The 144179-nt window shown below is 44.3% G+C and overlaps 1 protein-coding gene across 13 annotated transcripts; it reads right to left on the reverse strand.

Moving 5' to 3' along the window:
- Nucleotides 1-294: 294 nt before the first annotated feature.
- On the reverse strand, nt 295-63798 carry EZH2 (enhancer of zeste 2 polycomb repressive complex 2 subunit). 13 transcript variants are annotated; one of them, XM_047695259.1, is made up of 20 exons: nt 63634-63758; nt 38556-38679; nt 37832-37960; nt 25583-25699; nt 22404-22524; nt 21467-21607; nt 20405-20507; nt 19737-19900; nt 11434-11525; nt 9830-10067; nt 8733-8902; nt 8212-8306; nt 7175-7215; nt 6692-6817; nt 5924-6102; nt 4537-4632; nt 3807-3888; nt 2963-3043; nt 2722-2806; nt 295-623 (listed from the first exon to the last, which is right to left on the reverse strand). In XM_047695259.1, exons 2-20 carry the CDS (start codon nt 38670-38672, stop codon nt 563-565), a joined length of 2238 nt encoding a protein of 745 aa, XP_047551215.1. In that variant the 5' UTR covers nt 38673-38679; nt 63634-63758; the 3' UTR covers nt 295-562. The 13 variants fall into 13 exon arrangements, with proteins under 13 accessions (XP_047551215.1, XP_047551206.1, XP_047551209.1 ...); XM_047695250.1 differs by having other exon boundaries at nt 19722-19900; XM_047695253.1 differs by lacking the exon at nt 63634-63758 and adding an exon at nt 63478-63589 and having other exon boundaries at nt 19722-19900.
- Between the last annotated feature and the right edge of the window lie 80381 nt (nt 63799-144179).

Genomic DNA, 144179 nt, shown 5'->3' on the forward strand with positions numbered 1-144179 from the left:
CCCAGCCTTGTCACTGAGGGTGTCTGCCACTTCTTGACCGAAGGCATCGGTGTTATAATTAGACGTATTATCAACTACACATTTCACACATCTGTGACGTATCCTGCTACATAAACATCCATCCTCCGTTTGCTACCGTGGCCTCGGAATGCCAACGTGCGGACGGTATGGAAGGTTCATGGAACGCGGCGACAGCCCAGGAGCTGAAGGTGAGCGCACCCTCGCGTACCAGTCGTGCCCCTTTTTTCATATCCGTGGACAGATCCGCACCAATCAATGACCCGACAACGGGGGGAAGTTCAAGTATTCTTTATTCAAAGTTGAAAAATGTACCATACTGCATTATTGCAAAAATTCACTGGTACAAAACACTTTGCAGCTGGTGAGAAGGCAATAAAAAGTTGATTTTCAAACTCATTACTATAAATTATTCTTACAGTACTTTGCAAATTCAGAATTTCAAACTGCATTTTATTTTTCTAAATTGCCCACAGTACTCGAGGTTCCTGAAGCTAAGGCAGCTGTTCCAGAAAGGAGGAGGGGGAGGAGGAGGTAGCAGACGTCAAGGGATTTCCATTTCTCTTTCGATGCCCACGTACTTCAGGGCGTCTGCCTGGCTGTATCTGAAACGGCAGGAGAGAGGAATGAGCAAGGCCCGGCCCCAGCGACCGTTCGCCGCGTCCGAGCTAGAATGTCCACACGGCAACCCCGCAGACCCGCCCGCTTCTAGGCAAGGCCTGCGGCTGGGGCCCGGGTTCTAGGCTTGCTGAGAACTGGACAAGTCCGCTCGCTCAGCCCTTCCCCAGCTCTCTCCCCGCCCGCCCCTTGGGCCTGAGACCCACCGCCCGCAGGTGGGCAGCACGGCCCACGGCCCGGCACCCGGGAGGCCAGAGAGTGGCAGGTCTGCTCTGGCCAGAGCTGGGACTTGGGTCCACGGGCAGAACCCGAGGCTGGCAGGAGGGAGGCCCGGGGAGCGGTGACCTCCCCGTAGGAGGGGGCGCTTCCTGGGCTCCTGCTGGGGAGGGGGCCTCAAGCTGGTCTGCAGCACAGTGGCAGGTCACTCTGAGGAGGGGCTACTCATGGCTTTGTTCTCGACCTTCAAAAGTCACACTGCCTAAGGGACAACTATTCAGCCACAGGATGGATGTGGCTACAAAGTCCTCTGCTTGCATTTGAAAATACTCTGTGGTCCGCTCCCACATCAGGGCTTGACTACACTGCCAGCCTGAAGCCCGGGGTAGGCCCATGGTGGGGCATGTGTCCTCGGCCTCCTGACGGCGAGCACGACTTCCCACAGGAAGGACCCCCGATGCCGACCAGGTAGGACGTGAACTGGACCCCTTGCACGAGTGAGCCAACGCGTCAATGCGAAGGAAACGTTCATAGGAGGAAATTTAAGAGGCTGCCTGGCTGGCTCCATTGGAAGAACACATGACCCTCGGTCTTAGGGTCATCGGTTTGAGCCCCACACTGGGTAAAGATGATTATGTACACTTTTTTTTTTTTAAAGTGCTACTTCAGTGAGCACACAAAACGAGAAGGCAAGAGAGCCTTGCTGTTGGCCTGGAGACAGTGGCAGTGGTCTGCACAGGAGACCACACCAGCCACCCATTCCCTTAAGCCAAAGCCTAATCCAGAGCAAGGCCCGGACTCTCCTCCGTGCTGGGACGGCGGGGAGGTGAGGACCTGCAAAAGGAAAGTGTGCGGCCGGCCGGGGCGGGTTCAGGAGGCTCCAGGACGGAAGCCACCCCCGCAACACCCAAGTGCAAGGCGAAGCAGCCAGGTTTGCAGATGATCTAGCGGAGATCACCGATGAGGGGGGCCGCCCTGAACAACAGGCTTCCAGCGCAGCCGGAGCCGCCTTCTCTTGGAAGATGCCAGCTGGGACTCTCAGCCCGAGAGGAGAAGGCAGCGCCCGGCTTCAAAGCTTCACGGCGGGCGACCCTCTCGCGAGGGGCTAACGCGGCAGGTGACCTGGAGCTGAAGCCAGTGCTCCGTGACCGCTCTGAGAGCCCGCGGCGCCTGAGAACCAGGCCACGTCGGCTCTGCCTGGGCTCTGGAAACGCAACGAGGAAGCAGCAAGAGACCAGAAGCAGGAGCGGAGCCCGAGGAGGGGACACAGCTGCTGCAGGCTCAGGCGGGACGGCACGTGGAGGCGCTTCCTCGGGATGAGCAGAGCGAGGGGCGTCCTGAGCCACGACGGAGGGATCAGAACACGACGGAGCCGTGCGGATGAAGCAGCGGCAGGGCTCGAGGGGACGGACTCCAGTTCTGAAGGCGGTTCCGTGGGTTAAACGCCATCGGGCGGCACCGCCCGCCGCCGAGCAACCATTCGGGACAGAAGAGCCATCGGTGCGACAAACCGCAGGGCCGAGCGGGCCTCCAGCGCCAGCACCCCGACGGGTCAGCAGCCGGCAGTGCCATGGAGACCCTCCACCCGCAGAAAGATGACAATTCACTTTACTGCAGTGGTCGGGAACTGAACCCACAACATGTGAGCTAAGCCCGTATGTCATAAATAACCACAACTTGTGCGGTGGGAACTACATTACCAAGAAAGTACGGCCTAACTGCCCACCAATGCCCCTGACACGTGACAACCAGAAATAAATCCCTCTAAGAATGGAAGATCCGACAGAGTGAAAAGACAGCCTCTGTCTGTGAGCTCAGAGTTCAGGAAGATGAAGCCCTCGGATCACACCCGAAATACACGGTACCAACCTGTAATCGAAAAACAGCTCTTCACCAGTCTGGATGGCTCTCTTAGCGAAAATCCCTATCCTGTGATCGCCATTCACCATCATGACTGGAACGAGACACACACCGGGGTCAGGGAGTCGGAAGACTGGCCCTGGGGAGGGCCTGACCCCAGCGCTAGGCAGCATCGCCGCGGGGCCATCCCAGGCCGCCGGCGCGGGTCTCAGAGAGGTTCCCTCGGGCCTGCGGCTCCGTCAGCACCTACCTTTCGCATAGCAGTTTGGATTTACTGAGTGATTTGCGAAACGAATTTTGTTACCCTTGCGGGTTGCATCCACCACAAAATCTAAAAAAAGAGAAAAAACAAGCGTCATCTAGTGAACGGTTTCCGTCCCAGGTCTGCGAACACGAAGTTCTTACAGTTCTGGAGACGCCCCTGGCTCTCGTTCCTCAGGGCTTGCCTTTACAAAACAAGGAATCAAAATTCCTAACTTCAAGAGTAATCGTTTCACATTTAAGATTATTTTTTTCGCTATACTCTCTATGGAACATGTTTGCAGAAAGATCTGCTACGTGTCCCAGGGAAGTTTCTCTGAGGTTGGGGGTCAAGCACCCATACATTTTCCTCGTGCCCCCCACCCGCCCCCAGCAGTACCACCTACTCCGGCCTAATGCCCCACCCAAGAACTCATCTGAAAACCCACTTCCCTCTTCTCACAGACCTTGAGAACACCCAGGGCTGGAAGTCCAGGAGCGGCTGCCCAATCCGGCACTCCAGCCCCTTCCCAGGTCAGTGGGAGCGTGGATGACACGGAGGCCGGGGGCCAAGCGAGGCCCAAGCCCGGGTCGTCCGGAGCAGAGCAGGAGAGCAGCAGCAGCAAACCCGCGGCAAGCTCGCAGCCGTCTGGCGCCGCCCCAGCAAGCAGATGGCTCGGAACCATCTGGTCCGGCCTGGGGGGCTTGCAAACATACAGCCTGTCCCTAAGCCTGTGCCAGGGCGTGAGGGATCCCGGGCACTTGTCAGTCCTGCTCCAGCCCAGGGGCCTCTGCCCTCACATCTCCGCTCAAACCAGGGGAGGGCTCCGGGATGGCCTCCAGGTCAAACGTACCATTGTTCAAGTTGAACAGAAAGCTGCACATGTATTTATCGTACACTTTCCCTCTTCTGTCTGCTTCGTCTTGAGAAATAATCTACAAAGAAAGGCAGAGGAGAAGACTGTTTTGGATTAAGTGATCGAGACTGGCAGGCGCACACACAAGCTCCTCGGGAGAATCTGCGACCTTCGTCCCTGCGGTCAGGTGTCTCTCTCCATCCCTCCCACTCAGGCTACGGGCTGGTGTTTCACAACCAGCACCTTTTTTAAAGACTGCAACTCCGAAAGGAACCATGCTTGCAGAAAGTCATCAACAGTCTTTCCACTGAGAAAAAAATACAAACTGCCTGGGTTAATTCCAGAGTGAAGCAAGCCCGATGGTTTCCCCCTAACTCTACGACTAAAAAGGCGTATGACTGATGACACGGTCATTTCCGGTCCTTAGCAGGCCGGCTGCGGATTCAGTAGGGCAGACTCTACAGCACAAAGCCCCATCCGCCCCCTCCCCCACCCCGACACTAAATGCTAAATGTGACAAGGACTGAGGCAGTCCCTTTACCAAGCAAGCCAAACCCACAAGCAGGAGTAAGTGTGAGCTGAAAAGGCATTTTTTATTAATTCATTTCTAATCAAACCCAACAGACATTGTCCGGTGACCTCAACCCCAAAGTCACATCCGACCCCACACGAACACACGCAACCAGCAGACACTGAACTGCCTGAAACCAGGCTCCTCGCGCCTCACCTCTCCACAGTACTCCGAGATGAATTCGTTCTTCTGTACAGGATCTTTGATGAAAATGCCCCAGCCTGCCACGTCCGACGGGGCCAGCAGCAAATGCTAGAGGGGAAAGCACACGCGATTGCGTCGTCAAAGGACAGCGAGGACGGCGTGCTGACAGAGCGACAGGAGGACCCACTGTCCGTCCCCGGCCCGTTCGAGCAGGCATCCGGCCGGTCGCCGGCGGCCCGAGAGCTCGGAGCACCCTGAACCGGGGCCGGCTTCCCAGGTATCGGAAAGCCACAGTTTCCTTGAATAACTAAAGCAATCTTTGGTGCCACCGTTCAGCAAATGGAACCCAGCTGGTAGAAAAAGTGTGCTATCTTTCATTTCAGGAGTTCTGAAAGAAGTCGACGGCGACGGCGCGTCAGCAGGAACCGTTCCCGAACACCCGGAGAGGAGTTCACGGTGGAACAAGTCTGGGGTGGGGGAGACGGTGAGGACTGAGCAGGGGGCCTGTCCCAGCATCCCTGCTACGTGAGTAAGAAAACCACCTGAGCCTGTCCCGGCCCCCACAGCTGCTGCTGGGACCAGAGATCCGGGTGGAGGCACTGCTGCCCCGCACGCCACCCTGGTTATGTCCTAACGGCTCCGGGACCTAAGATGGGAGTGTCGTCTGTGTCTGTCGTCCCACCCTACACTCGTGGGCAACACGGGCCCGTGGCCTCAGCCGCAGGGGGCTCGGGGCCAGAAGGCCTGGACGTCCCTAACTCCCGGAGTCGGGACTAGTGGGCGGCCACACAGCACTTCAAGAAAGGACTGTGTCGTGCGGCAGGCCCCGTTCTAAGAGCGGACACTCCCGGGAGAAGAAACCCTCAGTCCGCCTCACCTAGGGCCTGAGCTTCCCCCTACGACGCGGGCAGCTTCCTCTGCTCAGCCCTCGCCTTCCCGCGCTGCTGTCACCATCCCGGCGGCACCTCGCGGGAGGCAGCTCCGGGCCCGGCTGTGCGGTCAAGGTCATTAAAGAAACGGAACGAAGTTTGGGAAAACTACCCCGGGAAATCCCCCTCTTCCCTGGGGTCTTGTTTGGTGAGAAAGGGTCTCTCCACTCTGACAGGACCACCAGCTACTCACGCGGGGACCAGAGCGCGGGTTCTAGACAGACAGACAAACGTCCTGAACATGGCGCCGTCCGGGCCTGTCAGAACTCACGGCTTCGTCTCACAGCAGCGCCAGGTGCCCGCGGAGCGCGGCCTCGGGGCCCAAACCGCTTTCCCTCCGGCCGCTGTGGCATTCAGGGCTCCCCTCCCTTTCCCTACTCTGCGGCGACCCGGGCGGGGGGCGGGGGCGGGGGCGGGGCGGGGCGGGGGCGGGGGCGGGGCGGGGGAGGCCGCGGCGGGGGAGGTCGCACCTTCTTGGAGCCGCGCTGGATGCTGCAGTTCTTGCAGGACACGTTCTTGCTGTCCCAGTGGTCGGCGGCGCCGCACGTGAGGCAGAGGTCGGGGTCGCACTCGCGCACGGCCAGGTAGCAGGGACACTGCTTCGTGTTGCACTGCGCCTTGCAGCGGCAGCCGGGGAAGCGGTTCTGACCTGCCGCGAGAGGCCTCGTCACGCGCGCCCCGGCCCTCCCCGCCCGGGCCGGCAGCAACCGCGGTCGCGGCGGAGGACGGCCACCGCCGGGCTCCTGGCTTTCCGTCTGCGCGTGTTGGGCGGCACGCGGACTAAAGAGCCCTGTGATTTTATTCAGTCTAAGCCCTTCCTTCGCAGCCGTCTTGTAAGAGCCGTGGTTCGCGACCCTGCTAAGGGCCCAGAGTTCTAGACACTTCCCGGTGCCCGAGCTGCCTGTGCCGTTTCTTTAACTGCTTCCAGCCCCCCTTACGCTGAATTCCGACCCAGGGCTGCTGACAACTGCTGGTAGCCAGAGGCCCGGGGAGCCATTCCTAGATGCCCTCTACGTTCTGTGCCGACGTTACTATGGTTTAATGTAAACGACCCAATCCTGCCTGGCCGCGCAGAGCCCGACGGCGCCCCGTACAGCCCTGCAGGAGACACGCACTTCCCAGAAAGCTAAAAGGGAAACAGTGAGGCAGGAGCTGCTACGATCCCGTTCTGCCTTGAACTGCTGACCAAAAGCCTCTGAAATTCTCACGCAGTTTATCAAAACAAAACAGATACTTACACTCTGAACTACACTGACAGAACTTTTCACAAAAATTCTGTGCGATCACACACGGGCACGAGCTGTCGCAAGGCTGCCGCGGGTGGTCGCAGGGCTGGTAGTTGTAAACGTGGTTCGAGGAGCCGTCTGCGGGGAGAGCACGGCGGTCAGGCCACCGCCGCGGCGACACTCTCCCGCCGGGCGCGCAGCCCGTCTTCCGGCCCGGACTTGTCTACGGGGTGACGGCAGACGCTGCCTCCCCTCCCCCACGTGCTCGGCCAGTCCAGAGCACTGTCCCCCGACCCCAGAGGACGTCCTTCTCTGACTCACTCCCTCCCGCTGCACCGGAGGACCGACTGGGAGCGAGGCCGCAGCCGTCCTCCGTCGCAGGGGGTTCCGTGGACGCGGTCAGCCGCGTCGGGACTCCCGAACACAAATCGGCTCCCGTCTTAACTGAGCAGACGGTTTTCGGTTAGTTACGAAGTTGAGCAGAAGGACGCTGACCCTTTTTCAGCTGGATCTTCCTGCAGTGCGCGGCCCACAACCTGCAAAACACAAACCGTGAGTCGCCTCTGCGAAGCTGGGGGCAGCGACCCAGCGCCGGTGCCACGGACGCACGACGTGCCAGCGCGTGCCCTGAACGTAAGAGCGCTTTGAACCCAGGTCCAGAGGACGGCTTCCCCCGGACCAATGCGGGGTCTGGGGTACAAACGTCCCACACCATCCAAACCTGCGTGGAAGCTCTGACTCCCCACAAACCCAGCCTGTGGGCCAAAAGCCTTACTGGTGACGGATTCGCAACGGACTCGGTCCTGCACGTGCCGCGCCGCGTTCCGACAAAGCAAGCGATGGGGACCGGGAAACTAGTCACGGGACGAGGAGACACACCGGGTGGCCCCGTGTTGTCTGCGGGTCAGCAGGAAGCCCGCGGGAGACGCGCTGTCCGGGGGAGCCTGCCCCACGGCCCGCAGCCCCGACTTCCCCAGCTGGCCGCTCCCCCCGGGCTCCCGTGGCTGCGGGTTGGCCTGAAACAGTGTCGCTCCTCTCATCTCGGGCGTCTGCGGTCCCCCACTGAGCTGCGGGGTCAGACCTCAACCAAGAGACTCCGCTGCGGCCTCACTGCCTGAGCTGCTCCGGCTCTAAAGGAAGGCGACGGTCCTGCCTTCCGTGAAGCGAGGGACGGTGAGCGTGTGCACAGCCGGAGCAGAGCCCTCACCCCCTCATCCCCTCACCCATGCGGCCCGCCCCGCGGACACCCTGCGCTCCTTGCCGCCAGCGCCCGTGAATGGCAAACCCCACCAGGCCGAGAGTGGCCCCGCACGGGGACAGAAGTCCGGCTCCCGGAACAGCCAGCCCGGTGCTCCCGTGAACCATTCACGCCCAGCGACCCTCCAGCGCACAGCTCCTGGCTTGGTTTCCTTGACTAAACCGCAGCGCAGTGACCACACTCCAGGGACCCTGCGCACACCCTGACCCCGAGGGCCGCTGTGCTCTTGGGAGCGGGAGCCGAGTGAGCCCGCCACGGCCGCACACGCGCTCACCGGTGTTTCCTCTTCTTCTTCCTCGGTGGGGTGTCCACGTCCTCGGCCGGCGCCGGAGCGATGATGCTCGACTCTTTGACGCGAAACTCATACACCTGACAGGAGGCAGAGTCACGGGGCCCTGAGCGCCGTGTGCACAGGCGAAGCGGCCTGAGACGCACCCGTTCCAGAAACCTCTCCGGCTTGACCGTGCGCTGCCAGGAGCTGGAGGCCAGCGGCTAGCAGAGCAGATGCTGGCTGACCCTCACGTGGGGACAGCAGCAGCCACCACTCTCTGGGCAAGAGCTGTAAGGCCAGCCTAACGTCCTCCTGGCTTCACAGATCCACTCCCTGAAACACCTCAAGTCGGAAGGATCATTTCCCTCCAGCTCCCACCCCGTGAAAAACCAGATCAATCTACTTCTTTTTCAGAACATGAACAGGAGCTCGAGCATAACCCCAAACAGTCTTCTGTTTGGACAGTGACAACTATTTTCCCTCCGTCTCAAGTTCCTGAACAGTATTTTATCAGCTGTGCTTACCTGTCGACAAGTTTTGGTCCCAATGAGCCTGGCGATGGCACAGAAATTGTCATAATACGTGCCGATGAGGACCCTGAACATTGAGGCCTCCGCACCGCTCCACTCCACGTTCTCGGGAGGCTCAATGTTTGGCTTCATCTTTATGGGTGTTTGACACCGAGAATTCGCTTCTAGAAAACCGAAGTTAAGCACTGGTCAAGAGAAATGACAACTGGAGAACAGTATTAAAAAGTAAAACTACAGGGCCTGGGTGGCTCAGTCAGTTGAACATCTGCCTTCAGCTCAGATCATGATCCCAGGGTCCTGAGATCGAGCCCCATGTCAGACTCCCTGCTCAGTGGGGAGCCTGCCTCTCCCTTTGCCTGTCCTCTCCCCTCCACTTGTGCACACGCTCGCTCGCTCGCTCTAATAAATGAATAAAATCGTTTAAAAAAAAAAAAAAGCAAAACTCAGGTTATGCCTAAGAAAAAGAGCAGGAAGCGAACCATCTTAAGAATAAACAGTCAAGGGGCGCCTGGGTGGCTCAGTGGGTTGGGCCTCTGCCTTCGGCTCAGGTCATGATCTCAGGATCCTGGGATCAAGCCCTGCTTCGGGCTCTCTGCTTGGCAGGGAGCCTGCCTCTCTGCCTACTTGTGATCTCTGTCAAATAAATAAATTAAATAATCTTTAAAAAAAAAAAAAGAATAAACAGTCAAGCCTCCCACAGAACCCAGGGTTGGTTCCCTTGACCACAGCCTCTGAGGCGCAAGCCGAGGGGCGGCGGGCTGGCTCCAAGAAGCACGTGACTCCTAATCTTGGGCACGTGCCCCACGCTGGGTGTAAAGCTTACTTTAAAACAAAATTTTTTAAATAAAATGAAGAAAAAAGAAGGATGGAGAAAGAACAGTGACGCCCAACCTGACAACACAGGGGACCCTCTACCCTCCAGCAAGCGGGCGGGCAGGCTGCCCTCGCAGGCCGGGGTGGGTGCAGGCAGAAGGCAGCAGAAATTCCACTCCACACCCTGAGTTCTCTGCTCTCGTATTTGTCCTCAGCCCGAGAACGAACCCGCTGAGCACAGGGCACGACCCATCCCACTCCCTTCATCCGGGTCTCACCCGAGGAGCTGGAAGTCTCGTCCTTTTTCTCCTCCTCCTCCTTATCGTTGTTCTCCCCGCCCGTCTCCGTCCCTGCTTCCCTGTCACTGTCCGTGTCCTTGGACTCCAGCACGCTGATGGTGGGGGTGCTGGGCCGGCTGCTGTTGGGGAGTCTGCCTCTCCTGCGGCCACCAGGCCGCTTTGGCGGGGTCTTGATCCGCTCCGCGGTGAGGGCGGCAGCAAACTCCTTTGCTCCCTCCTACAAAGGGAAAAGTGTACACATCACGGTCAAGTTCTACAGCTCGTTTTGCTGGATGAGAAAAAAAAGTATTGCATAAAGCAAATTAAGTCAATAAATGTATCACAGTATCCATTTGTACAAATCATCATTTCCCTATCTAGATGCTCTTGGTTTTCTAACTGCTTTTGACAGTTTGAAATATTCAGGAAGGTACATACCTTTGTGCTACAGGGGTGTGAAATCGACAATTCTATGTGAGCTTGGGAACTATATACAGTGATTATAATAAGTTAAAATATAATATAAAAAAAAGTCTCTTTAAGCATGAACTGTTACGAGAAGAATCATACCTAATGGGCATCCAGAGTCAGACTTTCTATTTCAGGCTTTAGGAGACCTCTCTCTGATAGTAATTCAAGTACCCAAGAAGCTTTCACAACGCAGAAGTGCGCCGGGCGTGGCCACTTCCAGCCTTACTATTAAAATCTCCCATTTTTTCCCTGTGAGGGAAGCAGAGCCCCCCAGAGGTCGTGAAAGGAGCCTGAGGAGCGAGGCTGTGAGCGTTACAGTCTACACTGGCAAGTCAATAACCCAGACTTAGGATGAAATAAGAGTAAGATCATGGAGGGGAGAGAGACCACAGACACCACCCAGATGGGCCAAATAAAATTCCGCCTGTAGAGAGTATTATAAAATAATGCTCAAGAATCCCATTTCTAGTGGCAGGAGAAGGGAGAAGTTTGAGGGCAGCCAACAGTTTTACACTTCATTCTACAAAAACCAAATTGCTTAAAAACAGGATACCTTCTGCAGGTGCCATTCAATGAATCTTCTGTCCAAAATCCAACAGGGAATATATACCCATTAGTTCCTAGGTAGGAGTGGCTTGGTTCAAAGGGAAATGGTAAAAATAAGATAGTACCCGTAAAAAGCAACTTTTCTACCTCACATTCTCCTAAACCCTTACCTTTTCTCCATCATTAAAAAACAAAACAAACAAACAAACAAAAAACCACCTGTGGGACCGACTACCATGTAAAACTCAAGAAGGCCTACGCTGAGGAAGGCTCACCAAGCTTCTGGGGCTTAAGGGGCTACCTGTGCTGCTCACACTCATAAGTTTGGTGGCAGGTCTAACAGTCCTTGATCCTAAAGACCTTGGAGGGTTGCTGAAGTGATTACCACAGACAAAGAATAATACAAGATTCAGGAAGGACTAGAATGTGCAGCGCGTAGCAGCGAGGCAGGAACCCACGCGGGTGAGAATGTCCACCACGCGGCCAAGGACGGGGGCCACCATGCCGACACTGCCTTCATAGACCTCGCCACCATCCCCCAGCAAGACTCCTCCAGTGCCCTCCGGCCGGGCGGCTCTCCGGCTTACCAAGTGCTGGTAACACTGCGGTCCACAGGGTTTGTTGTCTAGAGCCGTCTCTGTGTTCTTCCGCTTGTAAGTATTGGGTGTTGCATGAAAAGCTGCAAAATAAACATAGAATATCCAGATATTACTATATTTACTTTTTCATTTCTACTATTCCAGTGGAAAAAATCACTTTTCCACACTACAAACTTGCCAGTGTATCATCTCCATGTCAGAACTTTCCTTCAAGCTCTTACTGAATCATCTCCCTGCGTTCTCCTCAGCTTTCCCCCGGAACACTGCCACTCCTCCCCACCAACCCCTAACCAGGGAGGAGACAGTAAATTCTGGAATAATCAGTGATTCCCTATTTCTCTCCTTAAAACTACAATTGATACACAGACCTCTAAACTCTGATTATGAACATTCACTGAGTCTTTGATATCTCCATAGAAACAACTGATATGTCCTCTCTACAAGGAAATCAGGTTTCCCAATTTCTTGATTTCCAAAGGAAGGTCAACAGTCGGCTTGTCAAAATGGAGAAAAATAGGACAGAACTTGTTAAAAAACTAAAAATACAGAGGACAGGGCGCCTGGGTGGCTCAGTCAGTTAAGCAGCCAACTCTTGGTTTGGGCTCAGGTCATGATCTCAGGGTCCTGGGATCTCACCCCTAGTCGGGCTCTGTGCTCAGTGGGGATTCTGCTTCCCCCTCGCCCTCTACCCCTCTGCTTGTGCACGCACTCTCTCTAAAATAAATAAATCTTTACAAATAAAGAAGATAAGGGCGCCCGGTTGTTCAGTAGGAAGAGCATGAGGCTCTTGAACTCAGGGTCATGAGTTCGAGCCCCATAGTGGGTACAGCGATTAAACAAATAAACTTCTAAATAATTAAAGAGGACAGCCTCAGACTACTGAAATTCAGTTTCTTCAGATCAGACACAATTCAGGAATCTAATGAGAGCCTGTAGTCAGCACCCTTCTACAGGAAACACATGGTCCCATAAAAGAGGTTCTAGAAAGAAGTGTTTGAAACTTAAAATCCCCCAATAATGTGATAACAGATTCTATTACAAGGCCAAACTAAATCAACATGAACACACAGTGGTGAGAACTTGTAAAACCCTCGAGAAAGCCTACTTGCAGCCACCAAGGCAAATGTTAGAAATGCCCTGTTCAGAATTACACAAGATGAAAATTATCTTAATTTGGATACAAATAAGTGACACATTCATGAAACAAACCATTTAAAAAACATCTGTAGGGGTGGCTCAGTCGATTAAGCACAGACTCGTGATTTCAGCTCAGGTCCTGATCTCAGGGGTCACAGGATCCAGCCCCAGGCTGGGCTCCACGCTCAGTGGAGTCTGTTTCAGATTCTCTGCCTCTGCACCTCCCCCAACTCAAGCATATGCTCTCTCTCCCCCAAAATAAATAAATCTTAAAAAAAATAAAAAAACAAAGTCTGTAAAAAGCCATACTCTATCCATAGAATCCATAGAACTTAAATGGGAAAGACAGACTGATGAGGGAAATAAGGGAAAAAAGACAAAGTTATGTTTCTGAAGGAGAAATTCAAGGCTCAAATTCTGTTTTAAGTGTGTGTTAGAGTTCCCTATGAAATGAGAGACTGATACCACAACTAATTTAGCATTGGATTATGTTTTTGAACAGGTGAGGACCCCTACCATACAAAGTCTGAGCCTATAAAAGGTTAAGGTTACATCAGCAGCTAAGAATTAACTTCTATCCAAAAAACAAGATCGTCCTTAGCCAGTTAGCAGCACATACGGAGTGATCTATTTTTGGTAAAATTTGTTTTTAGTGTGGATATCTCCCCTATTCATAAATTGATGTTCTTGATTTCACCTGATCCAGTGAAAAATACAAAGGCACATACGTATCTGTACACATGCGCGCCCAGGAGGAGGGCAGCCCCTGCCAGTCCTGGGCTGGGAGACGCCGTAGGGGCATCAGAGCAAAGTCACAGAACACTCACCAGCCAAGTTCTGGCTATGAAGGAAAAACTAACCTGCTAATAATCAGAGGTACTTTATTATCAAAGGTAAAAAAAAAATTCTTAATTTCACATAGCATTTAGCTCAAGAAAGAGAACTATTCTCCTTACTAGACTTCCCTCAGAATATCAAACTTCAATTGTTTAAGAAAACTAGGTATATTAAGAATTCCCTCTTCTAGAAATGTCTTGACTGCTTGAGATTTTCAGAATACTTAATATTTTCACATAGGCATCTTGAAATACCTGTATTTCAAGTAAGCTATTAAAATATTTTTAAGCTAAATATAATATGGGGGGGTAGAATATGTAAAATTCCCTGATCAAAAAAATTATTAGGAAATCTAAGCAAGGTGCTTTCTTAAAAACTGTACAAAAAGGGGCGCCTGGGTGGCTCAGTGGGTTAGGCCGCTGCCTTCGGCTCAGGTCGTGATCTCAGGGTCCTGGGATCGAGTCCCGGATGGGGTTCTCTGCTTGGCAGAGATCCTGCTTCCCTCTCTCTCTCTCTCTGCCTGCCTCTCCATCTACTTGTGATCTCTCTCTGTCAAATAAATAAATAAAATCTTTAAAAAAAAAAAAAACTACACAAAAAGGAAAAAATATGGGATATTGAGGGTTTTTGGGTTTTTTTGTTTGTTTTAATTTCAAAAGCAACCTATAAAATCTTGGTAAAAAATCTAAAGGTTTTCAAGCAAAGGTAAAAAGACTGTTATGGGTCGCCTGGGTGGCTCAGTGGGTTGAACCTCTGCCTTCCGCTCAGGTCATGATCTCAGGGTCCTGGGATCGAGCCCCGCATCAGGCTCTCTGCTCAGCGGGGAGCCTGCTTCCTCCTCTCTCTCTCTGCCTGCCTCTCCACCTACTTGTGATCTCTGCCAAATAAATAAAAATAAAATCTTTAAAAAAAATAAATTCAAAAAAAGGACAATACACAGTTACTGTTACGATATGCAGTTCCAGCTATTCCCTATCCCTGTGAGTAAACTGGCAATTCTAAAAAAATGGCTTAAAAATACAAAGTAGGGGTGCCTGGCTCAGTCGGTTGAGTATCCAACTCCTGGTTTTAGCTCAGGTCATGAGCTCAGGGTTGTGGGATGGAGCCCCACAGGGGGCTCCCCGCTGAGCAGGAAGTCTGCTTGAAGAGTCTCTTTCCCTGCCCCTTTCCCCTCATGCGTGCTCCCCCACCAAATAAATAACTCTTTAAAATAACTTCTCACTCAGTATACTCATGGTTGGAATCACATAATTCTTATGTATATCGCAGATCTCCGATTTTTAATACTAAGTACCTTACAAAATAACAGCATCCATGTTCAGAGCATAGGTCAGTAGTGAGAGCAGCAGTGACAGCAGCTCATAGTAAAGGCTCCTGTGTTCAAAGCACACGGTAAGAGGTTTTAGGCATTACTTCATTTAATCCCCACAAAATCCTCCAGGTATGTGGATTCCCATCCCCATTTTACAGATGAGAAAAACCAGGATTTAGGGAGGGTAAGTCACTCTAATTTCATGGCAGATATGAACTCTGTAGGTCTGAATTTTAATCATTACTCATCTGAAATAAATTTTTAAAAAGTCAACCATCAACTACAAACTTTGGAATACTGTTTCTGAAAGTCTAACCATTAAAATATTAAAACCTCTACAACAAGCATTAATACACATTCCAAAAAGAACAGACTTTTTACATAATATCAGAAATGGCAAACAGACAGAATTGGATTTTATGCTTAAAATGGATTCCTCTGTAGGCCATACAGATAATAGAAAATGTAGCAAACCATTTATTCCAAGATTCTACTTTTGATCCTATTTAAGCACATAAAACTTCCCAGCCTTAATTTCCCAGCCTGCCTGCCCTCCCTCCCTATCAGAAATGCGTTACATTTCTGTCAATGTGTTACCTTACAGTCAGTTCAGGAGCTGACCCCAGTTCCTCTAACAAGTGTCAAAGACCCACCAGGCAGCCCATTTTAGGCTGAAGCTTTTATAAAGAAATTACATGATTCCAAGTTTGCAGAACAACCCGTTTCCAATTTACAAAATGGATCATGGTCTCAAAGTTATTTGGAATACAAAGTGGGATTTGTTCCCAAACCAAAGCCATTTGTCCTTCAAGGTTCATTAGAACACACAAGTCCCTCTAATAGAAAAGATCCATGGTCAGATACTAAGCTCTGTGTAAGATAACTGCCAAACCCTTACCATCAAAACATCTTCTTTATAGATAAAAACTGTAGTCAACTCTAACATCTAAATAACCTATTATCAGTAAGGCTACCACACAGAAATAATAAAAATATATAAAACATCCCAAAAAAGGCCTTTTCACCCAGAAGTTTAAAAAATTCTCCCTTAAACAAGGAGCTAAAAAAGGAACACAGAATATTCTTTAAAATTCCTTATAAATTATAGTAATGCCAAACATACTAACATAAGAGAGGTTGAAACAGTACTCTGGAGACAATTCAACCCATGCTAACCACATACATCAAAAAAAAAAAAAAAAAAAAGAGGAAAGAATGAAAACAATGCAAAAATCACATTAATAAAGAGAAAAACAGCAAACCTAATATAGTAGCTGATTCTCTGAGGGGGAAATACACAAAACGGATTTTCAAAATAAAGCAAAAGAAGCCACTTCATGAGCTCATCAAGAAAAATGAGAGAATGAAACATTTAAGAACAAAAGAATCATTAGAACACTTAGATCAACTTTATACAAATAAATTTCAAAACCTGGGTGAAGGGGATAATTTTTCAAAAGTAATCCAGAAGAAAAAAAAAAGTATCTACTAGTACCAATGTTACTTAACACTCTACTGAAGATACAAGCCAATGCAATTAGACAAGAAAATAAAGTCAACAAGACTGGAAAGACAGAAAGTATTAGTAACTGCAGATAGTTTACTTACATAGCTAGAAAGCTCAATAAGAATCCACTGCGAAACTCTTATAAACAAGAACAACTGAGTAAAGTATCAAGGTATAAAATATGTAAGACTGAAAGAGAAAAAGCCAGGCAACAAAGCCATTAATACCTAGAAATCATCTTAAGAAAGAACATACAAGAGGGGCGCCTGGGTGGCTCAGTGGGTTAAGGCTCTGCCTTCAGCTCAGGTCATGATCTCAGGGTCCTGGGATCGAGCCCCGCATTGGGCTCTCTGCTCAGCAGGGAGCCTGCTTCCTCCTCTCTCTCTCTCTGCCTGCCTCTCTGCCCACTGTGATCTCTATCAAATAAATAAATAAAATCTTAAAAAAAAAAAAAGAAAGAACATACAAGAGCTACAGGAAGAAAATTTGAGTTTATTAAAGGACACAAGAGGTAACTTGATCATATAGTTATACTTAATCCTCATTTTAAAATATCAGTTTTCACTTAGGTAATTAATAAATTTAAAGGGATTCTAATAAACATACTACTAGACCTTTTTTTTTTTTAATTAGACAACCTTAAGATTATAAAATTTACATTAAAAATAAGCAAGAATAGCCAGGAGATCTCTGAATAAAGCCTCTTGGACAGAATGACTCAAGGAACAAAGGCAAAGAAAAGAGACCCAAGCACACATGGTAATGGGGAACAAAGGCAGTGGGCAGGGCAGCCAACAGGGAACTTTCCAGTAAAAGGTATGGAAACGGCTCAGTAGCCTTGGAGGTGGGGAGGAGGGGTGCATCAAAAATTCTATCAGAATAAATTCCAGCGACCCAATGTTAGATACAAAACAACGAAGCCTACCTAAACACTGGGCATTGGGTTAACTTGCACTTGTGGGAAATGATGTACAGGTACAGCCAAGGTGACTCACTGTAGCACCATTAGCGTGTGACGCACAGAACAATCCAAATGCTGACCCTCAGGAATCAGCTCAGTAAGTTCTCCCCCTCTTACAGCGGAAGACCACGCAGCTCTCCAGACAGGAATAATACTGACCAATATGTACTTAGTCGAAATGGGGAAGAGCCTGAAAAGTATGGCACCTTTTGAATAGGACACTCAGAAAAAGAAGAATATCTGCATTTTGTCAGAAAAAACTGGTGCTGAACGGCATAAGTGAGGTGCAAACTCTATGGGGGAGGGCAGAAGTGGCAGGGAGAATTCACTTGGTACCTTTTACTACATTCTGAAATGCAGCATCACGTGAGTGATAACCTGCTGTAAGCAATGACGACAAAAACAAGCCGGGGACTGTTTTGAGTTATTTGACTCTGCGTAAATTACACTGAGCAATAAACTGAATCCTTACAAGCTTATGAAGTGCTACTATGTTATTCTCCTCTCACACAGACAAAAACAAAATGAAAGCACAAAATGCTATCTTTAATATATGTTTAATGTATTTACTGACTCATCTTACTTAGGAAAAACCTACGGTGTGTGGTTTTTGTCAAAGTTCATGGAAAGCAATGAATCCCTATGGGATCTATCAAGGCTAAATCGTGAAGAGATTGGCTGTAGCGTCCAGAAAAGGAGAAGGGGCCACCGCGGCTGCTGGACCCCTGCTCTCCAAGTGCTGCAGTGAGCCGCCTGCCGTTCCACAGAAGCAGACTTCAGTAAAGGGAATAATTGTCTTCTTCTCCCCAGCTTGAATAAAGAGGTAATTATCAGGTTCAAGGTTCACAGAAATTACTCAAATCTGAAGATCACAATAAAATAATTCATGTTAAAAGTAGTATCTTACTTCCTTTGGTTCATCTGTGTAACAAGACACAAGAGACGCTGCATCTACAAACAAATGAAAGGGGCCGTTTTACAGACTGCCAAGTCGAGAGTCCACCCAATTCCTTTTTTGCTATCGTGTATCTGCAGGCAATTTATAATATTTTTAATAAAAATTGGACATAGTTTCTACAACGACTGTGTGTAAAGGCGAATTAAATGCAATTCAAGGCAACTGTTTCAAGGGCTGTGTGAAGACAACACTGCCAAGCCCAAGAAAGATATTTGATCTTTGTCCGATGGCTGGAAAAACACGTGGCTGGCACCAGAGACTGTTACGGCTACGAAATCACTGAGACTAGGAGGTAAACAATAGCAAGGACACGGGAAGTATAATAATTCTGAAAATCTACTTCAAATTTTTCTAATTAAAGGTAGCTACACCACTAAAGCCACACACACACACACCATTTCCAGGTCAAGATACCTATCACACAACAAATTATGAGATGCAGCACATGAAAGCAGACAGAGCAAAAATTCATAATGAGACAAGATATAACCGCATGTGCGGGCTAATTAACATTAAGAGGTGCTACTGGATAATGAGGGGGAAACTTCTGTAAAAGCCACAGAATGCGAAAGGGTCACTCAGCACAGGGGGGAACAACTTGGCCCAGGTCAGAAGTCCCTGAGAGTGTGGCCTTGCCACAGAGATGGGCGCCCTAAACTGTAACATGGATAAAGCTAACCTTTATTAAGTAAACTCTGCTTAGGAGACCAAGGAGATATCAAATATGTTTTCAAAATAATGAGCCTCAAAAGTAGTTGGTGCTTTTTCAATGGTGCTTAAAAAGTTCCCGTTACCTAGAAAATTTCCTACGAAACCTCACTCCCCAGCAATGTCAGAAAAATAAAGCAGTATTATATGTGACATACTTAAATTTCATTAACAGCATTTTATGCTTTCCTCGTATTCAAATGCAGATTTTTTCTTTTGAGAGAAAGCGAGAGTGAGGGGCACGGAGTTGGGGGGCTGGGACACGGAGGGAAAGAGAGAATCTCCCAACAGACCCCCCCACTGAGTGCAGAGTCAGATGGGGGCCTTGATGCCACGACCCTGAGACCACGACCTGAGCCAAAGTGAAGAGTCGGGACACTTGGCCGACAGCCACCCAGACTGCCCCCCAAATGCAGACTACATTTTTAAAAGTAATTTACTCAGAGGACCCCCCCAAAAAAACCAAACAAACCACTAAATAGACAAAAACATATAAGCATCTTTTCAGCCAATTTCTTACTCAACAAAATCTGTTCATCAATATCACAGTGTTGCTCTCAGCTATCGGTTCACAGAAATAGCTTTATTACAAAACAAGTGCTTGGTTAGCATTTATGGAAAAACCACTGACCTGTAATCCAAATTCGTGGGAGGCACGTGGTCCAAATTAAACACGTGCCAGACTTCACAGCAGCCCTCAAGCAACAAAGTACAAAAGAACGATACTCTGATCCTAACATATTTTTCAATCATCACTGCCAGATTAAATGGTAAATTCTAGTTATAATAAACGACAACACTTTCCAAGTTGCTTTGAGCCGTGATTCCACAACGAAGATAAAGAATGAAGACGTACAGGAATTGCACTTACGATGTAGGAAGCAGTCGTATTTAAAACATCGCCTACAGAAAAGCGTATGGAACGAGTGCAAGCTTTGCTCCCTCTGCACAGACTTAGCGTTTGGTCCGTCTATGTTCGGGGTGCATTCCGGAGGAAGCGCGCCGGGGAGCTGCTGCTCGGTGAGCTCTTTGTACCTAACGTTAACCAAGAAAAACGCCAAGTGAAGGTGGGGCCAAAACCACTCCGAAAAGACAGTTTCCGAATGGGGCCGGGTACTGGCTGTGGTGTTCGTCTTGCCCGAAACACAAAAGGAAAGGTCTAACCGACAATAATCTATTTAGATGAAAAACCAATTAAAAATTATGCATGGTATATCGAGAATCAAGTTCACAGGTAGGAGCCAGATCATGAAAAATGTTACCATGTTAATGAAAATAAACGTCAGTGACACCAACGTCTCTACAAGGGTCCGGAGAAATTCCCCCTCTCCGCGTACGACCGTCAATGATGTCATGTGTTTACTGTGCCTAAGGCGACTGTCGCGAGGAGAGCACCACAGACGCCGGGTTTCGAGAACCCTGCCAGTCAACAGAGGAGGCCCAAGGGCTCACCAGCTACATCAGTTCCGTTTCTGACAAACCAAAATGCTGAGCTTCGTACCATACAAGGCAAGACCGCCTCAAAAGAACAAATCTTACTTTTCCTTTAGTTCTTCTGCTGTGCCCTTATCTGGAAACATTGAGGAAATGGCTTCAAAAATTTTATCAGAAGGAAATTTCCGAGGTGGGCGGATTTCTTTATCTAAATGGGGAAATATGAAAGGGAAAAAAAATCATAGTAAACAAGTTTTCAATCCTTCCTTCTCTCCACACAACTACATCTAACAAAGCGGATTTCCTAAGAAATTATCGACTCTGTGTTTCACTTACTTCTGACACGTGTCATACGTATCCACGGAGCGCTGGTGAGCCAGACAAACAAAAACCTCCAAGTCAAATATGGAAAGTTTAAGGCACACCGGGAGGCCGAAGACACGGGTTCTAATCCCAGCTCTGCTACCCACTGGGTCTGTGACCTCGCCTGGCCACTATCCACTGGGGTCTGTTTCTTCACCGACAAGCCAAGGAGAGGAACCACATGATCACTGCCTGTTACGTAACCATTACGCTTCCTTCAGATTGCGGGTTTTCCCCATTCTTCTACGCTGTTTAATAACGTGCTATGCCGAGTCTCCACCGACTGTGGGCTCGGGTGTGGGGTCCTCTATTTTTCTGATAAGACTTCACTAGTGTAGGGGTTAAAACTCTCAAGCAGTCAGAGGGATTACCATCATAGTGTTCTGGGCTCTGTTTCTCCCCAAGAGCGTGGTCTTAAGTAAGTTCCTTAACTGCACTAAGCCCGTCTCTCCAACTACAAAAGAGATCTGACACTAACAGCCACCTTGCGGAGCACAGAGAGCGACTGGCACACTCACTACTTACACGTAGTCAGTGATCTACAGGTTATATCCTAATGATGATTTCGATGATCACCCAGCAAAATCCCAAAAACCGAGTAAGTTCTTTCGTCAGCCAAAGGAAATAAAGATGCCTAACTACAGGATGAAATGTTACAAATGATATTCTCATTCTGATTCTATTACTATTGATATGCTAGTTCAGAAAAGGAAAAAGAGAAAGGAAGAATTAACATCTGTTTGTACTTTATTGTTTTTGAAAAATGCTGTCAGGGCTACACACAAGCCTAATACACAGACATACCATCTCTGTTCTCCTCTAGATCTTTCTGTTTTTCTTCTCTTTCATCGGGATCATCTCCATCATCATCATCATCATCATCATTGTACTGACCAAGAGCATTCACCAACTCCACAAAAATTTCATCATTTATAAACCCACATTCTGAAATTCATCAAGTCAAATATCAGAAATACAGAGGAAAGTGGTGATGACAACATTTTACATATGCCTTTTCTAACCTGGAAGAAACAGCCAGGCCTATTAATTACCACTAGAACATCATTAAAAGGAGGCAAGAGATCATTTTTAAGACTGGCCTGAGGCAAAGTTAGGAGGAATTTAACTTCAACACCTGGTACCTTCTCTTTCATCACACCCTCCCCAAGTTTCCAGCGCCCGCTACTCCAACCTAATTCTCTAGAAACTAACTGTGGCCTCAGCCTCCTCCTAACAACTCTTCCGGAGAGAAGGGATGGTGATGATGTTACACACGCCGCCCTCCTGCTGGATGCTTCGTTGGGGTCTCCGGGATGGGACAGAAACCCATGGTGGTCGCAGTGGCAGAAGTGTAGGTCCTGTGGCAGCTAAGTGGGGCGTCCTTCTGAGCATAGGGCCTTCTGGAGCCCACGCGTCACGCAAGCAGGGCCCTGACCCTAATTTACCGTGAAGGAATCTTAAAACCTACAAACACCCAAACAAGTCTATTTAATTTACATGTTACTGGCCTCATAATTTATGTTATAACCAACTATGCATCATTTTCAAATAGTAAAAATGATTTTTCAATTTAAAAACAGTTAGGGATAACATCAAAATGTTTAGGCTTGAAAATAGGCCCAGGCCAGTCAAAAAACTTACTTTCGATATTAAAAATCTTTTCCATACCTATACTTAAAAAATTCAAAATATCTCTCAATTCTTTGGCCCCTTTTTCCAAGAGAATAAACACAGGGCTCACCTCTATCCCCATGTACTTTGCCATCATAATTTTTTATTAGTTCTTCAATGAAAGTCCCATCCTGGTCTAAAACTTCATCCCCCATATAAGGAATGTTATGCAAAACAGTTTCATCTTCCACCTAAAAATAAAAAATATATTTTAAAAGCAGGCTTATCCTAAATATCAAGGTATTTTTTAAATCAGTGTAATGTAAACTATGATTTTTTTCCCAAGTAGATGTCTCTACTCAGTTCTCCAGATCTAAACTAATAGACAGCAAATTCTAAAATATAAAATAAAGAGCCCTCCCATCAATAAGGATTATCTCAGAAATCAAACAGTTTATAGGAAAAAAAATTAAGAAAAATATGCTATTCACCTAATCTGACATGTCATCAATCATTAAAACTTACCATTATTTTATGTACCTCAAGAAAGGAAAAAGTATTGCATATTACCACATGACCAATCAATTTGAAGATACACCCAGTGTCTTAGAATAGTTTATCAAAACCACTTAATATAGCCATATAACAGGATAATAACATAAGGATTTCTAAACTTCACTCGATGATCTAGTTATTCAGACCTTCAATATAATAAAAATCTAGGGGATGTAAAATAGAGTTTCATAAAGTTTATGCCAAAAGGATTTGCTCTTATACATAAAATAAGAACATTCTACAATTACATACAATATTTCAATGCTTACAGGAAAAAGATGCCTATCAAAATTGATCATCTGGGGGCACCTGGGTGGCTCAGATGGTTAAGCCTCTGCCTTCAGCTCAGGTCATGATCTCAGGGTCCTGGGATCAAGCCCCGCAAGAGGCTCCTTACTCAGCTGGGAGCCTGCTTCTCCCTCTCCCACTCCCCCTGCTTGTGTTCCCTCTCTCGCTATGTCTCTCTCTGTCAAATAAATAAATATTTTTTTTAAAAACTGATCATGCTAAGCAAGAGGAGAGATGAGCTTATGAAGGTTCTGAAGACAACAGGAGAAAAAGAAGGCACTACCTCAGCCGAGAGAGCCGACCTAAGGAAAAGTTCGGGAGAAGAGAGAACTGAGCACACACGGGGCCGTCCGCAGACGAGCACGGGAGGGAGAGAATCTTCAATGAAGGATAAAAAAGAGAGTAACGATAGATCAAGACTGGAGGGTTCTGAAGTCCATATTTGAAGAGACTTAAGCAAGGACAGATCTGTCTTAAGAAGTCTTAGTTAAAAGGAGAATTTTAGAAGGAAAATTCTGATAAACAGAGTGGACTGGCTAAGAGGAGAGGAGGACGTGGCAGCTGCGGCCAGCGTAGGAGCCTCAGGCAGGGCGCACGATCCACAGCAAAGAATACACGAGGAAAAGGCCACGAGACACACAGGGGACCGTCACATAGCAGCAGGCGGGAAAAACGGAGAGAAGGGGAAAATCTCAACTAATCCCCAGGTAACAAATTTAGGACAATTGCAAAGTTCAGAAAGACAACAGAATCTTAAATGAATAGGGAAAAGGACAATTGGGAGGGAAAGTGCATAAGGGATATAAAATTAAAATTGAGATTTTAATGCCCTGATCTATCCAGAAAGAACCAAACTTACAACTAAAGAGTCCAGTCTGCACATCTCACTTTCACTAATCCCACTTAAACTAGGAATGTTAATTTTTCTGGATAAAAGCAAAAATTAAGTCACAACTGGCTATTTTGTCTTCCTAACTGTATGGTGTAAACTTTACCCCTCAAAACATATCCTAGGGGCGCCTGGGTGGCTCAGTGGGTTGAACCTCTGCCTTTGGCTCAGGTCATGATCTCAGGCTCCTGGGATCGAGCCCCACCTTGGGCTCTCTGCTTGGCAGGGAGCCTGCTTCCTCCTCTCTCTCTGCCTGCCTCTCTGCCAACTTGGGATCTCAGTCTGTCAAATAAATAAATAAATTCTTAAAAAAAAAAAAAAAAAAAAAAAAAAAACATATCCTAATCATAATAAAGATAGTCTGCTTTATTTGCCTTGGTCAGTGACCAGCAAAACTCACAGATAATTCTAAACAGTATTAAACACTATAACCTTTCAGAATTTTACTCTAAGAAAATGTGAAATCTCCCATAAGCTCTTGCAATATAATTCTTAAATTAAATGTTTTTGCAAGAAGCCTTAAACATACGAGGCAATTATAGAAGAACATCTGAAGTTTGTCTTTAATCCCTCGCTATAAAATCTTTTAGTTACTAAAGACATTAGAAACGTCTTTTAGGGCGCCTGGGTGGTTCAGGGGGTTAAAGGCTCCGTCTTCGGCTCAGGTCATGATCCCCAGGGTCCTGGGATCGAGCCCCGCATCAGGCTCTCTGCTCAGCAAGGAGCCTGCTTCCCTTCCTCTCTCTCTGCCTGCCTCTCTGCCTACCTGTGATCTCTGTCAAATAAATAAATAAAATCTTTAAAAAATAATAATAAATAACTTAAAAAAAAAAAGTCTCGATGTGTGCCTGGCAGTTGGTAAAGCACATGTCTCTTGATCTCAGGGTTATGAGTTCATGGAAGATGCTTAAAAAAAAAAAAACAACAACAACAACAGTAAGCAATTCCATCTACCAACACTTCTAGCTTATTTTACATATCAAGTAAGTAATAAAACTACATATTTTTTACTTAACAACACAAGTCAAGAATGAGCACTCAAATTTCTCGTTTCACCTTCCTTCATCCTACTTCTATAAAGAATTAAATACCAGCATTTTGTCACAAAAGCTATTGGGCCAGTTTTATCTGTGGAAATATGCTAAACTTTGTGTTTTAGAAGTCCTGAGAATATTTCATAATGTACATTATCATTTAATAACATGCTGCCTAAAACCGCTTCAACAAAAGTTCTCAATTTATAAAACCTATATATCAGACTGAAATTACAGAATACTGACTGACCTTTTCAAGCATAAGAACTATAAGCTTCATCTTTTAAACATATTTTTAATCCCAGGTAGGATTTCTGCTTAACACTCTTCTTTAGAGAATATTTTTACTAGGAAAGACTAGAAAAAGAGCAACACCATAAAGGTTTATTAAAAAATATATATCGGTTTAAAAAAATCCCTGAGTGTTATCATTTTGATAACTTTTTTTTACTTACATTATTTTTTATTCACCTTGACAAGAAAATTGTATTTTATTTAAAATAAGTTATTATCAAGTAAGCAGATGACGCATGATCTACATACCATAAAATTCTGCTGTAGGGGAGACCAAGAATACATTATGGGTACTGAAGCAACTGCATTCAGAGTCTTTAATGGGATGACTTGTGTTGGAAAATCCAAGTCACTGGTCACTGAACACTAGAACAGAAAAAATAAAATTGACTCATAAGAATTAAAAGACAACCTTAAGCTGTCAACATATTATAAAGGGATGCTGCGTACTTAGGTAATTTTGAAAAGGATATTCCTTTAGCTAAGACAACAAGGTTCCTAACAACCATGAGGGATTCTCTCCTTCTTACTTTCTTTTACTTAAGGTGAAAAAAATGCTTCAGATTTTGCAAATTTTCAAAAGCTTCCAAGAACCCTTCCCATACTTACCAATATCAACCAGAATCAAAAACACTATGTGCTAGCCTCAGGTTAACTCACTATAAATTTCCTAGCTCGATGCTTAATTTCTTTTAGATCTCAACCACGTGGAATAATATTATATATACCAAATATGCCTCTTAAATCTCACTTAATAAGAATATGAAAACTGTTAGGTTCATCTTTCTTATCTTTATCCTCCCTTTTAAAAAGCCCAAGCATCATTTACTGATATTACCAGATGATAAACAAAAATGAAGGGTAGTAACAGATCTGAATTTCAATCACAACAAAAGAAGTTCATATCCATTCTGCAAAAGTATAATCTCTAAATTAATAGTAATAGCTAGCATTATTGAGCACTTTCTATGTGCGAGGCACTATTTTAAACACCTTACATGTCTTATCATATTCTGTCCTCTTGACAACACTGTAAGATGAGGACTAATTCTTAGCCCCCATTTTACAGATGAGAAAACTCAGGTGAAAAAAAGGTAAGTAACTGGCCCAAAGTCGTGCAGTAGATAGGGCTAAAATTTCATCCCAGAAAGAAAGCCTGACTCTGGAGCCTCCGCTCTTACCCACTACACATATTGCCACCAATACCGTATTCTAGAATGTTTAAGTGCATCTACTCTCTTGAAATACCGTATTTCATCCAACCTGTGATGACCTCAATTTCAAGGCATTCCATTACTTTCTGTATCAGTGAGAAAATAATGTTGCCAGTCAAACTGTAACATAATGCTTTCTTATCACAGCAATTCTAAGATGCATTTCAGCTTCAGATGTTAAAATGTTCAAAATTTTGCATCTTTGATTCTATGAAATACGGTAAAAATCTGTACCCGAAGGACCACAGCACTTTCTATACTGTCTAGGAATCCAGCTTTTCTTAAAGAGGACCATTACCCAATCATAAGGCTTCCAAGAACCTGCTCAAAAATACCCTCGGACATATATTCATAAGCTACAATGAGTGAAAATAGAGTAAAAAGAAGAATTGAAGGAGTAAAACGAAACAAAAATCATATATATACACACACGTAATTATTAAATGTTTGATTTTTATTGGAGAGGTCTTAAAAATAGCAGGACTAGATTTGGTGAAATTACAGTGAAAATCTTTGGCTTACAGGCCACACCTGGCCCTCAGCATCTCATCAGGCCAGCGGGACAATCTTGCCATGGTCACAGTCACTGCGGAACAAAACAGTTCCTTCCTGGTGGAAGTGAAGGTTTAAAGATAAGAGTAGAAAGAACTGTGACAGTGATTAATCCATTAATTTGCTTTCCAAAAGGGCCAAGATAAAGATAATAATACTAGAAAGCTCACAGCTCAAGTAAATGAGAAGGTGTGTACGGTCCACTAAAACTCCAGAGCCAGCATCCCTCCCTGTTCCGCGCTCTCATCTCTGATTCGGTTCTTCATCCATCCGTCCAATAACCCAGTAATAGCAGTGAACATTTATTGAGCACGTACTATGTTGCAGGCACTGTGCTAAGTGCTTTGTAGACATCATCTTAACCACTGCTCCTCTCAGCCTCCAGCATCACAACCCCACAAATGAGGAGGAGACTGAGGTTCACAGAAGTTAAATAACTTGCCTAGTCAGAAAGGTAGGAAGTTACCAAGCCAGGATGGAAGCCTAAGTCTGATTTCAACACCCACGCGCCTCATCTCTGGGCTGCGCCCTGCCCTTGAGATGCTCGGAGGGTCAGAGACCACGCACAGCTGCGCCCGGGCTGCTGCCAGCCACACGCCCTCTCTCCCAGGCCCTCCTCTTAGTCCTCTTACTACCAAGTCTCTTACTACCACGTCAACCCCGCTCCTCCCCACCTAACTGCCTAACTGTGGGGTCAGGGCTCTTCATAATTACGGAACCAAGTAGTATACACTGTCCAGGGATTTTAAATACAAAGTAACTAATTTCTTACCAAAAAAATTAGAGTTTGGGGGTTTTCTTTTACACTTGGAGGGGAGTAAATTAATATTGTGGCTTTAATTCTGAAGATTAGCCTCCTTTAGAGGTTGGGGCGGGAAGGAGAGCGTGTTGCCTCTCCAACTCTGACTTACCCACCTGTGAACTTAACATCTGAACCCAAGGTCAGACTTAAGGCTAGACAGCTTACTATTCCTTTCAACTACGAGACAGGAGGGACTCTACTTCATCTGTTTGCTCTAAGGATGTAGAAAATGCTCTGGAGCTACTGAATGAGGTCCAGTGATTTTTGCCCCTGAAGAGAAAGAACTTAGAGAAGCACAAAAATGAGACAGCAAAGGCTGCAGCGCTCAGTACTGTCTCCAACCCCGCACCTGTCAGACCCCAGCCTCTCAACCCTGAGACCCACCAGCGTCACCAAGGGGCCAGAAATCAGCTCTCTGAGGGCAAAAGCAGCTGAGACAGTGTGGTTTTCTCTGTCTCGCAACGATACTCAGCACAGTGTCTCAAAAAAGAGTAGGCACTCAAAAAATGTTTCTGGAATGAACAGACTGCACTTGCTGATTTTGCCTAATGGGAGGTTTCACTCCAATTTCTCTGTAACGCTAAGAGAGCATCTACTTAGAAAACGGAAGGCCTATACCCACCTCATTATCTACATAGTATCTCTAGAAACCTAAGCCATTCCTGAACTATTAACCTTAACTAATAACCATATTCCTTTCATTTATGAAATAATATTCAAATGCAAAAGCATTTGTTGGTAAAACAAGTTTGGGAATTCTTATTTATTGACTTAACAGGAAAATTACTCAAAAAATTCCAGTTACTTACCAGTAACTTTTTTTCTTTGAAAATGTATCATCCTTGACAGTTTATGTAATTAAGTCTCATATCACAATACTGTAAAGGATTTTGACCTCATGGGTCTCCAAAGCATTTTACCTGATCGGGCAAGTGTCCTGGGCTCAGGAACTCACTAGGAGACCTACATCAATGGATAAAATTCTCCAATTCTCATTCCTACTTGAGGATCACACAAGGAAGTCATTACAGGTGATTCATCATCAGTGGTAAAGAAGAGAAAAAAGCCTATTAGTTATCAAGGATGCTACATTTTCAGAGAAACACAGCTTACTGGTAAGTGACCGGGTTCCTCTGAGGATGGATAGACTTACATCAACCAGCTGGTACAATAGGCGACTGTGTGGCTGGACCACTGGGAGCTGGAGAGGGAAGTCAAGCCAAAAATAGAAGTTGTAGGAGGACACAACCAAAGTGAGACTCTTGGCAGAAGGCTGGTTCCAAGTAAAAACTGTGTTATGGAAAATCGTAGAGGGAAGAGCAGGTGAATGGCCTGCAGGGAAGGGAAAGAAATTAACACACCTACTATGTGCCAAGCACTGTGCTAGAGACTTTACCAAAGTTAACTTCTTTAAAATCCACCACTACCCTATGAGGTCGGTATGACTCCCCATTTTACAGTGGGACATCCCAAAGGAAATAGCCATGGACATCTGGTCTCTGAACGATCTTTAACATCAGAAGGGTGAAGTCCAACTTCCATATAGTGGGGGGAAAAAATACAGTCAGTTAGCCAAGTTAAAAATATTCTTGGATACTGGTTGGTCCATTTAATTCATGCCAGAGACACAACGCACTGTTGATATTGTCTAATATCCTTCAGCCTTTCCAAGTAATAACCATCAGGAACCATCTTACAGCTAAGGGGTAAGGAAAGAAGGCACCAACTGCCACCCAAACTCTAAAGAAAAGCAGAGGATGATTTCTGAAACTGCCTCTATTCTTCAAAATCCCAGCAGAGAAAAGATACCACATCCAAATCTTAAGCTAGCCCTTCTGGTGAAAATGACAATGCATATAATTTAATTTCTGACTGCTTCTATGCCGATTGAAGTCCTAAAGAAAAAAACCAGAATGAGTAAATACCAAGTTTGGATGAAAAGAAGCTAGACAGAATCAGTCCCTAACCAGGTCTCGGAGGCTGATTAGGAGAAGGGGAATAGAAGACATGAGAATTAAACAACAGGAAGAAAAATTTCTCATCAGATCACGACACAGACGTATTAATACAAGCAGCTGATCAAGGGCATCAGGGCTAAGGAATCAAAGAGTGGCTCATAACCAGATTCTCAATTATTTCCATTTTTGTTGTTAAGTATGTTATAGAGCCATCCCAGACTGGCAGGAAAACCTCGACCGGCAACATAGGGCTCTTGCTTCTGAGCTCACGTAAGCATCACAGAAAGACAAAAATCCTCTAAGTGCCAGTTCTTACAGTTCTTCCCAGAAAACACACACACACACACACACACAGGCATTTAACATAGAACACAGAATATTTGGAATGCAATTTCAGCAAGTTTAGACCCTTTAAACTCTTCCCTGCCTCCTAATTTCAAAAGCCTAATATCAAATGAAAGCAACCATAAATACATCAGCCTATATAATAAGTGAATCTTATTAAAACCCAATGCACAGAGAAAACCCAATGCAGTCTGGGGTCAGAAGGGGCTGTATTAAATCACTCTCCATAATCATAATCTACAAACGCCAGTTTTGCTAAAACAACTGGAAACCAGAAACTGAACGAGAGCCACGTACATACGTTTTGGTCAAACTACAGAACACCCAAATGGCATAGGACGCAGCTAACCGGAGTCGAGCAAACTCGAATACCTAATTCAAGAGTAGCCCTAGGAGTGGAAAATGAGATCATTTCTGCCCCCTGAAAAAACAAAAACAAAAGAAAGCAAAAACTAACATATGGGAGACGGAATACCGTGAAGCCCCCGCTTCCATAAGCCGCAGCAGCTCGCTCATCCCGAAGCTTCCGTGAGTTGACGGGGCTGAAAGCTACAGGGCAGCAGTGGCGCAATTTCTGGAGAGAGCCGACACCGGCACCAGGCCTCCGAGAAGCACAAAGTCCCGGCTCAGGGGGTAGATCTGCTCAGGGGGTAGATCGGGGACCACCGATCAGGTCAGCCACATCTCCTGACTCTTGCAGAAAATTTTTTTTTTTAAGATTATTTATTTATGGATTTATTTGACAGAGAGCACAAGCAGGGGGAGCAGGAGAGGGAGAAGCAGGCTCCCCGCTAAGCAGGGAGGCCCATGCGGGGCTTGATCCCTGGACCCCAGGACCCCGAGATCATGACCTGAGCCTAAGGCAGACGCTTAACCCACTGACACCCAGGCGCCCCACAGAAAAGATCTGTAACTGCTTCTACTGTTCACTATTTACTAAATAGCCCTGTAACAACTAGAAAGCTAAACAGAAAAATACTAAAAACCATATCCTCACTCATTGTTTATACCAAAGGAAATTCCTGATAAGTGAAAGCAACTAAACAGAAAGATGCAAAGGTAATTTATATAATCTTCACATTCTAAGCCTTTAGAAACACAGAAATCAAAAGAAATTCTAATTTGACTATATAAATATGTAAAACTTCTATAAATCAAAATATACCAGAAATAACATCAAAATGTGGGGAATGGGGGGTAAGAATCTGTAAAACATGATTTAAAAAATGAATATTTAATAATATACAAAGTCCTTAAAAATCCTAAGAAACAGTTCAACTTAATTTTAACAGATCCAACACCCTAACAGTTAATTATGAAATATAAACAACAGAAACTTGGCCTCATTCAATAAGTAATCTAAAGCAAACAAACTGATCACTTTTTACCTATCACACTGACAAAGACCGAAAGACCACTATGATACGTTGGGAACAGAGATAAACAGACACGACCATAAACAGCTGGTGGGGTGTAGATGGAAAATCTTTCAGGAGAAAGCTATGGTGATACCCACAAAAATTTAAATATGCCTATATGCTCTTGACCGAGTAATTTTATTTCTAGGAACTCCTCCTACAAAATCACTCAGGATGCAAAGATGTAGATGAAGGGTATTGACCGAAATACTAATTGCAAAAGTAAAAAAAATTAAAACCTAAATGTTCGTCTATTTAAGAACATAGCAATAAGCGGTGGTATATTCACAGTATCGAACCCTGCGTTCTTAGAGACGGAGGACCTGGACCGAGGCTGCAGAAGTGATGATCCAAAATGCAGGGGGTGGGGAGATGGGCAAAATGGGGGAGGGGAGTGAGACACAGTTTCCAGTAGGGGAATGACTACTTTCCGGGAATAAAAAGCACAGCAGGGGTACCTGGGCGGCTCAGTTGACTGAGCAGCCGACTGTTGGCTTCAGCTCAGGTCACCATCACATGGTCATGGGCTCGCGCCCCTTTGGGCTCTGCACTCAACAGAGTCTCCCTGAGATTCTCTCTCTGCCCCGCCCCACGCACTCTTGCACACGCACTCTCTCAAAAAAATTAATTAATTTTTTAAAAAAGTAAAAGGCAGCCCAGGGAATATCATCAATAGTACTGACACAGGGTGTGGTGACAGACGGTGGCCACACTCATGGTGAGCACAGCATGGGGAGCAGAGAAACTGAACCAGTAAGCCCTACACATGAAACTAATGTAACAGGGTGTGTACATATACTAAAAAAAAAAAAAAAAAAAATTTTTTTTTAAGTGATGGCCCAAATTGGCAGGCACACTTTATCTGGGCGGTAACCTTTTGAAATATGTATTATCATTATCAATATGTTGTATGTAGAAAAAGAGATTAGAAAGATTAAAAATCACAGGGGTTGGACTACAGAACTTCTGCCTTCTGTTTTATGTATTTCAGTGTAATTTGAATTCTCAAGAGTCATTTTGCAATGGCCTTTCAGTTGAAGAGAACAATTAAAGTTTCATTAACCACAGAGATGTTCACATGACCTGGTATAAAACTGCCTCGATCAATACGAGGTATTCATGCAACCAGTCCGACCCTCCCAAAATGGTACTCCAGTAATATTCTTTTATAAAATCTGTTAAGATAAAGCAGAATCCTAAGCAGTAAATTTAAGTCAATCCACGTTATCCCAGAAATTCTAGATCTAATAAAATTTTATTTCTTCAGAGCAATAAACAATTTTTAACAATGCAGGCTAGACAAGCATTTCTTCTGGTTCAATCTGCTCTTAAAGGAGCTGTAAAAATGTGGTTCTGCATTTTGGGAAAAGAACTGATCTTTGTAGATCAGTGATCACTGATCTTGATCAATGAGCTCGATCTTTGTAGTCAGTTAAACAGTTGCTTATCCGTGTATGTAAAACACCAACTATATATGCAATGTTCTAGGAGAAAAACGGCAATTGAAAGCAACTTCTGTTGGTTTATTGGGGGCACAAAATACACATTTGACATTTTTGAAAAATTCACTTTCCAAATGTCAGATACAGAATCTGAAGTCTAAAAAATAAACTCAGACATCAAGTATATGATATATATTTAATATGATAGTGATATACAAATGCAAACATCGTAAGTGACCCTTATTTTTTTCTAAAATGACCTCTTGGAAAAGCATAAAACACTTACAACTAGTTCTTTTCAAAAAAAAAAAAAAAAAAAAAAAGGAAAAGCCTCCTTAGGTCATGTAAGAAACGTTCAGCCTAAAAAAAGCCAAGAGGAAGCTAAGGCTGCAGTGATTTCTTAAAAAGTTATATGGGTGGGAAGGACTGGCAGAGTTAACACAGGACTCAACCCTCCAAATAAATACTAATAAATGATTAAAGAAAGGCAAAGAGCTACAGTAAGCAACTTGGAAACTAGGTTCTTTGAAGCACCAAGAAAGGAAGGCTGTGTTCAGACCAAGAACCATCCATTTATTTCTAAAACATGAGAAAAATGACCTTGCTCCCTGCCATGTTTGCTCAGATGGCTCATGAGCATCTAGACCTACTGGTTCTGCAATCCTGAAATTTACCAAGGAAAGAAAACAGTTGCTATACTAAAAGTTGAGAGTGTAATTAAGAGCACTAAATTATATACAGGTTACACTATTGTATCATTCTTTCTTGGTAAAGAGTAACAAAAATTTCTATTTACAATTAACTAAGGAAAGAGTATTATGAGTCAACAAATAATGCAATCAAGTGTCTACATGCAAACGAGACAACGTTATCCCTCTCCTTCAATAAAAATAGTGAGTCCAAACTGCAAAGGTATAAAAGAACTTACTTTCTACTATTTTGATAGAAGCCTCTCCAACACTCCCACAAAAAATTTGCAAATATCAAATGACAGATGATGAACTCATAGTCATTTCAAATATTACCATGAGGATCAAACCTGTATGTATTAAAATGTTTTAATTCTTCATAAATGCAAGGACTATGATGTCTTTCTAATGATGCCGCTGTGTTAGGCATCCTGAAGAACCCCACATTTCCATATACACTAAAAATGCTATTTTCATTAGTAAACAAGACACAAAATTCCTACAAGAACATTAAATTCTCCTGGGAATCTAGAAATGCATACTGGCAGGATATTTTTAAATTACTAAACCAATCATACCACTTGCCCAGAGGACAGACATCATTGGAGCGAGCCTCTCTTTCAATGATAATACACACAGGGAATAAAAATCTTGATATGAAGAATCAATGAAGGAAAGCATCATTTGGTTTTCAGCAAGAAATGGACAAATGTACAAAAAGAAATGTACTCGTGAGAACTACAAGAGTAATTCCTAAACCAGTTTCTTCATTAAAACTGGAAAAACAGACACACTGAAGAACAGGACCACCAAGGTGAGGAATTAGAGAAGATAGTTTTTTACCGATAAGACAAAGTAACAAAAATCAACTCGAAGCAATGGTTTTTATAAACAGCCACACACTCCGTCAATAAGGTGTTCGTCCCTTGGGCTGTGCTTACCACTTAGTGACATTTTTAAGGTGACTGTTCCTTGAAGAGATTAACTAAAGAGCAAAGGAAATAAATGTAAAACACACCGCCAGGTCTTCAAATATTCAGGAGTATTTTTAAAAAGAAAAATATTGACACAGTCTGTATAAAAATTGTATGGGCCACACTGATTAGGTTCTGTAACCTCGAGACCAAAAAATATGTACCCACAGATATCTTAGAAACACATGTTAAGAAAACACGATACTGAAGACGGGAATCTCTAAGTTCAACTGCAGAGCTCCTTGATCTGAGGTCAGCAGCTACAGGGGCCGCTTCGTTACATCAGGGAGTGTGTGACCTTTGTCAGACGTTCTCCACTACAATAACCTAGATAAAAACCAATCATTTTAAAACTGAGCACATCTACTTTACATGCACAGCAGGAACTAAACTATAAGACTTCAGTGAAAAACTGAAAATTGTCCTTGAAAGGTCCTCATGCCACAAAGGACTTAAACTGAAGACAGCACTTCCAAAGGATCGGTTTATAAAAATAAGCAGTTAATTAAAACAATGTTATAACAGCACTTCCCAACGTTGAAAGCCACAGACTTTAGGTGTTTGGACCAACACTGCAGTCTGAACTCCCGCCAAGCCTACTACTAGGAAAGTCTTTGCACAACACACTTTTATTTATCCTCCTGCTTCTGACCTACTTCGGACTCCAACTTTTAAAGCATATAAAAGAAATTGACGTACAGCTGGGAATGCTCAAACTGAAGAAAAATAAAATGGGATACAGTCTCATCTACAAAATAAGGAGATGAGACAGAGATCATTAAAGTCCTTTCAATCCTAAAATCTTATTATTTTTATTGTGAGAACACCAAAAAGCTTATCACAAACTGCATAAGCGTTCAATTTCCAAAAGTCAGTGAGGATGGCTTTAAAGGGGGTTGGGAGTGGGGGAAGTAAAAGATGAATCATCTGAGGCAGAATCAGCTATCAAGAGTAGCTCAGAAATTGACAGCCTTGACCAGGTCAGAGTTCCAGGAAACAAAAACTTAAGTTCCTAAGGCAGGGGGTGATTTCCCTCCTTTCCCTCCTATTTTGTGAAAATGGTTTTTCTCAACCTGCATGGGGTACTAAGTTTAGAAAGCAATTCTGTTTTATTACAATGCTATTTCTTCTTACAATTTCTTGCATAAATTCACATTAAATAGTACCTTTACATTCAATGATTTATCTCCATTTGACAGAACCAAAAGCAAAATTGAATTAGTAAATATTCACTTGAGTGAACTGTACTTAAAATTATAATATGAACAATTCAAGTTGTAAATAAACAATGAACTTTACTCATTTCCTAATGTGTCTGAGCAAAGTGTGCTCTTCTGGGCCCGCATCAGATCACTGGAGCAAGCGAACTCACTAGCCTTCCAAGGCCCAGCGTCCTCGTCTCGGGGAGAAACAGGCCTAATTCAACTATCGCAAAGATTGAAGGAGGTTCGTGTGTGCAGAGTACCTAGCACATTACCAGAAATCATAACTGCTGTTAACTTTCACTAATAAATAGAAGATGGGCTTTTGGTGGCATTTTGAGTCAAAATGGGTGGCAAAAATAAGTGTTCCGAGTGTGCCTACTTAATTCTCCAAATCTCTAAGAGCTATTCCACTGGGAAGAACAAAGTTTCTTTGTCCTTTATCCTCAAAATTTCCAAAAGGTCACCAGACAAAACTTTCAAAAGAATGACTGATAAGCCCCATCCCTCTCCCTTTTGAGATCATACTGACTAGCAGAGAAACGAACCCCTTTCACCTTTAGTGTATTAAAGTCATTCACCTCTAACATGTAGGCCCTGACCTGTCCCAGATGATGCGGAAGGTGTCAGCAGCGTAGAATATATACTTCCATACCTGCAAGCCCAAGCTGTAAAGAGCTATCACCTGACAAAGTGAATAAAAGACTAAGCGTCATTCCAAGTCATGTGCCACCACAGAGCCCACCAGAGCACGATCACGGTCATCACAAGGACCGCGCTACGGTGACAGTACTGGCGAGTCTCTGAGGCCGGCGCGTCTCACGTGCTAGCCGATTACTGCTTATTAACAATGTTTCGTAAGTATCACATCCTCACCGAAAACGCATTTTAGAATCGATCCCCCTGTCTAGATGCTTTCTGTGTTTAGGCACTCAGAGAAACAACTAGCCACTGCGCATTGTAACGTCAACTCCAAATCACTCTTCCTTCTTGTTTGGGCGCCCGTTCCAATAGCACCAGTAGCACTCCACCTCCCACGCCGTGTTTTCCTGTACAGACAGGTACTTGTACCGCTTTGCTTTACCCAAAACCCTACTGATTGGTTCGATACTGTTTGTCAGCTTCTGCCACTGTCTTTTTTTTTTTAAGTAGGCTCCACACCCAGCATGGATGGAGCCCAATGCAGGGCTTAAACTCACAACCCTGAGATCAAGACCTGAGCTGAGATCAAGAGTCAGACACTTAACCGAATGAGCCATCCAGGTGCCCCAAGCTTCGGCCATTTTTTTTTCATTCTGCTGCCACTATGTTTTATGTGTCTTTTAATTATAAAACCCGCAATACATTTATTGCCTTCTTTTGGAAACAGATTCAAGATCTACTGTCTTCCTTCAGAAAAATTCTATAAAAAAGGATTTCTGATCTCTCAACAGCAAATTTAAAAATTCTTAGAGAGCCTTAGAGTTTGAACAAAATAATTCAAATAATAAATAACTTCCTTAGTCCATGAATATGAATGAAAACATTTCTTATAGCATAGCTAATTCATATTAAGGGGCAGAAAAAAAGACAATTGTGAGTCAGAATGCCTTGCTCTAAACAGTGATCTGATGAGGCCATTAAAGAGTATTTAATTTACGGTTTTTTTAATCAACAATCCGATAAAAATCTACACACCACCTACCTGGTAACTAAAAACATATGCTGAACACTACAGCTCTCTTATAAGGAAAAGCTCCTGGTGTTACCTAAGGCAACCACTAACAGTTACCCATTAAAAAGAAAGAGCAATAAAAAGATGGACATCCTGAGGTGAATGACTTCCTATCAGTAACCAACCAACATTGCAACAGCAAAAACCAGAATGCACCGATAATTACTACAGTGCGTGAGTTAACCAACCTCCCTGGTCCCGCGCAATGAGCTCACAGAAGTCAGGATGTGCACAGGCTGTATCCTTCGCTGTTTCCATTCTTGGTTTAAGATTTCCGTTCTTTCCAAAATTTTCTGACGATTGGAACTAAACATACTCTTTAAAAAAAATGAAGGAGAGGAGAAGAGAAATTGTTCATTGTTAGAAAATTCGTAGTATCTCTAACACAGGTTAAAATCTAGTGACTTCTCAAAAATTTCAGGAGCATTCCTTCAAATACATACGGATTTTACACTAAACTGTAGTTTCCCACATTCAAATAACACAAAAGCACCACACGTATTATTCTATTAAGAATGGGCGGGGAACAGAAAATCATTCCATCCTTTCTTTGTTAACAGCTTATAAAAACAAAATCACAATGACTTTAGAAACATAAAACCCTGAGACACATCCCTTTATATTTGGGTCCCAAATCTGCCCAAGCAACACAAAGGACACACTAAAAAGATAGTGATTTTCGAAGCACAGTGACCGGCCATTAGATCACAGTCTTTCCATTCTCAATCCTGTGCCTGGGACCATCTTCATGTTAATTAAGACAGATCAGGGCCCTGGGCTTCCCAGCCTTCATTTATCTTACTATAAATATGACCTTGGCTGAAAATGGACCCTTGCGAATTGAAACTTATCTTTGGGGGGGGGGGGGCGATCCTTAACCGTGGGTGCGCTTCCCAGAAGAGAGAGCTGTACCTTCACTTCGTCAGCCCGCCTGAACCGCTTGAGCTGCCGCAGCCGCATGTACTCAGATTTTACACGCTTGCGCCAACAAACCGGTCCCTTCTCAGATTTCTTCCCAGTCTGGCCCATGATTACTCTAAAAGCAATGGTTTCATATTAAAATCACTAATCTAACCAGCCTGCATATGATCACTTGTGTTTTCATCCCCAGCAAACTAACAATCAACCAAACAGTACATGACACTGATGACACGTGCGAGAGCGGTGCTCACTCGGGCCACAGGGTTACAGCCTCAGAACAGCTCGCTCGCATGTAAGTTTTGATTGAACACAGCTTTTAAAGGATATTTTTATTGACCAAGGTTCTCCACCCCTAAAAAGCAGCCGTCTTCCAGAAACGGGATCCTGTTACAGAAACAAAGCATCCACGACAAGCTAGTTTTTAGTCTAGGAGATCCACACTGCCAGAGGGAAAAAAATGTAGACACGTTACTCTACATCTTTCATCGTTAAGTCAGCAGGTTGCAGGCATAAATGAATAACATGACTGAAAAAGAGAAATCTGAAAAAGAAAAATTTACATACAGCACTACAACTAAAAAATACACTGTACAATGTACAACAAACATACAAAGGAAAGCCGTCCCCTGCACACACTTTTAGCCGTGCTTCTCTCCGGAAACAGCGAGAAAAGTCTGTACTTCTGCCCCTTGTGCCACCCACACTCACATGAGGGGTTTCTCGGCCAGCAGACCAAAGCCGCGGCAAATGCCAAGTAAGTTCTTCTGTCTTACCTTCAGCGGCAGGCTCTAGGAACCAATTACATTTAAATGTAGGGAAAGCCTATAGTCCCGCACGTGCCTAAGTCGTAACACAGAGTCCCCATTTTAAGTGTAAACAAATGTCCTCTTCTAGAACATCTGCTTCTCAGAGTATTAAAATCGTTACTTGTGCCCTCAAAATATTAGGACATTTCTCTGTCAGACGGTGCAAAGGTGCCACATCAAGGATGTTTAAATTATCTAAGAGCAAAGGATAGTTTTAAATAAAAGGGAAAGGGGAGATGGATGTTCTAGAAAGAGCTGCCGCCAGCACAGGGGGTTAGACGGGGCCGCAGTGCAGTCTCTGCACAAGAGAGGAGGGTAGCTGCTCCCACCACACTGCTGATGAGAGCAAAGTAAAGGAATTCAAGAGTCACTTAACAGAAAACTTGGTGATGACTTAAATATGGGAATGGATGATGTTCCGGCTTGAATGGCCGGTAGCGGAGTAGGGCTTCATTTACCGGACCACATAAAACCCTCGGGCGCAGAGAAATCGCAAGGAGATGAGATTCAGAGAAGACAGCCCTGAGGTCCGTGGGTAATTCTCGGTCAGAAAACCCAGACACCAAGAGCCGCAAGGATTATTCAGGCTGAAAGCGGAGCACGATAAGCACAGGATAACTCACTCCCAGGAACTCGGCCCTGAATATACAAAGATAAATGACACAGAACTTGCCCTTGTGGAGCTCAGGTCCCACCTACCAAGGCTGAAAAGAAGAAAAGACAGTATGAGATCTACAGGAAAAAGTCCGGGGGGAGGGGATGGCAGGAAAGGTGACAACTCAACCCTCAATGTGGAGCTGGACTTCGAAAGGCCAGGAAAGAACAGAAGGGACCCTAAGGTCTGAGCAGGGAACAGCTGGATATGGGGCTCTGCAGGCCAGGAGGTCCAGCCGGCAGACCCCATTAACGAAGATGGCCACGAAACCAGCTGAAGACCCCAAATGACAAGCACTGAGGGAACGAGAAGAATCAAGAGATTTCAGAACTTGGGCTAGTAAGTCTGCTGGATGAGGCCACAGAGATAACCGAAAAGGTTCCAAGTGGGACCTTGCTTTTGGCAGCAAGGGTAATAATCTGGAGACCCGGATTCAGGCAGATGACCCTATCTCTGAAGCAAAGCACAAAGTGAGGAAGACAGAAGATGGTGAGGTAGGCCAAAAAGACACCGACATCAAGGGAAAAAAAGGGCTTTATTTAAGAAGTAACTGTGGTAATCGTTTGCTTTCATATCTGCTAGTTAACAGATGAGCTCAAGTAATTCTATGCAAATTATTTTCAGACATGCAGCACTTCAAAGGCCTAGGAACTAGAAGGGAAAGCCATCAGATACAAAGGGCTTATCTTGCTTCATGAGCTCCCGGGCTAATCACCACTAGTCCATCTGCTGCCTCGACCAATGCCTGGTCCTCAGAGGTAGCACCCCTGCACCTGATGAAACTAGGCACGGGACGCCGGCACTAACCTGCCACCAACGTGGGATGCGGGTGGTACCACAGCCCGTTTCTTCGAGGTGCACGGCTTCTGAGCTGGGGAATAGGCATCGTTCCGTCGCTTAGCATTTCGTGGTTTCATACTAGAACCCTCCTTGTGGAAGAGTCTGGTGTCCCTTCCATGGTGTTCCTGCCACTAGTAACAACGTCTCCAATGAAGTGGGTCACAACGGAACAGTTTCTCTGACCAAAGGTGTGACAATACGAGCTACAGGATCCACAACAGAACATCTAAAATTGATTCCGGAACAAACCGCTGTAAGACCACACATACGGAAAGATTCCCATGTCCAGGAATTCCACACGCTCTCCCACGAAAGGAGTGTGTGAGTGAGGGTGTGAAGATACAGGACGATCTGGTAAACACGCACAACAGAAAGAAAATAAGAGAAATTATGGTAATTCACTCATGGGAAATTATCCAAACACAGGGATCATGACCTCCGAACAACACCTATGAAATCAAGCTAAAAGTGAGCAGACTGTTCTTTGAACACACAGGGATAAAAAGGCTGGTCGACTAAAAAGTAATAAAATTTAAGGCACCACTTAGAAGAATGTTTTATGTTAAATAAGCCCCTCCCACTACCCTAGCATTTACAACATATTAAAATCCTATTTTCATGTTTTTCACCCCAATTCATCCTCACTGTAAGTTCTTCAGCAGCAAGAACCTTCTTACTCATTTGTAAAATCTCCAAGCCTGGCTGTGTGCCTGGCAAATACGTTTTTTTCTTTTTTGAGAGAGAGAGAGAGAATGGTGCCCGTTCGCACGAGGGGGAGGGGAGGGTAGATGGGGACAGAGAAGCAGACTCCCTGCTAGGCAGAGAGCCCAATGCGGGGCTCGATCCCAGGACCCTGAGATCATGATCTGAGCCAAAGGCAGACACTTAACCGACAGAGCCACCCAGGTGCCCGCGGCAAATACATTTTAATACAAACAAAAACAAAACATGTCTACAAAAGTACACCAATGGTGAACTGCTCACAAAGTCTAGATGTGCCACAAGGTATGAAAAGGAAGGGTGGAGCCGCCTCTGCGTGGGCAAGGAAAAGGAGAGAAAAGTACTCCACTACCAAGAAACCTCCAAGGAGAGGAGTCTCAGGGACGATTGAGACCCCACGGCCAGATGCCCTTCCAATCAAGAGATCCTGAACACAAAACCTGGAGCTTCTGGTATTTCTTTTTGCTAAGAAGTACTCCAGGGGTAATATCAGTACCTCCCAGTTGGCTGCAAACACCAAACACACAGACTCACCTAGTTCTGAGCGGGCTGTAGCCTCCAAATGTCAGCCAGCCCCTTCCCCTTCCCAGTGCACGACCACCTCGAATCAGTTCTGACAGCTTTCCACCATACCACAGCCCAGTAAGTATTAAGTTCCAAACATTCATATATTAGCAGAAAGAAACCTGTATTAAAATAATGTGCCAGTAAATGGATGAGGATTGGGCACCTGGGTGTCTTACTCAGTTAAATATTTGACTCTTGGTTTCAGCTCAGGTCATGATCTCACAGTCGTGGGATCGAGCTCCACGTCTAGCTCTGGGCTCAGTGTGGAGCCAGCTTCAGATTCTCTCTCTCCCCCTCTGTCCTACTCACTCTCTCTCGAATATATAAAATACTTAAAAATTAATTAATTAGGGGCATCTGGGTGGCTCAGTGGGTTAGGCCCCTGCCTTCGGCTCAGGTCATGATCTCGGGGTCCTAGGATCAAGCCCCACATCAGGTTCTCTGCTTGGCGGGGAGCCTGCTTCCCCCTTTCGCTCTGCCTGCCTCTCTGCCTACCTGTGATCTGTCTAATAAATAAACAAAATCTTTTTTTAAAAAATTAATTAACTTTAAAAATGGATGAGGATTTGTGAATATCTCCAATTTTTAGATTTCTCATTCAAAAGATTTGTTTAGTTTCATAGGTAAATTGGCACTAGTAGGATTTTTATCCAGGATGTGAAAAGGACTTCTCTTACTCAAAACAGAATACCTCTAGTCGTTAAAATAAGACTCTACCCATATAGAGTAAAACCAAAACAGCAAGTTTTCTTTAATTCAAAAGACAAACCAGATTATGGCAGGAAACCATCAAAACCTTCATACAATGCAGTAAAACCTTACAGAAGAACATATACATATAGGTTAAAAAATTTAAGGAAAATTACATCTACAGTCTATTTTATGAATCAAAACAAACTCCCATAGCCTGAGCAGGAGGCCCTCGTAAGCCAGCTTTGCCCAACGGAGTGGACGTGGTATCATCTGTGTCCCCCTGCATCAGCTCACCTTCTACAGAAAGTTCCCACCGACCTTCCTCTGAGGACAACCAGCTACCTGGCGCCTAAGCCCACCGCTCCCTGCCGACCGCCACCAGTACACACTGGATACGTGACCGGACTGGTCTGGTCACAGGGACAACCTCCTGGCTCCCTGCAGCAGACAGACAAGAATGCTCGTCTTTCTCACTTAGATTCCAAGCTGGATATACATTGCCCGAACCGTTGCCGGAAGCCAACTCGCAAACAAGAGACAAGAGCCTGCAAAAGGAAAAACACCCAAAGCCAAGAAACGGGCTCTAATCACCTCACCGAGCCCTGAACCAGGCGTGTTTGCCAAACCCAACTCTAGAACTTCAGTTACATGAGCCAAGAAAATCCTTTTTTCCTTTTAAACCAGTTTGGATTAGGTTTCCTTGCCACACGAAATACAGAGGGACTGAGATACATTCTGGTACTGGGATTACATGTGCAACAACGTCTGAATTAAGAGATGTGTTCTGGTGACCACTTCCTCACTGTCACATAGAGGGCATCACCAGAGGGACCAGAAACAACAGTGTGGCTCTGCTGCCCACCTGGTAAGGCGCTTCCTCCACGCTCTCAGGCCTAGACAGCGCCAGGGATGTGCCAGGACCCACGTCTCCGCCTCTCGGGGGACCAGGACACAAAGCCCAAAGAACCAGCTTTCTTCTCTCTCAGGTCCAACCTGTGAAGGGCCTTTACCTGAGGGGGCATCCCTGCCCCTCCTTACTCAGGGACCAATGACAAGGAATTTAAAAAGTTCCCTAGGCACTTTAGTCCCTTTGATGCCTTTCTTTAAAGGTTCTTCATTCCCAAATGATTTGCTGAATCAAGGCACTAGCCATCTATTCAGTCTTGCTGAGTTTTGTTACTACTTGTTTTATGGAAACTAAATAATAAACTACATGTACTACTTATCCTCCCTAACTAAATTAACAGCATTGCCTCTGACTCTTTACTACCGGACTCAATAAGGTCAAATCCAAACCTAACAAAATCTGAGTAGTACGACTGCAATATTCTTGATGTCCTTCCCCAACAAAAACGTCTTTCTGCTTCACACTGAGCCTGCCATTAAACCGCCAACTTTGAAAAACTGCCCGTCTTCAGTAGTGTTCATGTTTAAATGCTCTGAGGGCAGCTGTTCGTCTCATTTAACAATTTCGTTTTTTTTTCTTTTTAAGTTGAGCTCTGTGCCCAACGTGGGGCTCGAACTCATGACCCTGAGATCAAATTTCATGTTCTACTGACTGAGCTAGCCAGCCACCCGATTTTTTTTAAAGATTTATTTATTTATTTTAGAGAGGGGAGGGGGAAGAATCCTCAAGCAGTAGCCCCACTAATCACGGAGCACAGAGCCCAAGGAGGGGCTCAATCCCAGGACCTTGAGATCATGACCTGAGCCAAACTCTAAAGCTGGCCCCTTAACCAACTGAGCCACCCAGGCACCCCTCATTTATTTTTCAAGTGAAAATCCATTGCTTTAATAAACTCAAAAATAAATGAACAGTGATTAACATTTGTAAATAAGAATAAAAAATATAAAGAGAATTTAGAGAGGCATATAAATGTTACCCTTGATAAGAGATAAAAATTAATTACCTGAGAAGCAGATCTTATGCCTAAGGGGAAAATAAAGACAATGTGGCCTGTGAAAAGGAAGACGGAGAGTGATGGGTCCGGTGGGCCAGTCCTACTGCACTGGCCCAGGCGATCGCTCGAGTGTTAGGTCTACACGGAATCTGAGGCCAGACTATGTTCTAGCTCAGCCAAAACTGGAACCATCTGAATACCAAGGAAGTCACAATGGTATTGTACTATAACCAGATTAACAAAATAAGTATCCATGAGTCCATGATATAAGTAAGTGAGTAATAAGTAAACGAGGAGAAAAGGGACAAATCTTCCTTACAGGGAACTCCAAATAGTAATAACACGTGTATGCTTCTCTAACCTGAGAGGTCGAGCTCAGGTCGCTTCCCCGTGAGCAGGGGCTGGACTGTCACTCACTTCCACAGCAGAGTCTGGCATGGGAAACAGTAATATCCCAGCAGGGAAGCCTAGAAAGCACCACCCTCACCCCAAATGATTATGGATAAAAGATCAGGGACAAGCCATGTTGCCGTCATGTATCCTGCAACGTGACGTGAAAAGCAGCACATTTCACCTCTGCGGAATTCTTCCCAAAAACCTCCTAACCCCTAACTTCAGTCTTAGTGCACAAACACATTAGATAAACCCGAACTGAAGGACATTTCTACAAAACACCTGACCAATATTCCTCAAAACTACCAAGAGTTCATGAAAACAAGGAGAGCCTGAAGAACCGTCACAGATCTATCTGAAGGCCTAAGGAGACGACTAAATGCTGTGTGGCACCTGGCCTGGATGCCGGGACAGAAAAAGGACATCAGTAGAAAAACTGGTAAAATCTAAATAAAATCTCTAGTTTAATTAACAGTAACATACTGATTGATGTTGGTGTCTACGTTTTAACAAATGTACTAGGGTTACAGAAATCTAAATTTACTCCAAAATAAAGTTTAAAAGAAAAAAGAGAGAGAGAATTAAGTTACACAGCAACCCAATATAAAAACATTCACTTTTTTTTTTTTTTAAGACTTTATTTGTCAGAGAGAGAGAGAGAGAAAGCAAAAGCAGGGGGAGCAGCAGGCAAAGCAAACAGAGGAGAAGCAGGCTCCCCACCAACAAAGAGCCCCATGCAGAACTCGATCCCAGGACTCTGGGATCATGACCTGAGCCGAAGGTAGACGCTTAACTGACTGAGCCGCCCAGGCGTCCCAAAACATTAACTTTTTTTTTTTTAAGATTTTATTTATTTATTTGACAGACAGAGATCACAAGTAGGCAGAGAGGCAGGCAGAGAGAGAGAGAGAGGAGGAAGCAGGCTCCCTGCTGAGCAGAGAACCCGATGCGGGGCCCCAGGATCCTGGGATCATGACCTGAGCCAAAGGCAGAGGCTTTAACCCGCTGAGCCACCCAGGCGCCCCATCCAAAACATTAACTTTTTAAAATGACATCCACTTTGGGGGAGCCTGGCTGGCTCCACTGGTGGAACATACGACTCCCAATCTCAGGGTATGGTTGAGACCCAAGTTGAGTGTAGAGATCAGTTAAGAACAAAATCTTTGGGGTGCCTGAGTGGCACGTAGTCCTGTGGCTACGGCGTTCTGTTACAAGCTCTCCCGCTGGAAACTCAGCTTTAACCAAAGAGCTTCGTTAAATACGTGTTGCTGATAGGACCATTTTTTTAGTTTGTACCTCTGCTCTGGTTTTACCGTAAGAAGACTGTACATTTTCAGGGAACATACAAATAAAATTAAAGTCAAGTCAACCCTCGGATTCTATTCAACACTCAAGTTTGAAAAACATATTAGGAAAAACTGGAGCCCTGAAGTAATTCAGGAACAAAGTGAGAGGGGCTCTGACTGGGTTGACAGCAATGTGAATGAAGAAAAAAGATACCAAGAGACATTCTAAAATTAAAAGCCCAAAATTAAATCCAAAAAAAAATTAAATTAAAAATCCAGATGCACTTATACAGAAAGAAAAAAATAGATCAAAAGAGGAAGAATCTGGAACTTAGGATGCAAACTGAGATGCTAATTCCTCACATGGCCATTCCTAGCACAGACAAGCAGAATGATGGGCAGTTACAGGAAACGCAACATTCTTCTCGAACATCTGGTCTCAGGACCTCTTTAGTTTATCTGGGCTATAACTATGGCTATTTAACACCTCAGAAATTACAACCTGAAAATTTTTTAAAACATAACTCATTTAAAAATAGTAATAGCAAACCTATTACATGTTAATAGAAGTAACACATTTTAATTTAAAACTATTTTCCTTTCAAGAAAAAAAATCAGTGAGTGGTATTGTCTTATATTTTTGCCAACTTTTTAAGTATCTGTCTTAATAGAAGACAGCTGAATCTTATCTGCTTCTGCATTCAATCTGTTCCAATATGTTGTTTTGGTTAAAGAATATGAAGAAAATCCATTTCCAAACAGGCATTTAGCTAGAAAATAGAAGAGTATTTGAACAGCCTTTGAGGTAATTGTGGCTGTCAGGCTTTGGTGTTAGACCAAAACTGTTTTCTGAAAAAAGTGGTCGGATGAGCTTGCAGTTCAACCTCCTAGGTGCTTTTCCTCAAGACGACACTACTCTACAGCAAGCAGCGGTGGTTTCTTAAGATTAATTGCAAGGCGGAATCTGAAATAACATCAGTAAACTTTCCGAACCCTGCCCCGTTAAAATTCACTGGTCTATTCACTCTGAAGGACCCTTAACCTGTGCATAATCATTCCTCATCTGAAAAATACTGGTCCACTGGGTTATACAGATTTTCTAGAAATTGACATTTTCCCAAAAATCATATTTGATAAATCCATTGATCTCATCAGAAAAGTCTTTTAAGTATTTACTGGGAAGCTGTCAAGCTCACGGTGGCAGATAGAGGTTTTCCAAAAATTCTAATTTTGGCTTGAAAGCTCAAGCATTCTCAATGGCAACAAATACTGTTGTTGTTTTCCTTGAAGGACACGTTCCCTTCACGGAAAAACGCTTGCCAAATACCCATCTGAATAATCTTTGTCTGTCAACCCCTCTTTCAAGTAAAAATGTTCTCCCTGGAGAAGGCAGCAAGGGCGGCTTGCAACCCCATCAGCTCGGGCCGCTCCTAGAGGCCCATCCCGCTGGGGCATGCGGGCCCGTCGCGCTGCACAGAACACTTCCTCCGCAGCGTGCACTCAGGATCACAAGGTAATAAAATTAACAATTTTTACTGCTTCATCAAGGACATTCTCTAGAACTGGTTTTTGGTGTTTTGTTTTGTTTTCTGTTTTTTGTTTTACTCCAAGTGCTACAATGTCAACAGCTTTTACCCACCTCTGCTTTTCCGCCATTGGTGCATATGTCGACACAAGGAAGGAGGAAAAGACAGTGCAAACAACATTTTAGTGTTATGACAAAGATAACCTCACAGACCCTCTGAGGTCCTCAGACCAGGCTCTGAGAACAGCCGCTGTAAGTATATCCAGACACCTCATGAATCACGTCATCACAATCCCTGACTTCTCATCTGCTCGCAAAGCATCTAGAATGGACAATATATTCAAATTATATACTTTTAAAGACACATTTATAAGGATGAAGGCCTAGAAATCACCATTCTTGCAACTAAAAAAAAAAAAATCCATGTGAAGAATATTTAATGAGGGATACTTTGCCCTGTCGAACTATAGAATCTGGATGGCAGTATGCCATACATCTGTGCCAAATCAAGAGACTAATGTCTGGGACGCCTGGGTGGCTCAGTTGGTTGAGCGACTGCCTTCGGCTCAGGTCATGATCCCCGACTTCCAGGATCGAGTCCCGCATCGGGCTCCCAGCTCCTTGGGGAGTCTGCTTCTCCCTCTGACCTTCTCCTCTCTCATGCTCTCTCTCACTCATTCTCTCTCAAATAAATAAATAAAATCTTTAAAATAAAAATGAGAGACTAATGTCTAACAAAATGCATTTTCAACGAATTGCTTGCTTCCACCCATCTGTCCTACCCTTCCCCACTGTAAGAAGGTATCCCCAGTGGTCATACTCTTCTGACTGTCCAGGCTACCTAAAACCACCGCATCCTACCAACCAATGCTCATTTACTCAGACTTACCCCTACCCCCATAAAAGAAAGACAAAATAAAAATCTTGTTCCAGGAACCTTTCCATTCCTAGAATGCCTCTATTTGTACTTAAAAAGGAGGGCGCCTGGGTGGTCTTGGGGTCCTGGGATCGAGTCCCGCAGTGGGCTCCCTGCTCAGCAGGGAGCCTGCTTCTCCATCTCTCTCTGCCTGCCTCTCTGCCTACTTGTGATCTCTGTCTGTCAAATAAATAAATAAATAAATAAAATCTTTTTTTAAAAATAAATAAATAAATAAAAAGGAGAAAAATGACAAAAGTAGACAAGTTCACTACTGCTGGACCCAAGCATTCCACCCAAACAACCTGCCAAACGCTGGTAGAAGAAACTTCTGAAATTTTGGTTTGAAGGATCTGGAAAAGCCAGAAATGAGAGGCATTATCAACCAGAATTTATGGAGCACTCTGAAAATGCTAAATCCTGTAATGCAACAGGAGCCTGAACACCAGCAGACCGCTTGTATGCGCAGCTACAGCCCAACAGGTGTCATGAGCGGAGACTGTGCTGAAGAGGCTTCAGGAAACAGACAAGCCGGTGACTGGGGATCAGAAGAAGTAAGGGGCAAAATACGGATCCCATTTGTAGCCCAGGGTTAGGCAGCACTTAAAACGACCAGTACTGTTAAAAGGCGCAGGAATTATAGTGACGGGACAATCTTAGCGGAGCAGAGAACACTGACTTGATTGTCACAGCGAAAGTGAGTAGACTCTGCACTAATGCATCTTCCACAGAAATAAGCTCACAATCCTCCTTCTAGACGAGTAAACAACTCTAGATCCAACGTTGAGTCCACACAGCAGCATTCCTGTGTTCATCTGAGCCACTATCCGTTTACAAAGACATGTCTTAGAAAAGAAATGGCCATCTAAATTTAAACCCACTGGAGGGGGTGCCTGGCCAGCTCCAACCCAGGAGTGCGCAACTCCTGACCTCGGAGTCCTGAGTTCAAGCCCCATGCTGGGCGTAGAGATTACTTTTTAAAGTTTCATAAATTGAAACTAACTGGAGAATTTAACTATCATAAATGTTGTCAAGAATTTGCTTCAACAGGGGTGCTGGGCGGGGCGCGGGCGGTTGAGCCTCTCTGACTCTTGGTTTTGGCTCAGGTGGTGATCTCGGGGTCGTGAGATCCAGCCCCATACGGGGCTCTGCACCAAGCGCTGCGTGAGATTCGCTCTCCCTCTGCCGCTGCCCCTCTTGCTTGTGCTCTCCCTCTCTCTAAAACAAAGGAATCTTTAAAAAAAAAAAATTTATTTATTTATTTATTTATTTATTTATTTGACACAGAGAGAGAGAGAGAGAGAGAGAGAGATCACAAGTAGGCAAAGAGGCAGGCAGAGAGAGGAGGAAGCAGGCTCCCTGCCGAGCAGAGAATCCGATGTGGGGCTCCATCCCAGGACCCCGAGACCATAACCCGAGCTGAAGGCAGAGGCTTAACCCAGGCGCCCCTAAAATAAATGAATCTGTAAAGAAGAAAAAAATAATCTCTTCAATAATTAGACAAAACAGATTAACTGACACTTAGAAATGAAAAGCAAAATTATGGCTCAGGAACTAAAACTATGATACACAACTCATGATTCAGACAACACGAGATTCAGATCATTCACTACTAGTTGATAGAAGCAAAAATGTAGGTAAATCTGATGCCAGATGCTCTTCCCTCTAGGAAGTCAATTTTAAATCTTATACCTCTGATAAGCCAACACAATTTAACAACACGCACTGCACTGTGCAAATTTTTAAGAGAAACTCAGTTGAGGTAAATACAAGGGCTCTTTTTTTTTTTTTAAAGATTTTATTTATTTATTTGACAGAGAGAGATCACAAGTAGACAGAGAGGCAGGCAGAGGGGGGGGGGGGAAGCAGGCTCCCTGCTGAGCAGAGAGCCCGATGCGGGGCTCGATCCCAGAACCCTGAGATCATGACCTGAGCCGAAGGCAGCGGCTTAACCCACTGAGCCACCCAGGCGCCCCAATACAAGGGCTCTTGTATCCCACTGTTCCAGCCAACAAGTGCAGGAGACAGGTGACAGGAATCTGCCGTTCCCACAGCCTGTGCCACGTGCCTCTGATGCCATGTTTGGCCACTCAGTGAGTCTACTGCTCCAGGTAGGTATTTTTCTGATAGCACTGGCCCTAAAGTGCAAACCAACAACTGTGCTCAAAAAACATACTAGAGGAGAGATGGGCTGGTTTGGGGCCTGAAGAGAAGTACTTATGACATGGAATCTTCCTAGAACGTCTCATGGGTAACCCTGTGGACATACTGTTGTTGCCTTGCACACTGTCCTTATGTCCCCCAAATAAGATGCAGTTTCCTCTGTACTCTGAAGACAGAATTAAAAAAAAATAAAAAAGAAATAAGATGCAGCCCCCAATAAGATGTGGTTTCCTCTGTACTCTGAAGACGGAATTAAAAAAAAAAAAAAAAAAGAAAGAAAGAAAGAAAAGAGAAGACAAGATTGGGTAGTTCAAACTACTAAGTGCAAAGCATGTACAGAACGTCTCAGAATTTCCAGGCACCCTATCTATAACCAGCGGCTGCTGTCAGCAAGTCTCAGCATTAGAGTTCACATAACAGGGGAGGGAAAACGTCTGCAAGTGCCATTCCGTTAATGTACGGACACCAAGAGAACTCTTTGTGAGTGAGACCCTTCAGAAATTCCTCTGGCTCGTATCAGCCCTGAAGTTCATTTTCTTGCTAAAAATAGTAATAGTTCAGGGACAAGATGGAAGTAAAGGAGGTAGGGACAGTTATGAGCTATGAAGCATTTTCATGATTTTCCTATCTGTACAGCTTATCAAGAATATAAACACACTGCTGAGGTACTGGAAAACTTTGAACCTTCCAGTATTATTTACAATCAGTGATATTTTTCAGTATTTGTTTTATCAAATATATTGTCTATTGAATTTTTTATTAGTAGAAGATCACTTATCACTAATACTTAAAGCCCTGGGAAAAATCTCTTTTTCAGCCTCTAAATACCTAAGGAAATGTATAAAGAATTCTCCAACCACAAGGAAACCAGGGACAGAATCCCTGTAGTTATCGCTCTGAAATTTCCACACCAGTATGAAGGCTTTTAGGCAGGAAAAAAGCCCTCATCCCAGCACCTCCACGTGGGAAAGAATGAGTAGGCTCCCATGAGAGCCCAGCATGGGGGACTCTAAGACTGGGGCTAGGAAGGAGAGCACTTTTGTCTGGTAGTCCAGCTTTAAACACCGTATTTCCACTAGTACAGAACGTCTCCTGACAGAGGGTAAGAAGAACATCTCACCCTTCATCTGAATAGTCCTAATGGGTGAAGACTGAGGCAACCACTACTCTGAAGACATTTTCCTTTCCAGACAATGTGAATGACAGGTACGGCCGGCTGTCTGGTTGCCTGCTGTTAGCAGGCAACAAGTGACAAATGGTAAAGAACACTATTCTATTTCTTTAAATACAAGACTAAATTCTGTAAGAAAAATCGGAAAATAACTTTGAACTTGCCAAGCAGAGACATGTAGAGAGAACTATTCCCATTGACACCCACACAGTCCTCTCCGAACAGTACTTCTCTCCTGATACTTCTGGGCACCAAGTGCGTGGCACCGTCACCCGCGTGTCCTACAATCGGACTCACCTTTGACACTACCTACCTGGACAGAGCATCAGACTCCACAGGTTAAGGGCTCAGTCCCACAAGACTTGTCTCACCCTACTTCAGATCCCAAAGCAAGCCCAGATAGTCACTTGAGCTCCTCACCAGCCAGGTCCAGACTAGGCGCCCATGATCCCCTTCTTGGGTTCAATTAGTTTGCCAGAACAGCTCACAGAACTCAGGAAAAGTTTCTTTACTAAATTAGCGGTCTGTTACAAAAGGATGCAACTCAGGAGCAGCCAGATGGAAGAGAGGCACGGGGTGAGGTACATGGGAAGGGCGCAGGGATTCCAGGCTCCCCGAGGCAGGACCTCTAACAGCAGCTCCACAGGTCCCCCAACCTGGCTCTCCCAACCCTGTCTTTCTGGGTTTCTAAAGGCTTCATTATGTAAGCACGATTCCTTCAATCCTTGGCTGTTAGTGACTGAACTCAATGTCCAGCCCCACTCCTTCCACAGGGCTGGGAAAAAGGGAGGGTCTGAAAGTTTCAACCCTTCCAAACACATGGTGAGCTCCCCCAGCACCCAGCCCCATCTTTAGGTGCTTTCCACAAGTCATCATCTCCTTTGCACAAACTCAGGTACTATTCAAAGGGGTGTGTTAGGAATATCAAGACACCTTTATGTGTGTCCCTTAGGAAAGTCCAAGGGTTGTAGGGGTTCTGTGCCAGAAACAGGATAAATTTATTATAAATCACAATATCCCAATGTGACTGTTTACAAAGCTAGTCAGATACATAATAGTCCTAAGAAGCTTTTAGGTGCTATTACACCTATAATGCAGAGACAAAAAAGGAAAAAAAAATGGGCTTTTAATCAGCATTAGAGGTTTTATGGATTAATTGATAAAAAGAATTTCAGAGAAATGCATATAACAATTCAATTAAATGCCAGCTAGAGGAGATCTCAATTACCTGTGGTGGTGATGTGAACTCCAGTCCAACATTTCTCAGTCTCTCCAGAGGAATAGCTCTAAGTGGGTAACAGAAACCAAGACTTGAATCCCAGTATTTGAGCCAAGAAGGACCCTACAGGCAGCGAAAACCTGTAAGGGACTTGGGTCCTACTGGCTGTGTGAACCCAGGCAAATTACTTACCTTCAACAAGTTTCTATTTCTTTATCTTCAAAACAGAGCTCTCCTCTTTGAAGGCAGATGGTAAACCCTCAAAATCACAAGGTGTTCACGTGTTCAAATCCTTCATTTTGCAATGAAGATGAAATCTACAAAAGCCACTTGCTATGGAAATAAAACTAGTTTAGTGGCAACGTCTAGCCTAGAGCCTGGGCTCTCTGCAGGATACCAGCTGCCAGTGGAAGGTGCCCTTTAACAACAGCTTCTTTACAGACTAACTTGAGCTCTGTGTTTCAGACAAATATCCTCCACAGGCAAAATTACTTAGAGGCCAAAGTGGGACAGCAACTCATCATTTCCTTCCTAGCCTGTTGAAGCAACATTTCTATCATTTAAAAGTCCCTCTTGATTACTCTAGAAGGGCATTTCCCAACCTCTTCTGACCCATAAACACTGTATGATAACATATCTCATAGTACAAATTAGGGATTTTTTTTTAAACAATTTTGCAAATTTTGTTTATACTATTAAGTAATTTGTATATGGAAACATTTTAGATCAAGATTTTATAAATAAGAATACATTGCAGCTTTTTCCCTCTAATAATGATAAATCAGTATAATGGTAAAAAATTAAAGTTTATCTCAACAGAATCTTTCAAATACTCAGATTTTTTTCCCACTTAGCAAATAATATATGGTGCTTATTTTTAAATAATTAATATGCATGATTTTCAACAAGTTTCAAAAATAAAATGTTTGGTTTAGAGACTCCATGTTTATTAAGCACAGGGCAGGTTCCTCAATAAACAGTTGTCAGTTCTATTATTTGTAGACACGGGGCAGGCACTCCTGCATCTACAAATAAACTACTGTGACATTTCACTATCAGGCTCTGGCACTGAAAACATATAAAGCTCCTTTAATGATTGAAAATTTCAACTGTTTAAAGAAAAATCATCTAATTTTCTTAAATTGGGGGGATTTGTTTACAAAGCACTTCTCAGTATCAAAAACCAAGGCACTGGGGCACCTGGGTGGCTCAGTGGATTAAAGCCTCTGCCTTTGGCTCGGGTCATGATCCCAGGGTCCCGGGATCAAGCCCCACATCTGGCTCTCTGCTCAGCAGGGAGGCTGCTTCCCCCTCTCTCTCTGCCTGCCTCTCTGCCTACTTGTGATCGATCTCTCTCTCTGTCAAATAAATAAATAGATAAAATCTTTAAAAAAAAAAAACAAAAAAACAAAAAAACCAACGGACTAAAAAAACAGACAAAATAGACATGATGTTTTATCCTTCTGACACATCTGTAACTAGATGTTGTGATCTATGAATTCCACTCACGTGAATGCAAGTGAGGGACAAGGAGCACGGAGATACAGCTGCAGAATTACTATCTTATACTCCTCCCTTTTTCCCAGTTTCTCAGCCTTCTTGACCTTAACCAACAGTATATGAAGGGTATAAATGAAAATTTTACAACAGTACCTGACAACAGGTAGCAAAGTTCACTGGGTGATACACAGTATAGCCACACAAAACTCACCGGGATAGAACTTCCAAGGCTCTGCTGTCGGGGCAGGGCTGCTCTTTAAATAAGTATGTACCGAGTTCTCCTAAAGAAGCAATCTCCCAAGTTTTCATGGCTGTGGTCCTAAATCCACCTCACAAAAATTTTATTTCTATCCACTGTGTACAAAACCCTGTCCTACTTCACCATACAGATAAGTAAAATAAAGCTTAAAATGAAGGGGAGAGGAAAACACAAGAGATGCGTTGAGGTATCTCTGTGCAGGAGATAAGCTGGCTAGTTGGGTTGGGAGAGAGCAAGGGTGTTTGGAACCAAACAAGCTAAATAGTATCTTGAGATGCTGAAATGGTAGGGAAGACATTCTGGAAAGAGGACCGAGCACAGACTTTCCATGAGAAACTTCCTAAAGATTAGTAAAAAGACCAAGTTCAGTAGGGGAAAGGTATAAGAAAACTATCAGATCAGACTAATGAGGAGAGTTAAGACTGTTCTGTTGACTGCCTGGCTTCACGAATTTCTCACCTGAACTGACAGCCAGGAAAGACGGAGCTGGGCGATGGCACGATCGCAGGCACTGGTGTCTGACACCCAAGGGAAGCCCAGAGGCTTGCTCTCCCTACCCCCTTTATTAAAGGAGGAGGAGGAGTCATGTGTTACTTGTATAATGAAGAAAAACCAGAACTTTTTGTGAGGGTAAATTGGGTGGTGAGCAAAACAAAGAACTGAAACTTTGCAGAAATAATAGGATGAAGAAATCAAGAATCTAACCTCTTAAAAACCATCTGTTTGTATAACAAAAAATTTACTTAACTATCAAAACAGGTAGCTCAAGCTTGCAATCTCACCACTTTTTACATACCAGATTCTAAGATCAAGGCTACTTTTGATTTACTTTAAAACTGTCACTTGTCCTTTAATTCTAATAAATGAAAAGGTCTGAATTACCCAAAACCGAAAATATGAAGAATTACTAATTATTATTACCATGAAAACAGCATAATTTAAAAATTTCCCAAAAACAGGGGCACCCACGTGGCTCAGTTAAGCATCTGCCTTTGGCTTAGGTCAGGATCACACGGTCCTGGGATTACGCCCCTGGGGTCGGGGTACGGGGGGCCTGCTCAGGGGGAAGTCTACTTACCCCTCTACCCCTGCCCCTCCACCCCACTCATGCTCTCTCCCTCTCTCCAACAAATAAATAAAATCTTAAAACATAAAAATAAAAATTTCCAAAATACCTAACAAAAACTTGAAAAAATAAAAATTCCAGACCAAACACACACACACACACACACACACACACAAAAATAATACTATTTGTATGAATAGTATCTTTTTCACTTTGCAGAAGCAAACACATGACATTTTGTTATACTAAGAATTAAATGGCTTGTGGATTAAGAATAAATTCATTTTCACAGAATTTAACTAAATTTAAACAACTGTACCTCCTACATTAACATGACTTAACTAGACCTATACACTGTCAATAATACGCAAAATCACAGCAGAAAATAAAGGAAAAAACATTTGCAATACATATGACAGAGAATGTGTACCAAATACATACACAGACCTCTTACAACTCATTTAGACCAAAAAACCCAATTTTTTTAAATGGGTAAAAAGCCTCATCAAAAAGATGGCCAATGAAGCACGTGGATAGATATTCAACATCACTGATCCCCTGGGAAAAATGAATTTAAACCACAACAAGATACTGAACACTCACTAGCCGGCCCAAGCTTAAAAGACTGGCAACACCAAGTGTGAGAGGAGACCTGGAGAAACCCCCCGCAGAGCCGCAACGGCCACTATAACGCTCCACCAAAAGCCACAAGGACATGGGAAAACAGTTTGGCAGTTCCTTATAAAGTTCAATCATTATTTACCCTATGACCCAGCAATCCACCTATAAGGGATTTACCCACCCAAGAGAAATTTAAAGATATGTCCACAAAAGACTTAAATGCTCATCACAGCTTTACTGAGAGCCAAAACTCTAAACAGCCCATGTGTCCAACAGGTAAAGGAATTAAAAAACAGTATATCCATACAACGGAGTACTACTCAGAAATAAGAAGAAACTACTGGAACAAGCAACACAGATAAATTCCCAAAAACACACTGGGTTAAAGAAGCCAGTCACAGAAGAGTATACACCGCGTAACTGCCTTCACAGGACGTTCTCGAGTAACAACAGTCCGATCAGCGGTAGAGAGGGAATGACTGTAAACTCTGCAGACGTCAATGTCACATACAGACGGAGGTGGCCATGACACCGATGGACGCTGATGGACGCGTTCTCAAAGCCCTGCAGACCATACTCTTCAAATGTGTGCATCTCACTGTATAGAAGCTACATTTCAATAAAGTTGATTTTTAAACTGAAGAATTAGTACATTTCTAGAAAGCCATTTGACGATGTCTACTAAAACTTGAAACATGCATAATCTTCAAACAGCCACGTCTCCTTACGGAAAGTTGGCCCACAAACGTTTGAAGATATATAAGGATGTTCTATTCTTTCGACAACACAGTGTCCATCACAGGGTTGGTTTACCGTGTGAGGACACATCCATAAACGGAGTAACAATTATTCCACTTAACTAAACAGCCTAATAGCTCAGAGCTGGGAGCAGCAAATTTTTTCTATAAAGGGCCACATCGTAAGTATGTTAGGCTTGGAAGGCTACATCCAGTCTCCTCGTGTATTCTTTTTTGGGAGTTTTGTTGTTGTTTCACAACTCTAAGCAGTTCGCGGGCCCTACCAAAACAAACAAAACAAAACCCAGGCGGAGAGTGAGAGACGTGAGACACCACAGCCTTGAAGACAAAGTGTGCCAATCCAAACCCTTGCTCTACCACTACCTGGCTTTTGGCCACTCTATCTCTCGTTATTGCAGTAGCTATAGAAAATAAATGAGACCAATGAGCACAGTGCCAAGGACGGAGCAAGCACTTAAAAAAAAGCACCTATTTTTTAATACAAAGATGTCTCTGTATTGCCCTAAAAAAATGTTCTAGAACAAAATAACTTGATCCCATTTTTGTAAAATACATGTATAAATGCATATTCGTATAAATACATTAAAAGCTTTGAGAAAAATATACACCAAACTATTAAGGGTAGGGCATGGGATTACAGGGATCAAGAAAGCTTTCACTTTGCAAGTCTGAATTGTTTCCAGAATTTTAAACTGAATACCAATTGCTTGTATTTAATCAATGGACTTTTTTTTTTTTTTAAAGATTTTATTTATTTGACAGAGAGAGGGAACACAAGCAGAGGGACTGAGAGAAGGCAAAGCAGGCAATGCAGGGCTCAATCCCAGGACCCTGGGGTGAGGACCTGAGCGGAAGGCAGATGCTTAAGGACTGAACCACCCAGGCGCCCCTTGATAGACATTTCTAACATAAAGCATATGTAGCACCATTTTCTTTATTTACAGGTCCTAAGCACATACTTAAACTTGAAAAATGTTTAGTTCCATTCATGAGAATGTATATTAATTCTGAAAAACAATACTGGCACGATAACTAAAAATCTTTCATTAAACAAACTGTGCTGGATATAGTTCTAAGGGTTTCACGTGTATTCATTCATTCAATCCTCAAGAACCTTATGGAACAAATACTGTCATTATGATCACCAAGTTACAAGTAGAGGATGCAGGCATGAAGGACAATTTGCCCAGGGCACAACCTGGCAGCTCAGAACTGGAACCCAAGCAAAGGGACCCCGAAGACCACACACTTAAAACTCAAATGATTCCTCCTTAGAGCACACACCATTACAGCTCTGAGAAAGAAATCTGCAGAGACATCTTTTAGTTTGTCTAGGGCATCAGACCATCCCCTCCCATAAAACTACAAATCACCTACTTTTAAATATAACTTTTTGATTGAGTCAAATAAACTCTTCCTGGGACCAACATGTCATTAATCAACCACACCAGCAGAGAACACGGAGCAGATAATATGGAGTCAAGCAATTTAAATTTGGATCCTGAATACAAATTCCTAGCTGGACAATCTTAGACAAATTCTTAAGGCCTTTAGACCAATGGTTCCTTAATCTGCAAAGGTTTGCAGAGTGTGACCTTACTGTTTAAAGTTTAATTGTAAAATATATATAAAATGTAACATTGTAACAATTTTAAGAGTATAATTCAGTAACACTAAGCACATTCAAAATGTTGCTCAGCCATCACTAACACCCATGACCAGAATTTTTTCATCATCCCAAACAGAAACTCTGTGTACTGTACCATTAAATACTAATTTCCCGCTCCTCTCAACCCCTAGAAACAGACATTCTACTCTCTGTCTTTGTGAGTTTGCCTATTCTCAGTATCTCCTATAAACAGAATCATACAGTTTTTCTGCTTTTGTGTCTGGCTTATTTCACTTAGCATAACGTTTTCAAGGTTCATCCATATTGTAGCACATACCAGAATTTCATTCTTTTAATGGCTGAATAATACTCCATTGTACGTGTACACCGTTCTTTGTTTGTCCATTCATCTGCTGATGGATGGATGCAGGGTGGTTTTAACAATAATTAGCAATAAAGCATCTGGGGCGCCTGGGTGGCTCAGTCGGTTGAACGGCTGCCTCAGCTCAGGTCATGATCTCAGGATCCTGGCAAGGGGCCCCAAGCATCAGGCTCCCTCCTCGGTGGGGAGTTTGCCCCTCCCTCTGCTCATGGGCGCTCTCTCTCAAACAAATAAATATTAAAAAATAAATAAATAAAACATCTGATGTAAATACTACCACAAGAAGAAACAAACCAAACAAATGAATAAAGCATCTGATAAATACGGGCTTTACTGTCTCTTTTTTTCTTTGTTTTCATCATATTTTTGCACCACGTAGCAGTACAGTGGCAAGATACGGAACCATCTTAGACATTTATAAGCTATGCCTTTTGCAATGTTATTGGACTTGCTAATCTACACTCACCGTATTTTAAAAGAATGAAGAGCATCCCAATAAAGGACCTGGAATTACGCTGGCACTACTTCCTGCAGTTTTAGCTTCAAGATCTACCTTAAATTATTCCAAGAAAGAACTCATCAATTTTAACCAAACACCTTTCAATTAAAAGATTTACTACTGTCTCCAATACTTTCCCCTCCTTTTATTTTTGGACAAGGACCATCAATACTGACATCAAATCAAATCAAGCAGATGCTATATGTAAGGTATCCAGATGATTCATCAAGTTTCTCTCTAGCTGCCTGAAATGCCAAATATGAGTACCAATAGACTACCTCAAGGATACATGATTTTTCCTATCAGAGTATTATGACTAAGAGAAACCTTGGAACTTAACCACCTTAATGATTATTTTTCTTTATGATCACTGCCTCTCAAAGGAGAAACACACCTTCCAAAATTCCTCACAACAGAAATAAATATACGTCCTGTATGCCTTGAAAAGTTCATCAAATTATTTCGCTATATTTTTTGTTATTTCCTTCATTCAACTGTTAAACCCTCTGTTCTCTAGCAACTACTACGTATTCAAAGAAAAAACAAGACAGAGCCTCTGCCTCAAAGCACTTAAGAGTGTAGTGAAGGAGCCAGATTCATGAACAAGTGATTACAATACAATCTGATACATGCGGTAATAAAAGTATGAACAAAGCCCTGTGGAACACAAGGGTGCCTGGGAACTCAGGGAAGGCCTCTAGAAGGTAAAGGTATCATCTGATTTTGAACCTTTCTCTGATTTTAATGAGTTGTTCATCTCCACTCAGGTTCTCCTCCAAACTAAAAATTTTACATGCATACAGAACCCTTCATAATGCACAGAAAATGTTTTCCTCCTTTGTACTGACATAAAGACTTCAAGACAAATCCATAAATCATTTCTAACTGACCCCAGAATACATCAGACCCGCTGGGGGAACTTCCCTTGTTGTCAGTTTTTAAAACGCAGATCAACTTTCTTAATCACTACTTAGGCCAAAACAGAAATTAATTCACACTCCTTGAGCACGCCAGCTCAAGGGATGGAAGATACTCTAGAAAAACCTCACTGTGACCTGGAGAAATCCGCTTAAAATTTTTAAATGGCCAATACAATTACTAATATATGGGTATGCAAGGCAAAGGTGGTATAAAAGTATTAGAATTGGTTTTTTGTTTTGTTTTTTTTTTTTGCCCAAATCAACAAGTGTTTTTTTAATCACTGGTACTTAAAACTATCTTGTATATACTTACAATTCAACCAGAAAAAAAATTAAAACAAAAATTTTAAGCCAACTCCCCAAAAAGGCTTCTTAAAAAATCTGGTGGCAAAATTAAGGACAGTAATTATCAATTACAGAATACACAAGGGAAAAACTAATATCTTTTATTCTAAAAGATCCAAATTTCTACCAAAATTTACATAACTCATCTCCTCACAGTGGGCAAGAACTATCAGGTCCTTTTAATATGTAACTATCAGTAACTAAATGTAAATGTTATTTAACAATCCAAACGCTTAGGGCAGCAACTGGGATGTCTGTTCAACGGTGTCTAACACTCTGCAAAATACCCATAATAAAGACTTTTACATTGCATTTCTTTGTCTCCATTTTTATGAAACCATAAGACAGTAGATGCACATTAGCTCTTTATCTGATAGGACGCAAATGAGAAGAGTGCCTATGTGTTTCTCAATTCCTTTTCTTTGAATATATTCACTTTCCACAAAAATTAGAATTGAAGACGCAATCTTCCTACGTGTTTCCTGGAGTTTAAACACTGCATACCCTAATCCACCTCCAGAAAGACAGACAGGAATCTTTATATCAGGACTAGAATCCCACCAATCCCCAAGTTAGAGACTATGAAAAGAAAATTAAAATATATCTTAAGCATTTTCATGTTCTTGCAAATAAAATTATCAATAAACTGGTCAGGTTTTGAACAACATTAACAGTTGTTAATGCTCATGAACAAAGAGTAATGGAAAATAAACTCTAAAACCCATAAAACTATAGATTATATTCAACTGTACCAGCATTCGAGTCTTTTAAAGGTTTTTTCAAATGTTGTTTTATGTAATTTTAAAACGCCATAAAATTAAACTGATGAGCTTCAAAACCAAGAAAGTAAACCTTGTAATGAAATATTTTTTAATTCCAGATTTTTATTTCCAAATGAATTTTAAGTTTTACAGATCCTGAATGATAAAGGAAGTTTAGCTTAACTGTGGACAGCACCCATTCAATTTCTTAAGCAATAAACATTTCTGCATCCAATCTTTTCTGACTCCTCAAAACTATTGTTCACGGAAAATTAAGACCAATCAGTAAGAAATAGCCAACCATATAAATGTAAATACACATTTGTCATAAGTATTTTATTTGGTCAACTATTTCTACCATCTCATCCTCATTCAACCCCTAGGGATTTGGGGAGTAATCGCTTACTAAATGACAGTTGATTTCGTTAGCACCTGTCGCCACTCTCAGACGCATCATACAAGTTGGCCAAAACAGCTTGAATTTTTTTTTTAAAGGTTTTGATTCTTTAGAAAGTGGGAACTCGCTAGGCGCGAGTTCACCAAGTTTTCCAGAATACCGTGGTCCTCAATTCCTCCCATTTTCCAAAAGCGACCCTGTGGCACAGACTTTTTGGTGGCTGGAAGGGGGCACACAATGACGCGGGAACTCGACGGAAAGCCTTCCAAACGAACAAAACCAAAAAGGGGGAGAACAGCTCGACCCTGCCCGAAAACTTAACCGAAAGGCGGACGAAAAGGGGAAGGCAGCCCGGCACTGCCGCGTCCGAGCGGCTGCAGCCGCGAGGTTCCAGGCTGAGGAGGGGAAAACGTCAGATGCGCGGCCACTCGGAGTCCCGTCTCCGCACGCCGTCCCGGCCGCCGCGGCCCCGCTGAGCCTGCGCGCGCGCGGGGAGGGGGCGTGGGGCCGAGCCCGCCCACCCGCGCCCGCGGCCCGGGCTCCCCACGCCCCTCTCCCGCCTGCTGTCAGGCCCGGTGTCACTGCCCCTTCCTCGCGCTGAGCTCCCCCGAGACACAGTCCGTCCTTTGTCTGAGTGCGCACTCGGCTGCGAGGTCCCACCAACTTGTGTGTGTCCCGTCCCACCCGGGCGCTCCCGCCGCGGCGCTCCACACAAAGGAGACTTGGGCTCGGGCGGCCAGCCCGCCCCGGGCACCGGAGCGCCCCCAGCCCAGCCCCGGCGCCCCCGGAGGGGCGGGCACGCGAGAGGACCCCTCCGCACGCCCCCCGCGGGCACCCGCCCCTGCTCCCGCCTCGGGTGTCGGGGGTCCGGCACTGCCCGCCCGCGGGGGCGCTCGGGTCAGCCCCGACCCAAGGCCCCCCGCCGAGGGGTCTCCTCTCACCCCGCCTGCAAAAGCGGCGCCCGGGAGAGCCCGCTCTGGGCGACACCCGGACGGGCAACGCGGCGGCGGGGATATCCCGGCGCCGCCGGCGCCGCCGCCGCCCCTCGCCGGGCTCCAAAGCCCCGCCGGCCGGCCGGCCCGACAGCGGCGCGTTACCTGCGCCCCGCGCCCCAGCCCGCGCCGCTCCCGCGCGCCGCTCCCGCGCGCCGCCGCCACCGCCGCCGCCGGGGCCCCACCGCCTTCTGCGTCCCAGTGGGTGTCGGACGCTCCCGGACCGAGCGCCAAACCCGGCAGCCCAATCGCCATCGCTTTTATTTGGCCCCCCCAGTCCAACCAAGCGCCGCCCCGATTGGCGGGACGCGAGGCGGCTCTCGTCCAATCACAGGGCCCGCCGGGCTCGGAGGCGCCGAGGCAGCCCACGCAGAGGCGCCCGCGGGACTCGGCCGGGCCGGGCGGGCGGCGCGTGCGCGCGGGCGCGGGCGGGCGCTGAGGGACGGCGGCCGCGGAGTGGAAGTGCCGCGCCGTTTCTTGTTCTTTCTCTGAACGCACGGCGCCTCTCAGGAAGGCGGCGGGCCGGCGGGCGGGGGCGCGGGGCTTCTGGAGCCCGGGCGGCGGGTGGGGGTTGGGCAGGGTGGGGTGGCGGGAACCGGCCGGAGGGCGGGACGGCGCGCTCGCGGCGCTTGGCGGGAACCGTCGGCTCGGAGTTCCCGGGCCGGAGAGGCGAGGGCGGGGCCGAAAGCCAAGTTTGAACCAGTTCAAAACTCGGGGGTGGTAACGGTTTCAACTGCCGCTCTCTTCCCCGCGCGCCGAGCCGGGGCCGGCCGGCGGGCGCGCGAGAGGCGCTACGCTCGGGCGAGGAGCCGCGACCCTCCCGCGCTCCGGTGGGGCCCGCGCGCCGCCCCGGCCGAGCCGAGCGTCCTCCGAGCGACTCCCTGTCCGCTCGATCCCCCACGGCCCGCGGGACTTTCGCTGGTGGAGCCCGCAGTGCCCATCGCCTTAGAGACCTGGGCGAGAGTGACGTTCCGGTTACAGATTCCTCATTCAACACGCCTTGTTCAGATCCTTCCCGTGCACGTGTCAACGTGAAAAATCATTTATCAAGGATGAGTGTGGTTCACTTGCCTCGTGCTAATGCCCCTGGAAAATGTTTGGATAATGACAACACTTTTCAATTATTAAAAAGGTGATCTTGGAGTAAACCTGTCTCAACCCAGAGGAATTAGGAATATTCTGTTTAGGACACAATCTGCCCTTTGGCTTTATCTGTCAGTGCAGTTACGATTAGTCCGACTTATTTTTAGTAGGATGCAGTTATAGGGCGAAATAATCACTCATGTGAACTGGGATTCCATACTAAGAGTTCAGACAGGGTCAGCTATGAGCTGTTGAATTAAAAGCTAAAGAAATCGTTATAGTTTTTTAATTGACAAAGACTTCTTAATGAAACTATAATTCTTCGTTTGATGATTTAACCCATCATTTTTCCACCTTTGCTAAATCACCATCCTATTCCCCACATACATTTTGAACCAATTCAGTGTTAGAATTACATGTGGAGGGAAGCCACAGAGAAAAACAATCATGTTCCCAAATGAAAGCACAATTATGAACACATAAGAGTGCAAGAGTAGGTTATGCATCTGAGATGTAACTATAAAAATTCTATCTATCAAACACCCAACAGTCACCAGCACATTCATATCCTGAGGTAAAAAGGCTCCCATCTAGAGCAGCAAATTAACAATTGCTTTTTTAAACAGCAATTTAAACCTCAAAAGTTAACTACTTATTCCTAAATTGCTTATCAAATTACTAGTTTTACCTGTACTTTATATTAAATATTAAAACAATGTGGGCATTATTGAAAGAAGAGTCAAGAAAATCACATTAACAGAGGTTCTCAGAAAGCTTTGATTTGCACATCCAGCATTGTGTAAACTGTTGTGTGAATTGCTAGGGCGTTTAGAATCAAGGAATGACATGGATCAAGATAATCCCACTACCCACCCCCCAAAAAAAGAAATCTCAGAAAAGGAAATTTTAGCTGGACCCTGAAGAAAGCATAAGATCTAGATTAAGGAGGCAATAAGGGCACTAGAGAACATCTACTCCCAGAATAAAAGCTGAGAGCTCCAACTGGGCGAGTAAGAGAGCAGGTTAGAGAGTTAAGTGGGGCTGTATTAAATATAATATGTTTATAATATGATACATATTTACATTAAATAGAATACGCAGGAGGACTTGGAGCAGGAAGTAGAGACGCCAGTAGATCACAATATTATCTTAGTTCAGGGCTGACATTATTCAGTTAAGCAGAACATTTTAGGTCACAGTGATGGCAGGAGAAGGATAATTTTAAAATATTGCCAAAGGATTTCATTCTATTCAGAGGGCATACAGTGTGCTACAACTCTGTTTTGTATATGGACAGATACAGGGAACTTGAGAGGGAGTATTTTGTTTTCAATACTAAGAATAATTTTCTTACAATTCCAAGGATGGAAAGCAAGAAAATGGGAGAGGAGTGCAGGAGTGCTAGTCTCCATGGGGCCCTAAAGAAGCAGAAAGCTAGGCTGAGCACAAGGTGAATGTGAAGGAAGAAAGTCACCAGGCTTTTTCATTTCTGTAAAGGTGCTCCGATTACAGCTGTGCTAATACTGGCAGGTCATTCCATCCTCTGTTACAGGCAGACATGCACTATTTCAGTTACAGATAGAAACCAAAAATGGGGAGTTAAGCTCCCCCATGGTTCTTGGGGGAGCAGGAGAAGGTCAAGTGCAAAGTTAAGACTATTAGCATCACAGAGCATTCCTTTCAACCCCATGAATGGGATTTACTTCTCACACATCTCATTTATTCACTCAGCATTCAACAACTATTTATGGAGGGCTTACTAGTTGAAAGACACTGTTCTGGGGCTAGGAATACAATGTGAGCAAAACAGAAATTCCTGCCTTGATGAAGCTGACATTCTAGTGAAGAGAAACAAAGAAACACAAAGTAAATGTCGCCATATGAGGTGGTGGTAAATAATACGGAGAAAAAATTGAGATGAAGGAAAAGAATGGAGGGCAAATGCAACAATTTTAAAATAGCTTGGTCGGGAAGACCTCTCTGAGAAGAGGGCATTTGAAGAAAAACTGAGGGACGAATGGTGAGTGCCTGGCCCCACGGGCGAACCTGCCTCATGTGGGCACTGGAAAGGAGGCCGAAGAGATGAGGGGCACAGACAGACTTTTTGGGCCTGGTGGGCCACTGTTGGGACTTTACTTTTTACTTAAAGGAGAGAATTTTGAGCAGAAAAGTGATCTGAGCCTTTAAAGCAAGATCATTCCAGCTGCTGTGTGGAGAGTAGCCAGGAGTGGGGCAGGGACCAGAGCAGAGGAAGAGCTTCGAGTCTCGTGTCATCATCTAGGCAAGAAGTGACCGCGGCGGGAAGCCCAAGCGGTAACAGTGGAACTGGTAGGAAAATGTTAGATTCTGGATATATTTTGAAGGAAAAGGCGATAGGATTTGCTGACAGATTGGTACAGGATGCAAAAACGAGGTTGAAAACAAGCCTGTGGTTCATAATTGAGTTGGACGCTGCGGGGGGGAAAAGAAGGAACAGGAGGGTTTATGGGGATGGAGGTTTGGAGATCAGAGTTTGGTTTGGGACATAGTTTGAGATGCCTATTTTCAACCAAGTAGAGATATCAAGTCGTAGCCCCCCGGGCACAAGGGGGATCCCCAACAGACCAGGTTCAGCCACTCACCACTGACAAAATCCAAAGGTAGAGAGAGGAGCAGTGGTGAAACGAGAAAGGAATTTATTTCAGTGAGGCCAGTGATGTGGGAAACAAAGGCAGAAGGAAAATTACTAAATTTTCTTACTACCTACAGCCTCTAGGGGCTCAACTGCCTCTAGGTTAATACTTTGCTAAGGCCAAAGGCAAGCTTAGCTTGACTCCCAGGATCCTGTAAGTCTACTTTAACATATAAAAATTCCTTTAGAAATTTCCTTTATCCCTAGCCCCCCGCCCCGCAGATATGTGTTGGCCGTCATCCCCCAAGCATATGGCCCACTAATACACATCTGAAAGGTCTCATGACTAAGGTTTTATCAGACGATAATAAAAGACCTTTTCCCAACAATAGCTAGCCCCCTCAAGGTCCTGAAAACCTTGCTTCCAAAATTCCTTAGAGACTTACGCTCTCCCTAACCTCCTTGAGCTTGAGAGTATATAATGGGCCACTCCTCATGATCCTGGTGCAGCTCTTTCTGCCCACGGGTCCTGTCCTCATGTTTTACTAAAATCACCTTTTTCCACTGAAGATTTCTCAAGAATTCTTTCTTGGCCATCAGCTTCAAAGCCTAACATCTTTCCTACGTCAGCCAGCACAGGGAAGACAATGAGTGGACTGACATCTCAAAGACTGTCTCCAAGTGTTGAAAATACTTCTGGGTGCATTTAAGGAGAATATGGGACAGAGGTCAGTGAGTACAGGCAGGTGGGCAGAAAAGGTCACGTCATTATTGTCTTGGGGTCCATCACGGTGGGGGCTGGGGTTACATCTTGCTGGTTCCAAGGCTAAAGGGGCTAGTTTCTGTTCCTATCAGAGGATGCTTTGCCACAGGGTCTCACCTGAGATAAGAGATAACCTGGAAAGAAAGACCTAATTAGGAAGTTCAAGATCAAAATGGAGATGGTAAAGTCCTCTTTCAGAGTAGGTGGTAAGTTTTTTTGGGAGGAAAACTCTTCCTGGAACAATTTGGGTCCTAGTTATCAGGCCCTGCAAATTAATTGACAACAGAGTAATAGGAGAAAAGTTTATTATGCATGCAGGAGTTTCCCTAGATAGAACAATTCCCTCAACAGCTAGAGGTAAAAGTTTATATAACCTGCTTAATAAAGGGGAGAGGAGAAAAGAAGCTTAAGTTTCCAAATGCTGGAAGGTTCTGATAGGCTTGTTTAAACAATTGGTTTTGGAGTGTCCCGAAGCCCAAGGCATCCCAGGCCAATCAGCTCCCAGACTGGGTTCTTGGGAGGGAGTAGATAGGAACTCCTAGGGCTCAGGTAAGAGAAGTTCTGATAAGTTGTCTTCAATCTCTGCTGTAGTTCAGATATTTTCACTTTGATGCCATCTTTAGACCATTTCTGGTAAAAATAAGTCCCTCCATTATACAAGTGTGGAGTTGGGGGAGAGGTCATGACTAGGAATATCAGTTTAGAGCTCATCAGCTTATAAACAGCATTTAAAACCAAGGACATGCATGTAGATAGAGAAGTTGTTCACAGTACACCAACATGAAAAGGAGACCATGAAGACATAGCAAGTAACCAGTGAAAGCAGCAAAGAGGGGATCCTGGAAGTCAAGGGAAATTGCATTTCAAGGAGGAACATGGTAACATGCTGCTAACAGGTCAAGGTCATTGAGACTTGGCTCTTGGGTGACATGATCTGGAGGTCATGGTGACCTTGATGAGAGTTTCAGTGGATGGTTGGAGGGGGTTCCAGAATGAATGAGAGAAGACTGGAGACAGTAGTTACAAATAACTGTCAAGGGTTGTGCTAAAAAGAGAAGGAGAGAAAATACAACTAGAAGAATAAGTGGAATCAAGAGAAAGTTCTTAAGATCTTTAGGAGAAGGAACATACCATGCTGGTATTCTGATAAAAGATCCAGTGGAGATGGGAAAATTGGCAATTCAGGAATGAAAGACTATTATTGCTGGCGCAGCATCCTTGAGTGTGTTAGAAGGGGTGGACTCCGGACCTGGAACAGGTGAAGAGAGGTGGGTCCTAGAGCCCCAGTGGAGGACTCAGCCTTTGCCAGGAGCATGAGCAGGAAAGTGTGTGGACAAAAGGCAGGTACGTGGAAAGATCAGTAGAAGTTTACATGTGTTTGCAACAGACACCCACTGGTGATTGAGAATTGGTAACTGAAAATGGGGACTCAGTCTGTTAAGGTGAAAATTATTTTGTGTATCAATTCATTCTTCTTGGTCATTTTAAAATAATTTATCAGTCCCAACCAAGATTTAAAAAAAGAAAAAAAAAAAAACTGATGACTTTGGTTTAAGCATAGGGAGTAGAGAGCAAAAGTAAAAATGTAAAAGTTTTGGGAGGACAAATGGAATGCCATGGGATATAAATTTGGGTAAGAGATGTGAGTTCATCCAAGAGAGGAATGTCAGTTGAAGGTCTGATGAGTCGTGTAAAGAACAAGAGTGGCATTACCCTGCAGGGTGGAGAACAGCCCAGGCTGGGCAGGGGCAGGTATGGCATACAGAGAAATCTTAATTAAAAGAAAAAAAAAAAGTAAGATAATTTGATCATGGGTGCCTAGGTGGCTCAGTTGTTTAAGTGACTGCCTTCAGCTCAGGTCATGATCCCGGACTCCCAGGATAGAGTCCCAAATCGGGCTCCCAGCTCCACTGGGAGTCTGCTTCTCCCTCTGACCTTCTCATGTGCTCTCTCTCTCAAATAAATAAATAAAATCTTTTAAAAATAATAAATAAAAATTTTTAAAAAGATAATTTGATCATGATTTAAATTAGCCTGACCCTTTTAAGAATAAGGTGGAAATAGTCACCTCCAAAAAGCCAAAGAGAGGTGTGATAAGCAGAGCCCCAAAAACACTCCCAATCATCACTGCCGCCTGACGCTCACCCGCTGTGCAATCCACTCCCCTTGAGTGTGGGCGGGACCCTGATCCGCCTCTAACCAATAGAATGCAGCCAGAAGAGTGATGGAGTATCACTTCTGAAATTAGAACTGCCTCACACCTCTTTTTCCCTCCCTCTCTCTCTCTCTCTCTCCATGTCTCTTTCATCTCTTCCCCTGGATGAAATAAACTGTCATATCGGTTTTCCCTCACACTTCCACCACCCTAGATTCCAGCCATATCACGCTACTCATGTTCCTCAACACAAACTCAGTGAAATTGATCAAGATGTTACCATTTCATGTTAGACTTTAAAGAGAAATTTGATCAAGTCAAATGAATAGATTATAACAGATTTAATGATTATAACAAGATTAATTATAAAAAGATTAATTAATTATAAAGTTAGCAAGGTCCCTGGATACAAAGCTAGTTTACAAAAATCAATTTCTTTATGCCAGCAATAAACAAAAAGGAAATTAAACTTAAGTTTAAAGTGAAACCATTTAGGGGGACACCTGGGTGGCTCAGTTGGTTAAGCATCTGCCTTCAGCTCAGTTCATGATCCCAGGGTCCTGGGATGGAACCCTGTGTTGGGCTTCTTGCTCAGCAGGGAGTCTGCTGGGGATTCTCTCTCTCCCTTTCCCTCTGCCCTCACCCCAGCTCCTGTTCTCTCCCTTTCTCTCAAATAGATAAATCTTTTTTTTTTAAGTGAAGTCATTTACCTTTTGAAAGCCATCAAATACCTAGTAAAGAATCTGATGAACAACAAATATGCAAGACCTATATACTGAATATTATAAAGCAATATTGGGGGAAACTACAAGGAGACAAGTAAATGGAGAGACTATCATTTTTATGACTTAAAAGACGCATAGACTCAACACAATGCCAATCAAAATCCCAGCAGGGTTTACAGAGGTATGTGTGCATGTGTGTGCATATGTGTATGTGCGTGTGTAAACTGACAAGTTAATTCTAAAATATACATGCAACACAAAAAGCCAAGAAAAGCCAAGGCAGTCTTGAAGAATGCAGATGGAAGACAGCACTGCTAGGTATCAAACCAAGATTTTTAAAGTGATGGTAATTAAGACCATGATACTGGCACAAACATGGACAAATAGGGCAATAAGGAGACAGAGTCCAGGAACAGACCCATACCTATATGGTTACCTGACTCATGACAGAGTCAACCCGGCGGTGCAGTGGGGAAAGGACAGTCTTTCCAATAATCAGTACTAGATATCGTTTCAGGGAAAAAATCTTGGCCTCTACCTCACACCAGATGGGTTACTGATCTAAATGTGTAAGAAAACATAGAGAAACATCTTTATGATCTTGGAGTAGGCAAAAAGTACTTAAGCAAGACACAAAAAGTATTCAGCGGAAGGGGGAAAAATGATGCTTTGAACTAAATTAAAATTAGGAACTTCTATTCAAGACACCGTGAAACACTGAAAGGGCAGGCCAAAGATTAGAAGAAATCCACCATACTCCCATCTGACAAAAAACGGTCATCATATAAAGAGCTTCCACAAAACAACTTCTAAAAAAGCCAAAATATTAGGAAATGATCCAAAAAACACCAACACAACACTTTAAATGGGAACCCTAAAAGAGTAGATACACAGAATTCCAATAAACATATAAAAGGGTACTAAATTTCACTAGTTACCCAAGAAATGCAAATAAAACTATAATATAATAAATACTACTATATATCTACTAGAATGGCTAAAACAAAAAAATCCAGAAGATATCGAGTGTTGGCAAAGATGTGGAACGACCAAAATGCTTACTATCCTGCTAATTGGAGAGTTGGTTCACAAACCAGACCCTGTCCTCAGAGGGTAGGGAGAGACAAAAGAAAGAAGACCACAGGGCACCTGGGTGGCTCAGTGGGTTAAGCCTCTGCCTTCAGCTCAGGTCATGATCCCAGGGTCCTGGGATTGAGGCCCACATCTACTCAGCAGGGAGCCTGCTTCCTCTTCTCTCTCTAACTGCCTCTCTGCCTACTTGTGACCTCTGTCTATCAAATAAATAAATAAAATCTTTAAAAAAAAAGAAAGAAAGAAAGAAAGAAAGAAAGAAAGAAAGAAAGAAGGAAGCAGACCAGTCCTGATTGGTGGGTGGCAAGTCTAATAAACAAGGGAATTTACATACAAGGCTCATCTTGAACCATAGATTTCCGCCTCCACTTGCCAGAATCTTAAAAGTTCATACAGAGCACTTCATGGGGTTCAGCACCTGTGTTGTCCAGATGGTGTTCATAACATCCTACTCTCTCAAGGCTGCGTCCTCAGAACAGCTCCCACAGCGGGAACGATGGGCAGAGCGTCAATTCCAAGGGCAGGAGGGATGGAGGAACCTCCCAACTGCCGGAGTCCAGCTTTCAAGTCAACCATGTTCACGTCCTCTTGATTACCTCCTCTAAGAAGGAGTAAAAATTGGTCTAACCACTCTGGAAGATGTAGAAAAGATGAACTTGAACAAATACTAAAGACTCTATGCCTAGTCGTTCTCCTAGGTATGGATCTAGCCATACATAGGTAGGAATGTGTGCATATTTACCAAAAGACACATACCCAAATGTTCTTAAGAGCACTAATACTAACAGCTACAAATTTGGAAACTATCCAAATGCCCATCAACAGCAGAATGAATAAACTGTGGTAAAATTTACATAATGGGACGTCCTACAACAATGCAAACGAACAGTCTACAGCTACAACACGAGTAAATCCGATCGACATAATATTGAGTGAACGAAATCAAACAAGAAAATATGTATCGTAGGGGCACCTGGGTGGCTCAGTGGGTTAAGGCCTCTGCCTTTGTCTCAGGTCCTGATCCCAAGGTCCTGGGATCGAGCCCCGCATCGGGCTCTCTGCTCAGTGGGAGCCTGCTTCCTCCTCTCTCTCTGCCTGCCTCTGCCTACTTGTGATCTGTCTGTCAAATAAATAAATAAAATCTTTTTAAAAAAAAAGAAAAGAAAATATGTATCATGATTTTGTTTATTTGAAGTTCCTTAATAGGCAAAACTTACCCATGATGTTAGAAATCAGAACAATTGGTTATCCTTGGCAAGGGTAGAGACCAGAGAGAACAGAATTTCTGTTCCGGGGTGCTGGTTAAACAAGTTCATTCCCCTTATGAAAACTCATTTAAACCATTTCTGTTTCAATGTTAACTTCAACAGTAAGTTAGAAAAAAAAAAAAATCAGGGAGAAGAGAAAGAACCAGCAAAGAAGACTGAAGCAGACAAACCATGAAGAAAGAAGAAACGAACGTGTAATCCCCAGAAAGTCACTTGAAAATAGTTCAAGGACATCTGGATGGCTCAGTAGGTTGAGTGTCTGCCTTCTGCTTGGGTCATGATCTCAAGGTCCGAGGCTCCCTGCTCAATGGGGAGTCTGAGTCTCCCTCTGCCTCTTCCCCTGCTCATGCTCACTCACATGCCCTCTCTCTCTCTCTCTCACTCTCTCTCTCCCTTTCCAATGAATAAATTTAAAAATCTTTAAAAGAAAACAGTTCATCAAGAAAGAAGAGATATATCCAGGATACATAAAGAACTCTAACAACTCAACACCAAAAAGACAAATATTCCATTAGAAATGGATAAAGAATTTGAATAGACATTTCTGCAAAGAAAATCTGTGAATGGCTAATAAGCACGTGAAAAGAAGCTTACCGTCATTAGTCATCAAGGAAATGTGAGTCAAAATCACACTGAGGAACCACTTCACGCCCTCTAGGACAGCTACAATCAAAAAGACAGACAATAACAAGTGTTAGCAAGGATGTAGAGAAATTGGAAAACTCCTACTTTACAGGTGAAGAGTTAAATGGCATAGAGACCATGGAAACCAGTCTGGCAGTTATGGAAAATGATGGGCGGAGTCACACTATGAACCAGCAGTTCCACTCCTAGGAATATATCCAAGAGAAATGAAAACATAACAACACAAAAGCTTGCACTTGAACGTTCATAGCAGCAATATTCACAATATTGAATAGTGAAAATAAGCCAAAAGGTGAAGGCAACCCAAAGGTCCGTCAACTGATGAACAGATAAACAAAAGGCGATACGTGCGTACAATCAAGAATTACCCGGCAACGAATAAGAATGTGGTTTCAACACAAGCTACAACAAGGATGAAACTCCAGAACATCGTGATAAGGGAAAGGAGCTAGAGAGAAAAGGCCACATATTGTGTGGTTCCAGTTCCCTGAGATGTCTAGAAGGTGCGAATCTAGAGACACACAGAGTAAATCAGCCATGCCTGGGGCTAGAGGGGAAGAAGGGAGGAAGGGGACAGTGACCACTAAATTGTACAAGGTCTTTGGGGGGGATGACAAAGGTGTTCTAAAGTTAGATCATGGTGATGGTTGTACAACTCTGTAAACACACTAAAAACCACTGGATAGCACAGTTTAAAAGCAAGACTTTCAGGATATATAAATTCTATATAAATTGCTTTCTTTTTTTAAAAAGGAAGCAGTGATTACTCAGAGGAATGAAGCTAGGAGAACTTGTTTGTACATCTTTTCTACAAAAAGATCCTATTTCTAGAAAAATATTTGCTCATAAGGCGAGTTGAAGACCGCTTACGTAGGGATAAAATAAACCCTCCATGCATTGAAAGAAGACGTCTGCACCATTGATGAAAGCCTCAGGAAAGGCAGTTGGAAAGGCAGTTGTTTGAAAATGAGGTCTTAGAGCCTAAAAGGCAACAAAACATTATTTGTCTCACCATCAAACTTACAAGCAGAGCCCAATACAATCTGTGAGATGAAAGTCTGTTCAGAGATATCTTTGCATAACTCAAGAATATAAACTTTTTACGATTTTTTAAAAATTTTATTTATTTATTTGACAGAGAGAGAGAGATCACAAGTAGGCAGAGAGGCAGACAGAGAGAGGGGGAAGCAGGCTCCCCACTGAGCAGAGAGCCAGATGCGAGGCTGGATTCCAGGACCCTGAGATCGTGACCTGAGCCGAAGGCAGAGGCTTAACCCACTGAGCCACCCAGACGCCCCCAAGAATATAAACTCTTATCACAAACTCTTTATCCTTCTTTTAGGTGGTTCAAATATCTCACTACCAGTTACACACTAGTTCAAATTCAATTCCAGATAATGTTCTACTTATTAACGACAGGGGACCTCTTACATTCGTCTCTGTGGACTTCGCTGTACTTAATGCTGTGTCTTGTGTACAGGCTGTGCCTGGTAATGATCGACTGGATGAAGGACTTTATGAATTAGTGAAAAAGCAAACAAAAGAATGAGTGAATGAGTTATATGAAATATTTTTTGTTCTAAAATCCCCTGAATCCATGCCTCCTTTTCACAGATCTGACCCAGTTGCTAAAGAAATATAGAATCTTTTCTATGTGGTTTTCCCTAATTTGGTGGTATATTGTATCATCTCTTGGCTCTAAGAAATACTCAGGCAGTATGGAATTTTGTTTAGGGCTGTTCCCAAAGCCAAACACAAAAAAATCCTTAAAAGCAAAACCAAAAATCTCTGAGGTGTCCACAAAAGAAAATGCAGCGTCATCAAAAGAAATGAAATCTTGCCATTTGCGACGACGTGGATGGAACTAGAGGATATTATGCTGAGCGAAATAAGTCAATTGGAGAAAAACAATTATATATGATCTCCCTGATATGAGGAAGTTGAGAGGCAAAGTGGGGGGTTTGAGGGGTAGGGAAGGAAAAAATGAAACAAGATGGGATCAGGAGGGAGACAAACCATAAGAGACTCTGAATCTCACAAAACAAACTGAGGGTTGCTGGGGGGAGCGGGTAGGGAGAGGGTGGTGGGGTTATGGACGTTGGGAAGTTATGTGCTATGGTGAGTGCTGTGAAGTTTGTAAGCCTGGAAATTCACAGACCTGTACCCCTGGGGCTAATAATACATTATATGTTTATAAAAAATTAAAAATTTAAAATTTTTTTTTAAAAAAAGGAAAAGCAGGAAGCATTTTCATCACCACACCTGGAAGGATTAAGAGAGAGTGAGAGGGAGGCAGAGCCTGGTGAGGAAAAGAGAAGAGACTGCACCAAATACAGACAAGAGATCGGAACTCTTCAGGCTGGAAATATGAAGGTTGAGAAGCGAATCAGGAGTTCAAACTCTCTGAAAACATGCAATCTGGATAAAGTGAACCCAGGTTTTGTTTTGTTTTGTTCTTCAATGAATCCCAAGATATCTCCATTAAAAAGTACTTCTTGCATTCTCTACAATGTATATTGAAAACAATTAAGAATTACTTCATTTGGTAAGTAACAAGCTTAAGGAACTCATTACCCCAAAATACAGTATAATTAGACAAACATAAAAGAGTTTATTTAAAATGTTAGCATAAATGTTTAAACGTCTGAGCCATACATGATCGTTTATTCATTCAAAAGACATTTACTTAATGCTTGCTTTGGTCCTTGCCCTGCTTGTACCAGATCAGGAATACAGAAGAGGTTGGTGGGGAAAACACAGAGAAGTATTTCTCAAGAAAGCAAGAAGAGGGGCGCCTGGGTGGCTCAGTCGGTTCAGTGTTGGACTCTTGGTTTGGGCTCAGGTCATGATCTCAGGGTCGTGAGGTTGAGCTCCGCTCAGCACAGAGGCTGCTTTTCCCTCTCCCTCTGCTCCTCCTCCTCTCTCTCTCTCTCTCTCCCTCTCTCTCAAATAAATAAATTTTTTAATATCTTAAGAAACTTGGACACCTGGGTGGCTCAGTCGGTTGGGCATCTGCCTTCGGCTCAGGGTGTGATCCCAGGGTCCCAAGTCCCGTCCTGCTGTTCCAGGTCCAGGCAGGTGCTCTCCTCATACTCGTGAAGGTCTACAGTGAGTCTGAGCTGAAAGGTTCCCTCTACCACCCTGTGTCCTCCCGCACCTGGGGACCAGTGGGCAGAGGGCCACCGCCCTTTGCTGGAAGAGGACACCAGGCTGGACAGACTTTGGTTTTAGACAAGTTGCAGGACAATCTGTTGTCACGTAGCTTTGCAACTGCAGACAATTACGGTGTTCTGACTGTTGGCTCAAGACTCATTCCTACCATTAAAAGAAGAGCATGCTCCAATTCGATATTTTTAATATAAGGAATGTTTCCAACTGCAGAAATTCATTTCTAACTTGAGGAGAAAATATTTTCCCACTGATGAAATTTATCGACGTGGTGTATAATCTTTTGGGAAGAAAAAAACCGTAGCAGTGATGAAATGTCAGCCGGGAACCATATGTTTAAGAAGCAGCCGTTTTATGGGGCACCTGGGTGGCTCAGTCAGTTAAGCGTCTCTTTTCCTCCCAGGTTATGAACTTAGGGTCCTGGGATCAAGCCCTGCGTGGGGCTCCCTGTTCAGTGGGGAGTCTGCTTCTCCCTCTGCCTGCCATTCCACCTCTCTCTGTCAAATAAATAAATAAAATCTAAAAAAAAAAAAAAAAAAAAAAGAACATTGCACTGGAAATGGACCTATAAGTCATTTTTTGAATACTTTCATACCATGATTATACTAGGATAATCTTAAAAGAATGATCAATTACTCAATGTATGTTATAAATGCAAAAGAAAGTAGCATATAACAGTCAACACACTCTGGCAGAAACTTCTCAGTAAAAAGACATTCACTTCCCCCATAATGTTAGTATTTCTCAACAATCATATTATTTTGTAAACCAAGGTCCTTGTAACATAGGCTGGATTCTAGCAGAAAATGAGATTACTCAATTTTTTCCGAAGGTGTTAAGTCATTACTACTTTCAGACCACAATAATTTTATGTGCTTTAATAATTTTTTTTAAAGAATCCACTCTAATGTCTATTCCAGATAACTGTTTTTGTATACCAAACGCCCCAGCCAACACTGCTTTGCAGTATAAACGAACCAATTTTGTAGAATAGAATTCTATCCAGTAGCTTTCTCCCTCTCTCTCTCTCTCTGTATTGTAAGATTTATGTGTGAATGTCAACATTCTTGTTTTAATTAACTGTCTTTTTTGCTTCGGATTATTAAAGAAATGAAAATTTCCCATAGCCTCTCTTCCAAAGAGAACGACTTTAACCATTTTGGTACATTTGCTTCTAGTCTTGAAAAGCAACTTTTTGATTTAAATTTTTAATGATTTTTTAAAGTCATCTCCGCACCCAACATGGGGCTTGAGCTCACAACCCCAAGATCAAGAGTCACCCCCTCTTCTGACTGAGCCAGCCAAGAGCCCTGATTTGATTTCAAAACTTTTTTTCTTATTATAAAAGGAATACACATTCATTCAAGAAATCAGCCAAACGTTCTTGATAAACTTGTGTTTTTCAAAATACAACACTCATTGAAATACAAGAATCTGAGGAAATTGGACTCATTTCTGCTGGGAGTGTTAAGTGACCAATCTCTGAGGAAGGCAGTGTGGCAGTTTCTCTCATTAACGAGTAAATCTGGGACCTCTGACCTAGAGACTCCGTGCAGGAATCTTTCCCACAAAAATTCTTGTGTACGCACATAAACGTAAGGATAGTCACTGAAACACTGTTTATAATAGAAAAAAATTAGCAAACAGCTTAATACCCATCATTAAGGATAGAGTTAAATGAATGGTGATACAGCTTTTATATATATATATATATATATATATATATTTATATATGTTATAAATACTGTGCCACTATTGAAATGAATGAGATTAAGTGAATTAGATCAAGTTTATTTTAAAAGTTTTTGTATTAAAAACATGAAGTCAACCAACATACACTGATATTTAAGAATCTCCCAACGGGCTCCTGGGTGGCTCAGTCGACTCTTGGTTTTAGCTCAGGCAATGAAGTCATGGTCCTGGGATCCAGCCCCACATATCGGGCTCCCTGCTCAGCGGGGAGTCTGTCCCTCCCTCTTCCTCTCCCCCTCCCCCTGCTCTTGCTCTCTCTCTCTCTCTCTCTTAAATAAATATTTTCTAAAAAAGAATGCATTCAGGGCGCCTGGGTGGCTCAGTGGGTTAAAGCCTCTGCCTTCGGCTCAGGTCACGATCTCAGGGTCCTGGGATGGAATTCCAAATCAGGCTCTCTGCTCAGTGGGGAGTCTACTTCCTCCTCTCTCTCTCTACCTGCCTCTCTGCCTACTTGTGATCTCTGTCTGTCAAATAAATAAATAAATAAAATCTTAAAAAAAAAAGAGCGCATTCATGTATTACTTACCTCGTTTTTATTTTTAATGTTTTACCAAATTTTCAAATTGTATTTATTTATTTTTGAGCCGAAGGCAGATGCTTAACCGACTGAGCCACCCAGGTGCCCCTAAGATTTTTTTGTTAAGTAATCTCTACACCCAACCAGGAGCTCGAACTCACAGCCTCAAGACCAAGGGTTGCCGCTCTTCCAATGAAGCCAGCAGGCACCCTGTCTTATATGGACATACTTTAGAAACTGAAACTGTATGATTCACTTCTTCATTCTCAGAGACCCTATTAATTTAGTATTTTGAAATACCATTTCTTAGATGATAATATATGATTATTAAACATTCAGATGATGTCAAAACATAATTAAGAAGATAAAAATCACCAGAGATAGCCTCTTGTACTTTTTTCTATTCATATATATGAGTATGTATACAATTATACATATATATGTATATATATTTTTTATTTTTTTTATTTTTTTTTATTTTTTTTTTATTTATTTGAGAGACAGAGAGAGAGCATGAGAGGGGAAGTCAGAGGGAGAAGCAGACTCCCCATGGAGCTGGGAGCCCGATGTGGGACTCGATCCCAGGACTCCAGGATCATGACCTGAGCCGAAGGCAGTTGCTTAACCAACTGAGCCACCCAGGTGCCCCTGTATATATATTTTTTAAAACAAAATTGAGATCATACTGTTTATATATTCTAAATCCTAATTTATTCTTCATTTAATATTTTATCATGACAGTATCATGTGGTTAGAGTTTGAAAACATGCTTTTTAAATTATGAAATAATTCAAACATATCAAAACATAGAAACTCCTACGGTGAACACCCACGGACCCACCGCCCAGCTGAAGAAATAAACATGACAGGTGAGTAAACTCCATTTGCACACTCCTCAACCCCATGTTCCCTTCTCTCTCTCCAGAAGTAACGCATTGGTTTGAATGTGATGTTTGTGGTTCCCATATGAGTTTTAGACATTTTACATATAGTATACATACGCAGAGGACAATGCATAGCTTAGCTTTGCCAAAAACATGACTTTTAATGCCTGATTAACATTCTGTATTATAGACATGCTATAGTTATTCAACTTATCCCCTGCTAGTGGGCATTTTAGAACAAATAGCGGGGCGCCTGGGTGGCTCAGTTCATTAAGCATCTGCCTTTGGCTCAGGTCATGATCTCAGGGTCCTGGAATCGAGTCCTGCATTGGGCTCCCAACTCAGCTGGGAGTCTGCTTCTCCCTCGGCCTACCTCCCCCACCTCATGCTCTCTCTCTCTCCTCTCTCTGTCAAAAGAATAAGAAATCTTAAAAAAAAAAAATAGAACAAATTGCATTTTTACTTTCTTTTCTAGGTAAAGATTCTAAAGTTGCTACAAAGAAATGTAGTCTCCTTGGTAGAACTACTCTATTACAGTCACAAACTCCAGAGCCAAACCCACATTTCCCATGTCTTCTTTACTTGGCTCGGTTTTCAGAGAACTTATTTGCAAATCCACTGTGAAAAGAACAGCGCAAGGCTGGTTGGTAAAGAAGCCCTGGGCCAGGGCCGGGCCTTTGGTAGTCCTGTTCTGGGACTCTCGCCGACTCTCTGAGACTCTGAGACTCTCGCCTCTCCTGTGCACACCGCTGGTTCAAGCTACAGCCGGACACAAACAGCACAGGCTGTCCCATTACCACCCTTTGTCAGACGGGGACAGCAGGCTTCTCTTTCCAACTTGGACTCTCCTTCATAACGAGGTCATTCTCCACCTCCTGCTCTAATCTAACCATAATCTCCTTTGGTCTCTGGGTTTGGATTTCTCCAAATAAGTCAGATATCTGTCCCCTGATGTGACATGTCATCAAAATGATAGTCAGTTCCCAGAAGTCACTAAGTATATCAGTCACCAGGAAGTCCAACAAAATAACCATATGAGTCCTTGAATGAATACACCAGAATTTCTATGCTCTCAACCACCTAGCGGTCCACTTGGAGAAGGAATCGTTTATTCCAGCCAGTGTCCAAATTCTCTTTGAAAACCTTCTTTTGAAATGGCTTTCATGAACCCAATCTCCTAAATGGTGACAAACCTCTTCCTCTGGACAGTAGGATGGCGGGAGCTGGTGTCGGAGGAAGCTGCCCTGTCGGCCAATGAGGGGACACCGGCACACCGTTGTGACATCAAGCCCCATGTTGGGTGTAGAGATTACTTAAAAATAAAATCTTTAAAAACTTAAAGAAATAAAAATAATTTGAATCTCACACCTCCTAGGGGACTCGATCACCCTCCCATTTCCATTAGTCATCCCCAAATCACGCCATTCTTTTTTTTTTTCTTTTAGATTTTTTTATTTATTCATTTGAGAGAGAGAGAAAAATAGGAGAGCACAAGCAGGGGGAGAGACAGAGGGAGAAGCAGACTCCCCGCTGAGCTGGGAGCCCAATGCGGGCCACCATCTCAAGACCTGGAGATCACGACCTGAGCCCAAGGCAGACACCCTACCATCTGAGTCATCCAAGTGCCCGCAAATTATCCCATTCTTGTTGAAGAAGCAAAAATGCATACTGGTTGAGAGAATAACTGTTGACTTGTGGGTCATGTGAAAACATTTTGGGGCTTAAAGGGTGTGCTTGACTATTTCCCGTTATACCACAAGTATTTTTTTTAAGAACACCTTTTTAAAGGAATTTGTATAGCTTAGAACAAATGAAAATGATGACCACTCAAATGACTGTTGAAATCATTTCAAAGTCCAGAGACTCGTTTTGTTCAGATCAATGAACAAAGGATGAGTTTGAAAACGGAACAGCAAAATTCGATCCAGAAAGAGGCTTTTTGAGGATCTGAATTCTGGAGACACTCTTCAAATGTTGCTCCGTGTGCTGAGCTAACACAGGGCTTCAGAAAAGTACGCAGAACATAATAGAGAATCAAGGAGACCAAAAATGAAAGTCTTTTAAGCACCGAAGGGACAGGAAGACCACCCGCATGCTCCTCAGCGGTCCACAGGGGAACAAGGGACGCTGGGGCTAGGACCCGCCATGCAGGGAGGCAGCAGGTGACTGGGTACACGACTTGAGGCTGCCAGGCCACTGTGAGCAAGGCTGGCCCAGGCCACACTGGTTTGAGAAGCCAATGAGGCCAGAGACAATCACGGCCCCAGTAAATGAGAGAGCTCGGAGCCAGCATTGCAAAATTCATGTTTGTTTTGTACAATGCATTCTTTTGCTAGCAATCAACCCAAATCCTCAGGATATAGTGCTCAGAAGCAATTTCGACCGGCAATTTGCTATATGACAACACACAAAAATGCAGTACAGATGCATAATTTGTTTTATTTCACAACATTATGTTTCATGATATCAGTTTGGCTGCTGTGGCTTCTCTTGCCAGCCTGGGCTAGAACAAGGGCACGAGACGTGCAAGGAGCAGCCGTGTGTTCCTGCTAAGCACGTGAGCGCTAACGGAGCCTAACCAGGGTCAAGGGCGGGCCCTGGGAGCTGCGCTCTTAGCATGTTATCTACCCCAGGACTCAACTTCCTTCTCTGTGAAATGGAAAGAATAAACAATTGCTACTTCATAAGGTTGTGGCGAAGACTTAAACAAAAGAATGTACGTGAAGAATATGGCTATTGTTTTAGCTACTGTTGCTAGAAATACAGGTCATGGGTGCCTGGGTGGCTCAGTGGGTTAAGCATCTGCCTTCGGCTCAGGTCATGATCTCAGGGTCCTGGGATCGAGCGGGTATTGGCCTCTCTGCTCAGCGGGGAGCCTGCTTCCCTACCTACCCGTGATCTCTTTCTCTGTCCAATAAATAAAACCTTAAAAAAAAAAAAAAGAAATACGGGTCATTAGCACATTAGGGATCTTATAAATACAAGCTCTCAAGAATCCCATAGTACAATGACAATAATAATGACGATAAAATAATGTTTCTTTCCACAGAAACACAAGGCTAGCTCTGGAAAGGTGTATGACTAGGACAATGGGGGATGGTGATCTTTTCAAAAGCACTGTTGAGATCATTCTCGTAAGCATAGCCTAAATCATGTTCCGTATGAGCAATGCTATCTCCCACACCAGGAGTGCTGGGCCTCTCTGTTGCCTAAGATAATTCTTTTAATTCTCCGTCCTGTCCTGTCGGGTTCTAGGAACTGTGCAGAACAACATCAGAGGCTCTTCCTGTTACCAAGTCCCTTCCCTACAGGGCGGCTTTGTTTCCCCGGCTCTTCTCTGCCCTGTCCTGCTGCACACTTTGCCCCATGACTATGCAGCCCAGCACTCACATCCCCTTCCTACACCATGGATGTTGGGTTTGGCCCTGTGACTCAGTTTGGCCGACGACATGTTTGTGGATGTGATACAAGCAAAGGCTTGCAATGTGTATTTGGGCTCGCCTTCTAGCATCTGGCACTATGTCATTGCCATGGGAAAAACATGTCCCAGCCAGCCCGCCAGTCCAAGAAATGTGGAGCAGACGCAGATCCAGCCTTGAGCTTGGAGCCAAACCCAGTCAGGCACAGGCTGGACCCACCAAGCTGCAGACACAGGACGGGTAACATCATTGCTGTTTAAACCACAGAGTTTTGAAGGACTTTGTTACACAGCCAGAGCTAACTGATAAACTTCCAGTCCTTTCGCCTTTGGTGTACTCTAGACAAAGCTTTAAAAAAAAACCCCAAAATCCACAGATACAGATAGGGATGAAGTAATAGATGGGTTTGTATAAATAGCATAGAAATAAATACATGGGACAAAATTTACTGGAGGAGAATATGCTTTCTCCTTCCTCAAATTTTCCAAGTGAGTTACACGTCAAAATGGCTTTATTAGAGTACAAATAACACATGAAAAAACAAAAATCTAATCTTTAATGAGTGCATTAGTGTTTTATGTCAGTATGTAAGCAATGGGATGAAATAGCACAAAAATTTATGAGGATAGTAATGTTTAGACCAGAAAAGCACATAAACTTAAAATTAATTAATTACATTAATTAACTATATCTCTTTGCTTATAATTATTTCTATTCATTGGTTTAAGTATTATTAACCAAAAATAAGGTAAAATCCACTAACCTTTTTTTTTTAAAGATTTTATTTATTTATTTGACAGAGAGAGAGAGAGATCACAAGTAGGCAGAGAGGTAGGCAGAGAGAGAGGAGGGAAGCAGGCACCCCGCCAAGCAGAGATCCCGATGCGGGGCTGGATCCCAGGACCCTGAGATCATGACCTAAGCGGAAGGCAGAAGCTTAACCCACTGAGCCACCCAGGCGCCCCTCCACTAACCTTTTTATCTGAAACAATTCTCTTTGGTTCAGAGGACTACTAGTTTTCACTCCTCATTCTTCCCGAACATTTCTTACATTTCGAACATTATGTTTAGCATAATAATAGGGATATGTCATCCAATGAAAACATCATCTAGATGCTTTGGGTATGTTCTGAAAAGACAGAATCAGTTGACTGTATTTGAAGCTGAAGAGATTATCCACGAAAGTACAAACCCTCCACTAAGCCATAAAAACAGCTATTGTTTACCTAACAGGAAACTCAGAGACAGTTCCTATCGGGATGAGTCTGCCAGTTTAGCAATGTCATTAAGAACTCAGTCTTTCTGCCCTTCCACTTTGCCTAACACCCCCCCATGCATGTCACCCCATGGTTGCAAGATGGCTGCTGCTGTTCCAAGTATCACACACGAATTCCAGGCAGGATGAGGGAGCAGCCACAACTGAGTCTGCCACTACTGTCTCAAGAAAGCAAAAACTCCCTAGAAGTTTCCCTGAAGACTCCCCCTTGCATCTCATTGGCAAGAAATGGAACGCGTGCCCCCAACACTAATCACTGAGAGGGAAACTGGGCAACTGACTATCTAGTGAGGGAGGATGAGATTGTCATGATCGGTTTTGAAACTTGATGAATCATCCTCTCAGGCTGGGCACACTGTCACTGTGAGCAAAATCTGGGTTCTGTTAGCAGAAAGAAGGGAGGAAATGGATCTGGGTAAACAGCATTTGTGCGTTGCCTTAGCTGCCCTCATGTACCTTGTCTTCTCAACCTGCTGGAGGCAGAAAAATAAATAAAACCTGGAAATGTGCTTTTACCCTTTTACCTTTTTTTTTTTCCCCCCAGCCTGGGCAACATAAACTGCTTTGGGCATCTGAGTAAGTAGCATAAAGTGCTCTACACCCAAAATGTCCAAACACGGCATCCCAGGGAGTGCCTAGAGTCCCTGAAACCCCTCCCTGGGTGACTTAAGTTAAGAAATCCAATCAAGGTCAGCTCAGTCTTGTAAACACAGCCTGGTGCCCCACAGTCCACAGCTTCTGCTCTGCTGTTTCAAGGATAGTTGTGAGTAGGGTCTACTGCTTGCTGACTCTGAACTTTGTGGTATTGCTCCGTACCTGAGTTTGCAAGAGAGGAAACTTAACATCTAAAGTAGTTTAGCAAGAAAAATGAGATTGTCATGGTTCATTATGTAAAAGGAGGAGACCAAAAGTTAAAACCTGAGTTCCCTATTTCAAAGTGTAGTCATTCCAGAATATCAGACACGGGAAACTGCACGAGCCCGGCTTCCACTGCTGAGAATCTGTAATCCGAGACAATCTGGTAATAATCTCATTTGGGTCATCAAAGGGGAGGGCATGATGTTAAGTTACTAAATAATATGCAGTTGCTTTCAGACACGCAAACTCTTGTGAAAACGCAAAGTTCTGGAATCGGTTGTTAAGTCTTCACTCCCTGTTCCAACAAGTAAAGTCAGGGATTGCCAACAACGTCCTCAATCACACCTGCTCCTCTGCAGAAACAGATTACCGGGAACGCTTTGATTGTGAAAGAAGGACAGTGATTTGTAAGCACGGCTGGCAGAATTCGTGTCCTCACTCTGCCATCACACCTAGAAATACTGTTAGACAGATTCCTAGTGATAACAGAACGATGATTCAAAATTCATTCTTAGGCAGAGAAAAAAGTAGAGGAAAGGAATAGGACAGAAAATTGGGGGGCAAATGTAAATAAAATTCTTTCTTTCTGCCCATCTAGATGAAAAGAGCTTGCTTTTCAATTTCATTTCCTTCTTTGCCAGTCCAGTAAAGCAGCATCATGTACAATTTTATGCTTGTTTAAAAAAAAAAAATTGGAGCTTCTGGTTCAACTTACCACATTTCCTCTCTACCAGCAGACATTCTCCAGGGCTCCTCCCCTTGGTCTCCGTGGGATCCTGTACTTTGCCTGAGTTTTGATTTTGTGAGGACCTAGAATCACTCTGTACACGATTATGAAATACCCCCGTCGAGCTGTGGCCCAGAGCAGATGGAGGAATTCCCTTGACGGAGGAAAGAGCAGTCTGAGCGGCCTTCCTCCCGGGCAGACAGCTGTCAATATGATCTCAGCGCGAACCACGGGGACGGGACGGGCATCAACTCCTCCCCCAGGTCCACAGCTCAGCCCGTGGAACCTCGGTTCCATCCAGGGAGGCGCTGGGCTCTGCTTGCAGCGCAGAGACCGTGAGATCCTATTTCCTCCCTGTCCGAGCCCGGTTATCTGAAGCAGATGCCTGTTGGGGGCTGCCTTCAATCACAGCCGTACTTTGTTTGGCCCCTTATCATTGAGCTTCTAGCTCGGCTTCAGCTCCCAAGGCTTGTTTATGCTCAGGAGGAACGTGGTTTGCCATCCCAACTTTCTCCTAAGCATAAATAACGCAACCTCGTCAGGGCTTTGCAGGGTGGAGAAAGTTCTGGGCTCCAGGGGGGAAATTTCTCCCCGAACATAACCGAAAGCACAGTGATTTCACATCCACTTTCTTTTCTTTTTGCTCCGTCTGTGCTTTCTTTCCCTTCCCCCCTTCCTCTCTACAAATTTATAGCAGAAACCTGCTATTCTAGTAATTTAAAAGCTATTTTACTCTTGTATTAAAGATGTCCTGTATAACAGAGCTTGTAGTTCATTTCATGAAAATTTATTCCCGTACACATGAACCAACAATTTCAAAGACTCCAATGCATATAAAGTTAATAAACCCGAACACCGCCTGATAACACAACCATGGTGAAACCTACATTGAAGCCACTGTTGCAGCCCCGATATATTCACATTTTAAAACTCCATGGACTTCCAAACCAAATAAATGTTTGCCCTCCGGTGAGCAGTCTTGGTGTGGGGCCGGGGGCACCAGGAGGGCAAGTTCAGCCATCCTTGGGACATTTAGGTTAAGACAAGAAGGTCTAGATTTGGGGCCATGGAACTGTCCCGGTGATAGACCAGAGTAACCCAGGACCACTCAGGCTCTTGCCACAAAGAAAAGAGGGAGGGGGAACCAGGAGCTATGGGGTGCCTGACACCTGCCAAGGGTTTTCTGCTTACTTTGCATACATCAATTCGTTTAATCTTTGGGTTTCGTAGGTGAAGGAGGTAGGTTTTCCCATTTTAAAGATGGGGAAACTGAATTCTTTGAAAACTCCCTGGTCAGCAGTCCTCAGATCATAAGGACTGATGTTGTAGGTCCTGTTTCCCTTGTTCTGTGTTATTCTGTTGTTTGGCATTGTGCCCCGTATACATACATACATACATATATATATATATATATATATATATATATATATATATATTTTTTTTTTTTTTTTTTTTTTTTTTTTTTTTTACAGAAAGCACTCACTCAATACTCGAATGAGCAGCCCTTCCCTGTCTTCCTAGTGGGGTCTGCCCCTTAGAGCAGATCTTATTAGACTTTAATAAGACCTTAACTAATTAGAGGTGCTCTCTGTTTCCTTTGAGGCAGGGGATCAACCATAAGCCCTCAGTTCCCTGATACAAATCAGGACCACATGCTCTGGCCACATCTGCGTCTCGGTCCGGGTAAACATATCTGTAAGAGGCTCCCGGGGTCAGGTTCCCTGTTCTGCAGTCCAAGCCTTCTAGCTGGTATCTCAGGCTTTCATCAGGCTTCTTCCAGCAAGACAAGCACATGACCGCCATATCTTTCCTCCATCCAACCCTCTGCCAAGCCCACCACATATCTTAATGATAATATTGTGTCCTGTGTCCCCAAAGCATTTGATAAGAACATCCAGAACAAATACAGATTCCCCCAAGGGATTATAGTCCTATCAATTTTGATTTTACATCTACGTTAGTGAAATTAATTCCTTCTGGGCTGAGATTTATACGTAATTCACAACCACTATAATAGCAAGTAGAGAATCTTTTCATTTTCCGACCTAATTTATTCAACTATGTCTCTGTGCATCTAGGAAAAAAACCAAAAAGATTGTTTCTCAAGACGTTTGAGAAGTGAGCTGAGTATATAGGATCCGGCTGTGCGATCACCAATTTCTAAGAAACACTGTTGAGGTTTGCTGTTTCCTATCATTAACACACCCATCACCACACCCCTTCTCAGTCCTTAAGGTGAAAAGTGGCATGTATTAACTTTTTATTTATTTAGTTTTAAAGATTTTATTTATTTGAAAGAGAGAGAGAGTGCAGGCAAGAGAGAGAGAGAGAGCACAAGCAGGGGGAGCCACAGGCAGAGGGAGAAGCAGACTCCCCGCCGAGCAGGGAGCCCAATGTGGGACTCGATCCAAGGATCCTGGGATCATGACCTGAGCCAAAGGCAGATGCTTAACTGACTAAGCCACCCAGGCTTCTTTTATTTTTAATTCAAAAAACTTAGAAAAATTAATTTAAAAAAATAGAAGTTAAAAAAATAGTGCAAAGAATTTTTATACATTCTTCGCTGAGAGTCTCCAAATGTTAACATTTTACATTCATTCTCTCTCTCTTCTGTATGTCTGCATATACACACAGAAGGTGCTCAATTAATGCATGTTAAGTTTCTTGATATCTTGAGGGCATTGGATTATATGATCTGTAATTTTCCTTCTCTAAGGATTCTATGATCTTATCGCTAGTAAGGTAAATTCTCTCATAATGTCTGTAATATGTATTCATACACGCGTCCAAACACCAAGAACTAATCAACTTGCCTAAATGATAAGCCAACAGTTCCGATGTAAATGCTCAGCACTTGCATAGAAAAAAACATCACGCTAAATGCCAGCTCATACAAGAATTGTCTTGTAAATAGGACATGAGTGAGAGTGAATTACCCAAGAAATGGAAAATGAGAGGAAATGGGTATAGACCAGGGAGAAGGAGACCTGGGAAAGTCAGCTGGGGACGGATCAAAGCCACCTGCGCACCCGGGACTCACGGAAGCTTAGAGGCAACGTTGATGCCAACACTCGTGGGTCCCACAAAGACCACAGACTGAACTGGCTCATTCCGTAGTCCCTAAGCCTGCATCTCCCTGTGTCCTCTGTCCCACATGGTGACACGCCACCAATTCTGGGAGGTGAGGTTCTGCCTCAGAAATTTTCTTTCAGGGCACCTGGGTGGCTCAGTCGGGGAAGTGCCTCTGTCTTGGGCTCAGGTCATGATGCCAGCGTCCTGGGATTGAGCCCCCTGTGGGGCTCCCTGCTCAGTGGGGAGCCTGCTTCTCCCTCTCCTGCTCCCCTTGCTTGTGCTCTCTGTCAGATAAATAAATCAAATCTTAAAAAAAGGAAGAAAGAAAGCAACTTGGAAGTGGGGCTCTAAATGCCATCACCGGGATAACTCCTGGGACTCAGAGGGACCGCAAGGTCTCCTAGTGGTTTGTCAGTGGGCCCTGGGGGGTTGGGGGGAGGACCCCAGAGAACTGCTCTAGGAAACAGCCTGCTTGCCGGCTCCTGCCCACGATCATCTCCAAACCGCTAAATAACGTCTCCCTGCTTCGTTGCGTTACAGAACTTTCGGCAGAGGTATGCGGCCCAGTGACTGTCTTCAAACACACTAAATCAGGTCAAGCCTAAGCTAGAAAGCGCTTGTAATGAGATGAGAGAAGAGAGAGATTCTAGAATTCTAGAGACAAAACTGGCAGACCTTGGGAACTAAATGTGGAAAGTGAGCATGAGATACAGAAAGAGGTCATTCCCCCTGGTTGGCCCTACTGTGTGCCAGGCACTGCACAGACACAGTAGCATTCATGGGACACAGCCCTCATTAGCCCCATTTTATGGATGAGAAGTTGAGTTTCAGAGAGGTGAAGTGACTTGCCAAGGGTCACATAGCTAATAAGGGAGGAGGTCAAGACACTGCCCAGTAACATAAAACCTTTTTTTTTTTTTTTTTCTGTTTAAGCAGCATAACCTAGGCTCGAAATGAAACCTTAAACAAAAACCCAGTACATGAAACAGATCTGCTCTCCTGAGGCGCCTGGCTGGTTCAGTTGAAAGAGTGCAGGACTCTGATTTAGGGGTCAAGAGTTTGAGCCCCACATTGAGCACAGAGATCACTTAAATCAATAATAAATACACTTAAAAAAAAAAAAAAAGACCCAGGTCTGCTCTGGTTAGAAAGGAATAAAGGGAAAGGTAAAACTGTGGAGACAGTAAGAAAATCAGTGGTTGTGGCGGTAGAGGGAGGGAAGGATTAGGAGGAGGAGCACAGAGAATTTTTAAGGTAGAGAAATAGCTGTTTATGATACCGTAGTGGTGGCTACCTATCACTGTAAATTTGTCAAACCCACAGAATGTCCGCCACCAAGAGGGGACCCCAATGCTGGCTATGGGCTCTAAGTAATGAGGGTGTGTCTGTGGAGGTTCACCGTTTGTAACAATGTCCGGCTCTAGAGGAGGATGTTGATGGCGGGAGGACGTGCGCGTGTGGGGGCAGAAGGAAAGGGGGACTCTCTGAACCTTCCTTTCAATTTTGCTGTGAACATAAAACTGCTCTAAAAATAAAGTCTATGTAAATTTTATTATTTTTTTTAAGAGGGGGAGAGAGGCAGAAGGAGGGAGAGAGAGAGAATATTAAGCAGGCTCCATGCCCAGCATGGAGCCCAACACGGGGCTCGATCTCACAACCCTGAGATCGTGACCTGAGCCGAAATGGAGAGTCAGGTGCTTAACTGACTGAGCCACCCAGAGGCCCACCCTCCCCTCCCCCGGAAATTTTATTTTGAAAAGGATGAGTGGCCTCAAGTCTCTCCCCGACCCCATTTCACTCCTCCCTTTAGAAGTCCCTGATGCCACCAAGGATCCTTCAAGGGTATGGGCCATATAAAGGCCATCATCCCCATCACAAGAGGCAACGCCTTTTGTGAAGATCCCAAAAGCAGCCTTGTGCAGTCCACACCAGATGTTTGGTATAGCTATTTCTTCTAACCATTTTGAATTCTGTTTCTAGGTCTCCTCCCCCAGAGGGACAGCAGGAATCTATCTCCCAGAGGGTGATCCTTCCAGGTGTTAACCTCTCAGGTCATAAGAAGTTCACATAACTATAATGTGTTTGCCCCAGTGCTGTGGACTCTGGGGGTCTCCTCAGGCCCAGACAGCAGCTCAGGGCAGCCACTCTGTGGGAAAAGAAAAAGTGTCTAGAGACAGACAGGGCCAGGACAGCTCGGAGACCCAGAGCTACTACCCTTCTACAGCTCAGAAAGGAGAAAGAAAGAGAAAGTTACAAGATGCTTCCTGGCTGTATCTCCCTAGGTCACAGGCATTTTTTATTTTAACTTCTAAAATTCCTACTTATTTCCTTGTCTCAGCAGGCAACACAATGTGGGACCCCAGGAGGCATTTAACAAAGGTGTACTGAGTAAAGAATTGTGAGGCCTTTACAGAGACTCCCTCCTCATGAGCTAGGGACTCACTGAACATGGTATAACTGTTACAATAAATGATTCAAAAGCAAGGAGAAAGGAACTGTCTCCTCCAACCTCCCAAGCTATGACGCAGTGGTGAGTAAGTTTCTCATGGGCGACAATGGATTGAAGAAGCTCTCCTTACCTTTAGAACCCTAAGAACCCTTTAGTACCCTTCATTAGCCCTTCTGGATCCCAGAGTAGCATTTGCTATCCTAAGCAATAATGTTTCCTCCAACCTAATCTTTTGTTTTTTAAGATTTTATTTATTTATTTGACAGAGAGAGATCACAAATAGGCAGAGAGGCAGGTGGCGGGGGTGGGGGGGCAGGGAACAGACTCTCCGCTGAGCAGGGAGCCCAAAGTGGGGCTCGATCCCAGGACCCTGAGATCATGACCTGAGTCAAAGGCAGTTGCTTAACCCACTGAGCCACCCAGGCACCCCAGCCTCCCACCTAATCTTATTCATTGATACTACCAGCAGGATGCAATGGCTCAGAACATCTCGAAGAACTGTCCCTCAGTCACTAACATTTGGCTTTGAGTTGAGTTATAGCCCCTCAATGTGTGTGACTAACAATGCAGCAGAACAGATGCCATTCCAATGTCTGGTCAAGGCCTTATTAGCTCAGCAGTTTTACTTTCCGCTTCTTTGGAATGGTCATCCTGGAGCCACCACCAGGCTGTGAGGAACCCACACTACATGGAGAGGCCATGTGCTGGTGTTCCAGCTCACAGCCCCACCGGAGTCCCCAACCAAACTCAGCATCAGCTGTGCTCATGAGGGTGCACCATCTTGGAGATCCAACCCAGCCGAGCCTGTAGATGACTCCAGTCCCAGCCACCATCTGAGATTCCTGAGAGAGAAGGACCCAACAGGGCCCCGTAAACCCATAGAAATATGAAGGGTACGTTCATTTCCTAGGGCTTCCCTACTACAAACTGGGTGGCTTAAAACAATAGAAAGTCATTCTCTCATAGTTCTAGATGCTACAAGTCTGAAATCAAGGCGTAAGCAGGGAGGTGCTCCCTCTGAAGCCTCTAGGGGAGGGTCCTTCCTTGCCCCTTCCAGCTTCTGGTAGTTCCAGGTGTTCTTTGGCTCAATGGCAACATAATTCCAATCTCTGCCTCCAGTGTCACACGGCCTCCTTCACTGATATCTCTGGCCAATTTCCCCCCTCTTGTGCGGACACCAGTTATACCGGATTTGGACCCACCCTAAAAACCTCATCTTAACTTGATATATCAGCAAAGATCTTATTTTCAAATAAGGTCACATTTACAACTACCGAGGGTTAGAACTTCAGCATCTATTCTGGGAGTGGGGGACAGCCACAATTTAACCCACAACCCTTGTACACAAGGGACAGAAGCTGGCCATCTAAGGGACACCAGCCTATGATTAAAAAGTGGATTTGCAGGGGCACCTGGGTGGCTCAGTGGGTTAAGCCTCTGCCTTCGGCTCAGGTCATGATCTTAGGGTATTGGGATCGAGCCCCGCTTCAGGCTTTCTGCTCAGCAGGGAGCCTGCTTCCCTCTCTCTCTGCCTGCTTCTCTGCCTACTTATGATCTCTGTCAAATAAATAAATAAAATCATTTTTTTTAAAGTGGATATGCAGATCATTGAAATGTAATTGACATTTTGACTTGGTTTTAGTATAGAATTTTGTTATGTCTCTCTTATGGTGTATTCCTCATTAATCTCTATGTACTTTTACAAAAGTCAAGTCATTCTAAGCCTATTCTATGTAACCATCAAAGGCAGAGAGTCAGAAGAATTGCCTCTGTCCCTGACTAGCTGTGTGATCTCATGCAAATCAACCAGTCTCTCTGGGCATTAAGTGCATTCATTCAACAACCATTTACTAGACTCCTACAGTATGTTGGCAGTGTAGGGGACCAAGAGTTCATACAGCCCAGTTTCTCATTTCACAGATCAGGCAGGTGAGCCACAGTGGGTTCAAGGAGTTTCCAGTCATAAGCCAGCTGTATTCTGATAGTATTCATCTGTTAAATGATGGGTTTGGGACAAATTTTCTCAAAGGCTTTTTCCAGTCATTAAACTGATTCTGATGCTAAAACTGCAAATCTATATTTTACCCATTCCGAATTAAAAAGAAATACTATGTTCGATTCAACAGATCATTTCTGAGACTCAGAAGTCGTGGCTGCCAAATTATGTCACCACAATCTCCTTGACTTTGATGCTTATGAATTACGAAGCCAGTGAATAGAAAGTTTCATCAAACCATCAAAAGCTAAAATGGTCCTTTTTTGTACCTTCAGTTTGCATGATTTTGAAGATGCTGTTTTTACTAATCCTGATGATGTCTCCATACTTTTAAAAGCCCTCAGAAAAAAAAGTAATAAAATAAAATAAAAGTCCCTAGAATACCTCACCATGGCAAAGCTGAATCACAGGGTTCATCTACCAAGAGCTCAGTCTTGCAAAGGCACTTGCCTGATTTAATAGAAAAAAAAAAAATTCGAGACTAACATTTTTTAAAAAGGTGAGTATACATCGTACATATATGATATATACACGTATCTGTACATGATACATACACATGTATACATCACATACTTGTATATCTTTTTCTTTGAAAATAGGAAGAGATCTCAAATGTTGCATGACTATGTGTTGGAACTGTTTGTTCGAGATGAGAATTGGATTCATCCTCCAATTATGCCCAGTGCCAGAGTACCAGACTTCATGATCTGCAGGAACATCTCTACAAATGAATTGCTTTTGGAAATGAAAGGCACATCATACAGAACGCAAGTTAATGGTAACACCAAGCATGCGCTCGGTTAAAAAAAAAAAAGTTTTAATAATATATCAGGAGAAAAAATCTGGGTAAGTGGGATTAAGATACACTTTTAGATGCTATGTTCTGCCAGCATTGCAAAACCTGAGAATATGAATCAGAATTAAAGAGTCATAGCATGAGGAAGTGTTTGCTACCTAGTCTGAGCACAATATCAATCATCCAGGGCTCCGAATGTTGAAAGCCTGTCAAGAGCACGCAGGGACCATTTCTTTGTTCCTGGACACTCCTGGGCTCCTTCCCCTCTGTTCCCAAACCCTTTCTAAATGCATTTTTATAGCACTTGACCCATGCAAGGTTATTAGTAGTTTATAGTTCATGTCCCTGTCCAGGCTGTGAGCATCGGTGGAGGATAAATTATGTCTTAACTGTCTTGTGGGCCCAGGGTCTCCCGGTGCCTTGGGTACAGAAGGTGATCAATGAGCCATCTTTCTCCAGTCCCTCCACTGACAGCAGCCAAGATGCTGGGGGGCGACGCAGCCGTGAAGAGGGAGCTGAAATAATGTGCGTGTGGAACTGAACAGATTTTTCCTTCCCGGCAGCGACCAGTAACTGTTAACAAAACTGCTATTCAGGCTTGGCTCCCCCCATCCATCCCTGTCCCCGCCGGCGCGGTGGCTTCTAGCCTCTGGACCGGTGTGGCGGGGGGGAACCTCCTGACTCCCGACCCGCCACCGCCCCATGGCAGCCTCAAGGGCAGCTGTCACTCCGAAGACCTGCCGCTGCCTCAGACGCACACAGAGCCGCCCTCCCACAGGTCCTCCTCCGCCACTTCCACCAGGTCCAGAGCGTGACTCAGACGGGGCAGCAACAAGGGTTCTGGAAGCGACCAACAGTTCTGGAAGCAGAGATGGTATCACACCTCGGCAGTAGGGCACCCCTGCCCTGAAGGGAGAGTCACCCCTACCCCTGGCTTGGCCCCGGCCTTGCAGGATGTCCTAGCCCAGCTGCCTCTCCCCGGGGACCCACCGAGGACAGCGGTTCTGTCCCGGGTCTGGGTCCCGGTGCCCCGGAGCGTGGGGAGCAGTGCCAGGTGCCAGGCGCTGGGCCCACCGCTCCTGCCTCGTGGGGGGAGAGGGGGGTGGGACAGGAGCCAGCGGGACGTCACTTGTGAAGGAGCAGCTGGAATTCGCCAGGTGAGACCTCTCGGGTAGTCCCTGCCAAGGCCGGAGCTGGCCGCGCTGGGGCTGCCTCGTGGGCTGAGTGGAAGCTTCTCCGCTAATCGTCTCCCTGATGCCCTTCGCCAGTGGGAGCGAGCGGGCGCCCAGCTCTGCTCTTCAGACGGCTCCAGGGGGGACAAAACGCACAGTTCCACGGGGACTTTCCTCCTTCCTCCGAGCTCCCTTTCCCGCCGCTTCATGTTTAAGGCGTGTAGCGAGGGCCCAGTGACACCGGCGGGTCCGAGCACTTGCCTGGACTTTCCACACCAGCGGCTCCTTCCATCTTCCCCGGGGAGGTCGGCCTCGCTCGGGCCTTCGCTCCTTCTCTGGCTGGAGGCGGAAAGGTTCCGGGGAGCCCAAGTCTTCCCCGCGGAGGAGGAAATGTCAGTGGTGTTGCCCGCCACAGCACCACAGAAACGAGAGGACCGGCAAGAAGGGACAGTGCTCTGAGGCTGGCAGCGACCTGGGGCCGGCCAGGCCCTGTGACAGAGGAGCGGCGCTAACCCAGGGCTGGGCGTTGGTGCCTCTGTCTCAAGCCCTTTCAGATCCCATTAGTTATACTCCATCCTCACCATAGCCTTCTGAAGAGGGTGGGATTCCCATTTCACAGATGGGAAAATGGAGGCCCAGAGCCATTAATCGCTTTCCCAGGCTCCCGAGGCGCGCCCCACCCGGCTGTCTCCAAGAGTCATGTTTTTCATGTTTTATTGGATTACATCACCGCGCTTCACCTTCCTGTGCTCCTTCTGGCCTCTTGATTATGACAAAGTCTCCCTGGTGTCAAGGAGTAGAGAACTCTGGTCATGACTGTCAGACAACCTTACTGAGTCGGAGTTCAAAGTCCGTACATTAGGGCAGTTCTTCTCCAAGTGTCGTCTGTGGGGCAGGGGGCCAAAATGTCACCCATCTGCCCAGAGGAAAATATAAAAACTAACCACCTAAAAAGTTTTACAACAGGGTTTTTCAGCCTTGGCACTGTTGGTATTTTGAGCCTGATTATTCCTTAGCATGGGGTGGGGGGGTGAGGAGGCCTGTCCTGGGCACTGCAGGGCATGTCACAGTCTCCCCCGTCTCCGCCCACCAGACACCAGGAAAACCCCCTCCCCAGCTGCGACAGCCGAAATGATCTCCAGACATTGCCAAATGTCCCCTCGGGGTCGGGGGGCAAAATCATCCCCACCCCACAGTTGAGAACCCCTTTTTAAAAGCAATTTGCCCGAGGGATTTTATGTCTTTTCAATCTAATAATAAAAATATTGGACCCTGAATTTTGTATGTCTTCCTTGTTTTTTAATTTCATTTTTCCAGTAATTCATTTTTACTGATTTTATTAAAGTATCAGTCTGGAAGGCTTGGGGGAAATAAAAAGCAAAACAAAACTGGTCTTTCCCCATCGATGGCTGGAGAAGCCCTGTCTGGGGAACAATATAACAGACACCCCTGTGAGAAGTCACTGGGAGGCGAGAGGCTCTATCCCACCAGAATCCTGGCAGTCCTCACCAGTAGCTGTGTTGTGCGGCCCAGAACAGAGCCTTTTTTTTTTTTTTTTTTTTTAAGATTTTATTTATTTGAGGGTGCCTGGGTGGCTCAGTGGGTTAAGCCGCTGCCTTCGGCTCAGGTCATGATCTCAGGATCCTGGGATCGAGTCCCTTGGCGGGCTCTCTGCTCAGCAAGAAGCCTGCTTCCCTCTCTCTCTCTGCCTGCCTCTCTACTTGTGATCTCTCTCTGTTGAATAAATAAATAAAAAATCTTAAAAAAAAAAGATTTTATTTATTTGAGAGAGAGAGAGTGAGCGAGCAAGAGAGAGCGCACAAGCAGGGGAAGAACAGAGGCCTGTGGGAGAAGCAGACCCCCTGCTGAGCAGGGAGCCCAAAGCGGGGCTCGATCTGGGGGCTCTGGGATCATGACCTGAGCCAAAGGCTGACGCTTCACAGACTGAGCCACCCAGGCACCCTGAAGAGAGTCTTTCAGTATTTAACCTTTTGTAACACATGGCAAAGACACATGGTACAAAATCGCAGAGGCACAACCCCCGCCTCCCACAGTCCAGCTCCCCTTAGGGTTACCAGCATCTCATCCTACCCCCCCACAAGATCTTCCTAGTCTGGGCAGACAGACAGCACAGACGGACACACATTCCTGTGCCCTCTTTCTCTCCCTCCCACGATAGACTTTGAAGTGGTGGCAGGTCTCTGGCCACTTCCGGCAACGCCACAGCACATGCCACCACCACCCCGCCCCGGCCCCCTCCCATGCACACAGGAAGCCATCTTGATGGACGACTCTGCAACTAGATTACTTTCAGGCTCTTGGCGACACTGGTTTTATTGTCAGTGTCATCAACTTCAGCTCTGTATGTTAATACATTTTTTTTTAAAGATTTTATTTATTTATTTATTTGACAGGCAGAGATCACAAGTAGGCAGAGAGGCAGGCAGAGAGAGGGGGAAGCAGGCTCCCTGCTGAGCAGAGAGCCCGATGCGGGGCTCGATCCCAGGACCCTGAGATCATGACCTGAGCCACCCAGGCGCCCCTACATCTTTTTCTGATTGCATAAGAAACATGTGCTTATTATAAAATCGAGTATCATAGCAATCTATCACTCTAAACATAAAAATACCTATAATCTCACTCTGCCCTACTCGTCATCATGACCACTGTGAAGTGGTTAATCTTCCAGCATTTTGTGTGTGTGTGTGTGTGTGTGTGTGTGTGTGTAGTCACATACACACACACATACAAACATACACACATTTATCATACACACACACATACAAACATATACACATTTATGGTTACACACACACACACACACACACACATATATTTAAACAAATGGAATCATACTGTGTATCCTGTTTTATAATAAATTGTCCTTAGATGTTAAAGATTACATAGGAAATGCCAGACAAAGTTCTGATACTATGAGAACAATTTAAAATAACCTATTTGTAAAGCAAAGAACTACTGAGAATACATCTCTCCAGATTGCAGAGATGTGAAAATTCACTGATGTGTAGCCATATGGTTGTATGTTTATTTCCTTAAAGTTTACCCAAAAGGATTGTTCTCATGCAGTATTTATTAAAATGTATGTTTTCCGTCTAACATTATTGAACAAAACAAATATTTCCTTGGACCAGCCTAACCATCTTATTAACTGTAAATTGCATTATCTGAAATGCAATCAATATTCTTCTGGTATACAATGCTCCTAACATATAATTCTAAACCACATTAGTAGAGGGAGAAGCCTGCACAAGATTTAACAGGCTTTGTCTTGTCTAGCTATTGTTCAGATGTCTTCCTCCAAACCCTGCCGACTGAACTGAGCATTCACCGAGAGCAGGGAAAATGTCATTTTTTTTTAAAAAAACAACCATGACAATCGTAGATCAAGATATGACACTTTCAGGTTTTGGATACCCAGATCAAGCATTCCTTCCGAGAACATGCTTTGAGCGAGTTTTATACTCCAAGTTCTGAGCTGGGGTCTGTGGGTGACATGAAGGTGGTTAAGGATGGGATCTCTGTCTTTGCAGAGATTTCTTAGGACATGGTTTCTCTCTTTAAGAAAGAGCATACTGTAGGGGTGCCTGGGTGGCTCAGTCGGTTGAGCGGCTCTCTTCAGCTCCAGTCATGATCCCAGGATTCTGGAATCAAGTCCTGCATCAGGCTCCTTGCTCGGCCTGCAGCCTGCTTCTCTTTCTTCCTCTGCTTGCCACTCTGGCTGCTTGTGTGTGTGCTTACTCTCTCTCTCTCTTTCTCTGACAAATAAATAAAATCTTTAGAAAAGAAAGAGCCTACTGTAAAACATTGCTTCTTGGTGATTCAAGCTCATGTACTAGATATCACGCAAGCATTTTTACTGCATTGGTGCATATTAAAACCCCCTTCTTGGGGTGCCTGGGTGGCTCAATCAGTTAAGCATCTGACTCTTGATTTTGGCTCAGGTCATGATATCAGGGTCACAGGATGGAGCCCCGCATCTGGCTCTGTGCTGGACATGGAGCCTGCTTGGGGTTCTCTCTCTTCTCTCTCACTCTGCCCCTCCCCCCACAACCCATTCTCTCTCAAAAAAAAAAAAAAAAAAACCAGAAAGCAAAAAACAAAGAAACCCCACAACCTTCTCAGTCTAAACATCTCTCACCTCATGCAGAACAAAATTTTTTAAGTTTCCTTAAACATTTCCGCTAAATGAATCCTTCCATTATAAAATCAGACGGGCTTTCCAGAAACAAAACAAAACAAAAAGCACTGTCTTGAAATGCAAGGGAAGTGTCGTTTAAAAAGCCAGCATCTAGGGGCACCTGGGTGGCTCAGTGGGTTAAAGCCTCTGCCTTCGGCTCGGGTCATGATCCTGGGGTCCTGGGATCGAGCCCCGTATCGGGCTCTCCGCAGGGAGCCTGCTTCCTCCTCCCTCTCTGCCCGCCTCTCTGTCTACTTGTGATCACTGTCTGTCAAATAAATAAATAAAATCTTAAAAAAAAAATTTTTTTAAAGCCGGCATCTAAAACATGCACATAATGAAAATGCCTCTTTAAGAGCGTAGAGCATTGAGCAAGCACTCGGTACATTTTCATTGTTGAATTAGCATATTAATGATACTAATATTGGCCATGTTTTTCAAATTCTCCTTTCTCCACTTTGTCCAAGGGCGTATCCACTTTCTTCTAAGTCTGACTCAGAACATGCCAGCACAACCATCACTGCAAAAGGAAACCTACCCAAATCTACCCAGCAACCCTGACAGTGACCTTGGGTCAGTTTCACATCTTGTCTGCCTGTAAATATTGCAGTTCCCAGAGCTTTAGGACTTGGTGAAGTTCTACTTTACCCTCAAATCTCCACATCTAGCTGCGTCTCTAAAGCAATTTTTTATAGGTTTCGCTTTAATTCACTTCAGAATTTACTTCTGTCCTATCAATGTATTCAGTAAAGAGGTAAGTGGATACTTGATTAGTTTCCTAAGACTACGGAATTGTAATATCCGAGCCTCAGTGTGCGGGGTCTGATTTCTGAAAACACAGCTTTCTCCTTCCTGACCCAGGAAACCTGCACCAACAAACACACAGCTTCTCTTGCTGGAGAGGCAGCTCCAAGGCGTCCTGACTTTTTGCTCATGGTTGTCCCCATCAAGTGATGAGAGATGTCCTAATTGCATGGTCTGGTAGTAAATCCCCCCTTACACATACAGATATACTTAAAACTGCTGGAGGGGCGTCTGGGTGGCTCAGTCGGTTAAGCGTCTGCCTTCGGCTCAGGTCATGAATCGAGCCCCATGTCGGGCTCCCTGCTCAGTGGAGAGTCTGCTTCTCCCTCGGCCCCTCACCCTCTCTCATGCTCTCTCTCTCTCAAATAAATAAATAAATAAATAATCTTCATTTAAAAAAAAGAAAGGTCACCTTTAGAGTCACCTGGGTGGCTTAGCTGGTTAAGTGTCCAACTCTTGATTTCGGCTCAGGTCATGATCTCTGGGTTGTGAGATGAACCCCGACCTGGGCCCCACGTTCAGTGCAGAGTCTGCACTGGAGATTCTCTTTCTGCCTCTCTCTTTGCCCCTCCCTTTCCCTCTCTAAATACAACAAAATAAAAAATAAAAGGTCACCTTTATAATTCACCCACACTCTATGATGTCAGCTCCCAGCGAGCAACACTGGCCTATATTCTTTCCAATTCAGGTTGGTGTCTGGTGTCCGTCTGTCTCTCTCCCCGTCTCTTCTCCCGCATCTAAGATGTCATTCCTTTCTGCATGCAGCTCCAGAGGGCAGTGGTGGCCTGCTCAAGCATTCTCTGTTTTTCTTTCTCTGCTCAAATTTTGTAGCCAAAAGCCTGTGTCCTGTGGACACATCAGAGTCGGTGAAAAAAATCCTGAGTTCTACTATTCACTAAAAAAAGAAAATCACTTAAACTGCTCTGTATAATTTGCCATAATATTCAAGTTTACAGGCTTTAGGTCATAAAGCTTCCTTTAGCAAGAGATGTCCATGGAAATCCTGAGCCACTCAGCTAAAACCATCGTCAGAATGGTGTTAGAATCGTCAGAATCGGTCAGAAAGCCGACCTCACACACAGGTGCGCATGCACACACACACACAAACACAGTCACTCAACTTATGAGGCGTCAAGCCTACAGAATTTCAAATGACGTCAGCCACACCCACTACAATTTTATGGGCTTGGCGAAATCTGGAGAAGACGAGCCCAACGTGTTTTAACAGTAGCCAGGAGTTTGGCACCACAATTTCCTGCAAGGATATCACCCCACCAGTAAATTCTCCTCTGTAATTGTCTGGGATTAGTCTCCCAGCAGATACTAGATCCTCCTTCCAGAACTTTCCTAGTGCACTATCAGTTACCAACATCTACATATGATGATTTTTTTTTAAAAGAAGAGAGACAGGAAATGAATCGTCATAAGGTTGGTTTGGTGGGGAAGAAAGATGGGTGCTTGAGTTCTAGCTTCGGCATATTACCATGGCTTGGGAAAAGATATGTTGCAGTCCTAACCCCCATTACGTATCTGGAACTAGGCTTTTTGCAGATGTGATTTGTTAAGATGAGGTCATACTGGAGTAGAGTGTGCCCTTCATCCAATACGACTAATGTCCTTACAAGAAGAGGGAAGACACAATGTGATGACAGACACACAAGAAAATGTCATGTGATGACTGGAGGAGGCAAGATTGGAGGATATGACTGCCAGGCAAGGGACACCAGGGGTTTCCAGCCACAGCAGAAATAGGAAGAGGCAAAGAAGGATTCTACCCAGAGTCTCAAAGAGAACTTGACCCTTGTGACACCCTCATTTTAGACGTCCAGCCTCCAGAACTGTCAGACTATCAAGTTCTGGGGTTCTCGGTGCCCAGCGGATGGTACTTGGTTCAAACAGCCCAAGGAGGCCAATCCACGTGTAGAAGGCAGGTGACATTGGATGAGAATCCTCATCTTGCCAAGAGATTTTGTCACCGTACAAAACAGGCTGTGAGGCAGGTACCACAGGACTGTGAGGAGCCCTTTGTGCAAAATAACCATAAAACTCTGGTTATAGTTGTGTCATTCGATTCTTTTCTAAAAGTAGCTCAAAAAGAGCGGGGTGGTGATCCCCTGGCCTTCAGCATTTGGGGTTTCACCCTCGGGACAAGTTCGGTCACACTCTGAGAACAGCAACAAGCCAAGAGCACCAATCCCTCACATGGATGTGGAAAGATCCCAGCCTGGGAGAGGGTCCAGCCACCTGGCTCGCGGTGTGTCCTGGACACAGCTAAGTGTCCCAGCTACATCCTCAGGAAGAAATTCTGAAACCAGCACTTATTTTACTCCTCAAAATGGCAGACGACATGACAAGTTGTATTCAGGACAACAAAAAAAGCCAGTCTGTCTGTGGTGCCCTGAAATTGAGTTGACCTTTACTATTTTCTCAAAGGTCTAGGAATCTGTTTCCACCAGCTGTGTTGGCCTTGAGATTTTTGCTTCCATCTTTCTTTGGTTGTTTTAAATTTCACAAGTGATTTGAAAATATATTCTCCATTTAAAAGATTCAAATGATGGAGCACCGGGGCGGCTCAGTCATTCTGTGTCTGCCTTTGGTTCATGTCTTGGTCCTGGGGTCCTGGGATTGAGCCCCACATCAGGCTCCCTGCTCAGTGAGCCTGCTTCTCCCTCTCCCTCTTCCTGCCACCCCACCCCCACCGCTTGTGCTCTCTTTCTGTCTAATAAATAAAAATAAAATCTTTGAAAAGAAAAGAAAAGATTCTTGAGGCACCTGGGTGGCTCAGTGGGTTAAGCCTCTGCCTTCTGCTCAGGTCATGATCTCAGGGTCCTGGGATCAAGCCCCACATCAGGCTCTCTGCTCAGTGGGGAGCCTGCTTTCCCCCCTCTCTGCCTGCCTCTCTACTTGTGATCTCTGTCTGTCAAATAAATAAATAAAATCTTAAAAAAGAAAAGATTCAAATTATACTGGAGTATGTAGGGGAAAAGGGGGAAATCCCGTCCCCTTACCCCATTCCCACCTTCCTCCTTAAAGGTGGCCACTGTTAGCAGCAGGTCTGGCCTGTTGAGCACTTCTCCTGTGCGTTTGCACACACACACATGGCCATAAGCACTCAGAGAGCTAAGATGTCACATCTTACACCTCCAAAGGCCTATAGGTTGTCCTTTCCCACAGACACAGCCTACACATTCAACCTGAACTTTATCACAGTGTAACATTTCACACTGTGCCCTTAGAATGTTGAGCTGTCACGATTTAGGTCGGGGATGCAATAGAAACTATTTGTAAATACCCTTTAAAAGCAATTTTCATTTAACTTGGGGACAGTGTCATCACACAACTATGTACAATATAATGCAGGTCGTAGGACAACTGGAAACAGATTGTGAAGAAAAGGTGAGCCGGGCCGCTGGAGCTGAGAGTGATGAAGTCCATGTTTTCCATGAAAGAAAAGTTCAAGATGCTCATAAATGTGATTTATCATTTCTATCGTGTCTACAAGTTCAGCCACTAGAGGTAAAAGTGTCCAAACAGTATGGGCTTTTTGACTGTATAAGCAACAAATGGAACCTGCCGTCAAAACAGTTCCCTTCCTCACCTTAGATCCGAGGGCCTCTTTCTCCTGTTCTGGGCTTGCAAACCCAGAGTTCTTTTTTATTTATTTTTTTTAAGTAGGCTCCATGCCCAACATGGTGCTTGAATTCATGACCCTGAGCTTGAGAGTCAAAGGTTCCACCAACTGAGCCAACCAGGCATCACCCCTAGGGTCCTGTCTATATCATTTTCCCTTCACTCTCCACAGGTAGCCCAGCCCCTCTGCCCTTTCTGAATGTGTGCTGGCTTTGACCTTCCCCAGAGCTGCAGTGCTGCCTTCACGGCCTTTCTCCTGGGTCGCGCCTGCCATCTCCTGACCAGACTCCCTGGTTCAGACTTCCCTGTTCTAAGCGGTCTGGGACCCTGGTGCCCTTGAAAAAACTTCCAGGCCCAAATCTTTGTCATGCTATAGGGTATAACGCAGGCAGGACACTTTTCTGGGGTCAAGATTTGAGGTTCCAACTAGTTCTCACAAGAAAAATGTGGCCATGCTCTCAGGTGCTTGGTGGGCCATCTCCTCATGGGCCGGCTGACCCTCCCACCTGTGCATCCCTGGGAACTGCATGTAATAACACTAAGTCCGGTTTTGTCGGGAAGGAGATCCATAATTTTCCACTGCATTCTCAAGGGCATTTTTGACCCCACCAAAAAGGGCGTAAGAACCTTTAGCTATTAGAATGTCTTCTGGATTTCAACACTGGTCAGAGGTCAGACTTAAATTGACTACTCATTCATTCATCCATTAAAATAAAGGTAAGTGGGGGGCTGGCTGGCTCAGTCAGTGGAGCAGGCGACTCTTGCCCTCAAGGTTGTAAGTTTGAGCCCCACACTATGTGTACAGATTACTTAAAAATGATCTTTAAAAAAAGGTGAAAGGGCCATAAACTGTCCTTCAGCAAGATCAGTCCTTCATCAAGGTAGATCACAAGATGAAAACGCACCTGGCGAGCCAAGGCTTCTGGGGAAATGCTGTGGTTGATCTATGGTTCCTGGTTATGAACTTGGCATTTTATTATCAGGTTGTTCTCAATTTGCTTGATTTTTCCCCATAACACTTACTATCACACAACATGCTATGTCTTGGAGCTATTTAATTTTCTTTTTGTCTGTATTCCTCCATTGGGCTCTAAGTTCCATGAGGGTGGTAGGAACTCAATCGATTTCTGTTGAATGAATGAACAGTGCATTCTCCCACATCCAGTGGCACTCTCCATGTCACCTGTGACATCATCTCAGTTTCTGTCCACATCTCAACTCATCCCCCATTTCCAGTTGCCTCAAATCTGCCCCTTCCTCCTCTTAGTCATGGCTACCACCACCATTTTGCCCAGTGACCCATGATTTGGCCTCCTAAGTCATCTCCCTGCCTTAGCTCTTCCCTTGGTACACCCTACATTGCCATCTCATGTTAATTCCTAAAAGTATCACTTAGTGAGTCTCCCCACCCAAAAAAAAAAAAAAAAAAAAAAAAATAAAGAAAAGAAAAGAAAAGGAAGCAATCACAATGACTCTAAAAAACAAGATTACAACTTCCTCTTGGTACCTCTCTGTTTTCTTTTTTTTTTTTTTTAAGATTTTTATTTATTTATTTGACAGACAGAGATCACAAGGAAGCAGAGAGACAGGCAGAAGGGGCAGGGGGGGTGGGAAGCAGGCTCCCTGCTGAGCAGAGAGCCCGATGCGGGACTCAATCCCAGGACCCTGGGATCATGACCTGAGCCGAAGGCAGAGGATTTAACCCACTGAGCCACCCAGGCACCGCGGTACCTCTCTGTTTTCTTCTAATTTTTCCACATCAAAGGCATTATCTTTTCATTATAAAAGGTTATTGAAGACAAACCCCCAAAATGGTTCTTTTGTGCCTACATGAAGGCTATCCAGTGTGGCCACCACTGTCCAGATGCTCTCAGCTCCCCTCTGAACGGTCTCCACCCTTCGATGCACCGATGATGCTGAGCTCTGACCTGAACTTCAGGGACAGAGTCTCCTTCCGATCTCATGAAAGGAAACCAGATGGGTCAGGACAATTCCAAAGCATGAGGGGCTACAGACGTAGTCAGATGGAAGCCATATGTTGAAGTCACACATCTGACCGAGCAAGAATCCCCCAAGGCCAACACTTGAAGTCTCAGTTGCATTACTCCCTCCCACACTCCGAAATTCCTTCCTCTCACTCCATTGTACTTAATTTGAATCTCGAGTGTTGCTCTGATTTTTTCTCATGGCTTATTTTTCTCATGCCAGCCTGGTCATTGTGCTTTACTACTCAATAAACCGTAAGAAATCTAAAATGCAAGTCTTCCTCTGAGGATAAATGAAATTGATTTTTTAATCCATTTGGATTCACCAGAAACAACTGCCTTTTAACACTCATCTGAACTCCTACCTAATTATTTTTAGGGTTTTGGGCTAGAAAGCAAATTGTATTATGTTCTTCTAAAAGTATATACTTACAGAACCATCTGTAATCCCTTCAAAGCAATCTTCACCAGTCACTACCAGAATACATATTGTTGTAAATTCTATTAGATCATAGAATTACAGGGCTGGAAGGGATCTGGAGAACTGACAGATCCCCAATGTCCTCAAAACCACATCTTCACTAAGCCAGAAGATAAAGGACCAAATGTGCATGTTCCAAAATTTCTTCCTGTTTCTACCTCCCTGAGCCATAAAAACACTTTCATGTAGAATGAGACTAAATCCAGAAGCATTTAAATTTAGAAGGGGAATGCGGGAAGACTTTTCCAGTGCCAGGACCTATGACAACTTCCCTTACCATGAACATCTGCAGGAAACAAGTACTCGGGGGCCAGCCCCACAGTCTCCAGTCCCACTGTGTCACCAGCCTACCAGAGGCAGGAGACAGCAGCAGTCAAATCCAGTCAATGGAGCTGACCCCTACCCGAGTTCCCAGCACAGAAGCTATCTGTTAACCCTGTAAATACTATTGACCCCGGTGCTGGGGTCACCATTAATGGAAGTAATCAAGAGCTACTGGAGACTGTTCGGCTAATGGATGGAGACACTTCTCTTTCTTCCTGAGGTTACACAAAGGCTTGTGTACTGGTTACTACCAGTCTCTTCAAGGTCTCTTCAAGGGCCCTTGACTCTTGATTCACTCAGGGCACAGTGATGGCTGAGCTGACTTCAAAGCCACTCTCTGCCACCAAGTCCTGGGGATGGAGCTACCCCCAGAGGACAAGTGGAAGGGATAGTTCAGCCAAGCCATCTACCCCACCAGCCTCCCTGGGACAGTGTTGCATGGACAGACCTGAAAATCAGACAACGCCCCCAGGCTTCTGTGACAATGCCTTCTGTTATTCTGGGTGGCGATTGCCCGGGCATGGTCACTATAAAAATCCAATTGTGCACCTTCTATCTTTCTTACACTTCAGTTCAAAAGATTATTTAAAATATCAAGCAATGCGGTTCACTTTTTGGTTATTGTTAGCATTATAGGGAAAGATACTATTTGAGCTAGGAGAGAACTTGAGAGCAACTAGTACAGCGTTTACCAAAGTGTGTTCCCTGGAACCCTGGCCCCGAGAGATATCCTGCCAAGAAGAAATGGATTAAGGGTCCAATAAACTTGACAAATGCTGCAAACTCTTTACTTTAGGGGTTCACAATACTGGCTCCAAAACCAAGCTCATTGGCCTCCACACCCCATCAATACTCTCCATTTCAGTATGACCACCATACTGGAATGGGTACCAGTATCCCCCTAACGGCACAAGCCAGAAAGTGGGGAATTGTTCCTAACTATGCTCTTTCCCTTATTTCTTGCAATTACATCTCCATAATTGTTCTCAGGCCTGTCCACTTTTGCCCCATTTTCACACCTGTCACCCAATATCACCAGCATCTCTCTTCTAAAATACGACAGGCCGCCTAACGGTTCTGCCTACTCTCCACAAAGCAGCCAGAAGGGTCCCTGCAGAAACATAAATAGCACTCCCTCCTGTTAAAATTCTCAGTAGTGGGTGCCTGAGTGGCTCAGAAGGTTGGGCCTCTGCCTTAGGCTCGGGTCGCGATCTCGGGGTCCTGGGATCGAGGCCCAAATCGGGTGAGAGCCTGCTTCTCCCTCTCTCTGCCTGCTTCTCTGCCTACTTGTGATCTGTGATCTGTCAAACAAATAAGTAAAGTCTTTTTAAAATAAAATAAAGTTCTCAGTAGCTTTTTTCTCCCCTAGGATAAAGTCCAAAATCCCACCAAAGGCTTTCAAGTTCCTTGTGATCTAGCTTCACGCCTGACTTTCTCCAATTTCTCCAGGATTCCATGTCCTCTCCCTTAAAGAGCATTTATTTGCTCTTTTCTCTGCCACCCTTGCCCTTAACCTGGGCAGCTCCCACTCCTGCCCGGCACTCCTCACACCCCTTCCCAGTTCCCCCCAGAAAGGACCATGGTTTGTCCTTCCGCACAGGCATGAACCCCACGGGGCCACGGTGTCTTGGCCAGAGGGCTCTGCCTCTTGTGATGCCTGGTTTAGGAGGCATCCAGTAAAGGCTTCAGAATAACTAGTAATCTTAGAGGTAAAATAAAACATAAAAACTCTTTTACACTTTGTGTAACTCAATTTCCAAAACAAGTTTGTCCACACAATTCCTTCTCATTGACCCTTGCCAAACTTGTGGGGCTCAGAATATTCAGGGGGCTGGGGTGGGGGGTGCTGATCCAGCTCAAGTCTCCTATTTTACGGAAGATTCTGAGACCCAGACTGGTGAAAAGGGCTGCCCAGAGTCATTCAGCTCATTAGTTCTTGAAGGAGCGCAGTGTTCTCGGAAAATCACCCGCAGCATAGTAAAATTTCACTATTTTTACACTACCCGGAGATGTTTTAAAGCTAAGAAACCCCACACAAATTAGAAATCTTAATTAAGATAAGAGGGAACAGCCAGGCAAGGAAGATGAGAAACTGGTTTTTCATCACTCACACTGAAATAAAATTAAAGAGTTGAATGAGGGACGCCTGGGTGGCTCAGTTGGTTGGACGACTGCTTTCGGCTCAGGTCATGATCCTGGGAGTCCCAGGATCGAGTCCCGCATCGGGCTCCCAGCTCCATGGGCAGTCTGCTTCTCTCTCTGACTTTCTCCTCGCTCATGCCCTCTCTCACTGTCTCTCTCTCAAATAAATAAATAAAATCTTTAAAAAAAAAAGAGTTGAATGAAATTAACAACGAAACCTAGAAGGAAATGTAGGTGAATATTTAACCAAATTATCATCAAGAACTTTAAAACTTAAAAGCAGTGGAAGAAACTGGATAAGAAAAGATGTGACAACTAAAAATTAACCTGAACTGTCTCATTCCTACTTGTGGTCCACATAGGCCGGAGGATACAACCTTTTTTCTCTGCCTGTATGAGCGCGGACAGCTCTACAGATAACCCGTGAACAACCCTACCCCTGCCCAAATGCACCCTGCCCAAAGTCTGCATATAATGATTTTTTTAGATCGATTGATTTATTTGAGAGAGAGAGTGTGAGTGCACGAGTAGGAGGGGCAGAGGGAGAGGGAGAGAGAATTCAAAGCTGACTCTATGCTAGGCATGGAACCCCATGGGGGGGCTCGATCTCACGACCCCAAGATCACGACCGGAGCTGAAAGCAACAGTAGGGGGGGCGCCTGGGTGGCTCAGTGGGTTAAAGCCTCTGCCTTTGGCTCGGGTCATGATCCCAGGGTCCTGGGATTGATCCCCACATCGGGATTTCTGCTCAGCGGGGAGCCTGCTTCCTCCTCTCTCTCTGCCTGCTTCTCTGCCTACTTGTGATCTCTGTCAAATAAATAAATAAAATCTTTAAAAAAAAAAAGAAAAGGAAAAAAAATGAAAGCAACAGTAGGACGTCCAACCGAGTTACCCCGAAGTCCTTGCATATAACTTTTGACTCCCTAAAAACTTAACTACTAACAGCCTACTATTGGCCAGAAGCCTCACTGATAACAAGAGTTGATTAGCACTTATTTTGTATGTTACATGTATTATATATTGTTTTCTTATAATCAAATAAGTTAGAGGGAAAAATATTAAGAAAGTCATGAGGAAAGGAAAATACATTTACAGTACTGTATTAAAAAAAGATATAGGGGCACCTGGGTGGCTCAGTGGATTGAAGCCTCTGCCTTCGGCTCAGGTCATGATCCCAGGGTCCTGGGATGGAGCCCCGCATCGGGCTCTCTGCTCAGCAGGGAGCCTGCTTCCTCCTTTCTCTCTCTGCCTGCCTCTCTGCCTACTTGTGATCTCTCTCTGTCAAAAAAAAAAAAAAAAAAGATCTACAAGTGGACCTGCGTGGCTCAAACCTAGGGTCAGTTGTATACAACTGGGTAGCTTTAAAGAGAAAAAAAGTATCATTAGTGTGAGTCCAGGAAGATAGAAAAGCATAACAGGAAAGGAAAAAAAAAGACACAGATGCAAAGTGGGTCGGGTCAGTTATTAAAACTCTAGAGAATCAAACTCAGGGGTCATTAATGAACAAATTCAAATGAATCTTTCTTGAGTGTCTCTGACATGTGCCTGGCATTAGATGATGTAACTTTGAGCCCTGCGGTAACATCTTTGAGGGAGAGAAAGATGTGTGGGGCATGAAGTAGCATTTTGATATATTAGCATTTAGCCTTTTAAGCTCAGAGAAAGTACTTGCCCCATCTTGTGTTTCTTTTTTAAAATATAGCTTTTACTTATTTATTTGACAGGGACAGGGAGAGAGAGAGAGCATAAGCGGGGGAGTAGGAGAGGAAGAAGCAGAAGTAGACTCCCTGCTGAGCAGGGAGCCCCTGTGTGGCTTGACCCCAGGAACGTGTGACCATGACCTGAGCCAAAAGCAGACATCCAACTGAGCCACCCAGATACCCCATCTCCTCCGTATTTTATAGTGTGTGGCCCCAGGGGATGTTACTTATTTTCTCTGATTTAACAACCTGATGAAGTTGGGGGTTTTTTTAAGGTTTTTTTTTTTTTTTTTTGGACAGAGAGAGACACAGCAAGAGAGGGGAACACACAGGCAGGGAGTGGGAAAGGGAGAAGCAGGCTTCCTGCCAAGCAGGGACCCCGATGTGGGGCTCGATCCCAGGACCCTGGGATCATAACCTGAGCCGAAGACAGATGCTTAACGACTGAGCCACCCAGGCGCCCCTGATGGAGTTGTTTTGAGGGTGAAATGAGATAACGCTAGCAAAGATCTTACCACAGTGCTTGTCAGGGAGGTGGATCTCAGTAAAACATTAAAAGAAAGCTGATTTAACTTGGGCATTGCAGATCTAGGACTAAGACCATTTCTATAAAGATCAAGGGCTAAACTCCTCTCGCCTCCGCCCCCTCCCCAAACCCCCTTAACCTCTTTGATCAGGCATGTCCTGATAGTTCATGTTAATTCCTTCAGGTCAGTGAGGGAGGAAAAAACTTTTCCTCCACCCTCTCATGGTCAGTGTCTAGGATCTGTGAATTGCTCCTAGAAAAGACAATAGTAAGAGAAGAAAGCAGAGTGCTCAATGACGAGTAACTCAAAGGGGTGGTTAGAATTTGGAATTTATATACTTAGTAGGGGAAAGGAAGAGGGAGGAAAGGTTGCTGGGGGATGAACAACAAGGTTTCTTTAGGAGAGACAAATAGGTTTTCAGGAGAAGAACAGGAGATAAGAAAGTCTGTGATGTTTATCTATGCAAGTTTGAGGGGTCTTTCTGTCTTCTGCAGGGCCATAAAACTCTCCCAGAGAGGGCATTTATGAGTAGACACTCCCCAAAGAGGGAATTTACAGCAGCCTTAATTCCCAGAAGTTGCTGCTTCTGGTCAGATAAGGGAAACTCTGAGCAATCTGCTTTCTTCCTCTGTTGATTCTCAATTGCCTTCACCTCAAAATAATTGTATGTCAAAGTGGCATATTTGGGGGTAACACAAAGGGGACCTGATTCCCTTCAGGTCCAGTTAATATTACAAAGGGGAGTAAAAGCTCATGTGTTCTATGGATTCCTAAAGATAAAGATACCAGTGACATAAAATAAATGAGGCAATATAAAGAAAAATGGAAATTGTACAAACTACAATGATTACTACTATATATATTCCCATCTTAGTCAAAAGAAAGAATCCTAAAATTCATAAGGATGTCACTAGAGTAATTTTTCACCTTTAAAATGCAGGATCTGACAACATTATAAATACCTCTCTTCATTTACTGCCTTTCTTACATATATTTTTTAAGTATCACTGAATCAGCTAGTTCAGACTTCAGAATTTGCTGGGTCTTTTGTATGTACATTTTTAGTAGTATAATTTAAAAATCTTAAATTTGAGGGTTTTTCCATTTTTCCAAAAGTCTCAACCCAGCCCCAATATTCCCTATTTCCCAACTTTTTCTCACTAATCACAATAGGTAGTTAGGAAGCCAGCTCAAGCCTTTTTCTAAATAATTTCCTGGTTTTGTCTTTACAGGAAGAAAGAACACTAAGTTCGTAGGAAAACCTTAAGAAATATATTGAATAAGAACTTTAGTTTGACTAAGTGCAGGAAATCTGTCAAAGTTTCCCCAAAAGGAATTTTCTAATTAAAAAGAAAAAAAAAAAAGACAAAACTATCTTTGGGGGGGGGGGGGGATCAGATTATGCCAATATTCCAAAAGGCTCATGTATTAAATCCATCTCATTGTTTGGTTTCTGGGACCAGTAATTCATATCTGACATATAAAACCAAAGTTCAGCCCCATATCCTCGCCGAAACCCTCTCCCTTAAGAAAAGTAACTTCACAGTTTTGGGCAATCTCCTCTCAATCTGTCATTAAATTTTCACTATACATATTCAGAGCTTTTAAAAAAAATAGTAAAGCTTTGAAAGGTCAGCAAAGGTTTTGCACTTTCCCAATCAGTTCTTGAGAAGGAATACGGGGGCCCCTGCGGTGAGTCGAGAAAGCATTGGTCATTTATGGGTGATTTAGGCTGCTAAAGAACTCCCAGAATGGGGTTTTTAGCACACTCGAGGTTTCCTTTCGGGGGGTGGGGGGTGGGGAGAGGGACTCGCTGGAGCCACCTGTTTCCCTCCCTAACTCACCTTTAATCCCTAACTCACCTTTAATCTCTAACTACTACTGACGTGGGTGTAGACGCTCGGGATTGGGGAGGGCTCCTAAGGATAAAAGAAGCTGAAGGGTGGTACCTGCCGGGCCCCAGGAGGGTCCGGCGGTGGGCGCCCCCGCCCTCCCCGGCTCAGCTGCCGCGCGCTCGGTGCGCGCACGGTCTACAGGCGGCCGCGCGCCGCCGACACCGACACGAAACCGACAGGACCGCCCGGAGCGCCCGGCAAGCAGGCCCTGGGGAGCGCCGCCCCTCCCCGCCCCGGCCGCGGTCCTCGCCCAGACCCAGGCGCGGCTTTCGCAAGCCTCACCCTCCCGGCTGCCCGCCACCCGCCCAGTTTACTTTCATATTCAGCGAGGCACTACCCATAATGCATTTGTAAAAAATGAAATGCAAAAATAAAAGAAAAAAGATTAGCATTTAATGAAATCCTCACAAACCCTACTTTTAAAATAGCAATTTTTTTGTCTTGTTAACCTTCTGTTTAATTGGGAAGTTGTACTCGTCTTATTTTTTATGGTTCTGGCATAGGCCATGAAAAGTCTCCTTACCTAGAAAATAGTCTGGATGGGAACTATAAATAACCAGAGATTCAGTCTTTTTCATAGTTGGTCCGAAGGTTGTGGGTTATTGTTAAGCTGTTTAACATTGTCTCCCCCCACAACCGTTCTTGACTGGCTTGGAGTTTTACCTCTTTCAATAAAGTCCTGTGCAAGGTTTACAAAAATTAACCAAAGTGCAAATGAAAGGAATTTTTAGCTCATGATCTGAATCGGAAAAGCCTTTCAAAATCACCTACTTGTTCATAGTTATTTTTAGTAAAAATAACTTGTTAGCAGCATTTATGCATTAATCTTCAAAGTGCCTGCAAAATATATATATATATATATACACACACACAAGAATGACTTCGTTTTGAATTAACTTTAAACTTATTCAAGAATATAGCTGGTTTAAAAAAAAAAAAGAATATAGCTGGTTTTTAGAAATCCTATAAGGAAGATTGTTAACTTGTAGCTAGACAGTAATGTATTTCTTATTATAAATCAGGAGGGAAGAGGAAAAATTCAATTGAAGAAACTTCCTCTCAAGAACATATATAGTACCATTTCATATGTCTATGTATATAAATATATGCATGTTTGTAGATGGATAGGAAAAATCTGGAAGATATACACCAAATTATTAACACTGTTTAACATAAGGAGGGCATTTAAAGAAACTTTCAGAATTAAAAAAGGTATAGAAAGTTTGCCGCTATCAATTTAATAATTTTGTAGGTGTCTGCAAATAAGCAGAAAACGTACACTTTTTGCAATAGCATGCTTGTTTCATATATATACACAGCACATAGGTTCACAGGCACTGATCAATATCCAATTTAAAACCGGGTCTGAGAGGAGGTGTAAGTCAGTTTCCACTCTGTATCAATGCTTCCTGCTCCACATTCATCCATCCTTTCTGCCTGCAGTTGTCACCCAGCTGTCAATCTGCTTCGTTCATTCTTTGCTTGATCTGTTAGAGGTGACACTAAGATTCAAACAACAGGTTCCAACAACAACTGACTTAATTCATTAGCAAATAAACTTGACAGCTTTGTTGCAAATCTGCACCTTCTATTGTAATTGTGCTTTAAAAAAAAAAAAACACTGGAAAAAAATGGAAGGAAAAGCTCTATGTTTAACCAATCTTGATAGAAAAAAAGGGGGGGGGCATCATTTGTTAGTGAGTACGGTACTTAACGGGCAAGCACCAGCAGCTCTCATTCACAGGTTGCTGGGGATTGTTAAAAACAGGTGTTTTCTGTCAGTCAGGCTTGTTGGCCTTAATACTTAAGTTAAATCCTGAATTAAAAAGCAGTAAGATACAGAGTCCCCAAATTCTAGGTGACTGCTAGTCTAGAAATGTTAGAAGACCAGAATCTTATTCAATGTTGTAAACACGATGGGCACTTCATTATCTGCTTTGGAGGACTAAAAACCTCCAAAGGGGGGAGGTGTGTTCCTGAAAGAGATGGACTAGGAGTTAGTTCTTCCCTATGTAATTCAACCCATGACTCAGACCCACAATGACAATGTCTCAGATGATGTTGTTAGTGTTGGGTAATCTTCCCACAAAAATATATCATAGGAAAAAATGCAGCATCCTTATAAAATAATGAAATTTTAATAATCAGAGAAAGAGAGATCTTAAGGAAATGAGGGTTATCATTCAACATTGTCACTCCCGTGAATTATTCAATGATCCTGCCTTTTAGTACCCACGTCCTTGTGTAATCATGGCTCCCTGAGTGAGGCCTGAACTTACTGACTCATTTCTGGGGGAAAAAAAAATAATAATTATAAGGCAAAAGTAATGGGGTGTTACCTCCAAGATTAAGTTGAAAAAGGTCATTTTTTATGAGTGTTCTAGAGCTCTCATGCTTGTTCTTGTGCTTTCTCTCCCCTCTTTCCTTGGGGGTAGAGAGCGGCCCCATGGAAATGCATAGAACTGCGTCCACCACCAACAGCTAGTCAGGCCTGAGGCATTGTGAGTGAGCCTAGAAGCCAATCTTTCTCCAGTGGAGCCTTGAGATGACCATAGTCTACATTTTGGCCCATTCAGAGTGAGCGACCCTGAGCCTAGCACCCAGCTGACTGTGGCCAGATTCCTGTCCCAGATATGGTGGCGGGGGGGTGGGGGGGTGGGGGACAATGTTCCTTTGTCTTAAGGAGTCAGGGACAGTCAAGGCCAGGTAGGGAGAGACATGTGGGGGGCATTGTGACTAGGGTTACCCAGGGGGACCATGAAACCTGCTCACAGAAATCTCAGAGGGCAAATAGACATGATATTTACAAGAACGTCTTGTTTGTTCTAATGATAGTTAGGCATCCACCATGTTTGTTTTGAATATAGACATGATATTCATGAACACACCATGGTATCTACAAGAAATTGACCAAATTCCCTGGTCAGTTTCCCATAAAAGACCAAATTAAAAGCAGCCCTCAGTGGCAACCCTTCTCACTCAGGGGAGCTCTTTTCTTTCTTTTCTGTTCTCTTCACGACACGTTTTTGTCCCTGAGAATCATTCTTGGACTCTGTGAGAGAGAACCCTGAAACCCTGCAAATTAAGTTGCTAAATTTGGGGCTAATCTTGTGCAGGAACAGATAACTAACCATAGACTTTGCCAAAAAGTGCTGCCATTGCTTAAGCAGATCTGGAATCCTTCTGTTCCCAAAATCTCAAAGTATGAGCCACACAGAAAGTGGACTGTGTTACTTTAGTCCCTGCCTCAGTTTTGCCAAGAAGCACTTCCCAGGTTATTCTCACTGTGTTCACTCTGTTTGACAGACTCTGGCCTGTTTAAAAACAAACAAACAAACAAACAAACAAACAAAAACTCTACCTTCCAAAGATGAGGAAGATTCATCCCCACTAGGAACACTAAAAAAGAATATGCCACAGCTTCCGAAGACAATTTCGCTTGCCTGCAGATCTATTTTAACCAATGACTACCTCACTGGAATAATTCTTCTAAGGGGATCATTTTGAAAGGGATAATGCTTACTTTAGATTTAACACACAAATTAGTCAAGGAATGAGTTGTTCCGTGTTTACTTAGTATCTAGCAAATGTATGACATGTCCCACTGATGATTACTCTGAGTTAAGTGCTATTATCTGTCTTACAGATGACAGAGACTGAGGCAGAGGACTTGTTGGATGGCAGGGTGTACAGGGTCTGTGCCAGAGCAGGAACCTAATCCGGGCAGTCCGGTTTGGGCCTTTGCTCTTTGCTACAAGGCCATCTGGCTTGTTTGCTTGATTTCTAGTTATATCTCGTACAATAATATCATGACAATAACAAAGGACAGATTCTTATTCACTGTGATAAAATCTCACCTCTATTCAGAAAATATTTCAATGTGATGAGTTTAGGAAATATACAAAACATTAATGTTTCTAAATACATTCTCCTATAAGAGAAAGGAAAAGAAATCAGAGCATCTAAGTCTTTGGTCAAATTTAGGAAGGTACAAGCTCCAAAGAGCAAACAAAGATTTGGGTCTTTATGTAAAACCTGACAAATTTTTTTTTTTTTTTTTTTTTTTAAGTAACATGTCAGACTTTGACTAGAACTTTCCACTCATTCGGCTAACCGGGGTCTTATGTATCCAACTGCAATGCTAGCAAAATTTGTGCCAGATGTGGTACAAATGGCTTTTCGGAGAGGGTTTTACAAGAGCTACTGTGTTAGAGGCCTCAGAGGAACTACTGAGTTACTTCACAGGGTTCCTTTACTGAGAAACCCACTCTTTCATGTTCTTTTTTTGTCCATGAGGGTGTCTGGCTGGATGTGTTCCTGCTGGCTACAACCAAGAGAAAGGTCATTGCTGATTCCATTCCCGGGACAATTCTCTACCCTTAGTCTGTTCCTTCCTCCTGGGAACCACAAAAGACCCTTTTTATATCTTTGCTGTATATTATTATTAACATATCTTTTGTTGTTTTATAATAATTTGTAAATGTGTCTTATGCCCCCAGGTCAATTCGAACCTCTTCACTGGTGGGAATAAAACTGTATCCATTTTATTAGCCTGGCAATGCCTTGTACAGAGCTGTCGCTTATTCTGAAGACTACTTCTAAGTGGATGGACAGTTTTCATCTCCAAGATCCATGTTATCAACTACAGACAGGATCTGGGTCGCTTCAGAAGTCGTGCGAGCACCAAAAGATGATCAATTTCTGATGTTCCATCAGCTGCAGCCGACCTTTTTGAGATTCCAAACTGCTAAGACTATTGACGAAACTCAGCAGGACAGAGGATTCACAGTGAACTTGACCATTCTGAGGCGTTCCCAGACTACTATTACCCGACAGTGTTCTTTTAAAGTGGTTACTTGATTTGTATTCATTAGGGCATTCTTCAGCAATTGAAGTTGTTGCCTTCAGGGACTTCTTTTAATCCCTAAGGACCTGAATTCAAAAGGGATTCAACAGAGCCTTGAGCTAACCCTTGAGTTCTCCTGTCTTTGCCATCCTTTACACGAAGTTGTCAACACCATCATTTTAATAAGGAGGCTGTCGATATTTACTGGAGCCCGTTTTGGGGAAGCACCGTGGCGAGGAATGCATACGAGAAATAACCTCTGTCCTCGAGTCGCCAAGTATATAACATGATTTACCTGCCACTGTGTTTTTCTCCAAAGTATAAGATAACACCAAAGCACCATGTAAGGTCCCGTGGCACAGTGGACAGACAGTGAACTTCAGACGGGAGAGGCTGCGTGGCTCAGCCAAGAATGCACCGCTGGAAGGCGACCCAACCCAAACGCCACTCCACTTTTCTGAGGCCAAGCCTGATGCCACTGTCTCCCGATTGTGATGGGTGTGTAGGAATACACATTCAGCCTGAAGTATTTCCAAAGAAAAGGGAAGGCTATATGCGACTTCAAGAGATTTTACTGCATTATAGGGGCATCTGGCTCAGTCAGAGAAACATGTGACTCTTGGACTTAGGGTTCCAAGTTGGAGCCCCACGCTGGGTTAAAAAGGAAATCTAAACAAATAAAGAGCTTTTACTGCATTTTGAAGAAAATGATAAGCGCCATGCAAATTTACAGGGTAGGTTATTCAGTTTGTGAAAATGACTGAAGAAAAAAGCTTCCATAAAATTATAATACACACAGTAAGGAGTGTTAGTGGTAAAAGAATGCGTTTCCAAGGAAAGAACATATGTGATTTTTGACTGATGACTGGTGATGAGGAGTCCATGCCACTGTCCTGTGACGGCAGCACAGATAGTGCGGTGTGCTCGTGGTAAGGAGTTGGGTGAGGAGGAAACTGCTAGGCAATGGGAGGGTAAAGGGACCCCTACAACAGGGGACAGAGATCTCTCCGAGGCCACACAGGGTCACTTCATGGGAAGGAAACAGCTGGAACAACTGGCAGCAATCTCTACTGTAGTCTTGCTTTCCTAAAAATAACTTGTCATTTCCATTTGCCTCCTCCAGGAGGTGACAAGCAGGACAAGTCAGCAGAGGTGCAAGAGCACGTCTACAGCTTCCTGTATGCGGCAGACACGCGGCGGATACCCGTGACTACATGAAAACCACATTCCACGGCACAGGTGCTGTCAGAATCCAGTGACTTCATTGCCAGTGTCTTGCTCTGAATGTCACATACAGAGAAAGGTCCTGAGTGCCTAGAGAAGAGTGCTATGTTAAAACCTGGAGGCTGTTGCCACCTTGCTACGGACCGAATGTTTATGTCTCCCCTCAATCCATATGTTGAACCCCCAGTCCCCAACACAATGGTATTTGGAGGTGGTGCCTTTGGGTGTAGCCTCCATTAATGCGATTAGTGCCTTTCTGAGAAGAGAAGAGAGAAAGGATCTTCCTCTCCACCACATGAGGACACAAGAAGAAGACAGACTTCTGCAAACCAAGGAAAGAGCCCTCACCAGAAATCAGATCTGCCAGCAAGCACCCTGCTCTTGGCCGTCCAGCCCCCAGAACTCTGAGAAACAAATGTTTGCTATCTGAGCCACCCAGCCTATGGTCATTCGTTTCTGCAGCCTGAGCTGACTGGGACACCACTCATCACATTCCATTTCTGCCACTAGCAGCGCCATCGTGTGCAATATAGGCATTGAGGCTCAGTTTTCTCATTATGAAAATGGGTATAAGAAAACATAGGTGTGAGCTCCTTGCCGTGGGTCCTGGTGATGTCTTTTTTGGATTCAACCCCAAAAACAAAGGCAACAAAAGCAAAAATAAATAGTGGGAGTAGGGAGCCTAGCTGGCTCAGTTGGTAGAGACGCAACTCTTGATCTCAGGATTGTAAGTTCAAGCCCCATGTTCAGAATAGAGATGACTCGAATGAAATTAAAATCTTTTCAATAATTAAATAAATAAATAAAAATAAACAGTGGTTCTACCTCAAACTAAAAAGCTGCTGCAGAGCAAGTGAAACCATCAATAAAATGAAAAGGCAACTTATGGGACAGGAGAAAATATTTGCAAGTCATACATCTTACCGATAAGGGAGTAATATCCAAAATATATAAGGAACTCATAAAGCTTAATAACCAAACAATCCAATTAAAAATGGGCAGAAGATCTGAATAGACATTTCTCCAGAAAAGACACCCAAATGGCCACCAGGTACATGAGAAGATGCCCAGTATCACTCAGCATCAGGAAAACGCCAGTTAAAACCACAGTGAGATAACGCCACACACCTGTCAGAACGGGTATTATAAAAAAGACATGAAATGACACATGCCAGACTCTCTGGAGAAAGGAAACACTCCGGCTCTGTCGGTGGGAATCCAAACTTGGGGCAGCCACTGTGGAAAACAGTATGAAGTTTCCTCAAAAAATTAAGAAAGTAGAGCTACCGCATGATTCAACAGTCCCCTCCAGGGTATTTATCAGACGGAAATGAAAAGGGGCACCTGGGTGGCTCTGCCTTCAGCTCAAGTCATGATCCCAGGGTTCTGGAATCGAGCCCCGCATCGGGCTCTCTGCTCAGTGGGGAGCCTGCTTCCCTTCCTCTCTCTCTCTCTCTCTGTCTGCCTGCCTCTCTGCCTACTTATGATCTCTGCCAAATAAAAAAACAAAATATTTTTTAAAAAAAGAAGGAAATGAAAACACTCATTTGAAAAGATATCTGTACCCCCATGTTCACAGCATTATTTACAATAGCCAAGACATGGGAGCAACCTAAGTTTCCATTTAGCAATGAATGGATAAAGAAATTGTGGTACATATGATGGACTATTATTCAGCCATAAAAAAGGAAGGAAAATTTTGCCACTTGCAACCACATGGATGGAACTTGAGGGCATTATGCTAAATGAAATATTATTTCATATGCTGTCACTTACACATGGAATCTTAAACAAAAGACAAAGAACGAAATCTTCAATGCAGGAAACAGATTGGTGGTAGCCAGAGGTGGGGTGGGGGATGGGGGGGGAGGGAGAGCGGATAGGCCAAATGAATGAAAGTGGTGGAAAGGTACAAACTTCCAGTTATCAAACAAATAAGTCATGGGATATAAGGTTTGGAGACTCTAGTTAATAACATTGTACTGTGTATTTGAAAGTTACGAAGAGAATCTTTTTTAATATTTTTTATTTTTTATTAACATATAATGTATTATTAGCCCCAGGGGTACAGGTCTGTGAATCTCCAGGTTTACACACTTCACAGCACTCACCATAGGAAGAGAATAAATCCTAAAAGTTCTCATAAGAAAAAGTCCTGTCACCGTAACTACGTGTGGTGACTGATGTTAACTAGACTTCTTCTTATACCTCTTACACTTCATATACCTCCCAGCTCATCTGCTCCTGGTGTCCCAAGCTTAGCCTCCTGTCAGTTTCGCCGCCCCTAGGCCAACCTTGATCTCAAGCACCAGCTCTACTTTGTTCCAGCCTCGCTTTGGGGCTGGCACAGGACCTGAGTGACCTCAGGGCTCCGGCACCCCGTTCTGAGGCCTTTGCAGGGTGAGTAAATGCCCAGGTGACTACAAACCTCCCCCAGAAGACCAGACGCAGCAATAAAGGATCGTCCTTGAAGGCAGTTTCAACATAGATGCAAAAAAAAAAAAAGACAACATAACTCCCAGCAGTGACTCTTACTAATGCCAAACTCACTGACAGACCTGGAACAAGGCAATCTGAGCTGGTTTAGGAACCATAAAGGAGAAAGGAGAGAGAGCGTGGTGGCCACGGGGAGTCAAGACCTCCAGCGTAGCAAACGGTGGCCACAAGGTCCCCCGAGCGCCCCCTGCACGTGCAAACACTCATTCCCATTTTACAAAGGGAGAGAGACCCCGAGAGACCAAAGGGCCTGCACGCGGCGGCACGTGGCGGCAGAGCGGGGACACCCCCAGGTCCCCAAGCCCTCCCCCGCCCGCGCCAGCCCACCCCAGCGCGGCTGCCTGAAGCGGAGACGGGCCGGACGAGCCCGTTCTAGAACAGGGCAACAGGTCTCATCTGGGCAGAGGGAGAGGGAAGTACAGAGGAGAAAGGAGCAAGAGTTGAACAGGCGGGAAGGGCTCGGGAGCGGTCAGAACGCGGAACGCGCTGCTGCGTCGGTCCGCGGTGTCTCCGCCGCCTCACCTGGCAGCCGAAGGACGCGGCACGGTCCGTCCCGCGCCGGGACGCGGAGGCGCTGGAGGTCGGCACCGGCGCCGGCTGCTGCCCGCGGTTCGCCGCTCTGCGCCCCGCAGGCCCCAGGTGCCCCGGCTCAGCCCCGCGCCCGGCCGCAGCTGCGCGCACCGCCCAGGTGCAGCCTGTTGCGAGAGAAGCCTGGAAACGCCGAGAACCGCCGCTCCGCCCGGTGACCCCCACCCGCCCCGGGGCTGCGGACCCTGGCGCGGCCTGTCCCGCAGCCCGCTGAGCCACGGGCGGCGCCTGGAGGGCTCCCACCCTTGGGGATCCCGGCCCGCGACAAGTGCCATCTTCGGGATCCAAGCGTCCCCAGGAGGAGGGCTCACTGACGGGGAAGAAGCACCGGTTTCGTTCCGCTTTTCTTCCTTTCTCCAGTTGGGAAGCCGCACTAAGAAGCCCGCGGCTCAGCTTTACCGAAGGCTCACGGTGCTCTGGTGGCTTCCAGCTCCTCTGCCGGGTCATCTGGGGTTTGCAGAATTCCACGGACATCAGACATCGATGTTTATACGCGTTCTTCCCATCGCAGGGGGACTGGTTTGCTCTGCTTTGCTTCTTCTAACTAGATGAGCCGGAGGCAATGAGGGATGAGATTTCGGATTATTGCCCCTACAACGCTACCGACACTGTCCGCTGCGGGGAGCTCGTGCCTTCGTGGCGCGAAGGAAAGAGACACTGTCCCAAATATCAAACTTCCGATTTTCAGTGTTCTTTGCTTTTGCCGGCTCTTCTGTGTGGTGAGCACAGTCTGACTTGGTTTGCTCTTTGTTTCTCTCCCACTGAACTTTATATTTAAACCTTTTCCTTCGTACTACTGGGTCTTCACAATTTTCTGCTTTTAATCTGTGTAGGTTTCCATTTTACAACTAGATGTATAAAATATATTACTATGTTTCTTATTGTTGGAGGCGATCTGCGGAAACAAGGGTTTTTATGACTGGGAGCAGGTGCCGATTTTGAAGGTTGGGCATGGCTGCCCCAGGGCAGCTCTGGATGGGACAAAGGGACAGAGAAGCAAAGGAGAAAGGGACAGAAGACGTGATATACTTGAACAATTTTTGCAGTCGGCCATCTGTATTCCTCAGATTTAGATCAGATTTTTCTTTTTCTTCCCCTAAGATTCATATATTTATTTGAGAGAGACCGAGCGCACACGCACCAATAGGGGGAGGGTCAGAGAGAGAGGGAGAGAAGCAGACTCCACGCTGTGACACGGGGCTCAGTTCCATGACCCTGAGATCATGACCTGAGCTGAAATCAAGAGTCAGATGTTTAGGGCGCCTGGGTGGCTCAGTGGGTTAAGCCGCTGCCTTCGGCTCAAGTCATGATCTCAGGGTCCTGGGATCGAGTCCCACATTGGGCTCTTTGTTCAGCAGGGAGTCTGCTTCCCTCTCTCCCTCTCTGCCTGCCTCTTTATCTACTTGTGATCTCTCTCTGTCAAATAAATAAAGAAAATCTTAAAAAAAAAAAAAAAAGAGTCAGATGTTTAACTGAGCCACCACATGCTGGGATCAGATTTTCTTAATCTGAGTTCATGGTCAGGCTGGGGGCGGGGTTAGGTGGGGTCATTGAACACCCTGATACTGTACACAGAGTATGTGCACTTCAGTGAACATAGATGTATAATTTTTATCAGAATCCAGAAGAGTGTAATGATTTTTTTTTTTTTTTTTAAGATTTATTTAGGGGCTGGGACACCTGGGTGGCTCAGTTGGTTAAGCCACTGCCTTCGGCTCAGGTCAAGATCCCAGCATCCTGGGATGGAGTCCCACATCAGGTTCCCTGCTCAGCGGGGAGTCTGCTTCTCTCTGCCTGCTGCTCCTCCTGCTTCTGCTCACTCTCTCACAAATAAATAAATAAATAAATAAGATTTATTTAGGGGCTTCTGGGTGGCACAGTTAAATGTGGGATTGTTAGTTTTGGCTCTGGTCATGATCTTAGGGTCCTGAGTTCTGGCTCCACATCATGGACCCTACTTGAAAGGTGGAAAAAAAAAAAAAAGATGTATCACTTAGAAACAAAACCCCAGTGAACAAAACTGCTACCTCCATGGGTTCACCTATAGCTTCATCATCTGGCTGACTTACATGTCTGAACACAAGACAAGTTCCTGTTTCCTGGTTTGGTCAATGCTGCGAGGGCCATGAGGCCTGCCCACGTTCTCCAATGTAGCTTTACCCCCTTCCCCACAGTACATGTGACACCCCCTCCCTCGGCCCCTAAGGCCAGCCTCCCATACAAGTAATTTTTTGTTTGTATTTATTTTTTAAAGTTTTGTTGTTGTTGTTGTTTTGTGCTCTCTACACTCAATGTGGGGCTCAAACTCATGATCCTGAAACCAAGAGTTGCGTGTCCCTCTGACTGAGCCAGCCAGCCAGGCACCCGGTAAAAATAAATTTTTACCAGAAAGAACGACCTGGTTGTTCTACCACTATAGCATCACCAATGTTTTTTTTTTCCCCATATTCCTTTGTGATCTTTGCCCAAAGGACATTTTGCTAGTGTTGTTTCAATAATTATATTCTCCTTCAGCATTTTAGCGTCTGTTTACATCCCATGCACAGAGATTTTTTTAAGTGGAGAAATCATAGGGGAGACCGGCTTAGACACAGCTGGCTGACGATGCTTTTGTCCCCAGAAACATTCCCCTTAAATAAGGGTTTGCTTGCTTCTCTTACCGGTTAATAAGCGCTGGTTATCATGGAGGGGTGGGGGGATGGAAGCTGGACAGCGGGGAGCTACCGGCAAGCAATTCTTGGGTCTGGGTGGAGAGCCGAAGTCGTGGACAGCTTGCAGAGATGAGCCTGTGGAAGACAGGACCCAAAGACATTTAGGGCGTTTAAACGTCATCTAAAGATGGCAAGAGCCATGGAAGAGTTTCCAGCACATTCAGAAGACAAGAATAGGTTAGCACATGAAAAGTATTCATCCCTATGACCAAGTGGCCCATGCTCCTAAAGAATGGCCATTTTTCCAGGTAGGCCAAAGCCCAACTGTGAGATAGGCTAATTATGTTGTCTGTCCCCCCACTTCCTCTCAGATCCCTTCCCGGCTGCCCCCTAGCTCTCCCGAGCCCCCGCTCCCACCCCAGAAGCTACACTCCTGGGTGCCCTTGTAGAACCTTGAGCTCAGCACCTGTTCGACTCCCATTCAAGTCCCAGCCGTGTGAAGCTCACTCCATGGGTTTTGTGAGGCCCAAATATCACTCTAACGGTTATCTACACGATATTTTCTTTTCTTTTTTTTTCTTAAGATTTATTTATTTGAGAGAGAGAGCAAGCAGGGACAAGGGGCAGAGACAGAGAGAGTCCCAAGCAGAGTGTGTGCTAAGTGGGAGCTCAATGCCTGGCTCGATCTCATGACCTTGAGATCACGAGCTGAAACCTGAAACCAAGAGTCAGTCCCTTAACCAACTGAGCCACCCAGGCGCCGCTCCCAATATTTTCTTTAAATAAATTATTTTACTTAGGTACTTTTAAAAAAAGATTTTATTTATTTATATGACAGAGAGAGAGAGATCACAACTAGGCAGAGAGGCAGGCAGAGAAACGGGCACCCCACTGAGCAGAGAGCCCGATGCAGGGCTCCATCCCAGGACCCTGAGATCATGACCTGAGCCGAAGGCAGAGGCTTAACCCACTGAGACACCTAGGTGCCCCTAGGTACTTCTTTTTAATGTCTTCTCCTTATTGAGGAATAATTTATATAATAAGATGCACCCATTGTAATTGCGCAATTCAATGACGCTTGACAAACGTATACTGACACGGAATCACAACCAAGATGCAGAATGTTTTCATCACCACGAAACAGTTCCTTCAGGGCCATTTGCAAAGTTCCCACCTTCAACCCTATCCCAGATAACTGCAGATCTGCTTCTGTTACCATAGATTATTTTTTCCCCTTTCTAGAATTTCATATGAATGAAATTGTACACTGTGTACATTGCTGGAACTGGCTGCTTTTGTTCATTATTGTTCTTGACATTCATTCATGCTGTTGCATCTATTGCTAATTTGTCCCTTTTGTTCCCCAGTAACTTTTATTTTTTTTTATTTTTTTTTAAATATTTTATTTATTTGACAGACAGAGATCACAAGTAGGCAGAGAGGCAGGCAGAGAGAGAGGAGGAAGCAGGCTCCCCACTGAGCAGAGAGCCTGATGCGGGGCTCGATCCCAGGACCCTGGGATCATGACCTGAGCTGAAGGCAGAGGTTTTAACCCGCTGAGCCACCCAGCCCCCCCCCCCAGTAACTTTTAGAAATATATTTATTTTCTCAAGAAAACTTGATCTCTCTACGCAAATTAGAAAATCAATATTGGGGCACCTGGGTGGCTCAGTCGTTAAGAGTCTGCCTTCGGCTCAGGTCCTGGTCCCAGGGTCCTGGGATGAAACCCTGCTCAGTGGGAATTCTGCTTTTCCCTCTCCCCCTGCACTCCCCATGCTTGTGCTCTCTCACTCTCTCTCTCTCTCTCTGTCAAATAAATTTTAAAAAAAATCTTTTTAAAAAATCAATACCAATTACTATCAATAAAGGAAAACATAAATATGGATACTATGAAAACAAAATAATGTTCTTAAATTCTACTGAGATTCTGTTGCCGCAAAAGCTCCTCTCCCTTTGCTTAAAAAAGAAGCTGAGCAAATGGGAGATGTTAAAGACCTATCATCGATGCAATTGGAAGGATCGAAAGGAATAAAGTTCTCATTATAGGAGTCAGTGTTATTTAAGTCCATGCACAGCACAATCTAGGACTTCTCATCTCCCGATTGTGATCCAGTGAAACATATCCCATGCCTTAGTACACTCTTTCCGTAAGTTAGGAATGTGTTGAGCTGCATCTAACAGGAAAACCAAATAACAGTGCTTTGAGTCCAAGCACACTGACGGTCATCATGACCCAGGAAGTATGGAGCTAGACAGGGTCCAGGGCTGGAGCAATGCCCCAGGTGTCCTCAATGTGCCAAGATATTTTTTTTCCAACTCTAGGTACCAATCCCTGTTCTAGGCAGGAGGAAGGAGTGCAAGTGTGTCTTCTTTCTCTTTTCTTTGTCCTGTGTTTAGTATTTCACTCAGTGACAGTGGGATTCGAGAAGGAATTCAGAAAAATGCATGTGTTCAGGCTACCATGTTAAACAAAATTTGATTACTTAAATTTTGATAAGAGATGTCGGAGACCAGAATGGCCTTCCATGCAAATGAACAGAACCTCTCAATTGTGGGAAAGGGGAAAGTAATTTTGGACTGGTCAGGCTTCCAGGAACCCCCAGCTAGCCTGCTTTGGCAATCGATCGTAATTGCTGCATGGATTAGAAGGATGAGGAGAAAGACTATCTTCTCTCTACACTTTCCAGAAGTCTTTCAGCCTTTTCCCTTCTCTAAGCCCCTATTCCCAGTGAACTGTCCGAATTCTCATGCCAGGTACATAGGAAACTCCCTGTTACCAGCCAGGCTCAATGCATATGAAATTGGCAAACGTCATTCCATAAAAAGTGACATTTCTTAAGCATTCAAGTTAATCATACTCTTGAACACACATTTTCTTCTGTCCTTGAAAGCTTCGATTCACTTTAACATTTAGTATTTTAAAATCTTCAAAAAAGCAATATATGATTTGGCAGGCAAAGATAATAGCTAAGATTTCTTGATGCTTTTTCTCCTGGCTAATGTGAGATTTCTTACCTGGAATTTGGCCAGGGTGCTCACACCTTGTCATTGAGTAGGACTCCACCAACATAACCATTCGTAAAAGGCTATTTTCAGCATTTATGGCAATCTCTGCATTGCAACAGCAATCTTTCTGGAAATGGAAGGATACAGTCATATTAAACTTGGCATAACTATTCCACCAACTGTGACTATTAGGGATTATTATTAGGAAAAGAAGAAGTCTAGAAAACAACAAGTGTGAACACCAAATGTGCTCTTGGCTACGAAGTGTTCTAGCCAAAGCTCACATAGAAACTGGACAGAAAGTGAATCCTCTGTGTGTTTACTGCCATCTGCTGCTGCCTTGAATCAGAAAGGCATTTTGCAGCTCATAGACAGGAGGACGATTTAAAAAAAAAAAGAAAGAAAGAAAGAAAGAAAGCTTATTTTGTTGACGTTATATTTTTTCCCTTTATTGCTAAAAATTTGGCACAAGTATGTTCATTATTTTTTTTCTGTGAGCCCCACATGTCCTAAGATATTTGTGAAGGACAAGAGGCCACCACCTGGCCATTTGTTTCTATTTCCCATCATGCAACTACATTCATTTTGAATATCAGTTTGTGTTAAACTGTCCAAAACTCAAGGAAAATAACCAGGAAATATACTATTTTTTGTCACAACCAACCGTATGGTTCGTGTGACATTAAGCCTTTTTATAAATTATTAAAACATGTCATCCTAAGTGATTTGGAGTAGCTCCTTAAGAGATTTATATAATGAAAGTGAAAGCAAATCCTTTGGCTGGTCCGATGGTAGTGGGTTATCAGAACTTATTAACATTAGTGTCACTAAAGTTGGTATACAACCCCCCACTGCTAAATTTGACTGGCTTTTTACAATTTGATTTGCTATCCAATTACAAAGATAACCCGGCAAACAATTCACTTTGGGGGAAAACATTCTTAATTGAATGCAGTTGTAACAACCAGGAACAATACCATTCTTTTTCTAAATTTAATGATGACGGTATGTAATCTCCCCTCCCCCCCTTTTTTTCCTACCAGAAATGATCTTTTTCAGGTTTGATTCTTCCATCTGTGCTTAGCCTAATGCCAGTTTCCTATGACTTCGGGGATGGACACACACCTGCCCTACAGGAGCTTTCTGGGAGGGAGCAGCTGCCCGGGAGGGTGGGGAGAGAAGGGGAAAGAGGACTGTGCCAGGTGCCTGTTTGTTTGGGAGGGAGGAGCAGTTTTCAGGGGACCAGAGACAATCTCCCTTGGTTGTCTCTTTTGAGGGTCAAGGCTCTCCTTGCTGTCATGGTGACCTATTATTTAAGCTGCAAATACTTGTCAATTATCTGACTCTGAGAGCATCTCTCAGTAGCTCAGGCTTACCCACTTTGTTTAGAGGAGTTTAGTAATGAGAGCTAAGGTGCAGGGCAAAGAGGGAGAAAGCCACAGGGTTTCCTCTATGCTGTTCTATTATATTTGCTTTAGTTTAAAATAGTAATGATGATTAAAAAATAATAAAACCATAAAACCCGCATAATCCTTGCTTCCTAGAGAATAAGGTTGCCCATGGGAGCAAAGCCGAGAACGTAACCAGGGTAAAGTCATTCCCAAAACTTTCTGATTATGGAGGAAATAATGCATAGATCTTTTTCTTTTTTCTGCAGTGGGGAAGAAGAGGAATGGTTGGGGGCTGAGTGACTAAACACACGTAGCCAGAGTCCCTGGATATACCATGTTAGATGATCTCTAGTCCAAACTTCATCACCACCAGTTACAGGAGACGAAGAACTAAAGCAAATATCTGGATAATTGAGGCAGCCTTCCCATTGCTCCCCACTTTTATATCTGAATAGCGTTTCCTCAGTTGCCTGAACCATGAGATTGTAGCAACCCCACTGCTTTTCTCTTCATGGTCCCTTGAGGACTAATAATTGGATTGAGCCAGATATCAAATGTCTTGCTCTCCAGGGGCCAGAATGGAAATTGATACCTTGGAGATACTCATTGCTCCTGGGGTCCCACCTCTCTGATCTCCCACCGCATCGCTGAACCCACAGCCACTGCCTTTGGCAAAAAAAACACCCCTCCCTCCCTCCAGGCAGAGTCCCTGGTGGGGTCTTTCTCCTGCCACCTATGGCTTCAGTTTCTCATTCTCCACCCACTTTTCTGGCTCCCCAGCTCAAGAGCGAGTGTCTCCTAAGTTCTTTTCCCCAAGCTTTCCTCTTGCTGAGCACCCAAACTCCCATTTCCCAGGTACTCAATAAGTGTTTCTGGAATGAATGAACAATTGAATAAATATTTCATAAAATTCACCAAGTGTAATATGCAAATTTTTCAATGCCTAGGTCTAATAGTTTATTCCTAATGAATGGGCTGAGTCAGCTGGCCCCCTGTGGGAGCTGCTGCAGGTGGTGAAGGGAATTAGCAAATGATGGGATTAAGCGGATGGGGGAGGCAAGAAGGACAGAATGGAGTTGGACATGGCTGAAGATGGCTCTCTTGGAACACACTGGTCATGCCTTGAGCTCTCTGCTGGCTTGGAGCCATAGTGGTCAGAGGTATGCTGATAAGGCCCCCCTGAAACCACTCAACTCAGAAGCAGCTCAGAAGCACCTTCACTTCTCGCCAACTTTTTTTTTTAAGGTTTTATTTATCTATCTGTCAGAGAGAGTAAACACAAAAAAGGGGAAAAGCAGGCTCCCCATTGAGCAAGGAGCCTGATGCTGGACTCAATCCCAGGACTCTCAGATCATGACCTGAGCCAAAGGCAGATGATTAAGCGACTGAGCCACCCAGGTGTCCCACTTCTTCCCAACTTCTGAAAGTGGAAGGCAGGCCCTGATGCTGTTTCCTATCACCCAGAGCCTCCCTCAGGGGTCATTTGCAGGAATCCAGCAGGTGCCTGTTTTATTTGTTGAAAGCTGCACCTTTCCACAGAAGGGTTAATATGGCAGCCCTGTGTCCCCCAGCTCTCATGTTTAGGTACAACCCTCCCTGCATTTTATCTCCAGAATAAAACCACTCACAAACAGGAAGCGTGTGTGTGTGTTAGTTTCAGCTCCGCAGGTGCACGGAGGTTCCAATAAGATTCTCAGGGGAGCTCTCATCAGCACTGTTTCAGCATCAGTTCTTTTTTCTTCTTCACTTCCATCTCTGCAAAGTGGAAGTGTGAGCTTCCTAATCCACCAAGGAGTTAACAACAGAGGTTGCACTGGGAAAGGGTTAAAATTGGCTACAGAAACCTGGATTCTTTAGTGGTGGCCCACCTCCTTGGTGGCTGCTAGTGATGGAGACTTCTGAAGAAAGTCTGGGTGGCTTTCTGAGCACTGCTGTGTTGTGTGGCACACTTATCAGCTGCAGGAGCCAGAGGACACCCCTAGCTGCTTGACCATCATGGTCACCACTGTGCCTCATGTAACAGGCTCTGGGATAGCAGCTTGAAGAATATTTGCTTGTATTTATGGAGCAGCCACCACCCCATGGCCCCCTCCCCAGCAGCCTCAGAGAAGGTGGTGTGGTATGATGGTGCCAGAGTAGGCATAAGGACTGTGTCTCCCACCCTGCCCCCAAATCAAGGTTGTGTGTTTTGATCTGCCTGGTGAATCATTGAGAGACCTGCACAGATCTGGCCAGGTTTCAATCACTCAGGCAGAAGCAGCTTCTCTAAAGCAGCTTCTCCTAAAAAGAATTTAAAGAGATAAAGCATTTTTTTTTCTTCCTTCCTTCCTTTTTTAAGATTTATCTGTTTACTTGAGAGAGAGAGACCACGCAAGCATGAGTAGGGAGAGGGGCAAAGGGAGAGAATCTTCAAGTAGACTCCCTGCTAAGTGCAGAGCCTATCACAGGGCTCAACCCATGACACATGAGTTCACACCCTGAGTGGACACAGTCAACCAACTGAGCCACCCAACTACCCCTTTCTTTTCTTATTTTGAAAAGAAAGGGGTAGCTGATTCAGGTGTTGAGATCACAGGCTGATTGTGGAGATGATGGAATAGAGAAGTCAGTGACCACACATAACAAGGAATAGAGTCAGCAAAAGCAGTTTGGAAAAGTCACTGAACAAACAGGTGGCTCAGTCGGTTAATCATCTGCCTTCAGCTCAGGTCATGATCTTGGGGTCCTGGGATCAAGCCCCACATTGGGCTCCCTGCTCAGCAGGTAGTCTGCTTCTCCCTCTCCCTCTTCTCCACCAACCACCCACCACCACTGCATCGTGCTCTGTCTCTCAAATAAATAAATATAATCTTTAAAAAAAAAAAAAGCACCAACATCAATCCCGAGGGAGGGAGAAAAATGTTTTTTCCAGAGTTATCACATTACAGTATTCAAACTGCCTAGTTTTCAACCAAACATTAGGAAGCATACAAAGAAACAGGATGGCTTAGTCACAGGAAAGAAAGAAATGGTAAGAAACTATCCCTGAAGAAACCCAGACATTAGACTTAAAAGACAAAGACTTTAAATGAACTGTGTTAAATATGCTCCAAAAGCTGAAGGAGCCATGGACACAGAACTCAAGGAAATCATAAGCCTGAATAGGGAATCTTCATAAAGAGACAGGGATTATTTTTATAAAGAACCAAATAGAAATTCCGAAGCTTAATACACTAGCTGAAGTGAAAAGTTCACTAGAGGGAGGTCAACATCCCAGAAGAACATTCTAGACCCAGTAAATAATTTTTCCCCATTCCAACTATATGCTGCTTACAAGACACTCACCATAGATCCAAAGACACAGCGGCACCTGGCTGGCTCAGCCAGTAGAGCACATGACTCTTGATCTCAGGGTTGCAAGTTTGAGCCTGTTGTGGGGTATAGAGATTACTTTAAAAAGTATCATCTTAAAAAAACAAAGACACAAATAGATAGAAAGTAAAAGGATAGAAAAGTTACTCCATGCAAAGCGTAACCAAAGGAGCTGGGAAGGCTAGGTTAATGTCAGACAAAATAGATTTTAACTAAAAAACTGCTACAAGAGACAAGACTTCATGTAATGATAAAAGGATCAATTTACCAGGAAGGTGTAACAGAAAGATATACACACCAAACCACAGAGGCCCAAAATATATGAGGCAACATTGATAACCAAAGGGAAAAATTGATAGTTATACAATAATAGTTGGAGACTTTTATATCCCACTTTCAACAGTAGATGAAACATTTAGACAGAAGATCAATGTGGGAACAATACTGTGGACCAGTGGGGCCTAACAGATACACAAAGCACCCCACCACGCCAGCAGAATACACCTTCTCATGCGTACGTGGAGCACACATGAGGACAGACCTTCTAATGTTATGTTTTCAGGTCATAAGACAATTCTCTTTAAATGGTTGAATCATATAATGTGTCTTCTCTAACAATAAAATGAAACTAGAAATCATTAACTGGAGACAAACAGCAATTCACACATAATGGAAATTAAACAACTCTTAAACAATGAGCAGGTCAAAAAAATCCCCAAGGAAGCTAGAAAATACTTAGAAACAAATGGAGATGAATACACAGCATACCAAAATGTATGCAATGCAGTGAAAGCAGGGATCAGAGAGAAATGCATGGATATAAATGCTTACATTTAGGGGTGCCTGGGTGGCTCAGTTGGTTAAGCAAACTGCCTTCATCTCAAGTCATGATCCTGGAGTCCCAGGATCAAGTCCCATGTCTGGCTCCCAGCTCTACAGGGAGTCTGCTTCTCTCTCTGACCTTCTCCCCTCTCATGTTCTCTCTTACTCGTTCTCTCTCAAATAAATAAATAAAATCTTCAAAAAAATAAAAATAAATGCTTGCATTTATTTTATAAGTAAGCTCTACACCCAATGTGGGGCTAGAACTCAACTTGGAGATCAAGAGTTGCATGCTCCACCAACTGAGCCAGCCAGGCACCCCTAAATGCTTACATTTGAAATAAACAAACAAGGGGCATCTGTCTGGCTCAGTTGGTGAAGCATGCAATTCTTGATCTTGGGGTTTTGAGTTTGGACCTCACACTGGGCCTAGAGCATACTTAAAAAAATAAACAAAATTTTAAAAAATAAAAACAAAACAAAAACAAAGAAATAACCTGGGTTCACATCTTAAGGAATTAGAAAAAGAGCAACTAACCCAAAGCCAACAAAGGAAGGAAATAATAAAGATTATTGCAGAAATAAGCAAAATTGAAAATCAACAGGGCGAACAGAAACAACAGAAGAAGCTGGTCCTTTGGAAATCAATACAATTGGCACACCTTTAGCTAGACTGACTAAGAAAAAGTCAGACATAGACACCGTGATATTATTACTGACCTGATAGGAATAAAGAGGATTATCAGAGAATACTATGAGCAATTGGACACCAACAAATTAGATAATCTAGATGAAATGGACAGATTTCGAGAAACATACATATTACCAAAACTGACTCAAGAAGAAATTAAAAATCGCAACAGACTAAAGACATCAGATGGCCAACAGGCACATGAAAAGATGCTCAACATCACTCACCATCAGGAACATGCAAATCGAAACCACAGTGACGTATCACTCACGCCTGTCAGAGTAGCTCTTAACAAAAAGACAAAAGACAAGTGTTGGCAAGAATGTGGAGAAAAGGGATGTGGGTGGGAATGAAAACTGGTGCAGCCATTGTGGAAAACAGTATGAGGGGTCCTCAAAAAATTAGAAGTAGAACTTCCATATGACCCAGCGATCCCACTTTCAGATACTCATCTGAAGAAAATGAAATCATTATCTGTACGTCCATGTTCATTGCAGCACGATTTACAATAGCTAAGATATGAAAGCAACCTAAGTGTTCATCAAGGGATGAATGTTCCTCCATGGATGAATGAATGAACATCGACATGTTTTTTTTTTTAAGATTTTATTCATTTATTTGACAGACAGAGATCACAAGTAGGCAGAGAGCAGGCAGAGGATAGGGGGTGGGGAAGCAGGCTCCCTGCTGAGCAGAGAGCCCAATGCAGGGCTTAATCCCAGGACCCTGAGATCATGACCTGAGCCAAAGGCAGAGGCTTTAACACCCTGAGCCACCCAGGCGCCTCCATCGACATTCTTTATGTATGTAGCATATATACTGTATATATACAATGGAACATTATTCAACCATTCACCCATTAAAATTCAACCATTTCACCATTAAAAAATGAAATCCTGGGGTGCCTGTGTGGCTCAGTGCATTACAACCACAGCCCAGTTCAGGTGCCCTAAGTTGATATAAGATGGTTCCATACTTTATGCTAACTGGGGAGTGATTTCCAAAATGAATAACTGTATTCTTATTTCTGTCCTTCCAGGAATTTAGAAGATACCTCCCTGTTACTCCTATGTACCTCTGATACCCGTAATTCAAGAATTCAAGGTGAGGGATGAAAGATGTTAGCAGCACCAGCACGGTGAACAGTTGACTTTAGGAGGGAAACCTATTTCCAGTCAGGACCCCATGGAAAGAGGGCCGCACATTCTTTGCTTCTGGTTGAAACTCTGAGTTCCTTGGTTTCTCCACTGCAAGAGATAAATCACTTTACAAGGGAACACCTAAATATTCACCAACTTTGAAGGGGCCTGCTTGTTTGTTTTAAATAAAAAGATGAGCTTTTTGATTTTAGATTTACAGAATTATTCAGCAGATAATGCAGAGTTTCCATATGCCCGGCACCCAGTTTCCTCTATCTTACATTAGTAGGGTACAGCGGCCACAATTAGTAAACCAATGTTGATACTTTATTATTAATTAAGGTCCATCCTTTATTCAGATTTCCTGTTTTCCCCTAATATCCTTTTTTTCGGTCTCAGGATCCTACCCAGGATACCACATTACATTTGAAAGTCAAATCTTTTTAGGCTTCTCTTGGCTCTAACAGTTTCTCTAGGTTTTCATGTTTTTGAGGACCTTGACAGCTTTGAGGATTGCTGGTCAGGTATTTTGTAGAATGTCCCCTCGTTGGGATTTCTCTGACCTTTTTCTCACAAATAGTACCATGAGCACCATTCCCGTCCTACCATATGAAGGTTACCTACTATCAATACAACTCACGACTGTGGACTTAACCTTCCCTCGCTTGGTTGATGATTTGTCAGTTTTCTCCACTGGAAAATTACTCTTTTTTTCTCTCCCTTCTAATACCATCCTCTTTGGTGGGAAGTTGAGCCAGCCAGTGTCTCAATGCTATTAACATTGTAATCTTTGCATTCCTCTGGTGGCCTGACTTCCCTTGATCACGACAACACCAACGTCCATGCACACACACTCACACTTCCTACATGAGCTGTCACAGACCCCTTTTCCAAAGCACTCTGTCCCTTCCTTATGCATAGCTTGCTCTCGATACAGTGAGTCTGCTCTGCACTTTGAATAAATATCCTCATGGAGCAAGAACCGGGCAAGTGGGTATCACGAGGGAGCAGGAGACAGTTTGTGTGACCTGTGGTGAAGAGGCCGTGAGTGGCGGAGAAGCCTTGTTTGTTTAATGCTGTCAGCGGTGACACGCGGGCCAGCCAATCATGGCATCACTCATTGACAGCGTAATTATCGTCTCTGTTAAAACATCAGTGCCTGCTAGCAAGTATCATTAAGTTTAAATTGGATCCCTGGGCAATGTTCTAATTACAATATTTGAATTTTTAAAATGAACTCATAGAAAGAATAATTGCCTACTGTAATTAGTGATTTCCTCCTATTGGACAGAAATATGCAATCTATTTTTTTTAAAGATTTTATTTATTTATTTGAGAGAGAGACAGTGAGAGAGAGCATGAGCGAGGAGAAGGTCAGAGGGAGAAGCAGACTCCCCGTGGAGCTGGGAGCCCGATGCGGGACTCGATCCCAGGACTCCAGGATCATGACCTGAGCCGAAGGCAGTCGTCCAACCAACTGAGCCACCCAGGCGTCCCTGCAATCTATTTTTTGAAGTAAGTGATCATTTCATCATTGCAGCATTAAGGTGGCCTTATGTGATTCATTAATCACAGCTCACTTATTAGAATACATTAATTCTAAATATTGTATTTTATATATAACATACCATATGTATTATGTTACATGCAATATCTCATATATACATAGTATATGTTTACATATTTATAACCATATGTTTGGTTATTTATAAAGAACTATAATATGAAGAATATAGAATATAATATCCCATGTCAAATCATATATATTCTATATTCTATTATATGTTATGTTATGTTATATATAACAGATTTTTACATTCTATATTCTTATTAGAATACACATGCACGTTTATGAAATATCATCATGACTGGGGGCACCTGCGTGGCTCAGTCGTTAAACATCTGCCTTCGGCTCAGGTCATGATCCCAGGGTCCTGGGATCAAGCCCTACATTAGGCTCCTGCTCAGCAGGAAGCCTGCTTCTTCCTCTCCCACTCCCCCTGCTTGTGTTCCCTCGCTCGCTGTCTGTCAAATAACTAAAATCTTCTAAAAAAAATCATCATTGTTGAAAATTTGACAATGGGGGGATGGCAAGATCCCATTTCTTTTTTCTTTTTAAGATTTTATTTATTTGAGAAAGAGAGAGAGCATGAGTGGAGGGGAGGGGAGAGGCAGAGGGAGAAGCAGGCTCCCCGATGATCAGGGAGCACAACCCAGGGCTCAATCCCAGGAACTTGAGATCACATGACCTGAGCAGAAGGCAGAAGCTTAACCAATGAAGACATTCAGGTGCCCTGGGAAGTCATGTTTTAATTAAAGTAGAAAATGTATGCCTCAGTATCGACCCTATGCTTTTTTCAGGCTCCCACAGAGCAGACATGGATATGCTGGCCCTGGCAAACAGGGAGAGCCGATTGAGAATGTCAACCTTCTGCCCCTCCCCAAAGAGGCCTTGCCCACACCGCTGTGTTTGGCCAGGCAGGCTGACCACTGCACAACTCCAGAAAGTATTGTTCATTCTGAGTCTACAGTACTCCTGAGAGGTTCCTCGAGTTGTATCATGTGACTTTGTGTCTCCCACAAATTATGTCTGTGGCAGAGAGGTTTTCTGAACACTTCCCTCATTTTTCTCTTTGCTTTTTAATCCCATGTGCTCCCAGGATATTACTATATAATGACTTACCCCTCTTGTATAAAATCCATTTGGATCTACCATCAATGCCTGGGAAGAGCAATCTGGCCATTTACCATCACTGGATTCTTTTTCTCTCTGTCTTTGTTTTCAATCACTCAACGAATAGGTATCAGCACTCCAGGATATGCCTCTTGGTGGGCTTTCCTTCTCTTGTTTTGAAGGGCAGGCATGGAGAATCTTTTCTTTCCTGCAATCCCATGACCCACAGGGGTACAAAGCCTATCAAGATCTGCTGAAACAGGGCGCCTGGGTGGCTCAGTGGGTTAAGCCACTGCCTTCGGCTCAGGTCATGATCTCAGGGTCCTGGGATCGAGTCCCGCATCGGGCTCTCTGCTCAGCAGGGAGTCTGCTTCCCTCTCTCTCTCTCTCTCTGCCTGCCTCTCTGTCTACTTGTGATCTCTGTCAAATAAATAAAAATAAAATCTTTAAAAAAAAAAAAAGATCTGCTGAAACAGAGAACCATTTAAAATCATAGTGGAGGGACATCTGGGTGGCTCAGTCATTAAGTGTCTGCTTTCAGCTCAGGTCATGATCCCAGGGTCCTGGGATTGAGCCCCGCATCAGGTGCCCTGCTCGACAGAAAGCCTGCTTCTCCCTCTCCCACTTCCCTGCTTGTGTTCCTTCTCTCTGTCAAATAAATACATAAAATCTTTAAAAAAATAAAATAAAATCATATTGGAATCTTGTATATAGATATTCATGTCAGCATTAGTCATAATATTCAAACTCACATGTCCATCCTCTGCTAAATACATAAACAAAATGTGGTATATCCATACAGTCAAATGCTCTTCTGCCACAAACAGGAATGGCTCACTGACACCTGCTACAACAGGAAGAACCCTGAAAACATCCTAAGTGAAAGAGTCAGACACAAAGGGCCACATGTTGTATGATTACATTCCAAATGTTCAGAACAGGCAAATCTAAAAAAATTTTTTTTTAAGATTTTATTTATTTGTCATAGAAAGGGAGAGAGAGAGACTGCCCAAGCAGGGGGAGTGGCATGCAGAAGGAGAAGCAGACACACTGCTGAGCAAGGACCCTATGCGGGACTCGATCTCAGGACCTCAATCCCGGAACGCTGGGATCATGACCTGAGCTGAAGGCAGATGCTTAACCAAATGAGCCACATAGGCAGCTCCCACAACAGGCAAATCTAGACAGACAGTAGATTGATTAGTGGTTGCTAGGGGCAGTGGGGGGTTGGAAGTGGGGGAATGACTACCGGTGGATATGGGGTTTCTTTTCAGGGTGATGAAAATTAGTAGTAGTGATGGTTGCAGAACCCTGAACATATAGAAAACCACTGAACTATACACTTTAAAAGGACGGAATTTACAGTGTATATGTCAATAGAGTTAAGATCATTTCCGAATCACAGAACCCTAGAGATCCATTTTAGAGGTCTTTAGATATATCCCTCCTTTTACATATGAGAAAAATAAGGTTCTAAGCAGTTGCTTGATTTCTGTGTTCATAACAGTCTGATAATTGCAGCATTGTGATTCACTTGTTAGGGAGAAGGTGTTTTTGTGAGGGTACAAGACACACGTATGGGGTTGCTGGTGTACCCAAGAGACAGTACTTTTGGCAAACTACATTTCCCAATGCAAAGTGCGGTTTGGGTATATTCTGACACTTCTATTACACTGATGGCCGTTGAATAAAACCACCACCCAGGAAATTAGCATGTTAAGTTGTTAGAATGCCAAGCCTGGTTGGACAGCCTAGTGGCTCAGGTGTTTAAGCATCCAACTCTTAATCTATGCTAAGGTCTTAATTTTATAATTGTGAGGTCAAGCCCTGTGCTGGGCCGCCACAAAATGGACATGAAGCCAATGTTTATAAAAGAAGAAGAAGCAGAAGAAGAAGAAGAAGCAGGAGCACATAGCACCAGTAGCAGAAGAAGCAGGAGGAGAAGAAGAAGAAGCAGAATAAGAAGAAGCAGGAGAAGGAGGAGAAGAGGAGAGGGAGGAGGAGGAGGAGGAGGAGGAGAAGAGCAGGAACAGAAAAAGAAGCAGAAGAAGCAGGAAAAGAAGAAGCAGAAACAGAAGAAAGAAGCACAAGCAAAAGAAACAGAAGCAGCAGCAAAAGCAGCAGAAGCAGAGGTTGAAGAAGAAGCAGAAGAAGCAGCAAAAGAAGAAGCAGCAGAGGAAGAAGCCGAACCAGAAGCAGAAACAAGAACAGATGATGAAGATGACAATGGAGAAGAAGAAGGAGGAGGAGCAGAAGCAGAATCAGAAGCAGCAGAAGCAGCAGAAGCAGAACGAGCACCAGAAGAAGGAGAAGCAGAAGCAAGAGAAGCAAAAACAGATGAGGCACACCAAGAACCAGAAGAAGAAGAAGCTGAAGAAGATGAGGAAGAGGACGAATAAGAAGAGGAAGCAAAAGCAGAAGAAGGAGAAGCAGAAGCAGCAGAGACAGAACGGAAACCAAAAGAAGCAGCAGAAGCAGAAGAAGAAGCAAAAGCAGAAGTAGGAGAAGTAGCAGAAACTGCAGAAGCAGAACAAGAACCAGAAGAAGGAGAAGCAGAATCAGAAGCAGCAGAAGAAGCAGCAGAGGCAGAATGAGAACCAGAAGAAAAAAGCAGAAGCAGAATAAGAAGCAAAAACAGAAGTAGAAGAAGCAGAAGCAGCAGAAGCAGAACGAGAACCAGAAGAAGAAGCAAAGGCAGAAGCAGAACCAGTAGAGAAGCAGAAGCAGAACTAAAGAAGATGATGATGATGACGATGAAGAAATAGAAAAAGAAGAAGCAGAAGCAGAAGAAGCAGAGCAAAAGCAGAAGATGCAGAGGAAGCAGAAGCACACAAAACAGAAGCAGAAGCAGAAAAAGCGGTAAATGGAGAACCAGAAGCAGCAGAAGCAGAAGCAGAAGCAGCAGAGGCAGAACAACAACCAGAAAAAGAAGCAGAAGGAGAATAAGAAGCAAAAGCAGAAGTAGAAAAAGCAGCAGAAGCAGAACGAGAACCAGAAGAAGGAGAAGCAGGAGCAGAAGCAGCAGAAGCAGAATCAGCAGAAGCAGAACGAGAACCAGAAGAAGAATAACAAGCAAAAGCAGAAGTAGAAGAAGCAGAAGAAGCAGCAGAAGCAGTACGAGAAACAGAAGAAGGAGAAGCTGAAGTAGAAGTAGCAGAAACAGAAACAGCAGAGGCAGAATGAGAACGAGAAGAGGGAAGCAGAAGCAGATGAAGATGCAAAGCAGAAGTAGAAGGAGCAGAAGAAGCAGCAAAGCAGAACGAGAACCATAAAAAGGAAAGCAGAAGCAAAAGCAGCAGAAGCAGAAGCAGCAGAGGCAGTACGAGAACCAGAAGAAGCAGCAGAACAGAATAAGAAGCAAAAGCAGAAGTAGAAGAAGAAGTAGCAGAGGCAGAACGAGAACCAGAAGAGGAAGCAGAAGCAGAAGAAAATGCAGAAGCAGAAGTAGAAGAAGCAGAAAAAGCAGCAAAAGCAGAACGAGAACCAGAAGAAGGAGAAGCAGAAGCAGCAGAAGCAGAAACAGCAGAGGCAGTACGAAAACCAGAAGAAGAAGCAGAAGCAGAATAAGAAGAAAAAGCAGAAGTAGAAGAAGCAGAAGCAGAATGAGAACCAGAAGAAGGAGAAGAAGATGAAGAAGCAGAAACATCAGAAGCAGAAACACCAGAGGCAGAATGAGAACCAGAAGAAGAAGAAGAAGCAGAATAAGAAGCAAAAGCAGAAGTAGAAGAACAAGAAGAAGCAGCAGAAGCAGAATTAGAACCAGAAGAAGAACAAGCAGAAACAGAAGCAGCAGAAGCAGAATCAGCAGAGGTAGAATTAGAACCAGAAGAAGAAAAAGCAGAAGAAGAAGCAAAAGCAGAAGTAGAAGAAGCAGAAGAAGCAGAACAAGAGCCAGAAAGGAGAAACAGAAGTAGCAGAAGCAGAAGCAGCAGAAGCAGAACGAGAACCAGAAGAGAAAGCAGAAGCAGAAGAAGACATAAAAGCAGACGTAGAAGAAGCAGAAGAAGCAGCAGAAGCAGAACGAGAACCATAAGGAGAAGCAGAAGCAGAAGCAGCAGAAGCAGCAGAGGCAGTACGAGAACCAGAAGAAGAAGCAGAAGCAGAACGAGAACGAGAAGAAGGAGAAGCTGAAGCAGAAGCAGCAGAAACAGAAACAACGGAGGCAGAACGAGAATGAGAAGAGGAAGCAGAAGCAGTAGAAGATGCAAAAGCAGAAGTAGAAGTAGCAGAAGAAGCAGAAGAAGAACGAGTACCACAAGAAAGAAAAGCAGAAGCAGAAGCAGCAGAGGCAGTACGAGAACCAGAAGAAGCAGCAGAAGCAGAGTAAGAAGCAAAAGCAGAAGTAGAAGAAGCAGAAGAAGCAGCAGAAACAGAACAAGAACCAGAAGAGGAGAAGCAGAAGCAGCAGAAGCAGAAGCAGCAAGACAGAAGGAGAACCAGTAGAAGCAGAAACAGAATAAGATGCAAAAGCAGAAGTAGAAGAAGCAGAAGAAGCAGAATGGGAACCAGAAGAAGGAGAAGCTGAAGCAGAAGCAACAGAAGCAGAAGCAGCGGAGGCAGTACGAGAACCAGAAGAAGTAGCAAAAGCAGAAGAAGACGCAAAAGCAGGAGTAGAAGAAGCAGAAGAAGCAGCAAAGGAGAATGAGAACCAAAAGAAGGAGAAGCAGAAGCAGCAGAAACAGAAACAGCAGAGGCAGAAAGAGAACCAGAAGAAGAAGCAGAATAAGAAGCAAAAGCAGAAGTAGAAGAAGCAGAAGAAGCAGAACGGAAACCAGAAGAAGGAGAAGCTGAAGCAGAAGCAGCAGAAACAGAAGCAGCAGAGGCAGAATGAGAACCAGAAGAAGAAGCAGAAGCGGAGGAAGACACACAAGCAAAGTAGAAAAAGTAGAAGAAGCAGCAGAAGCAGAACGAGAACTGGAAGAAGGGGAAGCTGAAGCAGAATCAGCAGAACCAAAAACAGCAGAGGCAGAATGAGAACGAGAAGAGGGAGCAGAAGCCAAAAAAGACGCAAAAGCAGAAGTAGAAGAAGCAGAAGAAGCAGCAGAAACAGAATGAGAACCTAAAGAAGGAAAGCAGTAGCAGAAGCAGCAGAAGCAGAATCAGCAGAGGCAAAACGAGAACCAGAAGAAGAAGAAGCAGAATATGAAGCAAAAGCAGAAGTAGAAAAAGCAACAGAAGCAGCAGAAGGAGAATGAGAACCAGAAGAAGGAGAAGCAGAAGCAGCAGAAGCAGAGGCAGAACGAGAACCAGAAGAAGAAACAGAAGCAGAATAAGAAGCAAAAGCAGAAGTAGAAAAAGCAGAAGAATCAGCAAAGGCAGAAAGAGAACCAGAAGAAGGAGAAGCTGAAGCAGAAGTAGCAGAAACAGAAACAGCAGAGGCAGAACGAGAACGAGAAGAGGAAGCAGAAGCAGAAGAAGACAAAAAGCAGAAGTAGAAGAACCAGAAGAAGCAGCAAAGCAGAACGAGAACCATAAGAAGGAAAGCAGAAACAAAAGCAGCAGAAGCAGCAGAGGCAGTAGGAGAACCAGAAGAAGAAGCAGAAGCAGAATAAGAAGCAAAAGTAGAAGTAGAAGAAGCAAAAGCAGAAGTAGAAGAAGCAGCAGAAGCAGAATGAGAACCAGAAACAGGAGAAGTTGAAGCAGAACCAGCAGAAACAG

Source organism: Lutra lutra, chromosome 11 (genome assembly GCF_902655055.1).
Source record: "Lutra lutra chromosome 11, mLutLut1.2, whole genome shotgun sequence".
Lineage (NCBI taxonomy): Eukaryota > Metazoa > Chordata > Mammalia > Carnivora > Mustelidae > Lutra > Lutra lutra.

Bases quoted from the DNA above. Each gene is read 5' to 3' on its own strand.
- EZH2 (XM_047695245.1), bottom strand. From the start codon at position 40,942: ATGAAACCACGAAATGCTAAGCGACGGAACGATGCCTATTCCCCAGCT. The intron at 7,216-8,211 runs GTGAGCGCGTGT...TGTGTTTTGCAG, and splicing joins AAGAAGAAGAGGAAACACCG to GTTGTGGGCCGCGCACTGCA. The intron at 6,818-7,174 runs GTCAGCGTCCTT...CTCTCCCCGCAG, and splicing joins GAAGATCCAGCTGAAAAAGG to ACGGCTCCTCGAACCACGTT.